Here is a 128,017-nt window from a genome sequence, read left to right on the forward strand (position 1 = left end):
GCACCTTGTAGGAATAATTTTTGGATCCACATGCTCAGAAACACATCTTGCTTTCCCACATGTGAGCCTCTGTGGGCCAGATCCTGCCAGCCTTCCTCAAGTGCAGCTGTACTCTCACACATGACTAGTCCCACAGATCTCTGTGGGAACACCCAAACAGCATGGACTCATTTTACCTAGGTTTGTCAAACTGGGCAGGCAAAGATGGGTTTGCTTCTGTGTTGCAGATGGGTGATTTAGTGTTATGGGAGACAGAAGATAAGATCACCAAGGTGGGCTCTGGCTATGGTACAGAGAATGATGCTGTGCAGCACGTTTTCCAAGGAGGGCCTTGGACCTCTTAGGAGGTTCCTCCAGAGATTACAAGTGCAAAAATGGTGTAAAATGCCTTTGGTGGGGAGAAAAGAGGTAGCAACAACTGATTCTGGCAAGGCAGGGACCATCTTACCTTTCTGTCTCTTATCTCACTGTTGCTTGGGATTGATCCTGGCAGTTGAGGTCTGATGTAGCTGGATCCTGGGCATCTCTGCAGTCTAATTCCAAAACAGTCAGACCACTGCTGTATTCTGTAGGGAGTCCCAAAGAAAAAAAATTGTCTGAAGACACAGCTCTCACATGAAGTAAAAATAACAGTGTTTTTCTCAAGTAGTATTTAGCCCTCACTAACCCTCGGCTTTAAGGCCCTGCATAGATTTGTTTGGCAGAAGCTGTTGGTTTCCTGTGGTCTGACTGCCCCAGAGTTGGTGGGAAGAGGTGCTTCTGCACACTAGGCCAGGGACTTTTGCCATATGCTCTCACTTGGATTTTCAGCTTCAGAGTGCTTTTGGAACCTTTTGGAAGCCTTTGGAAGATTAGTTGTTTACCAGGGATGCAGGACTGTGCAGGTAGGACAGGACAGGGCATCCCTTCCCCTCACTTCAGCTGATCCCCCCATGCAACTGGTAGTGGTTCTCACTGGAGATCATGGGGGAGTCCCCAAAATGCAACTTTGAGGCATAAAAAACAGCACTGGAGGGTGAATTCCTTCAGAGTTGCTGGGAAAGAATGGATGAGGAGCACTGCCTGACAGGCTCAGTCAAAAAAGTCAGTTCTGATAGACAGCAAGGAGACTAATGAACTAAAGAGTTGCTTTGATTTAGTCTTCAAGGAAAAGGAGACAATTAAGAGGCTGTGTAATTCAATAACAGTTAGCAGGAAAAGGAGCTGTCATAGGCAGAGGAAGGAGTGCTGGAGCACAGACACTCTGCAGAGGAACAGAGCAGTGGGACACAGCCACGCACATTTCCAGGGCTGGAGGGACCAGTGTGAGAGCCATGGACTGTGCCCAGCACCTGGGGATGATGAGGGAAGGTGAGGGGGAAAACATTATGTTTCCCAGGATGGCAAGTGGAAATTCACAAGGGGAAAAACAGAGATCAGCTTCCCTTTACTTTTAACACCAGATAAAACAAAAGGGCATTAAATTGAGCATTAGAGGGGCTATCCACTGGTAAATTAAGAGGTGAAAGTCAGGCAAGCCCCATCCAGGCAAAGGTGGTCAGAGCAATTTATTCCCAACTTTTCTAAAATGGCCTTAAGAATGGTAGGATTCATTTTTCTTAGGGCTTCATTTCCTCATGTGCTGGGAACATGTTTTCCACCAGTGGTCAAGGACACACTGATGTTCACTAGCCAAGGATCCATGGTGTCAGTCAAGGCCAAAACTGAGGGGATGCTCCCAGCGAGCACTGGCCTTCGAGCCTTCTCTGGAAATGGCAAATGGAGCAGTACCCAGCCCTGCCAGCACCAACCACCTAAAGCAGGAGTGTGAAATGCAAGCTGGTTCTGGCAGTCAGAAGCATGTAACTGAATTAGTGAGGTTTTTTTTCTCTGTCACCTCTCCCTTTACTTAAAGGCAATTTCTATACCCAACAGAGCAGGGAAAACCTGCTGAAGATAAGCTATTTTGGGGAGCAGAACATCTGGCAGGGAGGCAAGAACACCCAGGGGCTGGAACAGCCAGAGAAGGTGTGAGATGCTGCCCCCCACCCCAGCACTGGGAACTGGATCCCTCAGGTTATCCCCTCACTCCAGGGAACAGCCTCATCACCTGACTCCAGCTTAGCACAGCCCCGACCTCTGTAAACTGCCCACATTTACGTTCTCAGTTAAACAGAGTCCACAGGACTCCGAGCAAGCTGCTTGCTGATAAGCATTCCCTGAGCAGGACTAGAAAGATGCTGAGCACAACCATGATTTTACAAATGCAAGCCCCAGTTTGGCCAGCGTGCTGGGCAGGAAAGCTCTGGAGAATGGGGGAGTCTCATTACATGATCAAGGACTTGGAGAGTTTCTTTGACAGTGCAAAAATGATACTTTAACTTTGGCAGCTCATCAACAGACAAGGGCTCAGAGACCATCATGTCAGATACTATATCACTAGGAAGATCCTCAGGCAGGTGGCTGTAGCTACACAGATCATAATTTTTATTATCAAAACATTATATGGCTCCTTACATAGTGTAAATGAGATGAACTACAAGAGCAAAGATGTACTGCTGATTAAAAATACATGTGCGTGTACCTCAACAGTTCAGAGTCCAGTGGGCAGAAATGTTAAGTGGGGTCCCACTGAGTGCCCTGCAAGGTCAATGCAATTCAATAGTTTTATTAACAACTTGGAAACCAGACCAGGGGTATGCTAATGAAATCTAAGCATTCTACCAGGATGGGAGGGTAGCAAATAATTTGCAGGACAGAAATAAAATACAATACAAGCTTGATGAATTAAAGAAGTAGCCTGGAATCAATACAAAGAAATTCAGCAGGACAAATGCAAAAGATTAACACATAGGAAGGAATAAACAAAAGGACAGAGGCTGTATGGAGATATCTGGCCAAATAGCTATACAACAGAGAGTGGTCTGGGGGGATGATCGATTGAACAGAAGTCAATAACACCAGGCTGCTGCAGCCCAGAAAGGTAATTATTCTGCTCTTCCCAGTGCTCGTCAGGCTGCTGTTTGAAGCAGCACACCCAGATCTGGGCATCACATTCTAACAAAGACAGACAAGGCAGAAGGAGTTCAAAAGACAGCAAAAAAATACCAAAAGAATTGGAAAACAAAAATCTTTGTGTGCATGTGAAAAATGAACCACAAGTGTGAGACTTGACTCTGCTTTTGTTCCCTGCAGTTCCCAGGACCCTGCTGAGGTACAGCCCCAAGAAACTGAGGCTGCTCACAGACACAGCATTGGGAGAGATGTGTTAAACAACAGGATGCTACAGATGGACTAAAGGGACACAACATAGATGCTGGGGTTAATTAGGGCTCATTTTGCCCTTGGTGAAGTTGCAGCATTGGGCCAAAGTTCCAGCAGAGAAAATTTAGAGGAAATTTACCTCTGTAGTGTTTCTGAAAATTCAGGCAATGAAAAGCAAGGAAATACCAGGACCCACATCCTCTTAGATGGAGCTGAGACAAATCAGAACACCAGCAAAAAGAAGAAGAAAAAAAATAAAAGGACCCAGTGTCCAGAGATGTCTCTGGTTAAAATACTTTACCTGACTCCATGCCACTTTTGAAATAAACCCCATCATATTCAGCCCCCACAGATCTTCCTGAGGATCTGGGGCTTGGACACTGCAGAAAGTCCAGGTTACTCAGCAGCCCTACCTAAACCCAGGACTGAGGCTCAACTGCCCCCCACAGAAGTAATGCACTACACATACGGTGCTCCCACTGCTGTCAGACCTCCTGCAATTAAAGCAGAAATGAGCTCTCCACCCTTTGGTGATGGCTCAGAACTATCAGTAATCAAATGTACTTGGCTGCAGCTGGAGCAAGGACCCATCGGAGCTCCCTTCGCCCCAGCACTGAGAGCTGGAGGAGGGAGCAGGAGCTGGAGGAAGGCAGAGCCTGGAGAGGAGCCAGAGCATCGCTCAGTGCTCCAGCATGGAGACGGAGGTCTGCAACTCTGCAGCATAGTGTGCAGACTCCTGCCAAAAGCCCAATTGCACCATCTGCCAAATTAATACTCCTATTTTTAATATCTCGTTTAAAGGGGAATATTAAGGGGGAAAAGGAGAGAAAAATAGACCACCACCTTGCTGATTAGATTTGTAAGCTCTGTAAGGAATCACACCAGACATCGGGTCTGCTTCTGTCCTGCCCTCCTGTGATCAATCCTCTCTGCAGAGGTGCAGAGCTGCCGGGTCGAACACAGGGAAATGCACCACTGAACACCATGCTGCTCCTGCCACTGCTACTTAGAGAGGAGAGCAGAGCAGGGAGACTTGAGGAGATGAATCAACATGGTTCATTTCTCTGTAAGGAGCTCTTGCCCTGTCCTATTTCCATCCTGAAAGCAGCTCCTGCAACGCTGCTTCTCCTGGAAGGCATGTAGGAGTTGCATCCTGAACATTAAAGGGAAAGGGGTGAAAGTAGAGAGGAGAGAGAAAGAAGGATGGAAAATCCCTCTGGTGAACAAAACTGGAACACAGAAGCCATGTGTCAGGGAGGAGACAGCCTGTGGAGTGGGCAGCAGCGGCTGATGCCGAATTAACAGGGGAGCACAAGCGAGAGGCAGATGCTGGGAGACGCGGCAGCATTAGCAACTGCTGCCGAGCTGGGGCAGGGGCTGATCCTGGCTCCCAGCCAGCCACCGGGTCCCCCTTCCAAGAGTGGCACCTCCTGAGGCTCACCCAAGCAGCTCCCGGGCTGAACGGCAGCCACTGCTGCTGATGCTAATGGAATTAAACATTAATATGCTAAACAGAACGAGGAGTGAGAGAGGGGCTTGGATTTCTCTAGGTAGCAGACATGTCTGAGGTTAATGCCTGCCAATTCTTATTTGCTCTGCGATGTCAAAATCCATGTCCTTATTAGCCAGCCCATTAGTCCCCCGAGGCCAGTAGCCCATTAGTTCTGTCCTGGTCCTCGCCAGCACTTATTGCTCTCAAAGAGATTCACTCTCGCCGCCAGGCAGAGTTTTTATAGCTGACCTGTTCCCACCTGGCATCCCTGACTGGGAGCCCTTGCAGGGACCAGCCTGGGGCATTACAAAACCAGTCTCATACAGAGTGCTCAGGGAGTGCTGGTTTTACCTCTGCCGCCCTGGTTGGGTGGCAAGCAGGGTCATCCTGCCTTGTGCTTTGTGATCTGAAAGGTGAGATGAGCTTCCTCACCTTCCTCTTCCTCCTCCAAAACATTTTGAGTCTGCTTTGATTATCTCATAGTTGATTTGACGGTATGGATAATATGAGACAGGAAACTTGTCTTGTTTGCCTATAAAACACCACTATGTACGTAATTAATGCTAATAATTAGCAAGCATAACTATTTGAGACAAAAGATCACAAGCCTCATCAGGCTGCCAATCCCTTAAGCTCAGCATCTGCTGTGTGTATCGACATGACTGTAGTGAGGGATCTTCAGCCATGGCTCCCACTGACTGGGAGCTGAGGGAGCCACAGAACAAGGACTTTGCACCAGCACAAAGTTTGATCACTTCATTCTCACCACTGTAAACAGAGACTTGCTGTCAACAGATTGTGAAGCACTTCACTAGTGACACCTGGATCATCATTCCTGTCTTGCAGATGGATAAACAAGGCATGCAGGGCACAGAGGGAGCCATGCTTTGGGCTTGATCCAGGTCAGGCAGCATGCTGGGAATCTAACCCAGATTTTCTACAGCACTTCTATTTCCCAACTTTAAATTTATCCTAATATAAAATATATAAGATTTAAAAGATAAGCAATGCCTTCTTCACCCCCTTCAAGAGAGGAACTACTCACGTTCATAGTTTTCTTACGTTTACATACCAGGCCGTAGCAGGGAAATGCATTTTCTCCTCCTGCAACCATGTCATTAAATGGTCCAAGCTCAGTTCAGAGCCACATATTCAGTGTGGATAACTTCACAAAAGAAGATCACAAAGACACTAGACAGGAAATTTGCTATAGAAAGTTTCTTCTACCTCCAGGGTAAATATTTCTCCAGAAGGTCCCCCCTGTGCAGGAAGGATCCTTCCATTTGTTTCCATTCCCAAACCTCAGATTTAGCAAACACTGAAGCAGGTACTTAACTTTAATCAAGCACATTAGTCGCACCATTGAAGTCAAGGGGACTTCTCAGGTGCTTAAAGCGAAGCATGTGATATGAGTGTGATGCTAACCCAAAGGAAGTGATGGCTGATGAACACAGAAGAAAAGCAATCAACAAATGAACCAGAACCATCTGGAAATGACTCCCAGCTGGGCAGGCTCCCTTCTTCTCCTTATACTTCTTTGCTTGCTGAAGAATTTTTCTTTATGAATACAGAGCTCCTGCTGCTGCTACTGCTTTTAAATGGTGCTTAGTAATGCCAGACCCTTGGGGTACACCATAGACAGAGCCTGAGCCTCCTGCTCACTGCTTGGGCACCTCCAGCCCCAGGACTGAGGGCTGGTAATGGAAGGGAGGTCAAATATTGTCAAGTTTTGGTCCAAGTGGAAAATAATCCCACAGCCACCATATGGGGAAGGCTGTGACGAAAACACTCCTGCTTGAGTTAGGCAAATCCAAACTCAAACCATGGCCCAAACATACTGTTGACATCTATAACGTAATGATGAGTGTCCAAAAACGACTATGAAGGTGGTGAAAGGCCTAGAGGGGAAGACTTACAAGGAGCAGCTGAGGTCACTTGGTTTGGTAATCCTAGAGAAGAGAAGGTTGATGGGAGATCTCAGAGCAGACTACAACTTCCTCACGAAAGGACGCAGAGGGACAGACACTGACCTCTTCTCTTTGGTGACCAGTGACAGGACCAAGGGGAATGGCATGAAGCTATGCCAGAGGCAGTTTAACTTGGATATTAGGAAAAGGTTCTTAAACCAGAGGGTGGTTGGGGACTGGAAAATGCTCTTCAGGGAAGTGGGCATACCATGAAGCCTGTCAGGCTTCAAGTAGTGTTGGACAACACTCTCGAACACATGGTGTGATTCCTGTAGCTGTCTTGTGCAGGGATAGGAATTGGGCTGTGGATTCCTTACAAAGGAGGATATTTTATATTCTATGTCCTCCAGGGACAACAGGTAATCACGCTACAGGAGCAATGTCATGCAGCTCTGCATCCCACATTATTCCGTGATTTCTCTTCCTTGGTTGAGTTGCAGCCCATGTGAGGGCACCTTGAGAAATGCTTCCCACAAAGTGTTCTCTGAACATCCTCCCTCATCTATCTTCCTGCTTTCTGGACTGGATCCCTCCACACTTAGCAAAGCCAAGTGAGCAGTTCAGAACCAATGCATGAGCAGGTAGATTTGTGTTCTGATGTAATTGTTAATCTGTGTTAAAAACCTGAATTTTGCAGATTGCCATGGAAAGGTGGCTGTGTACACTTGTGAGTGAAGCTCTGCACTGAGTACTGTGCCTTGCTCAGCCACCCGTAACCCTGAGAATGAGCACCTGGTAAAAACTGTTCTTCCTAAAAGCTCAAAATTCGTGTTTTACAAATAAGCCCTTAAAAATTCACCACTTTCTGCTAGTAAACTACCATAAAGTATTCACAACATTCAAAGTGAATCTGAATGCAAAATAATTCTCCCCTTTTTCATGTGAGAAGTTGCAGAAGATATTACCCTCTGCTTCAGTCCTTGGAGGCAGAGCTGGTTTTGAGTAGCTTCTGCATGTTTTCTATTGCTTTTTAAAGACATTATAGGTGGCAGTTTGATTTTTATTAATTATTTCTATTGCAGCAAAACATAAGGCTGATCTGATGATGCTCTTATATTGTGTAGGAGTAGCAAATAATGAGATTATCAGGTTGTGTACTGCCTATGAAATGCTGTATTTAGGACTTGTAACATTTGTTGCAACATACCCTGTAGACAGTATTATCAGAGCAATGCAAAGAGAATCCGTAATATTCAGCTGTCTGTTGCTAGCTCCATGACAGGATTATGATGGCAATTCAGGGAAACACATGGACAAGTTTTGGTGTCCTCCCCAAAATGAACCACACAGGATGACCATCACAGACAATAAAAAATTAACTATCAGCCATACTTCAAAATGCATCCTTGAATGAGATATACCTTTCAGACATGCAAATGGTGAGGACTGTGCTTGTCCCGGTGGCCAGCTGGAGGTGACCTCCCGCAGTCTGTTCTGTGAGTGAGTGCTCCTCTTCCATGCCTGTGCAAAGTCACCTCTCCCAGCATCCAGGATCTGTGGAGATGGTGTGAGTTGTGGTGGCTGACTACACCGGCTGACAGGTCCAAACACTCAAACCAGCTGGGGCACAGCAGGCCCACCGTTATCTTCAGTATTTTCATCCAGTACCTGCCCTTGTTATCAGGGATGCCAACGTGCCAGACAGGAGATGGTTATCTATTCAAGAACAGGATGCATGAAGTGAGAGAACTGCTGACAGAGAGAATGTAGCCTACTATTTAAATCCCACTTAAAAATAATGTCTTTTTTAATAAAAGTTCCTTAGGAGAGTCTCTCTTGTGTACACAAAGCCGTGGGGAGATTTCCCAAAGGGTACAGCAGAGATTACAAGATACAGCTTAGGCTGGAGCATCAGGGGGTGGATGCTTTGAACTCGGGGGGTTTCTAAAAGCACAAGGGAAATCCTTCCAGAGTTGAAGAATTTTGTAATATTTTAATAGGGGACAAATTACTCAATTTTTTTCACCCTGTGCAGATCTGTCCAAAGAATCACAAACATTTTTCCTCCCTCAAATCTTTCTCTAGTGAGAGTGTTAACAATTTATCCCCAATTGCCTGACTCCACCTATAGATCTCAAAGCACTCGATAAAGTTTCACAGGTTTCATGAGCGCTGTTTTTCAGGGCCAGGGAGAGGTGAAGTGACTTCACTAAAGACCTAACCTAAGTAGTTGAATCAAAAAAACCCCTTATTATAGTAACACAAAAGCTTCGTTTGAGATGCTACAATTTGACATCATCCCCAAAAATGTAATGCTTTAGGGCATGACTCCATAGCCATTAACGTTTGTGTAAGACTTTCCATTGACATTGGTGGAAGCTGGGTCTGCCTTTTAAAAGCTATCCTTCAACCACTCAGAGAAACATTTTTTTTCCCCTTCCCATTTGCAGCTGATGTTCTCCAGCCTGTTTTCTGGAAAGCAACAACTTTTCCATTTTCACATAGACCAACTTTATTTCCATGGTACGCCAGTCTGCTTGGGATGTCATGGCATGGCTCACAGCAAACACTAACGTGACATGACAGGCAGATGCAACTCGCTGAGCTCTGCCTCAGCAGGACAAGCCAGGGAAGAAGTTTAAAGCAGCTTTTTTTCCAAGGAAATGTGACTGAGAGGGAGGGGAGAAGGGGAAGACCAAACCCTCCATTTCTGCCTCCAAACAGAGAGATCTAGAGTTTTACAGCCAGGTTTTACTACCAGCATGGTGGCATGTCCCCAGAGCCATTGGGAACAGCGAAAGCACCATCATCCAAGCCAGGGACAGCCACAGCATCTCAAGCCAGGGCAGCATGTCACTCTACACAATTTACCAGCTCATAGTCACTCAGCCAAGTTGTGTGCAAGCTCCTCTCCAAACACCCAAAAGACATTGTCTAACAGAGGGACAAAAAGAATTAATGGTGTTGCCTACCCAGCTATAATGCCTTGGATTGACAGCAAGACTGACACATAGGGGTGAGTGACAGAAAGAAGGGAGCATCCCACACCTGTGATGGCACAGAGTGGCTCATGGATGTCCAGGAAGGTGAACTCATCACCCAGACGGGCTAGACCAGGAAGAGGGTTTGCATTAGGTTCCCAGGGACCCCTCTGGAAGAGAGTGGGTGGGAGCTGAGTGCCTCCTCCCCTCCCTTCACTGCCAGCTGAGGAGCAGGACCTGGGCACCCCTGCTGGAAGGTATGAGCAGCCCCCCCAGGCACTCACTGCTGTGCTGTCACCGCTCTCTGCAGAGGAGTTGGCTCTGCAAAGCACCCTGCCAGACCCTGGTTTTGGTCTCAGAGCAGCCATGCAGACTTCTCTGGGAACAGTTGCCATCATCACTTCATTATCTCCCTGTGTGTGCTTTCCTGCTTTCCTAAGACAGCCTGAAAAAACTCCCAGCAAGAACAAGTGTTGCATCAGGGGTGAAACAGCTCGGTGCAGCTTTGGACTAGAGCCTGCCTTCACAAGGTGTAATATTCCAGCCACACACCAGACACCATCACTCCTTGAACAGAGGGAGTATTTATGATGACCCCAGAGCCTGCATTAATTCATTTCCCATGATCCAGAGGCTGGAAGACAATGCTCAGCTTCAACAGGACGTTGGCTCAAGCCCATATACATCAAAATGTATCTGCAACATCCAAGCTGTCCCCATCTGTTACCCTGACTGTGAAGTTTACAGACGAGAAGCCAGGAAAGTTATAAAATGCAATATGTAATCTGTGCTCTCCTACAGATGTACAGGGCATGTTTCATTTCTCACACTGTGCATAATCTCACCTGTCCCCATGGTCAGCCAGTACTGCAGAGACATTGGCATCTGTGCAAAGCTGTTAGCACACCCTGCTCAGTATCAGCAGAATTAAGCTCAGTTCACATCTTGCGGAGCCCCAAACATGTACTTTTCAGAATCTTCAAGCAAGTTCAGATTATTAATATCAATATTTATTCATATTCATTAATATCCATTCTATATTGCATGAAATGTCTCAGAATCCTATGGAGCACTCTCTGGACTCTCTCTCAGAAGGCAGGATTGCTTCTTCCAGCACATTTTGCAGGACTATATCTCTTCAGCCCGGGCACCAGGAGAGCTACAGACTGGGCTGGGCAATACCCTGGTCATCCTCTCCCCTCTACCTGAAGTATGACCCTCTCCAAATCTCACTGAACAGGGACATCTCTGTGAGGCTTATGACTCCTTTTTGCTGCACAAAGCTTCAGGGGAGCCCAAGAGTTTGTGAGTGCTTCCTCCGGGGGTACTGGGGATCGTTTTTGATGCCCTCTGCGCTGGCCCTGGAGGCGCCACTGCCGCCTGCCTGGAGCAGCCGCCTGGCAGCCGGCACTGCAGCCGCGGAGCAGCCGCTTCCCGGGAAGGGTCGGTGTCAGGATGAACAATGACTGCGTGGCAGAGCTGAGAAGCGGCACAACAGACTCTCAACACAGAAATTACTCCAGACACAAAGAAAACACCAACAAAGATCATACTCAACAAAGAGAGGCAGAAATTTCACAGCAGAAGAGAAGAATAGAGACTTTAAAAGCTGCTTTCATTTCACTTTGCAGCTCTGTCCGTGGACAGTAAAACTCCAGAAACGTTAGGGCTTGGGGCACACTGCAGGTCACCAGGATTTCCTCATTTATTGCTTATTTCTTACATGAGCTCACTACAAACACAGGAGTCCTCGTCCTCTTTGCATTGTTTGGAAACAGCGAGAATGAATGGGATCTTTTTTTCCCTCTCCTCTTCCTCTGAAGGGCTACAGTAATGAGCAGAGGATGTAGTTCACTTCTCTGAGAGGGGAGGCTATTAGAGCTGGTGCTAAACACCCACATCAGAGCGACTGCAAGGCAACGGCTCCCTCCTCTCCTCAGGAAAGTCACAATCCAACAGCTCCACTCAGAAAGATAAAGAAGGCGGCACTACTAAAGGACACCGCTGAAAGGTCTGACTCCTCCCGGTCCCACGCATGAGCAGTTTCCCTGCATGCAGAGGTTTTGCTGTGGGTCTGGGGGTCAGCCCCAAGAGATGGAATGGGGTGTCTTCAGGGAGTAGATTCAACAGGAAGATGACACATTCAGTATCCAGATGGATACTAAATTCCCCGAGGAATTTAGGTTCTCTGAAAACGCCTGTCATTAGGCCAGGCTGAGATCTGCTGTGACCCTAAAGAGATTATCACCTTAAAGTAGGTTAGTGTGTTAATAAATTAATTACGCACTGAGGTAGCCAGTTGTCTGAGGAGAGAAGGATTAAAATTACCTCCTAGATAAATTAGGAGCAAGACATCCTGGGGGAAAGGCAAAGGAAGGAAGATATGAACCCAAAGGGTTCCTGCAGGAGAGACCTGCCCTGTGTGCCCATCACTGGAGCATGTGCCTTGGTGTTGGGCACCCTGCCTGGAGTCAGCATCTCCCATTTTTGGTGACTGCCAGCACCACTATCACCCAGCACACAAACCACATGGGGGACATGGGTACTGGAGGTGATGCCAACCTGCAGCTAAAGCTGCCAAAATTTCCAGGGCTGTCACTGAACTCTCAGTGGGTTGAGATAAATGCTCCAGGAGTGCCTCATCCCTCCTCCTCCAAGCAGGCAGTGATTACTAAGGACATTTCCATGAGCTGTGTATGATCTTTATTTTTTCATGCACAATGACCTTTAAAAGTACTGGCTAAGCTATTTGCATTGCCTGGCCCAGAGTTCCAACAGACAGCAGGAAGACAAGCATTAACCTTAATGGCTAAATCACTTCATGCCACTGCAAAGATGGAACACTCCCATGAGTTGGCAAAAGACTGTTTTCATTTGATTATTATATATTTAAGCAGCAACAAGTGTCTCTTAAGCTCAAAGTAACAAGACCGCCAATGCTGCCCTGGTTTTCTGGAGGGGCAGCCCAGGAAGCACTTTGGGATGCTTTGTGAAGGAGGCAGGACACTTTTGAAGGCACCTTGATGGGATGAGGTGGGGTGGGAGAGCCCATGCTCCAGGACTGTCATGCTGCCCTGCAATGGCTTCTCTGCTCCTACTACACAAGAACAGGCATTAGAGGGCTGTAAATCCAGGTTTGACCCCCAAACCACCCTGCAGCACTGACTGAAGATTTTTGGAAGTGGGATCTCACACCTTTTTTTAGACACGGTAATGTGTAAGTTGTATTTATAGCCACAGTAAAGAAACCACATAAAGAGCATGTAAACAATATCACAGTCCCCTTAGCACATGACTTAGGTGAAAATACCTGCTTTAGAGTGGGTTATTTGTGTGTTCATACACACAGAACCAAAAAGGTGTAAGCAATGCTGAAAATAACTCCTAGAAATTACTCATGGCAAAATGTTGTGTGTTCTTCAGACAGCTCTGATAATTAAAACCTCACTTCCAGTCAAGGTCAAAATACAGCTCTCATCCAAGGCATGTGTACTTCCATGAAAAGGTTTGAACTGATCTCAAGAAATTCCCATAAAGGACCCATGTGCTGTACCTCTGACAGGCACACAGACACCTCAAATAATATGGCTGTTTCCTAACAGCTCCCAGGATTGCTCTGTGATGATTGTGGAAGGGAGATGGCAGCAAACTCTATAGGTACCACATGGCAAGGTGTGCATATGTGCTCTGACCCAGCCAGGGCACTCACTCAAGCCTCTCCCCCTTCATCACATCAGCTTTAATGACTGCTTAGAATAAGACCTCACAGAGATTGCAGCACCTGTTAAGTCACAGTGTTTTAATTCCAATGTTGAATGGTGCCATTAAGCCACTGGTGTCAATTCTCCCAGTGGGTGGCTTGCTGCCTAGACAAGCCCTGAGCATGTTCTGGTCCCATGGCTGAGCAGCACCTCTATCTCCATGTATCCATGTGTGCAAGGAGAGCCATGCTGCTGAAACCATGCGCAGAATAGCATTCCTCACCTGGCTCTGCCTGCTGCTTGCCTGCTTCTTCTGCTCACCCACCCAAACCTGGGCTGTCCTTGACAAAGACATCCCAAAAAGAGCATCAGGCAGCAGGACCTTCCAGGCTCACAATCCACTCCTCACACAGACAACAGGGATGACACCATGGTGAGTGAGGTGGAACTAGATGATCTTTAAGGTCCCTTCTAATACAAGTCATTGTTCCTGACCCAGGCAAAATACAAACACAAGATGAGTCCTGGTGATGAGTCCAGACCTGCAGCACGGACATGGAGGGGATATGCAGGCACCTGGAAAAGCTAGCTCCCTACTCAAGAGGTCGAGGGCTACTGGCAGAGGGCACAGGAGACACAGGTAATATCTCCAGCGACCAGAGGAAGATTTGACACAGGACATCTGTCAAAGCCCTCGTACTACAAACTACTTGAGAGGAAGCATGTGATGGTATTATTGGAGCTTGTATTGTGCTATTCTTCATGTCCTTTTGTCATTTAAGAGAGACTTTTGTGACAGCATTCACCTATTGCTTGTAATTCCGTGCAGGTTTGTGAAGTGCCCTATTTAAGAAAAAAAAAAAGCCCATACATTAGATTTCCCCATTCTCATTTTTCATGATGTACAATACTGTCTAAATCAGTTTAAGATCAAGCTTGTACATCATCTCTGGAAATGAATACAAATACCTCTTATTCCAGTCAAATTAAATAATCAGGAGATATAGTGGCCATTCGCATATTGAATATGAAGAAACACAAAGCCTAGCGTTTTTTTGCTGCTGTGAAAGGGCCCACACTGCAGCATCTCTGTCCTGGGGTCACCACCCCAGGGAGAGTCAATCCCAGCCAGGAGCAATGCCTCAAGGATTACCTTGGCCCTGTGTCACAGAGCAAACCCCACAGAGGCACAGCCGGATCAGGATCCCTGGTGCTGTGGGAGCCAAGGAGCATCTCCAGCCCCTTCGCAGCACAGCTGTGCCCAGCAGCAGCCTCAAGCTGCAGGTGGGCTGTGATGGGGTCCTCAGGAAGCCCCTGCTGCAACTCTTCTCCTCTCCAAAGCCAGAGGGATGCAGACACCAAGCATTGCATCTACAGGTTACCAAGGGCCTGGGGGATGCCCGTTGGTCACATTTAAGTTATTATGCACATTTTATCCAAAGCATACCCTGGATCTTAGCATTCACTGTCAGCCTCTGGTGGGCCAGGCATGCACCACTGTGAGGGCTCCCCACTCCCTTGACCCCACACAGAGCAGTGTAGCTGCTCACAGGACCAGGGCACAGCTGCACTCTCTGCCCAGGAACAACCATAGGCACCTGAGCTTGCAGAGGGTGCTAACAAGGAGTAACTGTCTCATGGCAGCCTTGGTGGAAAGAGAGATTATGAAACCACAGAGTGTCCCTCTTGAAAACCAGTACCTCCTTTTAATTAGCTGCAGTTGTTCTAATTGGATGGAAGGAGGAGGAACAGGTGTAGAGGCTATCAGGAGAAGGCTGGTGGGGCTGCAGGTAGCGAACCCTGGCTGTTCCTGCCTGGGGCCACAGGCATCATTCAGCTTCTGAGACATGAACCTGCAGGGTGCCACGGCCCTTCAAGGGGCAGTGAGCATGCAGGGCACCCTCATCCTTCCCTGACCACATCTGTCCCCATGGGGCAGGAAGCCCCACAGGTTTTGCTGGGCAAACCCCTTCCCTGCCTGTACCTTGCATTTCCCTGTCTTTTCCCCTCAGTTCCAGCAGTCAGCTTGGCCACCCAGCTCCCACCTACGTTTTGTATGCCCAGCCATGCCTCCAGCCATCAGTATTAGCCTCCTCCTCAGCTGCTACAGCATGATTTTGTTTGGGTGATGGAAGCTGAATGCAGTAGTCAAGGCTGACACATAACGCTGATTGATATATTGGCGCATAAGAGTTTTTATGTTACTGGCAAGTGACTATCAGGCGGTGTGACTAGCTGCCTGCCCCCTTTCAACTCACCAGTGAAAAAATAAAAAGTAAAGCATCAGTGAATGTGACAGGAATGCTAAAGGAGACACTGCCCTGCTGGCAAGCTCTGCCCCAGTCCTAGAGCCTGCAGCACAGCCCGAGGGGCAGGAACATCTGTCTGACACAGGGGTGAGGAGCTCAGTTGCAAAAGGAAGATGGGACCTACAGACAAAGGAGGAAGTGCTTAAATTTGTGCTTGGGATGAACAGGATCACACAGAGGCTTCAGGCCTCCAGCGTTCTGCCTTCTCTGTGCCTGTGGATGACCAAGCCTACATGTGTCCTCTTGGCCTCCCCAAGAAGAACCTGGGGCATCCTCATCAGAATAGTGCCTGGTTTGACTGTGCTGGCACCATCACTCAGCCCTGCAGCCCCAGAAAAGGAATAGATTCTTTCTCCTCCACTGCCCAGCTTCCCAGCAGCACCAGCCAGGATCAACTGAGTCAGAGTCCCAGGCAACGAGTGAGGGAAGTGGACTCAAGCATGGGACTTGAGTAGCAGCTTTTATGAGCTTTACACAAAAAAAAATATGCCTTTATGAAAGCTTAACAGCAGGTAGGCATAAGGCCATGAGAAACAGGGAGGTGGTAATGGTCTTTTGAAAGTAATTCCTTTCAACCATAAAACCAAGACTTGATGAAAATGATAAGCCATGGGATGTGGCTGCCTGATAGTGTATTAACATAAATGCTTCAAGTAGCAGCCGCCACAGCCCCGTGAGCCAGTGGGAACAGGGGGAATTAGCAGCTTTGTCAGCTGGTGTAGGGAGCTGCTGAACAAAGAGCCCCACGAGGAACATGGCTGTTTGGACACAGGCCAAAATAGATCCCACCTGCATGAACTGCCTCTTCTGCCCTGCACACCAGGCTGGGACAGGACAGGGAACAGTGCTGAGGAGTGAGAACAAGATCTCATCCCATCTCATCACACATTACCCCATCTAATCTTAGGTCATCTTATCCCATCCATTACAGGCAAAATACTTACCATGATCCTGTACTTGCAGAAGAGCAGGAGATCTCATTTCTACCTCATTTATGGTCTCTATGTTTTCTTCCTCCTGCTCCCTGAGAGACAAACAGACATCCCCACAGAGGGTTCTCAGGAGTCCTGTTCCCAAATTCAAATCATTGTTCCCCAGGGAAATGCTCACCTGCACCAGACCATGGTAGTGGCAAGCTGGGGCACCCTCCATGCCCTGCGCTGGCCACGGAGCTTGCCCTGCCCACTCCCTGTGTTGGACCCATAGTTAGAAACACAACTTCTGACAAATGAATTTCCAGGATTCAAATGTCCCCTTCCCTTACAAAACTAATATTCCAGTTCACTGGTGTCCCCGCCAGCAGGATGCGATTTGGTTGCACAGTCTATTATGTTCCAGAACGTGAAAGGTCAGGCTTAAATGGGATTTTTCATTGTAAAAGTCACCTACATGAACGACACACAGTACCACCACAAGGCATTTGTAGAGCAGACTTCAGGATTATGGATGCACCATTTACTTCTGTTTATCCCCCAAACGGAAAATGAAAATATTTGCCTCTCTCAAGCCTTAAGCTTAAGAAATTTCCTGGTGCTCTGTGGACTTTGAGGACAGGGTGTCAAACAAAAGAGGAATGCAGGGAGCAATTAACACAGCTGGCATTGAGATCCTGCCCTGAAGTTTCATTCTGCCTTAGGATCCATTCCAGGGGGCATGAGGATGCTCTTTGGTTGGGTCCAGGTGCTGGCAAAGCTGGATGCTGTCTGCAGTGCAAGTGGCTGCACGCTTCAGGATGCCGGTGTGCCAGTGCTCAGTGTGAGTGCATGGGGAATAGACAGAGGGGACATGTCAAGTCTGACCACACAGTGGTTCATGCAAGTGCCAATTCAATGTGTACCCCAATGCATTCCTCTCACTGCTCAGCAGCATCCCAGCCCATCCCAAACCTGCTCTTCCTGGGTGTAAGCCCCATCTCTCTGTATCATCTTTCATCTGTCTCTTCGTGCTTCCAATTTTTACTACCAGGATTAAAGGGTTTAGAAAGCAGACTCCTCTGAGGACTAAGCAAAAAAAAGGATCAAGATGTGAAACTCAAGGGGAGACAAGGGGAGAGGGGAAAGGTTTTGGGGACAAAAGAATAAAGCCACTTTGCCCTTTCAGGATCACTCATCCTGCTCTGGCTTACTGCGGAAGATCCAGAAGAAAGGGAGAGCCCTTTCAGCATGGAAAAGCAGAGAAAGGTTCAGCACAGAGAGCAGCAGGAGTGAGAGCAGCCCCATTATCTGACAGAAGTAGAAATAAGACTGGGGGAAAGAATGACTTATAAATAAAAGGAACATTAAAACTGATGTTTCCCGGAGCAAACGTGTGTGTGTTTCTTTCTAGGAGGAGGGCATTTGGAGGGATAAGCAGGGTTAAAGAGCCTCATTCATCTTCCCCTTACAACTGTGCTGACTCAGAACCTGGTCAAACAAGTTTAATCTTTTTAGCAACAACAAAGGGAACTGGAAGGAGGGTGGAAAGGAGCCAGCCTGGATGGGCAAAGAGGGAGAAAAAGAAAGCAAAGAAAGAAAACTTCCTTTTACAGCTTTTGGGTTTTTGTTCCACTATGGAAATCTGTCCTGATAGGCTTAGGGAGAAAACCAGTATCATTAGAATGGTCCCTCTGTGACTGCCCTCTCCCTTGATGCTGTCATGCAGTGGGGACCTGATGGGGACAGCCCCAGTGCTGCTGCCCTGAGCCCAGGGTGTGAGGATGGTGGTGTGAGGAAGGCAGAGGCAGGGTGAAGAGGAATTTTAAGAGGTCACTGCTGAGGATGGAGCCAGAATCTCCTAGTTCCTAGGCTCACACACTGACAATGGCACAGGGTGCAGGCAGCTGGGTACAACCACCCAGCCAGCCACATGCTGGCAGCTCTGGCATCCACCTATCCCTCAAAATGCAAACCTCAGCCTTATCTGAGCCCTGAACATCTTCAAGCTCCCTAGGCCAGCAGAATATCAGAGCAAGGTAAAGAAACTGCTTTTGTCTCTTTTGGAGAAGAGCAGCATGAGCACACTACTGCTGTGTCTTTCCTGAAATGGAGGTGTTGAGTAACAACACTGCTCTGGAAGAAAAATGGCCATCATGATGAAGGGAGAGAATGCTTCAAAAAATCAAATACACCATACAAAATAATCTTAGACTGGCTGGAAGATGAGGTCTTTTTCATCCTTAATTTCTGTAATTCCCAGTCATGCTGAGTATGATGCATCCTCATTTATAATGTAAGAGTTAAGGTTGGGCCAACAATTATTTTCAGGATCCTATAATCTCAACTGTAAAATTTCACCCCAGGCTGAAAATGAAAGAGCAAATCCTTCACTTTGGCATGAGCTGTATGAGACACAAAGCAGTTCCACTGCTAGCGAGTTACGCAAATATAAATGCACATTAGATTCCCCACTTAACTTTTTTTTTCTGATCTTGAGCCAAAAATAAGATCTGAACTGAAATATGAATTTTTCATTACATGTTTCTGATTCAAGATGTAAAAACAGACTTCCGAGGCTGCAAGCATCTACCTGTTTTCCTCCACCTCCAGAGCCCTGGAGATGGGTTTGCTGAGCACACACCCTGCAGACAGCGACAGTGTCTGACTGTGCTGTCAGCTGCTGCAGAGCCTCTCTGAAATAGCTCGCTCCAGTCCTGCTCTGGATCCCTACCCTGACTGCATGCTGCCAGTCAGCTCCAGAAATTAGAGGGAAAAAAAGCCTGGCAAATGCTGCAAAACACAGAATCCCACGGAAAGGTCTGTGCAACAACAACCTTGCACACAAAAACAGGATTCCAGCTCACCAGCCAGCTTGTCTGGCAGTGTCTGAGTCCATCCTGGCCACCAGCTCAGCTGCTCACTCTAGTTTATTGTGGTAAGCTCTTCTGTCCAAGCCACAGTGCCTTTGGAACACCCAGCCTTGAAGAGGTGAATTTTTCGTGGGAAAACCCATGCTCTTCCTAGTCTGCTCACCTCCAGCTTACACAAGCTATCTTTGTTTGGGAAGGGGTGCTCTGACATGAGCATGTTTTGCAAATGCAGACCTGAGCCCTAGAAGACACAGCAAGCACTGAAAAGGTGAGAGACATTAGGGATGGAGTGAGCAGAAACCCACATGGACCTGCCAATGACAGGTCCTCAGCACATGCCCCCAGAAAACACCTACACGTGCAGACACCTGGCCGTGGTGTGTGTGGGTCTGCTTCTTTGCTTCAGTTTGATGATTTTTTTTCTTCTTTTTAATTCTTAAAGGAAAAACAGTGTTCCCTGCCATGGATCACTGCCCAGCAGGTTGGGCAGGGCAGGCAGTGGGCTGGGAGCCTGCCTGCAGAGCCACTGCCTTCCTATCCCAGCTCAGGGATTCGTGAAAGGAGCCCAACAAGGCAAAAGGACTGAAGCACTTCTTTTGGTCATAAAATCTGACAGTGCTACGACAGCCTGGGGAAACATCAGTTACCATTATTGTTGCTCCAGCCATTAAAAGAAGGAATGGTCCCTGCTCTGGAGAGGTCTGCCCTGGTCTGATCTGGGAAAGCATCCCAGGACAGCCCTTAAGCACCTGCTTAAAATTCAGCTCATGTCAAAGTGTTTCCCTCATTTTGGCTGGAGTAAGCAAGCACTTAAGGGATTTTTTTTTTCTCCAAGCGGAGCCAGAGCAAGGCCACACAGACACAGAGCTGGGAGGAAGAACAACAGGGAGTCTTTTCCCTTTGAAAACACCAAGATGCTTTGAAAGACATGACAAGACTGAGTCTCCAGAAGAGCCTGCACCATAGAGAGCAGAGGACACACAGCAGATGCATCTGCAGGCCACAAGGGAGAGGGAAGAACCAAAATTCTCTGCAACTCCAGACAGTACATCATGTTCCGTGCCTGTGCCCTCCTTATCTCAGGCAAGCATGCCCAAAATGAGCTTCAGGCAAAACCCTTTGTCGTCTTCAGATTAAGAGTGTAAACGGCTGACCTAAACTAGCTGGAGTGGGCAGTGTCAAGGGCTGCTCCATCTGCAGGTGACAAGAGTGGCAGCTCAGTAGTGAACTCTGGAGTAGGAAGTGTCCCCAATATCTGCCTACAGCACAGGCTGAAGACTGGAGACCCCATCCCTGGGCAGTCTTCAGCAACTATCTGAGGACCTCCCTGGTGATGCTCGTGGTGTGAGAGGAAAGCCAGACACCAATTTAAACCCAACCGCAGTATTTACACGCATGTACACAAGGCTGAGAGATGACAGAATTATATAATTTGCTTGGTACAGATTTGCTGCTCAATTTTGTAAAATGTAGCGTGTGATGCAGATTGCTATGAGTGTTTGTTTTTAAATACCAGATTAAATGGGCACATAAAATTACTGTAGCCTTGAGCTGATCCATTGCTCTATGACATTTAACGTTGGGTTGCATCAGTCATGCCATGTTGCATTGCATCACATAATATAATGTGACATGACTGATGAATCCAGACCTCCTGCTCCATCAGCAGGGAAGCCTCACCAGCCTGAGAGCCACTACTCGGACCGATGGCGCAGCTGGTGCTGCTGCACTGCTGCTCTTCCATGGGCTCTACATCCAGGGCCCCTAAGGATGTGCAGGCATAAAGGAGGGATAAGCAGGGGTTTCTGGAGTCTAAACATGAGATAACAGGCTTTTTTCTTTTTTAAGCTTCTTCTCTTGGCTCTGGACATACCCAACAATGTGCTTGCCTGGTGCTCAGCACCCTCAGCTCTGCCTCAGCCCTGAGGAGCCCTTAGCATGGGCAGGCTGTCTGCAGGGTTAAATGGCCTCCAGGCTGGCAGAGGGCTGCACACCCTAAGTGGGCTGACGACATGGGGATGGAAATCCACACTAAGCTGCAGGGAAGCAAAATGGATTGGAGAGAGCATTAGCTAAATCTCCCAGTGAAAGGAGCAAGGGGGCTTGCTGTGCTGCTGATGCTGCCTTTGAAGCACAGGACATAATGCCCCTCCTCAGGCTGGGAGGGAGAAGGCTGCATGAGGACCTTGTGCCAGCTGGATGGAGGTGAAGAAGCTGCTCAAAAGGCAGCTAGAGCTGCCAAAGGGTGTCCTGCACCTCTTGTCTATCCTAAACCCTTTCCCTCTTTGAGATGGAGGCAAAGAAAATGATGGGGTTTATCCTCAAACTCGTAAAGAAGGGACCACTCTGCAGCACCAAGTCCACCTCCACAGGCCCAGCTGTGCTGCAATGATGGACCTCATCACTCTCCACGAGATGGAAATATTGCACCTACACCCTGGAGGTCCCTCCTTCACCCCTCACTGCGGCTGCAGCCTCGTCTGAGATGCTCAGCTCCCACAGCTTTTTCCTGCATCCCACCTGCCTCATGCTCCTTCTGGGCAGAGCCTGGAAATCAGATCAAGGAAATGATCTGGGCTAAAAATAACCCAGATATAATCCTTTAAACTGCCAGGGAGGCAATCAAAATTACGATATTTAGGGATTTGCATGCAGTAGCTAAACGAAGATTATCGTATTTAAATTAGCAAGACAAGGAAGGTCCATCCAGCAGGGACAACACAGCAGCCCACATGGATGCTGACAGAGATGGAGCCCCACTCCCTGACCACTCTGTTTCTGGACCAGTCCCTTCCCAGCAGAGCCAGGATCCAGCCAGTGCCCAGAGTTACTGTCACAGTCACACTCGGCAGAGAGACAGTTAATTGTAGTAAAATGGGAATGGACTAAGAAAGCCAAATTGGCATTTAGTACTTGGAACAAGTGTTGTCCCTGACAGAGCGTGCACGACTGCCTTCCAGAGAGTGAAGAGGCACAGGCACACAGGGCACATTCCCTCAGACAGCTCTAAATAAGCATGATTTATTCAGCTACTACCACTCACATAATTTTTTTACAAATGATTATTCCTTGTATGTGCTGCTCTGCCTGGATGCTTGACAGCAAGGATATGGCTGGAGCAGGGTCAGTGTGTTTCTGCCCAGCACACCCACACCAGCACTCAGTGATCCATTGGAACTCATGTGGTGGGAAGGAAATGGGCATCTCACCATACCCACTGAGTACTTGCTGGTCCTAACCCCAGTGTAGAAAATCTCCTGGAATGCACAGAGTTTAGGCACCAAAATATGTGGGATTTAGAAGCCTCACACCTGCTGAGCCCAGGGATGTGGGCTGGGACACATGAGCACAGCGCATACATACACCCCAAACCACAGCAGAAATGATCCATGGAAAATCAAAAACTGAACCAGGAAACTTTGCTAAGCCCAGCATGGGGTTAAGTTTTGAAATATTTCACCACATGATTTTACAGATGATAAAAATTTACTTGAGTTGAAGAAAAGAAAGGAAATGAGTAGGAGAAAGTTCCCCTGTGGGCTGAAGCATCTCAACCCATCCTATCCCATCCCATCCCAGCTCCTCCAGCCCACCACAGTGCTGGGGGTGGTGAGAGCCCCCAGAGAGGCACTGGGGCAGGTTTGCCTCTTCCCACACGCTTCCCAGGGCTGTGGCCAGAGCCCCTCCCAGACTGGCTGGCCCTTTGCTATGACCTGTTATGACTGTTCTTAAATCCTTAAAACAGCTTAGTTTAAATGTCATTGAAAGATCAGAGAGGAAGAGCACATCCATACCCAGCTATCACTGTTCAGCTGACAGGAGGTAATTCATTATGTTGCCATAACATGATCCTATCTCCAGTCAGCCCTCCAATGCTAACATTAGTTTTGAAAATGGAGTACAGGAAGTCCAGACAGGAAAGAGTTTGGAAAACTTTGCCCAGGATAGAAGCACCACCATAAAATCATCTAAGACATAAAATCTCTCTTAATCCTTTATGCCCAGCAAAGGTGGGAGATATTGTATGGACTGTATGGAGGGATTGGAACTAGATGGTCTTTAAGGTGCCTTCCAACCCAAACCACTCTATTATTCTATGTTATTGAATCCCCTTCCAAGAAGATTGTCAGGTATCCCAGTGCTGGTGTGTGGTGAGGACTGGAGGGACACAGCACACAGACACACTGTACAGTGGGGCTGGGCTGCTCCTGATCATGGTCATGGCCCAGGTCTTGGGCCCAACTCTTTTCTGTGATTCTCTGGACGCTGTAAATAAAATCTGGTTTTAAGCTCTCAAACCAATGAGTTTTCCCAGTGGATCTTTACAAAGTTATTTAGTTCAAACCTCTTGGTAATTGTGATAGATTGAGACAATTGTCCTGGCTGTAGAGTGGGCAGCAGAAGGGAGCAGGGATAAACACGGACATCAGCTCAAGCCCCTGTAACAGATTTTATTTACACTGGGGACATTCATCAGGGCACGGCAGCCTGAGAGGCACAGTCCATCTTCAGCTCAAGGGAGAACAGTGGCAGGAGGCACAGCCCCAGGAATGGGCTTGTGTCAAGGGCTGTGCAGAGCCAGGCTAAGGATGGCAGCCTTCCCCTCTGAACAGCTTGCAGGCCTTAAACAGCAAAGGCACTGGTCACCCCAGATGACTGGAGTGATTTAAAAGCCTCCCAACTCCAATCCTTTAAGGAACAAGACAGAAAACTATAGCAGTACTGGCGAAAAAAAGGTGGCTAACACCCCAGCTCCTGAGTCAGAGAGCAGGAGCAGTAAGGAAGCTGCTATGGCACAGTCTGCTGTAAGGTTTGATGCTAAAAGAGAAGGAATTAAATGTATAATTTTACACAGCACTTAAAAAAAATCTATTTTCATTTTCAGAGATTGGATTTCCTTCTTGTCCTTCTCCCAGGTAATTTTCTCTCTACTCGGCCTTATCCTGGTGATTTCTCATCGCGCTTCCAGCAAGTGTGAATGGTGAGTTGCTTTGCAAACTCTGTTCCCTCTAGACTCAGATTATTATTCGTTATTGATTCATTGCATCCATCCACAAAGACGTGTATTGCAAAATATCCAGGAGCAGTACAAGAAAAGCAATACAAAATACCATTAAAAATGTAAAGAGCCAGCCACCCAGACAAGACATGGGATGTGAGCAATGGCAGAATCATCAGGCTGTGGCACTGGCTCCCAGCTCCTCCTCTTCAACACACCTGAGGGAATCTGAGGCAGAAGAAAAGAAATAAAAAGGTAGTGTTTAATCCTAGCTTTGCCCAATAAAGCATTCCACAGGAGCAAGGCAGCAGCCCTGGTTGAAGGTAATAGCATCAGGTCCAACTTCTCCAAAGTGCCGCCAACAAAGGAGAACCCAAGTTTTCTAAAGCCCAGTCTCAGGTATGCAACTCTGTTTTCTAGTGATCTAGAGCAAAAAAACCTTGCACCCTTTGTGATCCTCCACTTTATGGCTGTCCAAAGCCATAGATGATGTAAGTTCTTCACAGAGACACCACACTGAAGGACTTGGTCATGACAAGACCCTCAAAATCAGACTTGCTGAAAATTCAGGCAGGGTGTCAAGGGACTGATCTTTCTGCTGTGTCTTTGTGGGGGTGAGGGATCCTGGCTTTCCCCTGGGCAGGACTCAAGGACGAGGGATAACCAAGACATCTTCTCTCTGGGAAGAGCAACAGAAGGCATTCCCCCACTGTCCTCACTCTCCCAGCTGCAATCCAGATGTACAATTTAAAGCTAATCTTTTCAGCCTCCCCTCTGCAGACTCTGCTGTGGGCAGTACCTCACACTGAGGTTCTGAAGGCACCCAGAATTTCCCTGTCTCCCTTCCCTATGAATCCTTCAGGGTTTACGTTACATGAAAGTGAACAGAGGGGGAAAAGTATATGGCTTACTCCATACTCCAAACAGAAAAACCTACATACGCAGAGCACACAAATCATCTAATTCAGGGCTTTGTTTGCAGGAGTCTAACATTCGTAATGCACCTGTTTTTATTTTAGTACTACCCATGAATATAACTGAATAATTGCAGCTGATTAGAGACAAAAAAAGAAAGGAAATGTTAACTCTGAGGCAAACAAACACTGACTGTGTGGTAAATAGAAACACTCAAGGATTTAATTCCCTGGATAAGAGATGGGAGGGGGCAGTGAAAGCAGAGATCTCCTGCCATATAATTCCTCAGAACTGATTCCACCTTGTGTCCTGCTTGTACCTTCCTACAAATGATTTACAGTGTTAATGTAGTTTTTGCTGTCTAAACAGTCATAGCCCCAGTGTAATACTGAAACTTTGTATTTTCCTATCACATACAAGACTGAATTCATGTGTTCCCTCTTGTGTTCCCTCGTGCTGCAGCTTCCACTGGCTCACATCCAACTAAGCTGGGCAGGCTGAGACCACTTCAGCTGGGCAAAGGACAAGCCATGTCTAGAGGATGGAAGCACTGAGGAAAAAATCCCTTCCTCTCCACCTTTCCATGCACTTGGCCCTGGTCCTCCCACCTTGATTCAGAGAGGTGCCACTAACACCAGGAAATGTGCTGTTCTCTGCTTTATCCCTGGCCCCCTGTGAGGAGCATCCATGGGTCCCTCTTCTCTACGGTACCAAAATTAAAGCCTCTTTTTCAAGCAGCAATCTTGAAAAAAACCAATTGATTTTCTGACTTCTGGTCAGATTTTCCACCAAATTTAACACCCTACATGTTGTGCTCAAAATAGAGGCTCTAAGAGCATAAGGCATGTATTGTTAAGGTTTATTTTATTATACAATATTACAGCCGTTTGAGATAGATTGTATCCCCTGGCAGTTTCAGAAAAGTTTTTTCCCTTATATTCATTAGAAGGAAAATAAAGTGCTTGCAAAAACTGGGAAATCCCCAATTTCAGTTAAATTGAGTGCATTTCAGGGACTTCACCTTCAAGAAGGCAGCAAGATAATTTACATTCTGACCTAGATTTCTAACCCAAATGTATTTGCCTGAATGTGAAATGACATTTCATTTGCTCAAGGGTTCTATTTATTTAATTAATTAAGAAATAGAAGGGATGGAGGGGAAGGCTTTCCTTCTTAGATCCTACCAAAGAGTTGAGAAGAGATGACACTAATTCTCTGGACACACGTAAGTGGGAGAAGAGTGGTCCCTACAAGCTCACTGTGCCTGCACACCTGTTCTGTGTGCTATGCAGGCCTAAAATCTGTGCTGAAGTTCAAGTCCAGCTTCCATAAATGCTTCTGCCCTGTGGGACCTCAGCCCATGGTCACCCTGTGCTCTGGTCCACTTGTCAGCAGGAGCCAAGATGACAATGGAAAGCCCAAAGATGTTTGAAGTCGTACAAGACACTTTCCAAATGTTTCCAGAAAGCTGAAGTCCTGAACAATATGAAATCAAAGTTTTTGCATGTAGGAAAAATACTATCTCCATCTATGGGAGAGTCCATGAAATAGCTCAGAAGGACCTTCAAGCACTGAACAGTTTACCTTCACCATCTGGAAGCACGTTGGATTTCTTTCCCATCTAATTCAGTGCTGAGAGGGGCCCATAGTTGCTGTTTTGCAGGATGAAGTTGACCAGCAGCCAGCAACAGAACAGGCAGAGAGGGGAGTCCTGGTGATCTGAAGCCTCCTACAGGATCTCCATGTCTCCTCCTGAACCCTGCTCCCATATTCCTTGCAGTATTCCTACTGCCCTTATAAATGTCTAATCTCACCCAGAACAGCACTGCACAGTTTCACATGGTAATCTTTCCCTACATCTCTTCTCCCTCTGCACATTTCTGATGGAGTCACACTGAGTCAGATGTTTTCCTGCTCCAGGAGGAATGAGGGCAGCAGCAGATCTGAGTCAGACAGCAGCAGGACCCTCCAGCAAGGCTCTTTGAAGCTCCTCACCTAACAGACTCTGCAAAAGGCACATAAGGAGGAAAACAGAGCCTTAATATTGCACCACAGAGCTAATCACCATAAGAGAAAAGCCTTTGTGCACAGTGAAGTGCAGGTCAAAGCAGCTCAGCTCAAGGGCCGTCAACAGCCCCTTGTTCTGACACAAACAGATGCTCATCACAGAGAGATGGATGAATGGAAAAAGCTGGAGGAAATGACATAATCACAAAGTAGCACCTTTAAATATAAGTGTTCTAAGATAAAACTTGCCCCTGCCCTCCATCCGCTTATTGGCAGGTCCCTGGAATAGTTATGCCTGGTACATGACAGAAACCAAGTCATTAGCTCTGCATTTGCTGGCAGCCAATGCCTGACCTGCAGAATTCATCTGGCTAAGAGGTTTATTTTCCTCTACTTTACACCTGACAGTGTCATCTTTCAAAAGGCACACATTTCTCTATCCTAGAAGCAGCTTAGCATGGTCCTGCTGAGGACAGGAGCTACTCAGGAAGATTTCCTAGTGAAATGCCTGAAGTGTATCTTAACTCCTCTCACTGGGGACCTGTTCTTCAGGCTACATGCAGACACCAATGCCATTTAAGAGCCATTGGGAGATAAAATCTCCCTTATGGCAACCATGTAGTGTTCCTGAGAACCCCCTGCCTCCTGGCTTTAATGGCGAGCATCTGGCCATCAGCGTTTGCCTCATCCTTGCAGCCTGGAGGTGGCCCCAGTGCTCATGTGGCTGAGGCTGTCCTTATCCAACTGCCTGTACCTATGCCAAGTCCCTTGGCACTGACCAATAACCACCCCAAGGTGCTATGCTCTGAGCACCCAGCCCTTTACATCCAGTCGTTCCTCTCCTGTTCTGCCTTCAGAGATGCGGAGCTCATCCCCAGTCTATGACTCATCTGGGCAATGGGTGGATAATTAGAGTGGCGAGTGTTTGTGCTCCACGGAGCTCCCATTGTTCCAGGCTCTTTGTCTTCCTGCCCGATGCTCACTGGCCACCTGCCTTCCTCCTCGGCCTTTTGAAGAGGATTCTTTGCTTCCCTTTGTTGTTCCCCCTGCCCCACGCTGCCCACGCCGCGGCGAAGCCAGCGCTGACCTCTGAAAGAAGCCAACAAAGTGACAGGGACGCAGCCTGAGCAGGACAGGGAGCACCGCGGCACTGGGAGGGGGAAGAGCAGGGCTAGACAGAAGGCAGAGTGAATCTCCCATGATAAAAGCAAATAAAATAAAACAAACAAAGCAGAGGAAAAGTGTGAAAATGAGCTCGCTGCTCATTATGGGAAATACTCATACAGCAGAGGCTCCTCGTAAATTATACAGGAGATGCTTGATGAGAAAGGCAGAGAACCTGGCAAGCGCACTCCTCCTGATGCCCAGGCTCCAGGCAGGGACCGGACCATGCGTGGTGGCTGTGCTCCCCTCCCTCACTGCATTCCCGTGGGATACAAGGCACCCTGCCGGAAGCAGCAAAAACGCCAGCAGGAAGATAGTTCCAACTTAGGTGGTGAGACAGAGGTTGCACGTTTGAGTTCAGAGTGGGCTCACAGCACCCCTCAGCCACAGTCAAGCTGGACCAAGACCTGCTATGTGTGAATGGCAGCACAAATCTGTCAGAGGAGGCAGTTTCTGCATCACTCTCCCATCATCCAGTCACCAGTGCCTGTACAAAACTCCACTTCTTTCTGCATAAAACAATGGCTCCACAAGGCCACAAGGAATTCAGCCCTGATGCCAGCAAGGATAATTCTTTTGCTCTAAACGAGTGACTCGTGCCCACATGAAGGACCTTGTCTGGCCAGCACCCTATTCCTTATTCAAACCCCTCTGCCTTGGGGTGCAGAACAGCCCCAGCTTGTATTGCTTTCCCAAGCTCTCTTGCTAAGGAGGGGGAGCAGCCCCTTCGGCACGATAGAGGAGGGACTCAGCTGGCACCAGCCACGAAGAGTAGAGCCACAACAAGAGGAGTGTTTGTAGCGCAGGTCTGCTGTCATGCAGCAGAGCCACCTCCAGCCCATCCTGGGAGACAGGGTGGCTGTGCTCAGCACAAGCCACATGCTCTTGCAACTGATCTGTGTTCAGGACAGAAGACAAGTCTCTCCATGGGCATATACCCAGCAGACAAAAATAGATAACTCTCCATTCAAGCCTGAAGACTGTGAATGTAGTTAAGGGAATAAATTGCTCCCAGCTACCCTGTGCCCTCCTGGCCCGAGCCCACTAAGGTGTTTGTGAGAGTGCCTGCAGGTCACAGCCTGGCTCACCCTGACTCACCTGATGCATCCCAAAATACCAACCTCCTCCAGTGAAAATCGCAGAGCTGAATTAACTATGGTAATCAGCTCCACACATTGCTCCTACCACGCACAGGCAGTGCAGCTCCTGTTGCCTGCAGAGCCAGGCTCCATGCTGAGATAGCCCTGTCTGGCAGGATGCTCTGCCCAGCTGTGGCCAGCTCTGCAGCACGACCCTTTCAGTCCCTTCACACCCTGGGTCATATATGGAGATGCCGTACTGCTGCAGGAAAGCTTCTTTACACTACAGGGAGCACTTGCATACAAAAAGGCTTACAAAAAGCTGGTGCAAAGAAGCTCCTTATTGCCATAGCTCCAACCTGGTAGGAGTATAACATGCACCCTGGCATACATCTGCTAAGACCTGGCAGTGTAAGGTTTATTTTTTCCCTAAGTTATTTTTTACCTCCCTCTGGTCCTTGATTTACCCTGCATAGGAGGATTTGTACACTCAAAAGAGCCTGCAAAATGCTTTGTGGAAGAGTGCAAAAGAAGGGCAAAGCAAAATGTTTAGAAAAATGAAACACACATGAACTCACTGCACAGTTATTTGCTGCTCCTGCAGGCTGGAGGTGGCTGACCAGGGGATCAGGAAGAGAAGTGCAGGGGTTTGCTGGGGTGGCCTCAAAAGAAGCTCCATCCTAATCCCCCTCCCACCTTTGTAGTGCCCATAGTGAACTGTAGGCAGGACAGGCACAACAGACTCTGTGGGATGTCTGGGAAAGGCATCACCTTGGCTTGCTCAGCATGCAGCTGTGACCTGCCCAGCATGGGATCATCCCCCTGTTTGCCCCCCGCAGCCCAGGAAGCTGGCAGGGAGATGCATCTCATCCCTGGCCTTGGCCATGATGGGAACTAGCGGCTTTGGCCAGCACAGAGCCTTCCTGCTGGACTTGGAAGGACAGCAGGGCCAACAACCCTCGAGGATTTTGGCGTGTGCTTCCCACCGTCACTCGCAAGGATGCAGCTGCGGCAGTGGGAATCTGTCGGCTGCAACCCCCTGCTGTCAGCAGGAATGCGCGAAGGGGAGCACAGGGGGAGCCTGCCCCCCACTTCAAACTCCATCCAATTAGCACATCCTCATTCCCATTCCTACACTACTGGCACATTATTCCCTGTACCACATCCCAGGGCTCCGTGGAACAGCAGGCAGCATGGGTACTACTCTCACCCTCTTCAAATGAGGGAGCTGCTGCACAAAGAAAGAGGAGTGAAACTCAAACACGCTTTAATCCAGATGCTTGACTATGGGTGATCAAAGCCTTGACAAGAAGGGCGGCTGTGCATGAACTTATGGGAAAAGGGGAGAAGCATTTAGCCCAATTTCCTCAGGAAATGAGGCTGGTTGAGTCACAACTATTAGTCACAGTGCGTAATGAATTTTGAGCCCTTTGGCCAAGTTCAGAAAAAAATGGTTGAAAGGGGAGACCTCGAGGCATCATGTTCTAAGGGGCTTTTGGGGGTGGCAGATGAGGTGGCAGAGCTTGCTCCAAAGGGGGATGCAGGAACCCACCTCCCAGTCTCAGCTACAGGCTGACCTAGATCAGGAACTCCAATGGGAGTCTCATCCAAGTGAAACACCCACAGCCTAAATTTTCTCTGCAATGCATCCCTGAGGGGCAGGGACACCAGGATGGGCCATGTCTTGCCAGAGGGGTAGTCAGCAGGAGCAGTCTCTGTATCCGATGAGGAGTTTGCTGTGCTCCAACCCACAGTTTGCTGATTTATGTTTAAAACACAGACAATTAAATTACATGGGAGCTGATGCTGCTAAATGCATAAAGGCACTGAAATGCCAGGCCTCATCGGGTTGCCATGTAAATCACCATGGTTAAGCTGGGAACTGAGAGCACAAATAGCAGGGGCTCAGCAGACATCACCCAAAACTCCCTGCCAGGAGCAGAACCCAGAGGCATTTTGGGAGGATGAGCAAGGATGAAGGGACATGACAGTGGATAGGCTTGGGGGGCTTGATCCCTCAGGGGTTACACCCCAAATCAGAGCCACACAGAAGGGAGAGCCAGGCTCCAGTGGTTTACACGCCAAGCAATTCAGGTTCCAGTGATCTAAAATCAATACAAATAAAGGAATAATAAGAAGAGACATTGCAAGGATGGACAGGAAAGAAATAGCCAAGTACCCTGCTAAGAAAGAAGCACAAATCCTGCTGAGCTCCAGGCAGTTCCATGACAGAGGTTTTGGGTGCTGTGGAAAGGGTTTAGAGTGCCATCCCAATCCACTACTCATACTGCTCTGGCCCAGCATTGGTGCTTAGCTGGTGGGTTGCTGAGCTGACTCAAGCATATGAACCAGCAGAAAACCCAAACCTGCAAAATACAGCCCCATGAGATGATGGAGCACAGGAGAGCTCTCAGCTGTCCAGGCTGCTCCAGAGGCAGCTAGCCCTGTTTCCCACACACAGCAGTGCAGGTGGCTAAACGCAAGGCTGTGAAGTAACAGAGCAGAGCTCTGTCCCAACTGCCTCCCACATCAGGGTCCTCTGCAAATCACCATCCAAGCCATGGCAGGATTTTCTCCTGCAGAGAAGTGTTGCTCCTCTCCAGGATGCAGCCCAGTCTGGGAAAGCACTTACGGATATGCCGATGCCCTAAATGCTGCCTCAGAAACAGCCCACTAAAAGTGACGATGCTTTCTTCACTTGCCCTTTCTTATCAACTCCAAGCACTGGACTTTTGCTGCTCGTTAATTAACTCATTGTTAATTAACGAGCAGCATTCCTGGCAATGTCATTGAAGAGGAGCTGAGTGCAGTGTCAGGGAAGCCATGGGAGAGAAGGGGAGAGGGGAGAAGGCATGGGAGAACAGGGGAGAGGGGGGAAGGCATGGGAGAACAGGGGAGAGGGGGGAAGGCATGGGAGAACAGGGGAGAGGGGGGAAGGCATGGGAGAACAGGGGAGAGGGGGGAAGGCATGGGAGAACAGGGGAGAGGGGGGAAGGCATGGGAGAACAGGGGAGAGGGGGGAAGGCATGGGAGAACAGGGGAGAGGGGGGAAGGCATGGGAGAACAGGGGAGAGGGGGGAAGGCATGGGAGAACAGGGGAGAGGGGGGAAGGCATGGGAGAACAGGGGAGAGGGGGGAAGGCATGGGAGAACAGGGGAGAGGGGGGAAGGCATGGGAGAACAGGGGAGAGGGGGGAAGGCATGGGAGAACAGGGGAGAGGGGGGAAGGCATGGGAGAACAGGGGAGAGGGGGGAAGGCATGGGAGAACAGGGGAGAGGGGGGAAGGCATGGGAGAACAGGGGAGAGGGGGGAAGGCATGGGAGAACAGGGGAGAGGGGGGAAGGCATGGGAGAACAGGGGAGAGGGGGGAAGGCATGGGAGAACAGGGGAGAGGGGGGAAGGCATGGGAGAACAGGGGAGAGGGGGGAAGGCATGGGAGAACAGGGGAGAGGGGGGAAGGCATGGGAGAACAGGGGAGAGGGGGGAAGGCATGGGAGAACAGGGGAGAGGGGGGAAGGCATGGGAGAACAGGGGAGAGGGGGGAAGGCATGGGAGAACAGGGGAGAGGGGGGAAGGCATGGGAGAACAGGGGAGAGGGGGGAAGGCATGGGAGAACAGGGGAGAGGGGGGAAGGCATGGGAGAACAGGGGAGAGGGGGGAAGGCATGGGAGAACAGGGGAGAGGGGGGAAGGCATGGGAGAACAGGGGAGAGGGGGGAAGGCATGGGAGAACAGGGGAGAGGGGGGAAGGCATGGGAGAACAGGGGAGAGGGGGGAAGGCATGGGAGAACAGGGGAGAGGGGGGAAGGCATGGGAGAACAGGGGAGAGGGGGGAAGGCATGGGAGAACAGGGGAGAGGGGGGAAGGCATGGGAGAACAGGGGAGAGGGGGGAAGGCATGGGAGAACAGGGGAGAGGGGGGAAGGCATGGGAGAACAGGGGAGAGGGGGGAAGGCATGGGAGAACAGGGGAGAGGGGGGAAGGCATGGGAGAACAGGGGAGAGGGGGGAAGGCATGGGAGAACAGGGGAGAGGGGGGAAGGCATGGGAGAACAGGGGAGAGGGGGGAAGGCATGGGAGAACAGGGGAGAGGGGGGAAGGCATGGGAGAACAGGGGAGAGGGGGGAAGGCATGGGAGAACAGGGGAGAGGGGGGAAGGCATGGGAGAGTAAAGCAGCAGCTCCTCTCAGCAGATTTCACAGCAGGAGCGACGGAAGGCATGGAGCTTTGGGGATTTCTCAGGAAACATTAGCGCTGCCAAAGGTCACCCATTTCTGTGAGAGCTCCACAATTCAAACAAGCAGCCCTTGCAAGCCAATTAGCAGCAAATGTGACAGATCTGGATTTTATTTATGTAGCATCTAGCAAACAAAAGCAAATTTCAGCCCCATCTAACAGGGACACAGAGCCTGGCAGGGCCATGCGCCAGGGAGGCTGGGCCTGCTCAGTGCACTCAGTGTGTCCCCACAGGCATCGGGTCTTCTACAGCACCACAGGCTGTGGCAAAAAGAACACCCCACAAATTACCACCAGTGCCACAATGACATTCCCAGCCATCCTTGGGCCTATGAAATTATTAGGTAATAAATTTAAACTGAAAAAAGGAAACCCTTTTCCACACAGAGCACAATTACATGGTACAGTTTATTACCACCAGATGTTGCGGTAGCCAAGGGCACAAGCTGCTTCAAAAGAGACAAGACATATAAACAGGGGAGTGGATCAGCTGGCTACCAGGCCTGACAGCCTGGCAGCCATCCCTGGCTCAGGGCATCCCAATGTCTCTCACGGGTGGAAGCCAGCAGGCTTGGCTGTAGGAAATCTCAGCCCTTGTTTCCAAGACCTTCTCCCAGGGTCTGCTGCTGGCTGGTGTTGGAGGCTGAGCATAGAGCCGAGTCCCGAGACGGGCTGGCACAGCCACCTTCTGCTCTGTTCATAGGTGGGAAGGTGCTAAAGAGCAAACCTGGAGTCAAAGACACCCTGGCAGGAGCTGGCAAGTGATCCAGCTGTTAACTACAGGGTAGGTGTTTGAGCAATGGTATAGATCCAGGCATCAACAGAGCCCTCCTCATTGGGAGCAGCCACCTGCAGAGGATGTGAAGTGCATGGGGTTTTTTTAATATAATAGGCCACAAGTCAACCCGTCTTCACAGGCTCATCTGGGTCACTGCAGCATTTCACATGCCTTGTCTGGACTGGCCCCATTGAGCACAAAGGATTGGGGGCTGGAAGCCTCCCCTGGCAAAACAGCAGTAGCCCATCCATCCCTGACAGCCCAGGCAGGGCACCCCTCCTTGTGCTGCAGGCAGGAAAGCCTGGCCTACTGTGGGGGTCACACCAGTGCCCCCTTCAAACTCCTCCACACCTGAGGACAAGGAAAACTACTCCATTCTTTTTTTGTCACCGGTTTAAATCCAACATGCTGCTGCTTTGTCCACACTGCGAGTGGTTCAGTAACAAAAGCACATGGTGCTGTTGGATTAATCACTGCCACTCACTGGCAAGGTTCACACACACATCAGCCCAGCAGGAGTAGTACCAAGCTTTGTCATTGCAGAAGTACTTTTCAAATATACATATAACAAACCTAACATCAAAGATCCTGAAAGAGAAACTTCTTTCATATGATATCCCAGGCTCAGCCTCTACAGAGCACAAACAGAAGGGATGAATGATGCTGGAAACAACAAAGAGAAGTAAATTGTCTCCTCTGAATGAACTCAAGCTTAAAATCTAAAAAAGGAACTTGTCTTGCTTTTGTCTCCACTGAAAATCCACCTCCTGCCTGGACAATACACGTCTGTTCAGGAGGCAAGACGCAGCCGGAGAGCTGGGCTGGAGCCTGGACAAGCTGTTTACAACCCCAGAGCTCACCAGGGAAACAACAGAACCTGAGCATTTGCTTTGGTTGGTCCATTCAGATCTCCATCATATTAATCTAATATGGTAATTAACAGCAATAGATCACCTTTCTGAGATGCCTTTTATTCAACAATCCTGACAACTCTACCAATATGCATCTGTGTGGCTCCAGCACAGAGGTAAAGAAGGGTCTTGTCTGTCCCTTCAAGATGACTAAATAAAGGAAGAGGGAATCTGGGCTGCAAACATGTCTGGGATGCTGGGCTGAAGTGGGCTTTGGAACCCTTGGAACCTCATGGATGGTTTACACAGAGGAATACTTGGCACACCTGGCATCCTGCTGGAGCCAGCCAGAGAAGCTTGGCCTTCAAGTCCTCACTGCAAACCACTTGTGCTGCAGTCCCTAGGGTGGCATGTGTGGCATAGCATCTGCAACCATGTTCCCAGGGCATCAGGAGAACAGGCAACACCAAAAGGCAGCGGCGAGCCAAGGCTGGGAAACATGGTGCAACACCCAATTGCCATGTGTCACTTAAGGAGAGGCATCCCCAGCCATTATATAAATGGCTGATTCTCCATCTAACAAGTTAACATTAATATTTATTGCAGCATGTTCACAATTGTAAAGATCTTCATTTAAAATGTTTTGTGCCTCACACCCTGTCAGTAGGGAAAGCACTATAAGGCAGAAAGCAGGCTTGCAGGCTCTAATGCAAAGTGATGGCTCCAACTTCAAAAGGGAAGCCTATTTCCAGCAGGAACATCTGCTCCCGGCATGGAAAATGGGTACCTAGTTGAGAAGACTGGGAACAGATGGAACAGGAAAGTTTCTCCTCCTCTTGTTGCAGAGCCACAGTGAGGAAGGTTCACCACCTTGCTAGATCACCTGCTGGACGCATCCTCAGCCCTGGATGCATGCCTGTGCTTCCCTTTCCTCTTGCTCCAAAGCAGCCATGGATCAGGAGGTGGGAAAAGCATTTTAATTGTTCAGTGCAGCAAGAGCATCTTAATTTAAATCCAGTGTCAGAAGCCACACCACTGGTGGCAAGGCAGTTCTCCATCTCTCTCATGCCTGCAGAGCTATAGTCAGCCTGGTGAGGAGAGGTTGACATCACCAACCTCTCCAAAGGTGAGAACTGTCTGTGCATCAGGAGGAGGGAAGAGGAGAGGTTGAGCTGAACCAGGCAAAGAAAAGGTGAGAGGACTGTGAAGTAAAATAAAGATTAAGGTGGAAAAGTGAGAAGAACTTAATGCTAAGTTCTGTTAAACCTCCCTCTTGCAAAGTCTTATGCAGGTGCTTAACTTTGCAGGCTGTGAGTAATCCAATTTAAGTCTCGGCAGGATTTAACAACTTTAATTCAGGGGAATTAACGATAGCGCGCAAAGTTAAGCGCACGCTTAGTGAGTAAAACAGTGTGAAAAAGGCTCCTTAGGAGAGAAAGCTTCGTGACTTGGAACTTTTAGAAGTGGAAAAAACCACCATCAAATATATCAAGAAATAATCTTGTGCTGGGTTGGAAGAAACGTTTGATGTGACCTAAAAGTCTCTTCCATCTCTGACTTCTATTAGTCTGTGACAAGACTTAAAAGGTCATCCAGTCCACCCCTTTGCTAATGCAGGATTATTTCCCTCAGCACAGTGCCTGTTACTTTGCCCAGTCCAGTTTTAAATGAAAAGCCTTGCAAAACTTCCTCTTCCCTGGGACCATTATCCTCCCAATTCTAATGTGTTTCTTTTTGTCAATAGTTCTGTCAGTATAATGAAATCCTCACTGTGCTAAATTGCTAAAAAAGATCTAAAAGTCGAATCTTCTTCTAATATGACATGAAAGTGCTAGTATAAAAATAGGATTGTATTAGCGATTCTCCACTGTATTGTATTAACATCCTATTTCACTTAAGGGAGGCAGGACTGAATTATCTGTGGATTCCTCCAGCCACTACTCTTACAAAGCTGTGTATTTGGGGTTCAGAGCTGCATGATTTCCCATTAAAGCAATACAATAAAATCCTCTGCAGCATGCAAAATGCTGAGGCAAGCATCTGGGGCATGTGCCAAGCATGGAGCCCAACCCTGGCAATCCTTGCACTCAAGGGAAGTCCACAGAGTCTGTGAAGTGGGTATATGGAAAGTGGCATGGGAAGGCAGGTGGGCAAAACTCAAGGTCCTGGGGATACAAAAAAAAAAAAACAACAAGACAGACAATAGTCTAAGAAAGCACCAGAGTTAAAATGCCCTTTGTGAAAATGCAGTGTGGAGGTGGGAAGTGGATGGGAGCCCAGGTCAGAGGTCTGGACCAGCCCAGGTGAGAAAAGGAGAGAGGTGGTGACAGAGCCTGTGCAACCTCAATACAATAAAAATGGGGATCTGTAACCAATTCTAAGGATATGCCAAGAAATTCAGCTGCCAGGAGAAGGACCGATGTTTATAGCACACTTAAAGGAACAAACTCCTGGCATCCTTCAGAAGAGATGGGGTTAACCAGTAGAAGGGTTCAGGACCAGCATCAAGCCAGTGCCTTGGTCAGGAGCTGGGACATGTAGTGCCTGAGCAAGCAGAAATCAGAGACAACACTCTGAGCTCTCAACACCACCAGCACGGCCCTGACCCCAGCTTGGCAGCGGTTTTTGCACAACCTTTGCCTGCTGCTTGTACAGATACAGGTTGTGCAGGTAGGCAGGTGCTTCCCAACTGGGGCTCTGAACAAGCTTTCCAGCTAGAAAATTTGTACATCCTGTTCCTATCAGGATCCAGCAGAGGTTAATACATATTCTTACATTATATTTCAATAAAACCCAACACTAACATAGCCCCATTTTCCTGAAAACCAAGTCTGAATACTCTGAAGGCCCCTGAGTTTCAGTGAAGCTGTCAGGAACATCCCATTTACCAGGAATCTGGAAAAAAGAGTTTCATCTTGTTTCAACCCAGTTCTAGTCACTATTCCCAGCATGTTCTGCAGCCATGCCCTCCCTGGGATTTACAGGGGCTTATTTTCCCAACACATGCTCCTTCATTGCTATTCTTTTTCTTCTTTTCCTTTTTTTCTTTTCCTTTTTTTTTTTTAACTGCATAGCAGAAAGCTATTGAGCAGAAAGCCAGTGGGAAGCCACAGCTATTGTATCTCTGGTTTAGTTTCTTATCTGCTGAGGGGTCCTTTTGTGATTGTGTTGTGGAAGGACACGCAGACAGTGCCTTTTATCACCAGCATGGCATCTCTGGAATGAAAGGAGAGGCAGCGGGGATGCAGATGTGACGTTAAAGTATAAAAATCCGCCATATGGTAAAGATTGCTTCAGCTACAGTCTGGTCAAGATGTTGACACTTTGGTTATGAAAAGCAATATGTATCTCTCTCTTGGTGGTTTCTGTTCAAATTAAATGTTTTGTATCAGGCAGAGAACTAATAAAGAGCCAGGTTTTCCCTCGACAGAGGACTAGTAACAAATATGGAGTAATGTGAAAGCTGACTTGAAAATTACTATTCCCAAAGATGCAATAAACATAGAGATAAGATTTGCTTAGAGGACTCGAATGAGATAAATGCTAAAGGTGCTGCTGGTGGGGAAAGAGTCCAAGGGGAACGGGCAAAAGTGAAGAAGTAGCATTTAAAAAACACAGTCTGACCTGTCAACATTTCTGTTAACACCAAATGCCTCACAAACACCAAGCACCGCTTCAGCCCTCTGCAAACCCTGCTCCTACCACAGCTAGTGCAAGCAAAGGACCAGAAAAAAAGGATATTTGGGTGCCAACCATTATGTATTCAAGACAAAAGAATGAGGCATGCCTCCATCAGGGCCCTTGGAAGGGTTGTGGTGCCATAGAACCTGTGTGAGGATATATAGGCAGACCACTGAGCAGCTGTGTGGGGCAGGCAGGGCTCAGGCACAGCCCCGATGGCCAGGGATGCACTGGGACTGTGGGGGACATGGAAATGAGAAACAGGTGCAAAACAAACACTAAACTACTGGAGGCTGCTCCTCCAACCAACTGCATTCTGGAGACACACAGTGATTCCAGCCTGGCTCAGGCTAAAATAAACTTTGCACATCAAATATTTAATACCCCAAAGTCTGTCCCTGAGGCTGGGCCCCGCGGCTGCGTGCCCCGCACAGGCAGGCTCCCGTCCCGCTGTGCCGAGCTGCGACCGCCTCTCCCCGCGCACCCGGCATCTTCCAGCGCTTAATGCGAGTTAACAGCAGTGGCGATGACTTATTTAAGAGCAGATCAAGAAATATCCCAGCTCTCTTTGGAGACTTCAAAAGCAGCTGAACACTTCCAGTATCCTCCGATAAAGACACAGCTTTGCTGTACCATCTGCCTCAGGGGAACTGCACGCGGCTGCCTGTGGGAAGGGGAGATGTGGCTGCCGTGGGCACAGCTCTGTGGAGGTGGGACCCTGACACTGTCCAGCCCCAGCAATGTAGCTGCCAAACCCACTGCAGGTGGAGGGGACTCAGGATGACCCTTCCTATGCCAGGGGCTGCATCCTACCCATGGCCCAGTGGGTTCTCACACTGTCCAGTTGGCTCCCATCACCTTCAAGGAAGTGGGATGCAGTTACTATGGCAACAAGAAAATATTAAAAAAATTAAAAAGATTTTTTTTTTTTTTTTGCTTAGGACACCCCCCCATAGAATGTCTGCGGGTGTCAGTGCTGGACAATTTCCTTATGCACTGCAGGATGCAGAGTCACACTGGCATTTGGAGACTGGGACAAATGATGGAGGAGGGATGGTGCAGAGAGCCAGAGCCCACTGCTATCTGAGCAAATCTTCTGCCTCACCCAGCCAGGCTGGCCACTGCCATGCTGTGCCTTCACGAGCACCTTCCTGACAGAGGCAGAGAGTGAGCCAGAGGAGGGCTGGGGAAAAAACTGACAGTGGGTTGGAGATTTTCCACTGGAGTTTAGAGTTGGAGACTTCCGCCCTTGTCTCAGTCCTAAGCACAGGCGGGCAGGGTTGGAACAGAAAGACAGCAGAACTGATGAGCTTTAATGGAGACCTTGGGACTCACTTGCTGGGCAAGGACAAAAAGGTCCTCCATCAACAGATGACATTTCCCACTGGGAAGCAGGGAACCTAAGCTCCATGGCCAAAGTCTCTACCCCAGTCTGAGGTTGATAGGAGATTTGTTATTGATTCACTGTGGCCAGAATTTCATCCTGTGATTTAAACCTAACTCCTCCAAAGAGAATAAGATCAATTTTGCAGAGAATCAAATACATAAAGAACAGCCTTTGAGCCGGTGTGCAGCAGACACAGAGAGGAGAGTTAAAAAAAAAAGTTTCTTTCCTTATCAGGGATGTTTGAAAAAAAAAAGAAAAAAAAGAAAGAAAAGAAGAAGAAAAGAAAGGAACCTGGACAATGTTGTTTGTTCATTTTTCCTTTCCCAGTCAAAGCAACTCCACCTCTGCCAGCTCTCCTCATGGACACAGAGGGAGTGGAGCAGCAGAGATTTTCTTATAGCAGGACTAGGATGGAGCTGCTGCAGTTCCCATCCCTGGAGCCCCCTGTCCAGGTCCTCCACCTCATGTCCAGCCCTTCCCAGGTGATCTCTGACCCATGAAGCTGCATCAGCACTGCGGTAGCCAAGCAGGTCCATCACACTGGGGATTCGTCTGCCAAGCCTGGCAAAAGTGATGGGCAATGACAAAATATGCTTGTGATACAGCATTCACCTGCATGGGCAGAAGAACTGCTTTCAAAAGGGACTGGCACTGAAGACAAGGGGAAGGCAGAGCTTTGGAGAGAAAGAGGAAACCAGATCTGCTGCAGCCATGGAGCAGGGCCAAGCTGGAGCCCCATACCCTAAGGGTACAGGAAGCCACTGCCTCATCTTTAGGGAAATGTGAACTCCTATCAATCAACTTCCATTCCTCCTGTCTGAGAAGCTGCAAACCCTTGCACTAAGTTTCTCTCTGGGACTCTTTATTATTGTAATTCCTTTTTATTTAGGCTTTTGAAGACAATTCATCACCCTTAGGCAGCATAGATTGGCCTCTGCCAAGGCTGATGATCTGCTGCTGTGCCATCTCCTCCTAAAGCACAGGGGCAATTTGGGGCTCCTTCTGTCCTAAAGCTTTCCAAGGGATCAGTCTGGTGTTTGACCCTCTGCTGCCATCCTGCCCACCGTCCCATGCCCTGGGCAGAAGCACCTGTCGGCACCATAGGAGAGGCTTCTGCAGGCAGTCACCCCCTTGCCCATTATTTAACTGCAATCCAGAGACCATTTTTCTTGGGAAAAGCTTTTAAGCTTGATCAGTGATGGGGTTAATATTGTTTGCCCTGTGTCTCAATTTTTTATCTGTATTAATGGAAAGTGCCACAGCAGGGTTTTCCACAGCAGCACTACAGTGCTGCTTTCTTGGCTTGTTTTATTTTAAAGGCTGGCTTGCAGTGACTGATCACACTGCAGCACAGCAGTTACCAGCCACATCCCCACAGAAGCTGCCCAGACACCCCCACCAACAGCGTGATGTCTACCCTAAAGTCCACAGTTTGTCCCCAAAGAGCCATTTTTCCTCCTCAGCCCACTCCTCCTCCGAGGGCCGGAGCAGGAAGGGGGCTGAGCAGGGCTGTGTGAGGCAGCAGAGGTGAACTCTATAATTGTACACCTGCCTGTGTTTGTTCTCTGATGGCTCTTTGGGGACACTCAGTTACATCACGTTCAGAAGAAAAGGACAACACAAAACAAAAAGCAGCTGCAAGTTAAACAAGTGGAAGCCCACTGGGGCTGCCAGGGAAGTTGGATGCTGGTTCCTGCCTAAGGCAAGCAGGTATGGGAGCGGAGTCCAGGTCCAGTTTAGACACAAAGGCAGGACAAAGCTATTTGCTTCCCCTTTCCCTACCCACAATACTCCATGTTTGCAGAGCCTTGCTTCAAACAGATATATATATATATATTTTTTTTTTTTTTGCTTTGTGCTTTCAGCCCTTTGATTCCTTCAATTTATTTGTTCTTGTCTTTGTGGGCTTAACAGTCAAAGTGTATTGCTTGTTAATCCAATTTGGCTCTATTTAGATATTCCAGTTTAACATCAAATATAATATGGAATAATGTCCAGAAGAAACAGAAATGAGATCTGTGCTTCTGAACCAACTCTGAACCTTGCCCAGTGAGGGCTGCTTGCTTTCTTTGGTGATTTATTCTCTCTGGCTTCATCAAGCTGGTCTTTAGGACTGAGCCACCCACTGCAGCCAGAGGCACAGCAGAGGTGGACTCTGTACCTTGGACTGCAGTACAGCACCCCTATAAACACTCTTCCATGGGAGAATGACAGCCAGACACTGGAACAGCTCCAGGAACCCTCTCTTGAGGTGCCGGGAAGCTCAGGGGATCAGTGATGCCAGGTCTGGGTGGGCAGCAGCTCCCTGGGGAGCGCAGCCCACCTGCAGCACCAAGCTTTCCATACTGACTGCTCTTGTTATCAGCTGTGCATGGCACAAACCAAAGCCAGGGACAGACCTGCCTGGCCAAAGCCCCACCCCCAGCTCCAGGGACCTCACTGGGGTTTACTGCAGCCCAAGATCCTTCCCTCAGCACCCAGGAGCCACCAAGCAGTGAGATCCAGCACATCCCTTGGGGCCAGCAGCATTTCCAGACAGGCACGCGCGAAAGAAGGATCCCGTTTTTATCTGCAGCAGACGCTCAATCCCTCCCTCGGGCCGCCCACCGCGGCCCTTCCCAGCGCTGCTACTGAAGCCCGGCGCCGCGGTCCTGCAGCTGTCTCAGCAGAGTAGATGCTGCAGCTCTTTCAGTGTGCCGGTGGGGACAGAGGACAGTGTCAACTGGCTGGGGAACACAGCAGGGGCACGGCTCCAATCTGACACCTGCGAGCCCCCAGCCCACAACCAGCATAAAGAGCTGATGGATCTTGGAGTGAAACAAGGCCAGCACCCACGGGTTCTGGCAGGTTCTGGACAGGGTCTTGGTCTGGCATACCATAAGCAAGAATCCTCCCTCCAGGGAGCCCCATTTCATCTCTCAGCCCACAGTCAGCCCATACCTGGCCCTGGGCTGGGACTCTGCACTGCCTCCAAACCAGCTCCCCAGTGAACCTCATTGTAGCCTGGGCAGCCCCACAGCGGCCACCTTCCTCTACCTCCCACCGCTGCTGTTCAAGGGCAACTCACTGGGACAATTCCTCCCCAAACAGGGTCAGTTCCTACCTGGTAGATGAGTCCATGGTGCTGGCACAGCTCTGGTCATGGGTTCTTGGTGCAGGCAGGGTCACAGCTTGAAGATGCTGCAACAACCACTGCTTCCTCAGGCACAGGCATCACTCTGCAGCCACAGCACCATTTCTCCCCGAACAAGCTGCAAACTCTCATAAATCCACCAGCCACTTCTCCATGGCCTGGATTTCTCTCCTTTTCTCCACCTGCCAAATGAGTCACTGCACCCTCATTGCACAAATGACTGCAAACAAGCTGCAGGTGCTGGCACTTGGCCTGGCTGTCAACCATGACCTGGGTCCCTGTGACAACACACACCTGTGCCACAGCTGGCCCCAGGGCAGATGATCAGCCCCTGCTGGAGCCTTTGATGGGAGCCCATCCAGGTGTGGTTAACCCAGCTGGCCCCTGTTCCCTTTCTGCCCCAGCCATGCAGGGTGATGCTCAGGTGTGCAGCTCAAGCATCTTCCCAGCTCGGGGGAGGTGCTTTCCTGTGTCACTGCTTTGTTCCAATTCCTTTTTGGTATCACCCCAACTGAGACATTGAATGAGCAGAGTCCACTGGAGAGGCCGTTTACCCTTGTAGCTACAAAGCGCTCAGATGCTCTATGTGTAAGAGTGGTCCATGAGCAGCCTGTTAATTCAGACAGTGGATGCTCCCCACCATCTTGCCACAACCTCCAAAGCAGCCTCCTGAAAAACCAAGGAAAAAAGTCTTTTCTTCTCTGCCATGCCTCCATGGAGAAATGTGTGTTGGAGATGTTTCATAGCTGTGTTTCCTGTCATAGTTGTGTTTCCCCTGAAGATGAGGGGTGGCAGTGCAAAGGCCCAGCACCATGCCCATTTTTTTGGGAGCGAGGAGAGGGGCTCTGACACTCTGAAACCCAGACCCTGCCTTCCCCAGTGGGTTACTCGTGGGGATGGTGATGACCCCTCTTCAGGGCTAGAAAAGTTCTGCTTGAGGTTTACAGCCTCTCAGGTGCCAAAGCAGATCAGCTGTGGGACAGAGATCGGGCTGGGGTGGCACCCAGAGCACCCAGCCATGCGCTGGTTTCTGCAGGACCAGCACCTGGAGCCCATCAAAGCAAAGCCACTCAGGCATATTTAACCAAACACTTACTTTCCATTTTATTCAATAATTGCTTTAATACTAAAATGCATTAGATGCTCAAAGCAGAGAAAAGAAAATCACATTTAGGTGGAAAACAAAGTTCTCATCAGATGAAAAAATCCCAATGTGGCAGGTACACCATTTGGAAACAGAATCGTAATAATTTAATAAAGCTGCTTTATCATCTTCATAAAATAGACAGAATGGTGATTTTTTTTTCCTTTTTCCATTTTGTTGTTTACAATGATTCAATCACTGTGAAAATGTACATAACATACATATCAGCATATACAACAATTTATTCTTCATATACTCAGCAACGGAGACACCATGACGAGACGTACCACGCTCAGTCCCATGGCAGCCCAGCCACTGCCAGCCTCGCCAGGCTGCAAGGAGGCGTGCGCTGCTGAGAACCAGTTTTGTGAGGTGTGTTTGGAGATTCTATCCCACCTTAGATCAGCTGAACATCAGCTGATGCCACTGAAGGCTCCGTCTCAGCAGTGCTTGCAGCAGGGGCGGCTGGGCTTCTCCCCGGCGGGTACCGCAGCTCACAGGTTGGATCAGAGATTACCCATAGCTGCAAAAACAGCTGTAGCAACAAGACCATCAATTTTCCCCAATGACAGACAAATGTGTTTCCATTCATAATTAGGTTTTTTCCCCCCCAAGAATCATTTCAACATATCCATCAGACTGTGTGTTCTTTACAAAAGCAACTTGTATCCTATTTATTTGAAAAATAAAAAAATATTTAAAAAGAAAGGTATTCACTTCTGCACAATGTGTGATCTACAGGCCACCTCCAGCTCACAACAAACAGGGAATGGCAACAACCTCAGTAGGATGGTCCTCAAAGGGGATTTTTCCAGTCATCAGTGGTCCCTCCCAGCCCTCCACCATCCCTCCCAGCACAGTCCTGCAGCCTCGAGGGTGGAAAAAGCCAGGAGGTCCCCAGGGAGTAGGGAATAGTTGAACCCCTCCAAACCTCAGCCCCAGGGCTGCTCCAGATGGAGTCCTCATCATGCTTGGGGGAGAAAGGTCAGCAGCTGCTGCTCTCCTAGATAAACAGGGGAACAGAGCAAGTTTGCCTGAAGGAAAGAGATCCCAGTGACTTTTCCTAAACCAAATCCGAGGACAGGTTTAAGTTATTAAAAAGCACAGTAATTACATCTGGAACTGTCCCAAAAAACCTTCCTGCCCCGCTGCAGCTTGGAACATTTTTTGCATGGCCAGTTCTGATGCAACTAGGAAAAAAACAAGAGACTGCAATTTGCCCAGGAGCCTGAACTCATCTCGAGTGACACAGAGGGACAGTGACAGGAGTACCAAAATATTCTGGAGAGAGCCAAGGCAGCAAAGCCAGGACCCCTCCTGAGGTCTCCCCTCAGCCCTGCGCAGCATGGCTGCACCAGAGAAGGGCCCCTCGCTCAGCATCCCCCGCTGCAGCTGGGTCAACCCAGAAAACTGATGTTTAAACGATTTTCTTGGAGGCATAAGGGTTTACTGACCTCTTTAATGCCCCCTTTTAATACAGAATTATTTCACATTCTTTCTCGGCTGTGCTTTTATTCAGAGTGGCAAGGAACGTTTCCTCTGGGTAAATTAGAGAAATGTTTCTATTTTTTTCTTTTTTTCTCTCTCTTCCTTTTCAGTTAGCATCTATTTTTCATCCAAAATGCTGGGCTGGTGGTGGCAGCTCCGCAGGCAGAGGGCAATGCTCAGCAGAAATTAACAGCCGGTGCTTTTGCAGGCAGCTGGGGATGATGATGAGGCATCTGGAGGGATCCGCTCCCCATCCCATGATGGGCTGTGGGGGAGATGAGTCCCATCCTGGAGGAGGTGTGGGGCAGACAATGGGGGCATGTGGGGTTGCTGCCCTGTAAACCCAAGAACATCTGACATATGGGGCATTGCAGGCTCTGCCTCTCAGAAAACACACACAAGAAGCTCCCCGCCCCCCCAAAAAAACCCTCCCAGAGCTGACAAAACCAGGTAACATCAGAATAAACCCAGCCTAACAGTTACAGAACGCGCGGTTACTCCAACAGCCCCGAGCCAGCCCCCTTTTTCTTTGCTTGTGTTACAATAATAAACACATTTCATGAAAAGAAAAACAGAAAGAAATGACAGCAGTAACAGTACACAGGCAGGAAACACAGTAGGAGCAGAAACAACATATCCCTGAAAAGTGGGCTCAGAATCCAGAACAGAAACAGGGGGGAAAATCCCCACTTTGCTTTCCAGAGGGATGTAGGACATCACGTCAACGCATGGGATGGGAGCTGAATGAGGTAGTCATCACACCAGTGAGGGAAGCGTCACAAATTTCATTAGATGACTGTTTTTTGTTGATTCTTTCTCAATTCCTGGCCCTAGCAAGTGGCAGGGGGAACAGGCTGACTGTGGACCTGTCTCAGACCAGCTATGGCTTCAGGCAAGATCAATTTGCCCTGAAGAAATAAATGATTGGAGTTTAATTTTATTTTGAGGATAATAATGACTGGATCTTGTTTTCTTGTTGTTTTTCATTTAAATAAATCAAAGTAACAAATACTTTATCATGATATGTAGACCTAGAAAGACTCTTTCTCTAGAAACCACTAATTTCAACTTGCTGGTACAGCAAACATTGGCAAGAGCTATATATTTTCCCTTCCATAATCAATTTTATATTCTAGGAAACATTATTTGGGGTAGGAAAAATCTGTTCAGTGAAGGGTTAATAATAATAGTAAAAATAATAATGCACTAACTGAAATCCTCCTACTTTACTCATACCTCACTGAGGAATTATCACTGCAAGAGAGCAGAGAGCTGTGGAACCCCTTCCCTCTCTCCCTTCTACAAAATGGCTATTAAAGTAGCTCAATTTTAAAATCAATTTTATATGAGTAAATTTGTACCCACACAAAAAAAAGTCCTTAATTATGAGAAAAAATAATTAATTGCTTTAATTTTTTCTCCATTAAGAAGGCACATTAATTGAATTAGTAGCGTTGTTACATATCACCTGTCTGCCCCTAAATTAACATTGCTATTGCTCATTCTATACTTATTTATGACGCAGGGATAGAAAGAAATCAGAACACTCTAAAATCCATGCCATGATGACATACATAGACACACACACTTGTTGTGACTGTGAGTGGGAAACGCTGACTTGGAAGTGTGTGTCTAATTGAGAAGGTAAATTTAGATCTCTTAAATAATTCCATTTCTTTGACTTGGAAATGATTGGAGATGGGGGATATCTTAATCTGGGAACTGGAAAAAAACCAAAACAATCAACTTCTGGAAAAAAAATTTCCATGCATTGTCTTGAAATTATGCAAAAGAAATGGACAAGGGAAAAAGTTCAGCACAGTGCATCCGACAATTGCAATCCAGGCAGGTTTTCCCCAAAACAACTTCCCATAATGCCCTGTCACTGCCCTGCAAGAGATGGTGGAGGCTGCAGGCAATGGTGGGGGCTGGAAAAAGCGCTTGCTCCACCAGGGCTGCAAATGCAGGTTCCCCAAAGTTTAAGTAAGATGATCGTGATTATTTTTTTATTCTTTTTTTTAAGCCTGAAAGCCTTTTGCCATCACTAGACATACAGTAATTTGCAATATCAAATACAATAATAGTACAGATAAGCATGTGACAGCAAAAGGATTCATAAATGCAGGGGTGTCCATAGCAAAACACCAACACCTTAAAATACAAACAACCTCGTGTTGGGTGAATGTTGAAACTCACCCGACTGTCGCTTCAAACAGTCGCACACAAGAAACAGCCGCTACTTTGTCCAGACTACAAAACCGCCGGGGTGGTTACTAAAGATGTCCGAATAAGGAATTTGCCATTCAATTCTTTCCAGGAATGGAAATTTATCTTCATTTTGTGATAAAAAAATATATAAACTCCAAGGAGGGGATACCGAGTGCTCCTGAGGACTGGGGGGGTCTCGCCTCTGCCTCCGCCACCCGCCGCCTCCCGGCAAAGCAAAACACCGGCTACTTTGCTCCGGCTGCACACCCCTGCCGCCTGTCGAGACAAGTGGGATTGTCACAGTAACGATAGCTTCATTTATAAACAATACATTTAGGGAAAGCTTTTAAAGACAGCAATCTGTGAACCATTGGTAAGCAATAAAAACAATCTGCGCTGGGAGTCGTGCGGTCCCTCATCCTCATTCTCATCCTCCTGTCGCCGGGTGCTGCTCAGAGGACGATGTCCTTTAGTCTCCGGGCACCAGGCGAGTCCTTTTCCCGGCGTTCCTGCAGGAGCGGGTTGCCCTCCTGCCCGCTGCTCTCGCTGTCCGCTCCCCGAGGCTCTGCCTCCGTTGGCCGGGAAGGGCCACTGTTCCCAAAGGGCTCCCGTTCCCGGTTGCTGGCGCCATGCCCGGCACCGTACGGTGCCGCCGGTTTGCCGGACAAAGGGCTCTTCAGGTGGAGGGGTGAGGTGACGGGGCTGACGGCCTCGCACCCATTGCCTGCCTCGCGGACGGCGCCGCTCACCTTGGGGCTGCAGGCAGGTGGGTCCACCGTTCTTTTGCCTTTGGGGTTGGTGAGCCGCTCCTCAGCTGGGGGCTCACCGCCCTCCTTGCCGAAGGTGGCGAAGGTCCTTTTTGTGCTGCAGTCTGCGTAAGGCTCCGTGTCCACTGCCGTCGCCTCAATGGAGAGGGCGATGACGTTCCTCCCGTGCTCGGGGGACTTGGCACGGCTGGGAACGGCACCGCGGGGCATCCAGCACCTGTCCGAGTGGCCCAGGATGCGGCACTCCTCCCGGCAATGAAATCCTTCGGTCTGATCTGCGTGGAGAAAACACAAGGGATGGTGAAGAGGCGAGTCCAACCGAGGATGCCTACCAACCCCCAGCCTGCTGGAGGAGACCACACTGAGCAGGGTGCTGCGCATCCCCTCACTCCCAAGCAGAGGTGATCTTACCCCAAAGAGCAGTGATTGTACCTCAAACAGCTATTGGTTTTAAGGGAAGGCTCAGAAGAAGGATTTTACTGCCATTTCTCGGCTGCTCTACAGACTGGAGTTCAATTTCCAATAGGTTGTGTGTCACCTGCCACCACCAGACCAGAAACCTGGGGAAGAAGTGACAGCAGCAAATCCATCACAGTGGGTCTGCCCATGTATCAAGCCATCAGAGCCAGTGGTTCCAGGGTTTAGTGACCAGCGTTAAAAGCCACCATGTTTTAAGCTTGGTTTGACGTGACATTTAAGCTTGACTTTTTGCAGAGGTGGGAAAGGAACAGAGGGATGAAAGCAAAGAGGGAGGAGGGGAGGTTCTTTTTGGTTCTGGTGTATATGTGTGTTTTAACTTGTTGCTTAATCCCCACTGACCTCCTGCACAACAGAGGCTTTATAAATCTCCAAGATTGTCCACTCCACTGAAGATTAAATGTGTCATTCCCAGTGCTGGGGCTTTATTCATACAAGAGCAATAAAGATCCCTTCTCTCGACTTGGGGCTGTCCCAACACCACTTTACAGCGCTGAAATATGGAGTGGTGGTTTAACCCTTTCCAAGGTCCCTCCAAGACTAGCTCCAAGGGCTCCCAGGCAAATATAAACCCTTGTGCCTGGCACTTGTGTGCATTCCTGTGCTGCCAGCCAGTCCCAAGGGACCGCATACCTTCACTCCCACATCACAGATGAAAAAAGTGGGGCCCAAGGAAGCAGCCAGGCTCAGCCAAGTGCAAAGCTGGAAATCAAATCCAGCAGTTTCACCATTCCCAGCCCCTTCTGAGCATCCGACTGTGGCTCCCGCTGAACACCACAGGATCCTGGCTGCTTTTCAGTCTCAGCTTTTCCTTCATTTGATAAGAGCTTGTAATTTCAGCTGGCCCTCATAAAGCACAACCTTTCCCTACACAAAGACGTGGCTCCTTCCTACCATAACCTACACACACACAAAGCAGCATTAAAGCACTAATGCCATTACCCATATGAGACCGCACTCGGCCGGTGCCGGTTTGATGGATCGAAGGCGGCAAAGGTGCAGACTCAGCCTGGATTTCCTTCCCCTCCGCCTGCAAACCATTCATTTTGATGCTCTGTACATCTGTGTGCATAACCTCCGCTCCTCAGACACATTGGTATTTCCACCACATTCAAGCACTAGGGCGGCTGATAAAAATTCTCAGCACATAACACAATGCACCAAAATATGAGCAGCTTAACACTTACAGAGAATAAACGAGTAAAAGGCAGACCTCAAAAAAAAAAAAAGAAAAAAACACCAAAAAAGGATTTTTTTTTAAAGGAGAAGCAGCTAATTAATTGAAAAATCTATGGGTAAAACATCAGCTTTTTCTCTACATCAGAGCAGCAACATGATGGTGTGGAGCATGGCTCTGGGCGGAGGGGAGGAGGTCTGGGTTTTGGCAGCCGCTTTTACAGCAGCTTGAGAGAAGGATGCCCTGAGCCCTACACACAGAACAACTTGCACCGAGCTCTGAAAGCCCATGATCTCATACTTTGATTCTGTTAATTTCAAGTATTTGAGCAAAATAGAAAGGGAAAAAAAAAGAAAAATTGCCCAGAAAGTGCTGCTGTCTCCCTATTTATCCACAGCTTAACTTCAAAAGGGTGCTACAGGCATACAAAGTTGTGTAGTCTGGCTGTGATAGCAGAGGACTTGGTGATGGCTGGAGGGGCTACAGAAATATCTTGGATTCTCATCCCCGATGAGACACTGATTTATTGTGCTGTGTGACCTTGGGCACGTTGCTGAAGCACACATCACTTCAGTCTCTCCACAAACATGAAAGGCCAGATCTGGGAGCACACTGGGCTGGCTGGTCCAGCATGGGAAGGCACAGGGGAGCTGCTGCTCCTCACCTTTCTTGCCCAGCATCACAGCTCAGCCCTGAATCTATCCAGGCAAGGCAAATCACTCTCCAGAGGGAGCATAGGTATGTTTGTCTTGTCTTGATCCATTTTTTCCAAACTGACACATTTTACAGTTAAAAACAATAGCAGGACTTCCCTGAGTACTGCAAGTGGATAGTCCTCAAAGCCTAGAAAGGGACTCGTGCTTTAAGAGCAGTTTCATTAAAAACTGCTGGCATGGAGCCTATCTGCCAGGGGATAATCAGCTTTGGACACCACAATACTTGTCTACAACTCACACCAGCAGCAGCTGAAATGTAGAGAGAAGAAGAGCTGAAAAGCATTACAATAAATTATAGTTTCAATCTTTTATTTTAGGAAGAGAACATTAACAAGTCTGAAAGAGGTTAGGCTGACAGGCAGAGGGACAGAAATCACCATCATCCGCAGACCTGAGACAACAGGTAGCTCCACAGCACATTCTGTCACTCTGCTTCTGTCCTCACCACACATCTCAGCCTTCAGACCACATCCTGCAGCCATAACCTATCCTGCTCTCGGGGACATGTGTCTAGGCTGCCCAGATCAGCCCTGGCCTGGCAGCAGACCCAGGGACCAGCACAGAGCCCTGAGCAGAAGCCTCTTCTCCATGGCAGAAAGGGGATCTTCAGCTACCCATCCATCACTGTCCTACTCCTGTAGTTGATATAAAATACTATTTTTAGGCCACAAGCAAGCCCTGTAGATACACGGAAACACCACTCCTCTGCTATCCCAAGTCCAAAGAAGGCATGAGTAGTGGGGTCTGGGCTTCTCCAGTGGCTGATCCCAGAGCTGTTACCTCACATCTTCCTCCTGCCCCCAGCAGAGGCAGGCACAGAGCCGCCGGGCACGCTCCTGGAGCTGCCCTTTGCAGCTCAAGTCTGACTCACCCAGCCTTGACAGCACCCTGGACAGTCATTTATGTTCACATTCACATTACTGTACTGTTCTGTCTTGTTTTTTACCACTTTAACAATCAGAAATAGAACAACAGGAAATTCTTTTACAGCCCTAGATCTGCCCTAGTCAATACAACTGTTACTGTCTGCACTAAAAAAATGTTCTTAATGCAAGGAGCAAAGCCCAGGTAATAAGTACTGCACACGCATGACATGATGAGTGGCAGGCAGCCAAAACAGGCGGCTCCTCACCTCCGTGTGAGCAAGCTGGTGTGAAAACTGCTGCCTGACTGGCTGGGTGAGAGGGAGAAACAACAGAAGGGCAGAGTGTGGGGAGACCCACAGAGCTTTGCAGCTGCTGTGTGTGAACCATGGAGTGAACACCCTATCCTGACATGCAGTCCCCAGTGAGGCCAATGCACCAGGCTGGCAGAGACCGACTGGCTGGCATGGGCTCGGGATGAGGAACACTATGGCCTGGGGAAGGGGAACCCCATAGCACAGGAAAAGGGAACACCATTGCCCAGGGGAAGAGGAACCCCACAGCACAGGAAACACCATGGCCCAGGGGAAGGGGAATACCACAGCATGGAGAAGGGAAACACCATGACCCAGGGGAAGGGGAACATTGCCTCACCAGGAAGGGGAACACCATGGCCCAGAGAAAGAGGAATATCATGACGCAGGGACAGGGAACACCACAGCCCTGGGCTGTGCAAGTTGTCCTGAGCCGAGCTGGGCTGGGCTTTCTAATGAGCTGAGGACATCACACACACAGAGATGATAGTCCTGTTGCCAGCTGGGCTGTGAGGACATCCTTGTGGCACCCAGGTGGTCTGGAGAGGTGCTGAGCAGCTCACCTGAGCGCGGGTGTTGTGCACAGGTGTCATTCACAAGTGATGGCTGTATGTAAGATGTGCAGGTCCCACAGCAGCAATTTCAGTCAGTCTGCCCTAATGCAGCACAAATCCTGAACCTTGTTTCAGAGCACCTTAGGACAGGGTCATTTTCAAAATGTTCCCCAGGTACAAAATGTACTGGCAGAAGCCTCTTCATTAAAAGGTGAGCAGTTATCCTGAAGTCAGATTTGGCAGGAAAAAATGTGATTGCTAAACATAAGCTCTTGAATAGCAAATATGAAATAACATAAAATCCACAGCCACCTTTGGAATAAGCTCCTCAACAAGTAAAGCAAAACCCACAGCTCCATATTTCAAAGCTTCTCTACTTGCAATTTGGGGAACCAGAACAAAGACAAGTAGAAACCAGCCCCAGCCAGCCCCAAGGCTTGATGTGCTGCCTGTAGGTCCCAGACAGGCAGCAGCTGAAGAAAGACCTGGAGAAACAAAACTCCCTGCCCAGTCAAGATTCTCAGCACTTCCCAATCCCACTATGAAAGCTCTTGGTCAAAAGAGCAGGGAGATAGGAGGGATGCCTGAGAGCCAGAGCCCAGGAAGACCTGGCAGAGGACATGTGGTGGGCACTGGATCAACAGAGCCTCCAGCTCCACATGGCGCAGGGTCTTCCTCATCAAAAGGAGGGATTAAGGAATGTCCAGGGTGTACAAGCCTTCCAGTGTCCTATTCAGCACCCGCATACCTGAGCCAGAACAACAGGGAGCGGGTGTGTGAGGTGCCCATTCAGCTCTCAGTGCAATTGAATTATCTCCAGTGGAATTGCAGTGCTGGCCAAAGAGACAAAGTTAAATCGTAGCAAGGTGCAAGTGCCTGGGAATGTAATATTCCTGATAAATGGCCAGATGACATGTGCTGTTATACAATCTAAGGTGCAATTTGGGCGATGACAATAGTCCCTGGAGTTTCCATTTTCAAACAGCCGCTCAGTTCAATCCAATCCATGTCAGACCAGCTTTGCCGAGGTGAGTAAGGAGAGCTCATTTGTGCTATTACATGGGGAGAAAGGAAAAGGAGCAGAGGAGTTGCTTGAAAATGAAAAATAAGGGAAAAAATAGAACAACTGAAAGAATCTCAGCCTGCTGGGACATGCATGGGGCAGGGGGCTACGTGGGTGAGCACCATTCTGAGTGGCCCCAGCCCAAAGCCCCCAGCTCTGTGGCAGTGCCAGGAAGGGTGCCCATACCTGGGTCAGTACACAGGCACCCTCGTGCAGAAGCCTGGCTTTATCTCCACATTTCGGTGTTCCTTCAGCAACCGTATGATTATACTGTAATCACGATGACACTGCTCCTGGGTACAGCAAACAGCACGATCATTAAAAAATTCATTTCAAAATCTTCCTGGAAGCTAATAAATTTTACAGCAGTTTCAATCCTTTCTCATTGCAACAAAGAAAAGCTTAGTTCCAGACAAATTAGAAGTAAATTGATTGCCTTAGGGGAATCTATTCAAATATCACTTTTCCATGTTAGAAATCTCTTCCTGAAACAAGAAGAGGAGAACCAGGGAGAGCCAGCACGGGAGTGATGTGGAAAAGCAAATCATTAAATCTCAGTTCATGAAACTGAGGGGCGGGGGGGGAAACAAACTTAAAATAAAATGCAAATGTCTCACTGGGGTGCGGGCCCAACATTTGTGACAGAATTTATGAATAATAAATATGAATAAATAGTAAACACAAAGGGATCAAACACTGCTGTAGATGTTTACTCATGGTTAGCTATCTTTCATGGACAATGCGCAACTGCATTATTTAACACTCCTCTTCAGCTACTTCGGGCTTCTTTTCAACTTCAGCACCTTCATTTTCTCAGAAACGTACACCACAAGGTACAAGACATGGCCCTCAGCCCCTGTGCAGCACCCACCACCCTCAGCACACCAGCAGAGCCCACTTCCCTCCACCCCAACAGGAGCGGCTGTTCCCAGCTCAGGAGCAGTGATCCGCTGCATTACGCTCCAGATAAAATAATAAGCTTGAGTACAATACAAACAGTCCCCAGCCATGGTTCATCATTTGCTTGTAAATTAAGACTGCACCTCTTCCTTATCTCCTCTAATAGCACAATATCAGGAAACAAGAGGTGGGGAATAGTGTATTATATTTTTGACCTATGGGCTTTACAGAGCCTTCCTCGCCTTTCCTAATATGAAATCTCTAGTCAATGCAGCAATGTAATCCTGGCGTGGCTTCCTTTGCACAAAGCTTGGAGGATACTAACAACAAGAACAGTGACAAATGCTCTTTACCACAACGAGGAGCCTTTCTTTTCCTCTCTTTCACCATTATTCAGGATTTATACAAGCTAAAAAATATCAATTTTTAATCCTGGATTGTCTGTCCTAACACAGAAGGTCAACAGTGCTTGGACAAAGCACTGTAATTATTTTAACGAAACAATGGATGTGAATTAGACTAATTTATTGGGCAACTGCTGGTAAGGACCCATGGCTGAATGCTACTCATGGGCAGTGCCTCTGTAATGGTCAACAGAGAGTTGCGAAGGGGCTCGTTCCCAGCTGCTGCAGACACAAACAGCTCCCAGGAAACACCAAGGATTCCCACTGATTTACAGCAGCCAAAGGTTGGCCCATTTACCTCTTCCCTCACTTTGTATTACCATTAATAACTCCCTTTCTTCTGCAGAACAGTTCCTGTATTATGAATGAGGACTGACAGACAGACAGACTGGGATGCCTGGCTAGCTGCATGCCAGAGGGTAAGGATAGATTTCATGGAGAAGATTTTCTCCAGAAAAATGCCTTCCTGGGCATGCTGATGCCTTTGGGATGAGAAGGCTGTGGGAAGGAGGGCAATCACCCGAAGCAGAAGGAGCTGGTGTGTGGGCATGCCCTGCACTACAGTGGAGTCAGACCCAGGAGGTATTATGGGCTGGAATGCAATTTAACGCTGGCTGCTCCCCTTTATCCGGGACCGCAGGCCAATCCCCACCTCATTCACAAGGAAAAATTAATTCCTTTTCAGAAGACCAGCGGAACAGACCATTTAAACTCCAATTAATCCTATTCTTAAGTGGTCCATGGAGCTCAAGCTGGCCCCTGAGCGGCAGGGATTTCACCTCCAAAACTCTGCTACTCATGCTCCACAAAGGGCTCATTAGAGTCCTAACTGATGTTGGGATGCAGGATGAAGCCCTTGGAGAGGACAGCACTCTGGGTTCTGATAGACCTTTTCCATCTCGAACCATTACAGCTCCGTAATTCATCGGCACAGCTCCCATTAATGTTAATGGCAGCTACTGCACTGCCTGCACGAGCGCAGAATACAACCCCTTGACTTCATTACTGGAATTCAATTTCATTAACACTGGATACAGAGGGATTGTCCTAAATACACTCTTTCTTATACTTTTTTCATGTTAATGCAACCATTTGAGTATATTATACCCTGCAGAGATGGAAACATTTCTAGTCTGTTTAAACACATTTCCCACAATTGGGAGCAAAACTTTGTCTCTGTTTATGCCTTTGACACCAGCTGCCTTCCATTTAATGGGACTTCAGTCACTAAAACAAATTAATCCAAAGGTTACTGTTCTCTGCTATTGTCAAAGATGAAACAAATTCACATATTCTGTCAGGGTAATGCGGGACCAGCCAGGCAGACACATTCCAACAGCAGCAATAAATCGAATTATTACTCTGTCCTATTCAAAATTAGGCATTGCTCAGAAAATAGCTACTCAACAATCCTGATAAAAATCCAGCAAACCAGAAATTACAGTTGGGGGAGATAAGAAGCAATTTCCAGATGCTTGTACTGGGCCAGCTCCTGGCCTCACTGCAGCTGTATGGATGTACACTCCTTGGGAGGTTCATGGTGAACATCTTGCTGCAATCAGCACCTCTCCTGGCCAGGATAAAGCAGAACAACCCATTCTCATCCTTTTCTTGCAGGTATGAGAGGGCCAGGATGCTGGCAGGAGCTGGGATGCTGCCTGACACCTCCTCCTGCAAACAGCCCAGCCCAGCTCAGCTCTCTCTTCCCTGCGACATTTCTGGTGCTTCCACACAACAAGTGAGAAATAAAGGAGACGAGGTTATAAATGCTGATACATAATTTACTCCTATTATCAAGATTAAACACATCTTTGCATGCTTAGCATAAAACAACTGCCTTTCCCCAGATTTCTCAAGGACATGCATAAACTTCATTATTATCTAAATAATCAAAAGAGTATTTCAATAGAATATTTAACTGTCTGCCTACTGGAAACTCAGAGCCTTAATCTAACACTGATCCTCTGTTGTCCTTCATGTAAATATTGTTGGGATGTCAGCCAAAGCCTAGGGAAGTGAGCTTCATCTTGGTGGATGGGAATCTCTCATGTCAGATACAGTCAGCCTGACTAATGAGACCTACAGCTTGCCAAAACCTACAGCCTCGCTGTCTGTTCCAGCCATTGAACGCGCTCAGAAACCCAGTGGCACCAGCCCAGCAGTCTACAGATCCCAATCAACTATCAATAGCTTAAGTGTAAGTGATTGTGTATGAAGTACGAGCCAAATGTGTTTCCTTTTTCAGTTTTAGGACCTCCAGTATTGTTATTGCACCAGTAATGCTTGCACAGAATTAATCATAGATGTACCCACAAGGCAAAACATTATGAGGAGCTCTTTGTACTTTCTAAAAGTGTGCAGCTCTGAAGAGCGGAGGGAGCTGGAAGGCTTCCCAGCACGATGGGGCGTTCCCCATCATGAAGAGATAGCAAGGGAATTTTTCACCTCTTTAAAAATAACCCAAAATGTTGGTTGCTGGCCATCTCTCATCACGACATTGACCTCTCATGCCTCCACCCTGTAGCCCAGCATTATCCCCTCCCTGGTGCTCTGCTTAAAGTCTTCTTCAGAAGAACATGTTTTTTTTCCATGCTAGTGGAACTTTTCATCTGAAGCATAAGTATGTACCATGATGAGATGCTGGCCTAGGGTGGCAAATGCATCACAAAATCCCACAGGCATCTGGGATGGCCACAGAGACAGGTCTGCAAAACCTAGTCTACATTGTCCAGCACCCAACAGTGCCTGACCTGGCGTCATGACTCACAAGGACACTCCTGTTCTCTTTGCACAGCCATGGATCTACAGAGATGGCTCAAAGGAGGCTCCAGCTCCACACCAGTGAAGGATAATGGCAATGCCAGAGGAGTGCCAGATGCAGGTTTGACTGGCCCCACAGACAACAGAAGAGATCACAGAATTGCCAAAATCTGGGAATCTGGCCCATTTAATTAGATGAAACTTCATTACAGCAATTAAGTTTACCTTCATTAATTCAGAGTGTGGATAAACATGCATGTAAAATTACTATAACATCCATAATCAAATCTAAAACCTCATTGTAAGCTTGGGGAAATGACACTACCTGTGAGTCATGGACAACCTCAATTTCAGCAATCCAGTTGGGGTCCCATCCTGTCCCATCACATCGTGTTCTGTTGGCCCCACAACCATGGAGGTGAGATGGAGAATAAGCTTTTGGGTATGTCTGGGGCTGTTAACTGCAGAGCTGTGAGGAGATGGCTGATCAACAGGAATGGAAAATAAACATATATTCATGACCTGCACAAGAACTACAAGGAAACCAGTCAGCTTCACAGCACCAGTCCTCCTGGCCTAGCTGATGCCAGCTCATGAGCACCTGGGTGGTGATGCTGAGTCCTACATGGGGGTGTGCACACCACTCAGGGGTCCTACCACACATCCCTTGCTGTGGCTCCAACACAGGTGTAAGAGGCTCCTGCCTCCCAAGATGGGCTGCTCCAGAAGTGCTGGAGCATGGCAGGCTCTGCCCCAGCCTCTGCTGGCACAGCCTTCAATGATTTCTGGTTTCCCAAGGCACATTCCTGCAGCATTGCCCCGAGGTCAGACTGTATTGTGTTGGCCCCTGGCCTCGGTTCACAGGGCTGTCAGCTAAATTGTACCACAGTATCGTTACTCCCAGTGATGGTGTGACAGACAGACAGAGCCCAGCTGGATTTTCAAAACCTAAGCACTTTGCAACACTGACAGGCAAGAAAAAAACAACCACCAACCCACAACCCTCTTAGTCTGAGCAGGTTTTATCTGGAAATACCCAAAGCTAGTCGGTATAAGACCCCACAAAGTCATTCCTCCTCAATCACTTTCCTGACCAAACCTTTTAACTGTGACTGGGAAATAAAGAGCGATAGGTACCAGCCCCAGCCGGCGTTACCTGATTAGTCTAGTCCCCACCACATCCTTAATGCAGCCATTCTTCAAAGGGATAAAGCAAGGCTGAAATGACTGATGTAATTGGTGCTTTCAGACAGACTTAGAGCGAGGAGAAGAGTCAAGTTCATTACACTGGAGTTCACCACAGGGCTACAGCAGCTGAGAAGATGTGGCCAGTGCTGGGGTTGAGCTGCTGGCTGGGCACCCACTTCTGTAGCAGGAGCACGAGATGCACCATAAGCAGGTGGGTTTAACCCAAACATATCCCTCTGCAGGGGGAGTCAGCCTGATCTTCCCCCCAAACACAAGAAGAGGGATGCAAGGGGAAGGCAGGCAGCACAGTCCTGCAATAATTCTGCTGGAGCCCCTCTACAGGGATCCACCCTGGCTGTCTGCAGCACATGGATGTAATGCTGCCTCTTTGCCACTGCACGATCGCCTCATTTCTAAAACACTTACACATGCAGCATGCATTAGAATTAAAAAACCATTAAACCTCGGAAAGGAAAAACTTTGACAGGATGCGTAATATACTAAGTATAATTAATTAAATTGGATGAGGCACTGGGGGACGAGAGAAGAGTGGATGGAGACTGTTCTTGGAAAAGGGATGGTAATGCACTAATGTTCAGTGTGTGCCATTAAGAAACAGCCTTGGAAGAGGCGAGGATGAGCGACGGGGGCTTCGAGAGATGGCACCAGCCAGTTGGGCACCTCAGATGCATAGCAAAGAAGGTGATAGCATGAAATGTGGCCAATTAAAGACCTAAAAAATTATAATGAGGGTGGAAAAGGCACCCAAGAGAAGGAAAAGCAGAAATGGCATGCAGGTTGCTAAATAGAAATGCCTCGCCAGTGACAGTCCCCTCCAGAGAGCTTCTCTTGCCCACCCCACCAGGGTGCAGACAATGGACCACCTTCACCACCCAGCTCCAGGCTCCTCAGAGCTGCCAAAGGCATCAGAGCAGGCAAGAAGTGATTCATCCCAGAAAGCATCTGGCCCTCTGTGGGGTTATTCTTCAGCTATTTGTAACTTCAAGTGTGGTTCCCTAGCACAGGTAGCACCCTGCTGCATCCATCCTTCCCTTCATCAGTGGCTGAGGTGGCTGGTAAGAAGGACCCACAGCTGGGGCTGGGGAGGGAGCATCAAAGGTGGCCCCACTCATCACAGCAGGCAAAACATGATGAGACAGGCAAAGCCTGGCTGTTCAGCAGGACAAAGTTTTAACAGGCTTAACAACAGCATCAGCACTGATCATTAGGCAATTACAACTGCTGAAAGTTGACAAAGCACCAGGACCAAATGAATTATCTCCCCAAATCCTGCAGGCAGGAGCATGGTAAATAGAAAAGTCATCATCAACAGCCTCTGATAGCTCACTGGGTGCAGCGCAGTAACTAAAAACTAAAGGGCTGCTCGTTTACTTGCTGTTTGGAGAGATGAAAGGAAAAGGCCAGGAAATGAGATCTTCAAAAACACTCTCATCACTCAGAGAGCGGTGGGAGGGAAGGTCCTGGAAACACTGATACAGCCAGGATTGCTCAGTGCCTGGGGATATCTGATTCAGAGGAAGGGCCTGCATGTGTTTGGAAAGGGAAGGCAGATTTTGGCTGGGGGAGTTCACTTCTGAATCATCTCCAGCATGGTTACTTGCTCAGTTCTGCACATTCCTGCACAGCAGACAGCGCCAGCCAAAGGGACAGTCGTGAGCTCTTCTTGAAGATGTGCCAAAACCCCACTCCTCCAGGGATCTGCAGAGTTTAACCCACATGGGACCACAGTGACTCCCTGCTCTGCTCTCTTGCAAACCACGGGGTGCTCAGTTCTGTCACGCTGTGCTTCTCAAGCAGAGCCCTTCACTTTGAGTGACTAGGCACGCTTTTTGGAAAAACATGCAAATGTGATTTAAAGACTCTAAGTGATACAGAATACATCACATCCCTTGGGAACCTGTTCCAGGGGGTAATTATTCTAATTCCTAAAATCATGCGTCTCGTTTGCAGCTGGAATTTTCCAAGGCAAACCTCCATCCCCCAGCAGCAGCTCTGCCTTGTTCTCTGAATTAGGGAGAGGCTCAGCAGCAGAGATCTCCTCCCTAAGTTCACTTCTGAACACAGGCTTAGATGACCGATGTCTCAAGCAAAGTTCAGAGCATGTCCCCTGAGGATGCAATCTCTCTGGGGTCCTATTTCAAGCCCAATGGTCTCAGCAGAAAGAGTCCCGCTGGATTCAAAGGGCTTTTGAGTGAGGTCCTAAATCTCCAGACGTGTTTGGAGGGTGAAAGCTGATGCCTTCAGCTATACCCAGAAGCTCCTGATGCAGAACAGTCTCCAGAAAGCCAGGGGACACATTTGCACTGACAAAGCATCTCCTCTGCACCTGCCTGCCATAGCTCAGTGGTCCCTGCAAGGCACGTCTGCCCAGTGAAGGGCTTGTGTGGATTTTTACAGTGAATTAATTGAAGGTATATATCCAGTAGCAATGGAGGAAAACCAGAAAAGTAGAAGTCAGACAATGAGGGAATTGCAGGTAGAATTGGTCATTTTAATTACTTGTCTTCATTAATGTGAGGTTTCAGGATCCTACAGTGATGACTAATGGGTCAAAATATTTGCATGAGTGAATATACTTCCACAAAAGGACATGTGGCTAAAGGGTGGAACAGATACAGAAATTTTCTTAGAATTTTACAGGGGCGTTTCCACCACAAGATGAAAAGACTTCCCAGAGACCAGCAGCATACCAGAGGGGAGCAATTCTAGGTGCAAGATAAACATGTTTATGAGGCACAGAAGTGCCCAGAAAAAGCACAACCGAAGGTGTAAATAAGTGACAAACGAGGTAAAACATGGGTTACACTTGAGCTGTTTGTGTCTCCTTGGCATGAGTAGGATACAAGCATCAGAGTACCTGTGCTCCTGACAGCACAGAAAGGAAACGAAAGTTTGGAACAAGCCAAACACATTCAATTTGCCTGAATAATTTAGGCTGCTGAGTTATCTTGTGCTTCATGGACTGTCATCGAGAAAAGCTGTACTGCAGAGGAAAGGTCTGTAAATCAATGCATCTGAGGGACCAAAACTAATCAGAGAGTGGCTGCAAAAGCACCGCCTGTCAGAACAGATGCAGGACATGGAAGTCACCAGGCAAGAGCTGCGAGGCAGACAGCAGTTCTGCACTCTAGGGATGGCTCCTTGGCAGCCTGACGTAGGAGACACAGCAAGGCCAAGCAGAGCAGGGCACCAAGAAAACATGGCTCTCACTGAAACATGCTGGTGAGCAGCAGTGTCAGTGGCTCAAGTAACAAATAAAGGGGCTACAGGAGAGCTGGAAGGGACTTTCAACAAGAACGTGGAGTGATAGGGCAAGGGGGAATAGCTTTAGACTGGCAGGTTTAGATTAGTTATTAGGAAGTAATTCTTTTCTGTGAAGGTGGTGAGGCACTGGCACAGGCTGCCCAGAGATGAGGATGCCTCATTCCTGAAGTTGTTAAAGGCAGGCTGGATGGGGCTTGGAGCAAACTGGTCTAGTGAAAAGTGTCCCTGCCTGTTGTTGAGGGTTTTGAACCAGATGATCAAGCTCCTTTCCAACCCAAACCATTCTGTGATGGTGATGGACTGACAAACGCAGAAAGTGAAAAACACATCAAAGTCCAATATATACATAGTACCCACTCAGGGACACACCTAGGTCTACCAGATCATCCCCAAAGGTATTTATACACACCAGTAATGTACCTCCTGCTCCCAAAAACACTGGCGCTTTAACTTTTCCTGAATTACTATTATGCACAGTTTTGACTTCAGGTTTCTAGTCAAATGCCTCTTCCCCAACAGGAGATGCCCCTACATAACTTCTCCCTGAGCTGTACCAAATCCAGGAGCACAGGTAGTCAGTTGAGCTGAGAAAGTTGCTCCTGTCAAAGGGCAAATCCAGAGGCTCCTCATCTGGCTCAGGAGCTGCTCACCTATTCCACCAGCTGACAGGGGAACACGCCCAAGCAGACGAGGCAGCACCAGCTACTCCTGCCTCATCTCTTTAATGAAGCCGACACTTCCAAAGCAGTCAGAGGAAATCAAGTGCTCGACCTATTTTGGTTTGCAAAAGATGAGGACAACCACCTCCCTTGGCTTCTCACAAAAATTTCCAACACTCTTCACACTTAGATTTTTCACATAAAACAGTACAGGAACAACCACAAAACCTGCTCTCTCCAGCACACACCCAGCACCAAGTCTTCCCCCTAGGAACTGCCAGAAGCTCCTCGCCTTCCACCCCCACCAGTTGCAGGTCCTCAGCACCTCACAAGACATGGCACCCCCTTGCCACAGGGACTCTCCTGTGACTGTCCCCATAATTCCAGCCATGTGCCAGGGCGGCTCTGCGGCATAGAGCTCTCCAGCACTTCCCTAAGATGCAAGGTAGCATCTGTGGTGAAATCTCACCAAATGATCCAAGATAGTTTTCTCCAGCTGGGACTGATTGAATATAGCCTGGGCACCGGATGATGTGGGAAATCAGTCGTAGCTGAGCACAAATTGCATGCATAGAGGTAATTACTGCAGCACAAGGTTGGTAGCACCACTACCCACATGACAGTACATCTCAGCAATTTTCATTTCCTATTGCTTCAATTCAGAGGGTTTTTTTCATTTTTTTTTTCTTTTTTTTTCTTGTTGTTCAATTTACTCCTTTTCCTGCAGGGAGTGACGCTAACCCAGGATTTCTTCAGAATAAAGCTATGCTTTCACTACAGCTAATCATCCCATATATCCAGATGTCCCCCTTTCTTATGACACCCAGACTTTGAGCCCAACCCATCTTGAGCTGACTCCACTTCCCTGCCCCAGGTGCGACTGTCATTGCCCAAAGGTGAGGTGACACAGCAGTGACTGCCAGTCACCCACTGCCATGTGCCATCACCCGCTGCCAGCTGTGGATGTTGGTAATGAAACACAACATGCTGGTAGCTAATGAAGCTGGTTACAAAGCAAGTCGTTCTTCACACTTGAAAAAGGGTGAAAATACAATAAGGAAAATGGAACAAAAAAGGGTTTCTGCTGAAAAATAAAAACACTAGGAGAGCTAATGCTGAGAGTGGGGAAGCTGATCATTACTATTACAGATACTCAGCAAAAATAGGGCCACATTATGCTTACGGTTATTATACACATTGTGACTAATATATATCTATAATGTTTGCTCTAGAGGACTTATTTTCCAAACAGACACAGGGACTAAATGCAGGATGGAAAGGGAAATCACTGTGCAAAGACAACACACACCCAGCCAGAGCCTGGCACAGCCCATGCTCCTGCTCCCCAGCCTACCCGCTCCCCTGCATACCTGCATGTAATGTGAGGAAAGGCTGCCAAACTTCTTAATAATTCTGTGACCCATTTAAAAATATCTAGTCTTACATTCATATATGCTGTATGACAAATAAAATCTAGCACTCACAAGTTTTGAGTGGCAGCACTTCCCTTAAGACAGATAAAAGCTGCAAGTTCTCTTTGCTGTTTGGTGCCAATTATTACAGAGTTTTGACTTATATATTATTACATAGATCATTTAGTAAAACAACCTACATACAAACCCAGTGGTGTGTCTCTCTTCAGCAGTTATCTGCAGGAACTAGAGCAGTTTAGACACTTGCCCATATCACCATATTTCACAGACGGGTGGGCTCTTTCCTCTGAACCCAGGGGAGATGCAGTCGCTGCCCTACAGCTCTCCACAGCATGCACCCTAATTAAGAGAGGTCCAAATGATTTATCTTTATTGTATATACAAATTTAATTGCACCACTTTTTTGGGGAAAAATAACAGGCACCCAACTTGTACCAGCCTCTCTGGAGATGCTGGTCCAGCACTGTACCCGAATCACCCCAGCACTGCCAGGCACATGTTTCGAAACTGCAGGAGGGATTTAACCTGATGGCAACCACCTGTGCCCAGAAGGCTGCTCTGAACTCACTGTGCCACGTGCCCTGCACCCGCAGAGCCAAGGGTCAGGACGCTGTTTGTGGTGATTATTCCTTTAATAAAGGGCCCTGTATTTTCCAGCGGCTGCAAAATTGATGCAGGTTGCCATGGTAAGCACACACTTTCTCATTTAGCAGAATAATAGGCAGCTTTGTATAATTCACTGATTTCAGATGATTTCTCACCCCGAGCACAAGTCGCTCAAGTTACATAAGTCACCTGTTGTTTAGTCAATCTGGCAATTTTAATTAGAATAAATTTTTATGATTCCTCTTTGCAATACTTAAGAGTTGCTCTGCCACCAGAATGCCGAGATGTCTGTAAATTATACAGGCCCCAATCACATCTTTTTTTGCTGTTTTAATTACAGTAACATTGCAGCATTAATCATGTAAGCCTCTGTTAAACAAGTAACAGCCATCCTCCATCATAATTAAAAAGAAAGGCCAAGCAAACAGGAGCTTTGGAGTTTACCATATTTTCTCTGAAAATTATATTTTAACTTAAGAGTTTCACAAACAGTAGTTTTATTTGGCTCTAATTAGTGTTGTGAAGGAAACACCAAAAGGTTAATAAGAGATGGTTAGTTTGTAATGCAAGTTTCCCAGTGCCAGCCCCAGCAGTTCAGTCTGTTTTCAGAGTCATTAACGATGTAGATTGATTACAGGAGGAAATCGGGAAGTGCTGGCTTGCTGCGTTAGCAGAAGGTTTGGTTTTATTCATATACCTTCCCTACTGTTAAATCTGATGGCCATTACCTTGACCACTTTGCTAGGCTTAACTGCTGTGAGATGGAAAGTGTTAAAGGTTTCCTCAGAGGTTACTGGTAAAGGGGAAAAAAGTCCATGTGAGCTATTTTTTGACTTGTTTGTAAGGCACAAAGAAGCTGTAAGCTTGACTGAAGTGTTTATTTATCTTAAAATATCTAAAAATCCAAGTATTTGGTAGTGGTTTTGGAAAAGCATGCTTTGGAAGAGCCAGGGTTAGAACCACCCCATCCTTCAGCTGAACCCCGTAAAAAAGATCTCTGAAAAGCTTCTGCTTGGCCTGGAGCTTAGGAACAGTTAACAAAACCAAGCAGAAATAGAAGCTGAAATTCTCTAATCAGAAATACCACTTCTTCAGATCTTCTATAAATTGCTCTCCAGTCACCCAGCAAAAATATGGGTAAGCAATGACTGAATTTGACAAAATCTCATTAAAAAGTACAATAAAACACTAGAAACTCTCCAACTTTCTAGGCTGATCGCTCATCCATTACAAACATACACAACAGGGCACAGATTCAAGTTTTAATTTTCCTCAGTTTAAGTTGCCAAAATGCTCACATCTGGTGAGTGCTCTCTGTGCTTAGAGGGAAAGGACTTGATCTAAAGGTTGTATCTCCTGTGACCCTGGATGGAGTAACTTCAGTGATGAAGACACTGCAAGAACTATCTTTGAAGGAACCTGAAAACTGAAGGAAGAGTGCCAGGAACGTGGGATATAGGATAATGCTGCTTATGCAAACAAAGGAGGTTGCATATCTGTTTCTTATTTAGTTCTACTGCTGCGAAAAGGGATTTGCTTCACTTATTGCTACAGAGATTACTTCAGTGTTACCCATGCCCCACCATCACTTTCCAGCAAGGACTTCTTCAAGCTCTGCTCAAAGTTACAGAGCTACAAAACTAAGAGCAACACAAGAGATCTGTCTGTGCCAGCCAGAATGTCCATGCACAGATTAAACCTCTTCAAGAGACCACTGCCCTGCTCTGCTGGGACACAACGTGACAGGGAAAGGAGTTGAGCCCATTAGTGGCACAGCCTGTCCCACTGTCCAATTCTGCCTGTCCACAGCACCCTCTGCAGAAGGAGCAAAGCATCACATACCTGGCAATGATGAGGGACATCTTAAAAAGAGACTGACTAGTCTGAGCACTTGACAGAATTTTTTCCCAGTTACATTCACTGGTCTAACAAAAGATACATCCTCCCAGAATTCCAGCTGGGCAATGTCATCAAGAGCTTGGGGAAGATGGAGAGAACATGTACAAAAGCATCAGTAACCAGCACACAGCCATCCATGAGCTGACTTAGATGCTCAACAAGTAACCATTTAAAAGTTTGGGAATCATAAGACAACCAACTCCTCTTCACAAAGTCCAGCTTACCCACTCATCATAAAAATCCTTCTCTGGGGTTTCAAAGTATTGTGAGAAGCTGATTGTTCCCTTCAGGCTGGCCACTGCAGGAGCACCACTGAGCTCACTGAGGCTGCTTTACCAGAGAGCTGTGCACTAATACAGAAATCAGAAGAGCTGTAATAATTGACATTGCCCTGCAAAGAAAGCTTACAGCATTTATCCATCTTAAGGGATGTGCTGTCACTCATGTATGAATGTTATACTTTATGTCTTTTGCTGCATATACGAACACAAGAAAGTAGGTATTTTTATTAATTTGTAGAACTTCCAGAGAAATGCAGCCTCCAAAGCCCTAGAATATGTCATTTAGGTCTTCATGTACGTACAGCTTTACAGAAAGGCTTTTCTGCAGAGTAAAAGGCAGTTGCAGGTGGAACGACTGCTGGAAATCAGCTTAAAAAATCAACAGTTTCTAATACCTGTGTTTGCCTCCAGTTAATAACATTAGTCATGTTCTCAATTCACAACTGAAATGGACCCAGATAGTATGGAGATGAGCATAAGAACCAATTGGAATATTCTAGATAAAACCTGATCCCCTAAATGATGATATATCTGAATAATTTGAGATACAACCAGCAAGAAAAGTTTCAGTGAACATCATGTGCCTGATTCTCCTTTACATCTGAAGCTTATTTCTATACTGTGTGATAATATAAAGAAGACTTAACCATTTAAATATAACACATTTCTATTCAAAGAACCCTTCATCTTGCTGGAGTTTATGTGACTTAGACACAATTAAACCACCTCTGTGAGCAAAGTTTACACAGATGTGGAAATGTATGCAGGATCAGGGCTTTCCAGATGACATTTCACGCAAACCTTTACTGCTGATCTGGCACCAGAAAAGTGGAAGTGATGCTTTTAGAAGCAATTCTCTGTAGAGATCCATTACTGACATTGCTTAAAAACCCTCTCATTTTGATTTTAAAGCTTTTCCACTATTTTATGGCTGTGGGGACTATTTCTAACACTGCCTTTTTATGATTAGTGTGTGCTTATTATTTTCGTATTTTCTACTTCTATTTTTATCTTAAACAGCGAATCACTGCTTCATTGGACCAATGATTTTCTTCCTACAGTTGATGGTTAAAATACTAGTTGGCACTGGGAATTAAGACAAGTTTGAAATCTGTTGCTTCTAATGTTAAAAAACATATATTTCAAATATTTCCTTTCTGTGCTGGCAAGAGTTCCTAAGACTTATAGAGTACAAGAATGGCTCTCGCTCAAGGCAAGGTGAAGAAGGTAATAGAATACATTTAAGCAGATCTAGGTGCTTGTATACATCCACACAAAGAAAACAAGCTAAACCTGCACAAACACTTATGTTTGGAAGAGGGCAAAGGGATTTAAAGAAAAAAGTCCCAGTATGAGCAAAACCAAGGGAGGAATAACTACCTGAATCACAAAATAGAGTATCTAGCCTCAAAGATGCTAATTCAGGTCCAGAGGGATCTAATCAACCTCTTTGTTGAAGTAAAGATAAAACTTTTTGACAGCAAATGCTTTCTGATAAAATGGAATTTTCAATTACCCTGTGAAACATCTGGTCCACACTGCCATTTCCTGGGAAAAGCACCACCACTCTGCAGTGTTGGAAAACACTTCATGCTGAGATTCCCCCATGTTGCAGGAAGGAACAGGTGTCAAGAGCTTCAAACACAATGGCAGAGCTCCCACAAATGCACAGAGGCAAAGTGGTGGTGGGTCTCCTTGCTTCAGCATCTTGCTGGAAATCAGAGTTCCCTCCAGTGCTGGACTTTGAGTCAAGCTTACACCAGGGCAAATGAGGAAATTCCCCTATCTTGTGGTAAAATAGACAAGACATGAGAGGGGACTCCAGGATTTATCCCCATCCTCCAACAGACTTGTACAGCCAACCCAAAACGTTGCTGAGATCCAAGAGCCGACTGAAAACATCCCTTCCTCAAACAAATCCGTTTGGAAGTTCAGCTGAGGACGCTGTTAGGGAGAGAGTGCATACAAACTTCTAGCAGTGTTTAACACCTCCTCAAATAAACAAACAATTAAACGGCAGCAAAGCAATCATGGAAGGTGGAGCGGCATCAGTGCCCGCCTTCCTCTGCATCCCATTTGGTATCAATTAGCAAGGGAAGGAAAACAATTCTGGGCGATAATGAACTCCAAATTGGGTACATATTAGAGCAATTAAAGCCATCTTTTCATCTGATGAATTTATAATCAATAATTAAGATCCTGAGGTAAAGAGGGACTGGGCAGAAGTCCTGCTCCAAAAATAAGCAAAGTGGCTGAGCTCCAGGCAGTATTTCTGATGACCTGCTGCTACCCACTAAAGCTCAACACTTTCCACTCTATGGTTTGCCATTTTTCTGGAAATCTAGGTCACTCCCAAGGGAGGAGAAAGGGCTACTGCCAGCGGACTGGCAGCTGGTGTCACTCCCACCCAAGAGTGGCACTAGGGCAGTGAAAGAGCAGCAGTTCCCTGGAGCTTCCATGCCCATGTACCCACCACCAGTGCCAGTTCATGCACTGGTTTAAGAAGACAATGAAGCTTGGGCCCATCCAAGTACCTCTTTCTGCAGGAAATCCAGCATCTCAGTAGGCAAAGGCTGGCCAAACAGGTCCACACTAACCACTCTGAGCCACACTAACACACCACAGGGATCATCCTCTACTCCCCAGCTACAAGGACTTCTGCCAACCACTGCCCGCCTTGGCAGATCCAAGCTTAACCAGCAAGCAGATAAAGACTCACTAATTACTGGGATGAAGTGAGAGTTGGCCATTCACACAGGACGTGTGGTGTCACAGGCTGAAGTCCAGTCCAGCAGAGACTGACCACAGAGGCACCTCGCCAGCTCCCAGCCAGCAGATCACTCCCATTGACAAGCAAATTCCAACAACAATAACTCTTCCACCCCATTTCTCTGGGATTGCATGAGATGCGGTTTGGACAGGGACTGCAAGTGAAAGCAAAGCATGGGAACACGAGCTCCTAAGTTGCCCTTGAGACATGGACTCTGTGTTCGGGACCATAGTCAGCCACTGGTCCTGTACATCCTTGTTACTGAACTTCTTGTATTTCCTCTCCACCCTGCCACTCTGTCCCAAAATTGGGTAAAAATTACCATGCCAAAATCATCGCTTTAATCATCTAGAAACCGCTGTCATCACCATCATCTCAATGTCTTGATTTTCCTGATTATTTTCTGCAGTCCCTGCCTGACAAATCAGCTCAGAAAATACTCTTTTTATCTCTTTTTTTTTCAGCTTCTATGACATTAACTACTAACTTCCCCACCTGTGCTGTTCCACCCATTGCTCCACCAACACCCTGATAGCTTCGCAGGGGAGTCCCCGTGCTCCTCTGCACAAGGCAGTGTGGGCCCGAGGGACAGGAGAGCTGGCCTCGTCACACCTGCCTGCAGGTGCAGCTGGATGGCAATGCAGCACTGGCATGTTGCTTTCCTCCCAAAAATAAACCAGTCTCAGGAACACCAACTTCCTCAGCCATTGCAGGACTGGGAGACAGACAGAGTTTGCCTTTGGAAGTTGCCTTCTGGAAATACACCTGATTTTTGGGGTGTATTTTACATGCAATGACGAGTTCATGCTATAGTGGAGTGAACCATATTTATTTCCATCTGACTCCTCCAACGAGCTCTGCCTTCAACTCATCGTCTTTAACTTATTTGCATTGTTATCAGAGCCAGCACGCAGACTTATCAGAAATGTAATCCCTGTAAAACCCTATCTGCAGTCCACTGAGATTGTTTTTTTAGCTGAAGAAATGTGACAAAAAATTAACAGATGTTGCTCAGACCATTCACCAGGATGGGAATCAATTATGAACATTTTTGCTCCCACAGTCATCCCTTACTGCAGACGCATCTTAGGAAACGCTCTCCTGATCGAAATGAAAAAGCATTTCTTTGTAGTAGAAGAATAATAAATGATAGCTATCAGCCTGCATTCTCTGACACGGCGTCGGTCTGCAGAGAATTAAACTGCCACTGTACAGTTGTATAAATGTTTAATTTTTTTCATCTTTGGCCACAGTAGGGTTGTCTGGAAATACATTATCGCTGCAGATGCCATCCCTCTCCAATTAGTGTGGCTGGCAGCATGGAATGGGTAGGTGACCTCTGCATTCCCCTCCTCACGGAGTTTTACAGGGTTAACTATGGCCATTTAACAGACTCTATGGAGAATTAATACAGCGATCAGCTTCACTCCAGAAAAAAAACCACATTCGGTGGCGCAGATGGCAAGAACTCTCTCTCCCCCGTTTGACTCTTTTATGACAGCAAAACAAAGGCTTTTAATGATGTTTACCATGAATTGAATTAAACAGCTGAAGACCAGTTCATAATCACAGCATTTTGTTTTCATATCCTTAAGTCTTTTAGCAGTGGGGCTTCCAGTTGAGCCTCAGCTACAGCTTATCTCAAGATATAGCCAAGTGCCCCGAGGCTCCCCTGCGCCAGAGCACCAAACCGCATTCAGGCTTCTTAATTGAAAAAGACAGGATGTTTGCATAGGATGTTTGCATCCCTCAGACATTAAAAGCGACATTCATGCCCAAGTACAAACGACACTTGGGCTCAGCTGAACTCCTCTGACTTCTTTCCTCAAGCTAATACCAGTCTGATTTCAGAGCAGGGCTTCCTCCCTGCACACAGGGATGATAAAAGCTGAAACCTGCCGCCTATGCAAGGGAAAAGATGCAAAACCTCATCCACTGGCCTGAGCTAATCCCTCGTGGGACACCTGACTAATTGCCTACATGCGCTGCTGACCTTTTGGAAAAGTTGCCCAGACAGCGCCTGCGTACAAGCCCCGGAGCTGCGAGCGGAGCGTGTGAAAAAGAGCACACCTTCAGTGCTCCAGAGGGAACTGTGGGCAGGGAGCAGCCCTGGGCAGAGCACCCGTAATTCCTGCCTTAATCCCAACTCCACCACTCACTCGCTGTCAGGCGGATGCTCAGGGCCTTGAGTTTTCTGCCTGTGAAATAGAGGATAATCCTAACTACTCACTTACCTGACAGGCGTGGCGTGAAGATTAATTTGTATCTACCCAGCACTCTGACGATGTACAGCATTATCCCCAGCAAGCACTAAGCAGCCTCACTGCACGCGCACTGAGGCAGCACCAGAGCTGCCGGATGGGTCATGTGGAGGGTGCTGGGCAGCTCCCCAGGGCACACGGCAGTGGCTCACCTTGCTCAGGGCCTTGGGACCCCATGGAAGGGACACTGGTGTTCAGCACATCGTTGACAGCCGTGTCACAGTAGAGGCCCCGCTGCACATCATGCTCGCTGTCCGTCTGGTCGCTCTCCTCATGGCCACTGTCCTTCAGACTGTTCCCCTCCAAGTCCTTGAACGTGGAGCTGCTGGGGAAACACAGCTGTCACTTACTGGGTGGGACAAGGTGGCCCTGACATCCCACACTGCCACAAGCCAGGAAGGGAAGATCCCTGCCTTCCACAGCACCCAGCAGCAGCACCAGGACTGCTCCCCAGGCACAGACAGCTGGAGCAGGGAGTGTGAGCAGAGTACCCCCTGATCAGCACCTCTGCACCCCAAAAAACAGCATCCAGCCTGCATCACCCCTTCTGCCCGAGGTTATGGTGTGAGCCTGTGCGTACAGTCAGGCTGCTGTGGGTCTTACGGAAGCTGAGAGTGAAGGAGGATTTGAAATAAAATTTAAAAAACACACATAAATGAGCTGTTTCTATAACTTGGCTCCCCCGTGTCATTCTAATTCATGTGGAAGTTACATAGGATCTAAACCCCATTTTTGTAGGTTATAGGCCAAACCTTAATCACTTAAAGCTTAAAAAAAGTCTTCCTAGAAACAGGAATTTCTGTTCATGATGATTATGCCGTTCTTATTTTTAAAAACAGGCCAGTACTTCTGGGTCCAAGTTCACACAGCTTTAAAGAAATCTGATACACAGTCAAACATCCTTGACAGAGCCTGCAAGCACAGCCATTTGCTGGGGGGATCCAAGGGCTGAGCTGCTCTGAGATTTCCCCCAAGGGCTAAGCAGCTCCACCACACCATAGAACCCATTTCCCAAGCTAGAGGGATGAAAGAAGGATGGCTTTGTGAAAGAAGACAGGCTGAGAGAGCTGGGATTGGTCATCCTGGAGAAGGCACCTAACAGTGGCTTATAAAAAAGAGGGAAAGTGACAGGCAGACAGTAACACAAGGGGGAATGGTTTTAAAATGAAAGAAAATTTAGAGATTTAGATATTAGGAAGAAATTCGTCCCTGTGTGGGTGGTGAGGCCCTGGCACAGGTTGCCCAGAGAAGCTGTGGATGCCCCAAACCTGAATGTGTTCAAGGACTGGTTGGACAGGGCTTCGAGCAACCTGATGCAGTGGAAGGTGTCCCTGCCCATGGCAGGAGAGTGAAATTAGATGAACTTTGAGGTCCCTTCAAACCCAAACCATTCTATGACTCTATGAAGAGTTGCATTTCCTGCTGCATTCGGGTCCCTTCTGCTGCTCCCCAATGCCCTGACAGGGGCAATGCCTCAGGACACTGGGCTGCAGGGAGCAGCAGCGACATCTTGAGATGGGCCTGCCCCAGGTGGCACAGCCACCAGGGTGTCCCTGGGGACACCCATCCTACGGCCCTTCCATACCTAGCCTTGGCATAGGAAATCTGCACTCATTGGGAGGATCCACCTGCACCCACTGCTCCAAACTTTCTCACTGGCTGATTTGGTGTGAAACATCAGTGGAAGACGCGGTCTGTGCTTCAAAGCCCCAAAGAGCTGGAGATTTTCATTACTTTGAAAAGCCCTTTTGTGTCTCCACGGAAACCAAGCAGACCACCTACCATCTGATGCTCTGCAAAAGCGCACGAGGGGGGAGCTCTGAAATACATATAAATTGGTAAACCTTCAAATATTACCTTTTAAATAAAGATGTCCCTGTTGAAGCCACTGACTTTGATTCCAGGCTACATCAAAGATTTTTAAGTTAAGAAAGCACTACAAATCTACAATTCATTTGTGTGTGTGTAGATGAGCAAGAGAGGCAGGCAGACAACACAGGAAAAGTACAAATAGATTAATTAAGTGCTGGATTTGAGGAGATTCACTCACCAAAGATAGAAGAGCTACAACACCTTCATAAAGGCAAAGGATGAAAATGATGCCACAGTGTGATACAGAAAATATTTTTTGTTCTCAGATGTCTGCACAGCATTCCTGGCACCCGTTGTACTTAAGATACAAGACAAAGGTAGAAAGCAAGGGGAACCGCTGTCCTACACGGAGCTGCTGTTCATAATGCACAGGCAACCCGTGTTACAACGCATTTATCTTCCCCGCAGTGAACCAGGTCGTAATGCAGCAGCCACACGACAGGTTTCTGTGGCTGACACTTCTCTAAAGGATGGGCAGGTCTGGGGGAATTGGCGGCAGCAGCATTTCCCAAACAATACAGCCTCGGAGTAAGCCCCGCTGCGGCAGGCGGGAATGCTGTTTGCCTTTATCTTAGGTGTGAACGAAGAAAGATTAATAGATTTGGGGGTTTTTCAGCATGCCTGAAGACTGGCGAGGAGCAGTGTGGTGCAGGCAAGCCAACTCTCACAGTCGCATTAGCATCGTTAAACATCACGAGCCACACAGGCAAATATACCTGCCCTTCTCTAACTGAACCCACACTGCTTAAACAGTGCGCTTGCAGCTCCCTTACTCCTTAGATTTTTAAGATGTAAACAAATGGGATCTCAGCCAGGCAGATAATTGGATATTTTTACTGTTCAGATCAGATCTCACCACTTCAGGGCCGGCTGCTGCTCTCTGCAAAACCCTTGGTTCAACGATGGCATCTGCAGAGCCACCAAGAACCACCGCACCGGGCACAGGCACAGGCATGAGCATGGGCACGGCTTACTCCCCGCACACCTCGGCCGATCCCTGAGGAGAAGAGGGGAGGTGGGCAAAGCGCTGCCGGACACTGCCTGCATCCGCATCCTGCACAGGGAGCCGGCGCTCCAGCCCTGCACGGTGGCAGCTCCTGATGAGTATTGATCGTGCTGTGTCAGTGCCTTTCCCTGCCCTCGGCAGTCGCCGGGAGGCAGCGGCAAACCTCACCCCCTGCCCCGCAGGGGGATGCTCACCTCTAGTTTAACACAGTCCACTGAGTTTCATTCAAATAACCCCGGCATTAACCTCCCAAAGACGTTTCCTCACCACTGCTAAGCTTTGAGGATACCAGTAGTTCATCCAAAGGGTTAAATTCCCCCAAGGCCAATTGGCAGGTTGCAATTGAACTGATTGTTTCCTTTTTACCCATGGAAGAAACCAGCCTAGCAAAGTGCTGTTTGCCTCAGTATTCAAACTAAAACTGTGAACGTGCATCCAACCCAATCATCTCTGCCTCTGAACAACACTTTTTTTTTCATTTTCCCCACCTCACATGACAGGGATATCTCACCACCCAAATCTACCCCTTTATTTCTGTGCATTCAAATGGAATTAACTCTCCGAATTTTAAAGTTGTCAGGGTAACAGCACTCCACCTCACTCACTGCACCTTCCCGGTGTGAAGGAATCAAAGAGAAGGAAAAAAGATTTTCCTTTATTGCAAACCAAGAGCAGTGGGGCTTAATGGGAAGTAAGTACTGTTTTTAAAATCAAATGATTACTCTTGAAAATTTTTGCATATTAAAATAAGCAAGCAGTATATAACACAGTACAGAAGGACATTAAGCACTTGGGATTTGGTTGGGCAAACCCAAGCACCTTCAAGCAAGCCTACGTACCTTTTTATTAAATGAGCTCTGCTGTTCACGTAGTTGGAATCAAAGGAGTAGTTTTCAGTCTGGAAGGAGGAAAAGAAAACGGAGATAGTTACAAGTTTGATTTCCCCAGGACTGGGAACAGTCAGGTTTGCGGGGCCAGGATGAAACCCCACAATAGGGAAGGAGCATTCCACCACAGGTCAGGCCCCCACGAGTGGGACAGAGCCAGGCAGGGAAAACTCCAGTTCTTGCTAGTCTTCCCATCTATTTTCATAAAAAAAAGGCTGGCTGGTGACCACTGAACAATTTACAGAGAAGAAACACTGTAACTATGCTCTGTTACAAAACTAATTGCTATAATTCCCTGATGGACTCAGTTCTGTGTGTGTCAATTTGACTGAAAGTTCAAAAGGTATTTTTCTTATTAGTGTATAATTAACATGTTAAAATATTTATTGCACAGATATGTAAATGCCAGCAAGGTAATCCCCTGACAGAGAATTTAATGCAGGCACTTTTCTTTGTTTTACATCATTTCATTTGCAGAGACAGTGGGTTCTGTTATTAACAAAAAAGCAAATAATGGGTGACGCTTAAAAGTTGGAGGGGAGCGAAAGCAGGAGAGAAAAGTCAAAGGACTTGTCATTTGCAAGCAAACCCCAGTAACTTGCTCTGCACTCAAAACACCATCTTTTAATCTCAAATTACACAGCTGTGGTGTTCTGGAGCTGGCAGCAGGTAAGTCACCAAAAAAAGCAACCAGAAGGCCATGGTGGGAGCCATCCAGGGGGACATGGTGGGAGATGTACAGTGGTACATGGTGAGAGCTGTGCGGTGGGATGCACTGGATTGCCATGGGATTGAATGCAGTGGTAGCTGCATGGTAGGATGTGGTAGCTGGAGATGCATGGGAGGATGTGGTGGGAAATGCATAGTGCAATGTGGTGATGGGAGATGCATGACAGGATGTAGTCAGAGATACATGGTAGGATGTGGTAGGAGATACATGGTGAGTCACAGGGAACGCCATGTGGTGGGACATGGTGGGATGTGCATAGCCTGGTGGGATCTGCATGGTCTGGATTCTTTCTGCACTTCATGGACCCATGAGGATGCAGGTATTTTTGTACAAGTCAGGCACCCCAATCCACCTGTCAATCTACCCAAAGGCTCCAAGATCTGCACAGATCCCACCTGGGCTCCCACCAGCATCACCTGTGGCCCTTGCCTCCTTGCAAGAAACCACCTCGTTCCTTGCATCCTGGGCAGTAGAATAAATAGAATTTGCTCTGTCCCCCTTCCTCTAAGACAACAGCAGCATCGTCTCAGGACAGAAATGGGGACACCCACCTACCCCAGAGCCCTGTCCTGCCTCCTCTCTGCTGTGGTTTCTCCTTGCCCCAGCCCAGCGGTTGTTCTTCCCAAAGAGCCGCTCTGGGATACTATGGCCTGTTTTTATGGCAATTATGAACATGGTAAAAATAAATGCATGCATCTTTAATGTCTCAATAAATAAAGGAAAGCAGAGTCTGCTGCTAACGTAATCACAATGGCAGGAGGCAGGGAGTGGGGCCGCTGCAGCAGAGCTGAATGTGAAATCCAATCGTACCCCAGCAGAGGTTACACAGCTCTGCCAAGATAATAAAGCAAAAGCAGCGTTGGTTAAGTGTAACCTTTTCTGAAATACCGAACAATATCTAATTTACCAAACAGGAACCTCCCAGAGAGAAACATGCGAGGAGCTGCGAGCCGGGGGAGTTGGCCTAGCACTCAGCACAGCTCGGTTATTACTTTCACACAGTAATTACTGCTGGAGAGTCACGCAGGAGATTTACTGCACAAACTACTGGTCCCTGCAGTTCCTGCATCCTCAGTCCTGCTGGACGACTTTGATGGTTAGAGCTCAGGAGCAAACAGACACATGTATTTTTAAAGTATACATTGCCCAAGACTTCAAATGCCGCAGAAAATACCTGATTCTGTGTTTAGCCATCAGCTCTGGTGCTGCCATCTCAGGAGGAGGGATGCCACCCCCCAGCAGCCGCACAGTAGATCCCAGCCCCACAAAGGGACCGAGGGCAGCTGAGCAATGCAGGGCAGGGGGGACAGGAGCCAGTTTCCACACAATCCCTGCTCAGTGAGGGGCCACGTCTATCATTCAGCGCCCACAGACATGAGAACAGCTTCCACAAGCACAGAGCCTCAGCTGTTTCCATCCCTGCATCCCCAGCCCCATCGCCATGCCTGGTAGCAGCAAGACTCCTTGCACCCACCACCACCTCCATCATCTTCATCTCTACCTGTGCACAGTTCAGCCCTGGGAAAACCAGGAGAGGAACAGGTGGGCAAGAGAACAAATTTCAACATATGCAGATACATCATAGAGCTTTAAAATACTCAGAGCACTGACACCACACTGCCCAAGCTTCAGGGCCAAGGAAGACCCAAGGTTATCTGCAGGAAATGCTTGACCACTGCCACCAAAACCACTCCGCAAGCTGAGGAAACGCTGCATGTGATGCCATCACATCTGCCACAGCTCAAATACAGGCACTAAATCCCCCTCTGACCAACATCACTGGGAGCTTTGTTATTGATTTCAGACCTAAAAAGAAGACCATATCCTGACTCAACTGAAATCATTCACCAGTGAGCGAATTTCCCTTGATTTATGGGATGGACTGGAGTAATGTCCTTCCTGTGAACTCCCTGATCCATGTGTCCCCCGTGCTTGAGATGCTCTGCACCACGTCACTAATGCAACCCTGGACATCCGAGCAAGCGGGTTCCCCGGGGTCGGTCACAGCATCCGTTCCCAGGCTTCGAATGCCCCCACCACTGGACACAGCACAAGTAATGCTAATTACTTCCAGATTTCAGACAAAACAAGTAACTACACAGCCACAATGATGGGAAATCCACTTTCCCCTCGGCTGAAGGTCTGCACCCTCGGTGAGAGCTGCCTGTACTGCCCACACTGGCACAAGGGTGGGCTTCCCATCCTGCCCACACTGGCACAATTACACCAGTGCACAAGGCAGCCCAACAATTTACAAGACCTTTCCTTAGCCATAAGATTATCTGTCAAGGTTATCTCCATGCAGACTAGGGGATCAAAACAGAAAAATAAAAAAGAAATTAGATTTTTCATGGAGAATGGCTGCTTTATAGCTTGCATTATTCGATCGAAGTTCACTTGATTTAATTCTAGTTCATCTTGCGAGGTGCAATCACTTACAAACAGAGGCAAAATGACGGGGAGGGAGAGCGTCTTGGACATGTCAACACTTTAATTGGGAAAGGATCCACTCCCTCTCTTAATGAGACCCAAAGAACAAAGTCAAAGCACAAAAATGAGGGAAAAGGTAAGGCAGGCTGGCGCTGATGAAAAGTGTGCTCTTCATCAAGTGCATCATCAAGAGGCCAGCCCTCATCTTCTTCATTATTTTGGTAAAAGCAAACAAACTGTCACTTTCTCACTAATCAGCATTGCTCCTGTAGAAATCAAAGGGGAGCCCAGCCCCAAGTCCAACCTATCCTTTCAATGTTAGAGCTGGGTATGGCAAGGACTTCCCAAACGTGCTGCCAACTCTTATCTCCTGCTCGTTGTAACACAAATAAAGGATGCTCACACTTGTCATGATCAGCCCCTCAGCCTCTGTGCTATGAATAAACAATACATTCCAGACATTGGGAAGCGCTGGATAAACACCTAGCATAAAGTCTGTGGTCTTAGCCTACATTTTTCTTGGAGAAGAGAAACCCTGCTGTCCTCTGGGCTCAGGATTTGCTTTCCAGATGCAGGCATGTTGGTGTCAATGCCATCAAAAGAGAGAGCCCTGGCTCGGCATACAGCTCACCAGTGTCTAATTCGAAAAATGCTTTTAACCGCTGCCTTAGCAACACAAATATAAATATAACAACAGACACACTCAGACTCGAGCAATCAGGAGGGAAATATTAAACTTTTCTCCCCCCAGCAGTTGCTTTTCTTTGAGGACTGCCAATTCCATTAAATTTAAAAAAAAAAAGATGTACAAACGTCAGGAGAACTCTTCTTGACCTGGATATCGATGGGGGTGACTTCCCCAACAGCAAAAGGTCTGTTAGCAACAGGGCACTGTTCTAACGACTGCTCACTCTCTGCTGTAGAAAAAGAAATAAACCCAGATGATCCAAAGGCGGTTTAAGGGAAATTAATGCAAGCAAGTGCCAGTGGAAAGGTCAGCAGTCTGCAACAACTCTAGGCACCACCACTGCTGTGGATTACTGGAGAAACAGAGGATGCTGGCTGGGGTTGGTGTCCAGGGTAGGAGAGATGTGTCCTGGGCTGTGCCAGCAGGCTCAGCTCAGCACAGTCATGTCCCTGTAGCCTGCTTGCCTCAGGGCGAATGCCCAGGATCTGATTCTTTACTACTCTTCTCTCTTTTCAACTATTTCAAATGTGGGGTTTTTTTCAAACAAATATCCATGGAGGTGAAAATCCAGCTTTTGCCACTGCATCTGGATCCAGGCTGTTGACAGAGGGTTTGCTTTCTCAGTCCACACATCAGCCCCCAGAAAAGTCCATGATTGCTCAAAGCCAGACCTATCTCTCCCAACCCAAAGTGACAGGTATCCATCCCTTTGTCAACATCTGCCTCAGAAGACGACTCTAAAGCATCTCAACGCAGGTTTTTTTGCCCTTCTTCTCACTTCAGGGTGAAAACATTTCTATCTTTCTACAAATTATTGTAAACCTGCTGCAACCTCCTGCCAAAGCATGTAGGGACACTTCACAAAATCAGCTTCATAAAAATGACACATTTAGCGCCACTTTTTCAGGGTTACCCCTTGAGCCTTTTCTTTCCCTCTACATGCCTTGTTAATAAAGCTTGCATGTCACCCTTTATTATTAAAAAACAAAGCGGACCTTTCTTCAAGGCTGCAATGTGCATCTCTCCTTTTGGGTTTCAGAAAGTCCTCCAGAAACATGTGATGGCTCCTCGTCCTCTGCACCAACCTGCACATCTTCACCCAGAGCACCAGTTTCCTGACTTCCCCTCCATGCTGCAGGCACCATTAGGGACCACATAAATGGCAAATTGTTCTCAAAAATCCACTGGGCCTCCCTGGTGGGAAGGGTAGGACTTGTAGACTGCTTCTCCTGGTCTTTCTGTATCCTCAGTCCTGCTTTCCATGTGCCACTCAGTCACAGGCTCCAGCATCTGCAATAGAACTGCTGCTGCCTATTAGGAGATCTTGCCAGCATTTAATTCTTATGGTTTGAATTATATTGTGGGTGATATAGAATTCATGCAAATTAAATAAGAACACTCCAGCTGCACTTGGGAAACAGGGAAAATTTCAAAGTAGGGACCAGGTCAAATGAAGTACGCATCAGCAATGAGGGAAAGTCATTATCATTTAGCAAGCTGCTTATTTAGCCCCAGGGAAATAAGTAAGCAGTCTGAGACTCAGTGCCGCTGGGAGCAGGCGTGGTACAAAACTCCATGGAACACCAAAATCTAACTCCACGGCCCTGAGAGGAACAGCCAGGCTGGTCCTGATGCTCTCACACCCAGCAATGTGCTGGTCTGTCTCTGCACACCAGCAGAAGACTTGTCAGATCCAGCTCTGGGCTGGGAGTGGATCACAAAGGAAGTCAGGAGAGATTTTCCCCTGTTGTGTGTGATGCCACGTAATTAGCCACTGTGCTACTGGCTGCTGACGAGGATGCTGCTGCCTCAGAGAATGGGTCAGGGGCCAAGACCAGTGACCAGACACAGTGCCTGACCCACTTGAGGAGCTCTGCTCTCCCTTATTTCCCAGTTCCTGACTCTCCAGTATTGGCACCTTCTGGCATGGTGGGTGTTAGAGATGCGAGAGCAGCAGCAGCCCTAGGCTTTGGGTTAAACATCAGTGCAAACTCCAACCAAATAGCTACAGGGGCTTCCACCATGTGAGAAAGTCTGCAAATGCTGATGGACACTGGGGAGAGCAATGCCTGTGTTACTCCAAGCAGTCCACCACCCTCTACCCCAACAGCCAAGCTGCGCTGTGGCTCTGAGACTCTCACAGGCTCAGAGCCTTTGGAAAGGACCCATCTGGCCACCAGTGTCCATCAGTAGCTCCAGCCAGTCCATGGGCACTGGACCACAAGCTGGGGGAGAGGGGAAGAGGACAAGAGGAGCAGAGGACACACCTGTGACTGTCAACAGCCCCAGGCAAGACAGAAGGAAAACATGAAGCAATTCAGCTCATAAGGACCATTTAAGAGCCAGGCACCTGGAAGAGCTGAAAGGACCTGACCTCTGGCATCTCCCTCTGCAGCCATCTCCCCACACTCAGCTCACTGCCAAAGCCTCTCATACAGGAGACTGCAAACTGTTAACTACCAACACAGCGTCTCTGAAAAAGTGCATTTAGCATCTGATATTGATATTTTATAATTAGATCTAATAGAGCAGATCATTTTCCTGCCCTTGATCAATGAAACCAGGGTTGGGTTTGGGGTTGGGCTGTTTTTCAGACACTCTGATTGCTGCCTAAGCCTACTGGAGCAGTGCCTCGCTCACTTCAGCAGGAACAAGCAGAGACAAGGATGTGCAAACACAGCATCCATTTAGATTTACTATCCCCCAAATATAAACAGAATATTTATTTCTGGTCTTTTAAGCAGTAATTCCAAATTTAATGAGGTACAATGAACATTCCTGAGAGCCAGACTCCATGACTACTTAACACCACCGACCCTCTAATTACTACTTCAGCTTAAATAAAGAGCATTTGGTTCTGATGGACATTATTAAACACTGAAGGAAAAGAGTCCAGCCTCCATTTTCTCTTGATGAAATAAAAAGCACTGCAGAGAAATCACTGGGAGAGTTCATCCTTTAGCATCACTCCGATCATCAGAGTAAGAAGTATCAAACCAGACTCTATTACAGTGCACTTATCCCACTGATCCGTGTTGAACTCCTGTCTCCTCCCCAAATAAATACAGGCTTTGTCATTTTTTGTTTGCAAATGTATGAGGCAAGAGGAAAAGTAGCTGCTGAGAAGTGATTTCACAAAAGGGTATAAGATTAAAAACCCAGACTGAATCCCAAGAGCAGCAACACACAACAAAGCCAAAGTTGCACCCCACAAAGCCATAAATAGTGTCACCCAGCTGGATTTGTCAGCAGATCAGAAATCTATAGTATGGTTATGAAGGGCAAAAATGCAATCCTAAAAACCTGCCTTAGATCTGTAACCCATAGAAGCTCTTTGGTGGATGTGGAACAGGGGTCTCTCCATCAGAACCATCAGGGCAGGCACCTACTTGACACCAACCCTTAAAATCAATTGAAAAGAAAAATACTGACCCAAAAGTGGGGCAGGTTTTCTAGGGGAGAGCACAGAGACACATTTCCCAGACCAAGAGCAGCCAGGAGTCCAGCAATACCCTGGCAGGTGCCCAGTGCTTCTCCCCTGGCTGGGACAGGAGGGATTTGGGGGCAGTGGGGCAATGTCTCCCTCCCATGTGCCCACTGAAGGGCACAAGGCTCAGCTTGCTGGGCCCCTGGAGCATAACCTTCTGTATAGGGGTGCTGCCTCGATATGCCAAAGAAAATTCCCTGCAGGGATATAATAGCCAATAAACCTAATAAAAGGTTCTTTCCTATCACCTACACTTAGGACTTTCAGATGTGTAATGGATCCATGCATGCAGCTCCCAGCACGGACTACACCCCTCCCTAAGTAGTGAGAGAAACAATCTGGATCTAATCAGCAGCCCCAGGGTAATGGGGCATGACTTACAGATTTGTTAAAAAACCTATCAGAACTGTCCTTTCCCTGCCTCCTGCCATTAGGAATGAAAACAAATATAACAGATGAACCTTTTTTAAAATGTTCCCATCGCTAGGGCTAAATAAAACTCCTTGTCATTCACCTTCTGGAGAGGCAGGTCAGACCGATGCATTTTGTAGAGAACAGGAGAAATCACAGATTTGTCACTGCAAAAAAGAAAAATATAAAAAGAAAGAAAGAAAAACCAAAAATCACTGCAGCTGAGTTAAAAATAGAGAAGGTGTGAGATGCTGCTGCCAACTTGGCACATCAGAGTGATGGGATGCCAGGCCAGGCACCCTGCCAGGTGCATCCCCGAGCGTGCACAAGCCCCAGGGCAGGCAGGGGGCTCAGGGGCCTTGGCCCTGTCCCATTTTCAGTGCAGACCCCATTTTTTCTGATTTTTGGAAATCAGGCAGTGCTTCCTGTATCACCTACACACCCCACAGACATCTTCATCCTATGGCTTCATTGGAAGCTGGATCTGGTCCCACATGTGCCCATGGCGCATAGTTGTATGCATCCAGATACAGCTCTGGAGTGGAATGTTCACACCAGCAGCTCCCTCCTGGCTTCAGCTAAAATTCCCCCAGCACTGGTGGATAATGAAACCAAGGCAAACACTGCCCTGCATGCTCATGGTGTTATCATTTACATTGTTTATCTGGAATTGCTTGAGAAGGCGTGCAATCAGGACAGCCTCAGGCAGCTCCCACTCAAAGCCTCGAGGGAATTTTGCTCAAAACAAAACTCTTTATCAAAACCAGTTTTCCCCTATTTTAATTTTTTCCCCTACTTGGGTAGAAAAACACAGCTCTTCAGCCCACAGAATTATCCTTCAGCCATGAGACTGGCTGTAAACCCGAGCAGGACCAGCCTTCATCCTGCTGCCATCGCTGTCTTTGGCACCACAGGCAGAGTCCAGGTGGGCAGTGGGTGCAAAGCCTGGCTCGGATCAGCTCAGCCTGCCTCAAAATCCACTGCCTCCCAAAGGTGCCACACTGGCTCCAGCATCCTTGGGGACACACCAGCACTCTCTGAAGAGCCTTTCCTCCACTCTGAGCCATGCTACCAGCCACGGGGTGGTGGGCAACTGAGGAATTCAGCCCAATAAGAGCTTGTGTTCTCCCAGAACAACAGTAGGGAAATAAATGACAATAAAGCACTCACCAGGTTAAGGGATATGTGCTTGGCACTACCTGGATGCCCCTATCCATACCCACACTGCCCTCTCCCCTGCCCACAGCCACCCCATGTTATTAACAGCCTGGTAAACACAGCCTGTTGGTTATTAAAAAGATGCCAAACCCTTACTACTTCTTGTTCCTTCCAGTTAATGTACCATAGCCAAGGATAAATTGCTATTACAAGGAACTAAAAATAAAAATGTTTCAGAGGCCGTAATTGGCTTGTCTTGTTGGGCTTTTTAAGGAGCCAAAGTACCAGTTCCAGGCTATTAGCCCTAAGGTTGTAGGAGAATGGTATAAAATATTTCTTCATTAAAACCCTACCTTCTTCATAGAGGTGTTTTTCTTTAGGTATTTTTCCCTATTTTCCTTTCTTCTTGTTTTATTCCTCCTTTTTTTATTATTATTATTTTCTTTTTAAAAGATGTGCGTTATCAAATAAGCTTTACTTAAAAGAAGGTTTCGAAAGCCCAGCGGTGATATAAATAGACAGGGCTCAGTACAGCTGAAGAACCAGCCAGAGCCTTCACGCATCTATTCAGGTCATTTTTCTACAAAACTTACATAATATTCCTCAGTTGCATCTGTAATCTTGCGCCATCTTTAATAATCAGCACCAAATCTTGCAGCCCTTGGGGAGATGGTGCTCTGTGCTGGCAAGCACCCAGACCACTGGCATGAGAAGGGACCACCACCATCACAGGCTACAACCCTCTGTAAGGCAGGCAGGTGTTCTCAGAGTGCTCCTTGGGACAGGGACTATGGTTGTTGTTCATCTTTTGAGGTTTTTTGGTGCTATTTGGTTATTACGAGCTTTAGTTACCACCATTACTCAATTATCGGCAGCAACCACAACAATCACGGTGTGATTTTTGGAGAGAGACAGGAGTTGGACATCATGATCCTCATGGGTCTCTTCCAACTCAGGATATTCCATGAAAACCAAACCATTTATTCAGCAAAACTCTCCTTTCAAAAGAAGCAGATGCTCTGCTGAGCGAGGATGCGGCGACTTGGCACCTCCTGTCCTGATGACGATGGTGACGATGCATCAGCAAAACAACAGTAATTTATGGGATCACGACTTTGAAATTGGCTTTAAGTCCTTGTGAAGTCTGGTCTGACTAAGAGAAGCACCTTGGGACTGCCCTCACCACTCACAGGGAGCCGGGCACAGCAGAGACTTCTCTGTGACAATGGTTCAGTGCAGCACAGTATTACAATAAATAATAATAATATCAATAATGATGATGATCAATCTCTAGGTAATACTGCCCAGGAGAGGAAGCACAGCAGAAAAATTACAACAGAGCCTGTAACCCCCGGTTTTTTCTCAAGGGTAAAGATGGATGACACATTTCTTTGTGAAACAACAACCCAATGGGTATTTACTACTTTTATTTTGTGATGTTAAAGTTGCTGCTGGAAGAAGACTATTTCTGTTAGGTACAATTGCTATTTTTGATAGTGTCTAAGCAATACCTTGTTAAAAAGGGCAAAACAACAGTTATTAATTACCCTAATTAACCCAATTCATAAGACACATTTGTGTGGCTGTCATGACAACTGCTTTGACTAACTTGCCAAGAATAGCTTAGCTGTCCATTCAAATAAATCCCTGATAATTACTAGTCTAGTTTACTGGGCTTCTGTGATAATAATAATTAGTGCTACTGTACAAAAGGTCGCGCTAAACAGTTTATGAATGATGCATTTCGCATGGTGATTACATGAGTCACGCAGCATCCAGCAAATGGACACAGCCACATTTCCAACATGGAGAGATGTGATTAGATGGGAGCCTGTGGCTGCTCTGTCTGGAGACAGCATGGCAGGCTGAGAGGGAGATGTCATTAAGGTCAGAGAAGAAACAACCATGAGGAAGTTGGGTTGAGCCAGGACAGCCACCAACTTGCCTCCACAGTGGTTGGTGTGTCCATCCATCTGCCCTGCCAGTCACCAGGAGACGGTGCTGTACTTCTAATGATGGCACTAGTAGACAACACAAGCTTCCAAGCTTGACCTGTTGCATGCTGGTATGCATGTTGGTATCACCTCTCCACCTCACTTCCCTTCCTGTCAGGGACAGATGATCATGGGTCACCTCTCTGGTTTTGGCACACTTCCTTGGTATTAGGTTTCAGGATCAATGACAAAAGCGGGGCAGATCACCAAAGGTAACATGAGCTGGGGTTGGGCAGTTCCAGCCCTCTCTGTCTTCATCTCTGAAGGAAGAAGCCTTCCAACCTGCAGACTGGGTCTCCCCACAATCAGCTGGAGCTCCAGCACACCCTTTCAATCACTGACTGTCCTGTGGGCAGCAGGCACCACTCAGCCCGGCATCATTGCTCCTAAGGCTGCTGCGGGCATCAGAAGAAGGAGCCACCTCCTCCAGCACCTTCCTGAGCTCCTGACATGGCTATCCTCTCATTTACCTTCACGACAGGAAACCAAGGCCCAAAAAATGCCATTTTTCCATGGCTGAGGTTTGTAGGTGAAAACTGATCTATGGGATTCCCTCTGGCTGTACCTACACAGAAGAAGGGAGGATGGGACCGCACTGCACCCACAATGAAAAATCCTGCAAAATCCTGGGGCAGAGAAGGCAGCAGGACAGAGATGGAGGCAGGACATTCACTTTTAATTTAGAGGACAGCTAAAGCTCTGTGGAAATCTATGAAATCATCGCATTTAGAATAAATTCTGATTAAATACCACCTATGGTCCTTATTGTCCATCCCTTGTTACCTATCACAGAGGCATCTGCATATAAGCAGGGTCTTAATCCACAAATATTTGTCTGCTACAGCCCATTCCTCTCTCACCCCCACCTGAACTTGCAATTATTCTTATTGATTGACTTTAGGAGAGCACCATGCACATGCCTCGAGCTGCCACGCGCCGAGCAAACAAGGGAACAACGCCGGGCTCCGCTGTAATCATTACCAGGGCGAGCAATTGCCCTGTCACACATGGCAGGTTATGGCTTCAGACTGGAGGCAGCAAGGCCAGATGAACGCTTAAAACGTCGTTACAGTGTGAATAGCAAGGATGTAGAAATGACAACTCCTTTCTCAACAAATCTGTTCCCAGAGCATCTCCCAGCTCTGCGAAGAATTCATCTCATTAAGCCTGAAGAGCCAGCAGAGCCCTCGGAGGGGCACATGGGCTCGTGTCCTCTCTGCATGCCAATATAAACTCTGATGGAACATCTCTAGATCTGAGGGAAGACAAATTTGAGGTCCTGGGAGGGATTTCATCACTGGAGCTTGAGCCCAGGCTGAGCCCAGGGTCCCCTACACATCCCCTCCAAGGCCTGGCCAACACATGCTAGAAGATGAGGTGCTTTTATCAGACCAACAAGGAGAAATTAGGGAAACCTGATGCTGAGCAGCACGTTCCCCAGTTTTCCCAAGTGAAGTTTGCGGCTCAGTTCAATATGTTAGTGCCTAATGAAGGTTTCCCCCATACTCTGCAGGGTACAATCATTCTCCTCCTAATGAGCATGTGTTAATGGCATATTAATGCTGACAACAACTAAGTACAGAGAACAAGAGATGAACATATTCCAAAATTCATCTTTTTTTCTTCCAAACAAAGGAATACATCGCCTGGCTGAGCAAGCCCCAGCCCAGTAGGAGCCTGTGGCTCCCACGGCTCTGATCCATGGGCTCACCACGGGATGCAGAGCCCGTATGGGACACAGCTTTGGTCTCTCAGTAACCCAACCCCTGCAATTAGTTGTTGAACAGAGAGAGATCTCAGTTTAAGCACAGTATTTCCCTCAGATTAGGAACACAGCCACACTGGGAGTTAACAAGAAAGCAGAGGAACAACTTGCAAATGCAGGGAAAAGTGTTTCACTGGGCAGACAGGTTTGGATACTGTTTCTAAGCCAACAGCCGTGTGGGTTTGCTTACTGAATGTCGTCTAAGCTGGGTCCCTGCCAGAGCATCCAGATGTGAATCTGAATATGAAAAGTCCAGGAGGTAGCAGGTGATGGGAGGCGCAGGCATGGGCTCCGAGCCCCATCCTGGTGCCAGCGTCCCAGCCCATCTGGGTTTCTCTCACCAAGTTTACATAAGCTCTCAGGCATGGAAAAGAACATGCATAATGGTGTTTTCCTGTTTTTGATTCTTTGCTTGAGAAAACAGCTCCCAAACACCTGACAGCTCCCCAAAAGCAGCATCAATCCCCCCAGGGCATATTGCCCACCACCAGGCACTGCAGGGAGGTGTGGAATCCTGATTCCCTAACTGTCCAACTCCCATGTGCTCCCACCATCACATGCATTTAGATTGCTAGATCGATAATCGATGCTAGAATCAATAACAGGGAATTTAGCTACATTATAAAAACAGTAAAATCAGCCAATACTGAGAAATGACTATTGAGTCCTGTGTTTTCTGTACTCACTTAGTCTAATAACACTGAATGATATTTTCCAAGTACATTATTCAGCAATAAAACCACCGAATTATTTGATCTCTTTCTAACCTTTATGATTCTAAGCACTCTTTTTGACCCAGATTGAATGAGGCAACATCTGCAGAGCCTTTCACAAAATTGTACTCGGCGTGCACTATGGTAGGTCTGCTGCCAAAGATAAATGTTATTATTTTAAAGCCATCATCCTTCTAATAGATGAGCAAACACACTGCATTAGCATAGCCTGCAGAGCTTGAGCACGGGTGAGAAAATGCCAGAGGGGTTTCACTTAATGGAATTTTACATACCTGACTTAGGATGGGTTAATGCAATCCACCAACACGGGAATTTTAAAACCTGCCCTGTGGCATACACCTGCCATTACAAAAGATGGTATAATCCAACAAGCTCCAGATCCCCGTGAGAAACATGAAGGGTTCACATCCAAGTCTCTGGTGACCAAAGGGTGTGGAGGCAAGGACCTCATCTGCAGGGCTCCAGCACAGACCAGCCTATGCCATTTATCACTGACCTGTCCCATGTATGGGGTGTCAGGTGGAGGAGCGCTGGGGTTACCTGTGTGGTGCTCAAGGTTTCCATCAGAGGGTGCACAAAGGACAATATCTGCTATGCACATCTGCCAGCATTAGCAGTCACTGCACTCCAGCCTTCACCAGCTTAAGCAGAACTCTCCGTAATTCCATGTTGAACAGGGAGTCACTTCAAGGCTCGGCACTAATCACTTCTCTGGCTGACATAGGCCATTACCTTACTCCAAGCTTAGACAAGAAACTAGAAGCAGACACTGAAACAATGATGCTGCACTCTCTTCTCCAGCAAACCCTCCAACAGGTGCCATGAGCAAGCTCTGTCCTAGCAGCAATAGCAAAATTGGGAGCCATCAACAGGCTCAGTGTCCTTTCCCAAGCCCTGGGTGATGCATTCCTGGGCACACCCAGGGCAGCGCTGCCGGCAGAGCACCCCATCCATCGCCAATTCAGAGCACGCTCTAATTTAAATTATAATTACACTTATAAGTACACAGATTACAACTGTTTATGCTACAAATAAGGCCATCCTGTATTTTAATTAACAGAAAATGATTGGAACTCAACTATAGCCTCTACTGGGAACAATATCTAATAATTTATTGAAACAAGGCCATGCCCAGCCCGGTAGGCAGCCTGTCAGGAAAGAGGGAGCAGGCAGGACTGGGGGTCCTGCCCATCTGAGCCCTCACATGAGAGCAGGAGCTGCTGTCAAAGTGGACAAGAGATCAGGAGAGAGAGCTCCCAGGAACTGGAGAGATGGAGGGCTCATCCCTGGAGAGCCTGCAGGCAGAGTCTGTGGATAGAAGCAGGCTGGGGACGATGCATGTGCCAGGCTCTGCCCTTGCTGACTAATGGGAATTTAGGAAAAACCTGAGCAGGGCACAGTGAATGAGGGCAGGAGCCCAAGGACCTGGGAGGGCACCTGGCTGAGGAGCTTCTCTGGCTCAAAGCCCTCAGGAGGGACTTCAGGAGATGGCAGCTGGAAAATACAGCTCTTCCACCCAGCCAAGCAGATGCACATAAGGTTATTCAAAGGCTACTGCACTTGGCCTCCACGAAGCCTCTTCATGAGCATGTGCTATATGTAAAGGAAACAAGATGGAGAAATCACAAAGCTCAAATCGCTCAATGCAACACAAGTTCACTTGGCAACTGCTATAAGAAAGCCCAAAATTAGCATGCAAGACCACCTTTTGGATGTAATTTTTAAAAAAGTTTACTAGCAATCTTTCCCAATTCAAGGGAAAATTCTTATCTGCCATGCAAAATCTTTTTTTATAGACTTCACAAGTTGTGCATCAGAAACATGCATCAGAAATTCAAATTTACTAACAGGAAATATTTAAGGAACTTTCCAACCCAAATCATTCTGTGATTCTATGAAAACAAGAGGAGCCTCTCTACTTTCAGTAAAAGTGAACCATAAAACCCAAACCAGTAGCATAAAAACAAATGAGATGTATGTGATTATATGACATAATATACAGTCATTTACCTAACTAGGTGCAATATGTAAAAATTCTAAACACACTTTTCCTGTGCATATGGATACAAGAGGTGGACCTGGCAGTGTAAGGTTAATGTTTGGACTCGATGATCTTAGAGTCTTTTCCAACCTAAATGATCCTGTGATTCTATGTAGTATATAATGTACAGTATGTAATATATAACAATATGATTATATCCCTGAGAGCACTCAGGCCTTGCTGTCAGAGGAAAGGGGTTCTACTGTTAAATACCGTGTGTCTACTGCCACCACACCGTCCTCCGCAGAACCTTGGAGAAAAACGCCCTTGGTCCCACCCAGGCAGCCTGGAAAACCCTTGGAAAACCCAAAGAGCTGACAGGTTGGGGTCACAGTCTCCTATCACCAATACAAAAAATACATGTTTTAATGGTAAACTTGGCAGTGTTCAGTTGTCAGTTGGACTCGATGATCTTAAATGTCTTTTCCAAACTAAATGATTCTATGATCTTAGGAAAAGCCAGAGTGTGTTGAACTAAAGGCTTCCCAGCGCAGCAAGGGTGGCGTGGTTAAACATGAATGGGAGCTGGCGTATTTATCTCTGTTGCGAGGTATTCAAATGAATTTCTCCACACAACAGCTTGGAGCGATTACATTAGGAGATATATAATTTGGTTAGGCTGACCTCGGAATGGAATAAAAAGCGGCTGATTTCCATAATGTCAGCCTCCAATGCTCTGAGAGGTCAGGGAACCTACAGCAATACACAAAACACTTCGGGAGCAGTTAAGCTGAGAGATCTGCTGGGATTTGGAGTGAGCAGGGAGAGCAGCCGGGGAGGCTTGGGATTCCCACCCCAGAGGCTCTGGTCCCCAGCAATGCAGCATGACGCTGGCTGCCCAGACTGGGAGCCGTCCCCAGGGAGGGGATAACCAGTGGCTCTCTAAAGCTGAAAGCATCACTCCTCCTCAGTGGGTTCTTGGGGGACAAAGGCTGGGGCTGGCTGCCAGACGGATGCACCGGAACACCGAGGCAGAAGGAAAGCCATGACCTGTGCTTACCCATCGCGGTGCACATCACACGTCGCAGGCACAAAAAAGTGCTGAGTTACAGTGACCTCCCAAGGAGAAAACAAGACTGGCAACGCTGGCTGCGAAGTCAGCCTTCCTGCTAGTCAAGCATCATCACTGATAATGCTTTAATTATTAGCCCTGCTGAAAATAAGCCTTATTTCATCCGCCTGGCATGTCTCAACACCACAAACTTTCTCTGCGTTGGAAATCATCTCCTTTTTTTCTTTTTTCCCTGCTCTATACACAGCATTACTCAGAAGCAAGCCAAATCCCTTCCAATTATGTATCATGACGTTTCCCCAGCGCTGCACTAAAGCAAGGCCCTTCACTTCTAAATGGCGTGGTTTATAACAAATTGTCTGTTATACCAGACAGAAACTGATTTCCTCAAACCCAGCATATTAAAGTGAGTACATTCATTCTGGTTGTAACACACAAAATGTGATTATAACAGACACTTTGGGGGCTTTTTAAGGCTAGCAGAGAAGAGGAGGATAAGCTGGAGGGGAAGAAAGAATTGACAAGTAGAGAAATGACAGAGAAAGAGAAACAGCCACGCTGATTTCATTTCTTACAAAACAAAAATCTTTGTGTGTTGTAGAAATGTGCTTTAGTTAACACCGTCAGATAGCCAGAGCGAAAGCTGCCGGTGCTGCCTGAAACGAAAATTGCTCTATTGTGCTTAGAAAACCATTTCCCACAGTGAGGAGAACACTTTCCAGGTAGTACAAAGCAGATCTGAAACCAACAGGGCCTTATCCTGCAACTCTTGCTCCCTCAAATAATCCCTGCAGACACGAGGAGCCCCAACTAAATCAGTGTGAGTGAGGATTACGCGAGAGTGTATCAAGGTTGAGGGATTAGGCCAGGATTATCACTAAAACCAGTAATTCCCCATCTTACTGATGGTGGTCATCAGCTCAGGAGGCAGCAGATCACCATGACCACCACTAGCAGCAGACCCAGGTCTGGGAGTTGCTGGGTGTGTGGGTCCTCGAGAACTTGGGTCCTGTTGGATCAGAGGCGGCTCCACCTTGACCTTCTTCTCCAGTGGGACCTACCAAAGCAGAGCAAGACTATGCCTGATCCACACCCTGCTTACAGTGTAACATCAGTGCTGCTGCTTCTCCTCCCCAGTGCTGCCATGACAGAGCCACCCCGGACCCCCAGAGAGTCAGTAAGAACCTCCATGCCAATTCCACCTTTGGACATCCAGCCTTGCATAGAAAGCTCACCCACTCCTATTTCACACCTCTTCACCTCTCCCATGCTGGATCCTGCCTGGAACTGGCCACCATGGTGACACCAGAGGAGACCAAGTTGCAGAGTAAGCTACCATGGCTCAGGGCATGGTCCCTGTCCTGGGGCAGCAAACAATGCTTTGGCACTGTTTCCCAAAGTGGGGCAGATTTGGGATGCAAAACTACCTCAGAAACACAGAAGCAGCCATTACACACATACTGTTTACTTTTTAAACCACGCAGTCAAAATCCAAGCATGTAAGTGTTACCCCAAGGGTGGCTGCTCTACATGCAAGTTGCATTCCCGGGATCCTAAAAGGCTCGGCATTCAGACCAGTTTCCACACCACCCCAATGCAACATGCATTTTTATCAAGGAAGCTGCCTAATGGCTCCTATTAATTTTGATTAAACTCCCAGCAATACACATGCAAAACCTGACAAGAAGCTCTTTTGGTTTCAAAGCTGACTTCTCCTCTGGCTCAGAGGGAAGATAAAAAAGAGCCCTTGGCAGCAGCAAAGCCTCTGACAGGCAATGTCCTTGCAGCTCCAACATGTCCCACTCTCCCTCCTGTAAAACAAGCCAAAACACTAACGGGGGCCAAGCCTCCCGCTGTCAGCCACGATCACCAGAGCTGCTCACAAACGCTTTTTGCCATCACTGCCTACAGCCGCAAGGATACTCAAAGGCTGCAGGCAGGCATCCCCAGGCAGCACCCCAGCACTTAAGGGACCACTGAATCTCTGCAGGGCCAGAACACCCCAGGATAAGCCCCACTGCCTCACGATGCTCTCCTGGCAGCTATACCCTGGCACAAGCAGACCCGGCAGCTGAGCCTGACCCCACCCAAAAGGAAGAGCTTTCTAAAGGTGGTTTCAAACTTCTTTTGCATCCTCAAAGCAGGACTGCAGCCCCCTAGACACTACTGTTTAATCCTATCTGGATCATCAGAGAAAAGGTGAGGAGCTCCAACAAACCCAATTACTGCCAGCACGAGCACAGCACCACCAGTCCCAAGACATGCCACGGTACGGGAAGAAACATTTCCCGAAGCTCCACAAACAAACCATCCTTGGGGACTTTTATTTCAAGGTGCCTGACTGTTAAACTAAATGAGCCTCACATTAAAGACCTGCTACATCACAAATCCACTGCCGCTGGGGCAGTGCATGTCTGCAGAGGCAGTCACTTACCCCCAGCCACAACCATCATATGCTAAGTGACATTGCCAGCAACACATTTACCTCCATATTTTATCTGTTATCAACTGATGCTTTGCCTTCTCATCAGGAAAAGTCACTCCTAGGTGGAGCAGCAGTGATATCTCCCTGATGCTGACAGCTCATAAAGGCTCCCAGGGGAAGTGCCAGCGGCTTCATCACTGGAGGCGATTCAAACCAGCCCAGACAAAGTACCACTGGATGATGTGCAGAGAACGGTTTGGCTCTGGGAACTCTGGGCAGGAATTGTGTTTATTAAATCCTCATGACCCAGAGGTGTACCAATAGCACACTGCACAGCCACAGCATCACACCACAGTGCCTACTAAAGTCTCAACAGGCTGTGAGTAAAAGGCTGTGATAGTCTTCCATAGAAGCATCTTTTATGGAGGTTTCCATGTCGCGCTGTGTGCCAGGACAGGGCTGTCACTCTAGTCATCACTGAACCTCCTCATGCTCAGGGGGTCACTGGGATTTTTAGAAGCCAGTAGAACCCACACCTCCAGTGAGATAACTTCCCCTGAAACAGCTGGAAGCATAACACTGGGACTCTGCCAAAAAACATAAATGTTCCCACCCTAAACCAGACTTCCAAACAGCTTCCAGCAGGATTTCTCCTTCCCTTGCCCTGGCCCTGCCTTTTTGTCCAAAAGCATCCCTAGGGAGCAAGCTGATCCCTACCAGGACATACTTCTCTCACCCAAGAGCTGCTGGTCCTTTTGCAGGTTTGGTGAGCTGCTCTCTGCCAGCTTGCAGGGCTGCTGGGGGCACATGTTTCACTGACACTCCAGGGCACTCCTTACAAAGACGGACTTCTTTCTCTAGGAGAGGTGCCAGCTCTTCAAAGCACATCCCACCTGCACAAGTGATGGGGAAATGGGAAAAGCTGGAGCCACAGGAGAGACAACAACCATTCCAGATCCCTCAGATGAGTTTGAACAAGGCAGGGGGCACATTCCATAGAACCCCAGGCTGTGTCAAAAAGCATGGGCAGCACTACCTTCTGTCTGCAGCTGCCCATTAACTTTATCAGCTGAGCTATGATGTTCCTGATGGTCCTTCCCTCCTCCCCAGCACCACAGACCTCCCACTGCTGGCATGCACTTCTGGATAATGCCAGCATGTGATGGATTTTATGACTGGTGGCAGTGAATCAGAGGCTGACAAGATGTTCCAGTGCTCAGTGCCCACAGCAAGGCACCAGCCAGAGATGCACTCCAGACCCCTTGCCAAGGGATACTGCTCCAGGAAGGCAGGAATTCCTCAGGAACCGCTGCCCCCAGCATCCCAACAGCAGTGCTCACCCACAGCCTTGGGATGCAAACCCAGACAGCTGGGCATCCTGAGCCCCAACTAGTATTCAGCAAAGAGCACAGGCAAATCTGGGCATCAATGGAGAGCCCCTAATACATGAAGGGTGGTGCTTCCCACTCCCAGCCTGCCCAGGCACAGCATAAGGAGCTCTTCTGCCTTCTTTGACAAGAGACTGGCTTATCTCAAACAGCTCCCATCCAGACTCAAATGCAAAGTCCCTGCCTCTCCCCACCAGGGCATTTGGGAGCAGAAATGCTCATGCAGCTCTATGGCTGAAAACATGCAAGAAGAATATATGAGTGCTTATATCCAGGTCATTCCCACAGAGCTATTGCCCAAAACCACACCAACACAAGTACACAACCTCTGAGGAGCTGGTTCTGTATAACCTCAGCACAGGTTAATCACCAGGGTTCAATGAGCATTTTGGCAATACAACCACAGCAGGACCAGGCACCAGTCCTCTCCAGAAGTCCTGCAGACTGTCACAGGCTCTGGGCCAGACTCTGCTCCCCATAGCACCAGGACGAATCTGAAGCAGCTCCACTGACTTCGTCAGCATCGTTTTGCATTTACACCAGCACACTGAACACAAAACAGAGAAAGCCATAAATATTTCAACTGCTTTTTTCAGCTTTGTTATTCTGTTCTAAGCAGGAAACATGACAAACCTTTGATTGTCTTGCTTAATACCAAACAATAATTCAAAGAGAGACAAACAAGCAACATTAAATGATGCCTGTGATGTACAGGAAAGCTGATGAATTAGAAGAAACTGATGAGGATGGAGTGGATCAGAGTCGCCCCTTTCACTGCCTTTGGCAGGTACCATGCATCCTTCCCATGCCAGCAAGGGTCCTGCATGGTGAGGGAACAGCACTGGGCCAGGTGTACAGGTGATCACATTGAGGCATCCTGCACTGTCTGCATGCCCAGCACAACCAGCTGCCTCCAGAGCAACAGCCAGCAACACCATTTTCAACAACCTTTTAATAAACCTCCTGCAAAGGCAATGAGTGTCTCCTTCCTTGAGCACCGCCACACTCAAAATCCACCTGCAAAGCAGTCACCACCAGCCTCCTGGCAGCACAGAGGCAGCCTGGCCTGGCCATTCCCCACCTGGGTACTTTGCTGTAGCGTCTCTGGGGGTGAAACACCAACCCATGGGGTTGCCCCAGAACCCACAAGGTGGGTACCTGCTGCTCTTCCCTGTCCATCACTCCCATGCCCTGGTGTGTCCAGCACACAGAAACCACCACTACCTGTTTGCTCCACACCTCGTTTTGGCAGCGCTTACACAAACAGACACGCACGCCACGGTCCATGCCACGCACAAACCCATTCCCAATGTTCCTGGGGCACGGGCTGTCCACCCACACTCACCTCCGGCAGTGGCATCCCGTTGATGATGAGGTCAGGCTGTTGAGGGCTCTGTCCCGTGAAGGTGTGATGGTAAATGTGGTTGGAGCCGGCGTTCCTGTTGTTCTGGCTCTCCACATTGAGGAAGGTGCTTTCGGAGCGGCGGCAGCCCAGTGGCAGGGTCTGCTGGTGGTAGTCGAAGTAGTTGAGGGATGAGGTGAGAGAGGAGCAGCTCACAACGTTCATTTTATCCGTCTCCTCCACGTCCCGTGGTACCAGGCGGATATCATTCTTGCTGATTTTCTTCTTCTTGCTTGATTTCTTTTGATGCCCGTAGGAATACTCTGCGATTCTGAGGATAGAAAGAAAATGAGAAGCTGAAAGCATCCAAAATCCTGCCCCACTAAATACACATGCAGAAACCCAGAGGGCTTGGCCCCCTTCTCCATGTAGGCTTCTTAGTCATGCACATTACGTCACGTTTTGGGTCTGGTGGCACGACACAGTCTTTAGCTTATTTTTATATGTATAATGTTTTCAGGTCAAATATGAGAAATAACAGGAAAGAAGAATGACCCTGTTTTGTTCTAGTGTTTGTAATTGCTGATATTTAGTTAGTAGGAGTAAAGTCCAGCCTGCAGAAGAGAAAAATGGAGATGTTAAAATCCATGAACTGAAAAGGGTACCTGCATTCATTTCCATGCGTAATAAGGATTTTTAAAGTGATTTAATTTGGTCCTTGTAATGAAAATTCAAAATGAATAGCAGATTTTTTCCCAGTTCATTTTCCATAGCAGTAAATAAAGCAGACCCAGAAGCAGTCCTAGGTGGCAAGCTCCATTCTCTCACACTCCAAAGGCTGTTTGTTTATTAATGCTTTATCTAAATTGCTGGTGTTTTGACTATCTCCTGATCATACCTGATAATTCAAAATCCTTTGTTCAATCGAATCCCACTCTTCCCTCACTCCCTGACACATACAAACCCTTCTGCTGAGAAATGCTTTCACCTTCTAGAAATCGGAGAACAACCATGAGATATTACTCATTTTGACCTTTTTTTTTTTACTGCAAGCTTGTTTTTCTCTGCCTTGCTTTCCCTCCTTGCTTCCCACCTGCCAAAAGAACCAACTGATGAAGTGCCTTGTTTTTGTTCTGCAAAACATCGGAGGAAAAAAGTTACTGCAAACCACAACCCAAGCAAATAATGACAAATTATTTGCACCTTGCATTAGCTGAGTATGCTGAGAACAGAGTGACTGTGGCTCCTCTTTCCATAGTGAGTAACAAAACAGTCCCTGCCACGAATTTGTACATGCACAGCGTTGCTCAGCTCGGTAGTTCCCCAGAAAGCACATTAAATGCTACCCACAGCCAGAATATACATTTGAAAGTCAGGATTTTGCTCCTCTTCTTGTTATGATAACAGCATTAGGAAAAAAAAAGAAGAAAGAAAAAATCCAAAAGCTGCAACAGAAATAATGGGATGGATAAATAAATAATACAGTTTATCTGGAAAGGCAAATATTGGACAAATATTCTTGTTCTAGAAAGCTAATTGTCTAAACATGAAAATGTCACTAAGTCAAACAGCCCTCATATATGCCTCATAAATTAACACATTTTTTAAAGACTCTTCAGCAGCTCTTGTGAAGAACCTTTAAAACAAGGCACTGCAAAGCCTAAAGGCATGGGGAGAGGGTGCCCCACGATCACAAGCCGCTGCTGAGCCTGTCGGGTGCTCCCCCACCTCTGCAGCTGACTTCTGCTCAGACACACTGACAACAGCCCGAGCATCCCCCTGAGTGTGCAAATAAATCAGGGGAAGGCAGGGATTTCTGTTGTGCCAACAATCTATATGCTGCTGACTCGTCTAACAATGCTTGATGAAGCTTTAATTGTTTTGTTTACCTAAATGTTTAAGTTTGGCAATGCGAGAGCCCAATTATTTCCTGCAGGCATTCATTTTGCTGTCCTTTCTCTATTGACCAATTATTTAATTAAACTGCACTTCATTAATCCCCAAGCCGTCACAGTAAACCCAGGGCTTATAGGTATGTGGGAAGCTGTTAGGGGCACCACCACAACTTGATTTTTATCCATTCCGGTCCTATCCTCATTTAATGGGCCGAACTGGCAAGAAATCTGGTCTATGAGCTCTCACTTGAAGCTAGACATCCCATAATACAGCAGAGACCGACCTTTATTTCCAGATGATTTTTCCCCTATCGAGCAAAAAGGCTTATATACGCACTTTACGCTGTGAAAACGGGGTACAATACCCGAACTCTCTGGCATTATTTCTGCGTAAATAAAACTTTAAAGAACCCACATCCCCCCGCGCCGCTGAATTGCCAGGGGCGAGCGTGCGTTTCCAAGGTAGAGCAAAATTAATTTCCATTCCTCCCCTCTGAAACGACTCAGTGCTGAAGGAATGGAGAAGTCATGGCTATTTCACTAGTAACAGGATTAAACCATTTATGAGGCATTGCAGCTGCTCTTTTATGGCATCTGATTGATATTCATGTGTGGTTAGCATTTGTCTCCTAACTTGTGTAACACAGAGAATAGTAAAAGAGAGACAATAATCGCCAGGCTGTTACATATTCAGGGGGACTGGATTTCCCCTATCAGCCTTTCAGTGGCTCCGGGCACGGGGCTGACCTCCCCTCCGGCATTTCGGACCCTGGAGCACGCATCCAGCCAGGGCAAAAATGACACAGCGCTGCAAAAATCCTCCCTCGCCCCATCGCTCCCAACCCAGCCAGCCATGCCGGGTGCTTGAGCTGCGCATCGAGGGCAACCGGGGGGGGGTTCCACTATTTTATGCAGTTGGCCCCATCGCTGGCCGTGGCGAGGAGCCGCAGCGGGCGCACAATGGCTCTTTTGAACGGCGAGCGAGGGCTTAGCGATGCCACCGCACCGCTCGCACCGTCTGCTGCGGAGATGCTGCGGTGGCTGGGGGGTTTTCCCCCTCGCCAGCCTGGGGAGATGTTCTGGGGATGGGGGCTGCCCAGGGGAACCAGCCATGCCCCTGTAAAACCGCTCACCCCGCTCCCTGCGACGGAGCGCGGAAAATCAGGGATGCTGCAACAGATTGTCAAGCCGCACAATTAAGTCGATTCATTACTCGGCAGGGATTTCTGCTCTCCTCCCAGAGAACAATTTTTTAAAGCTTCGCAGGAAATTTTCTTAGAGGGATGGAAACCCCACTTTTGTTTCCTAGAGCACATCTACCGCCCTCAAACCTCAGCCCAGATATGTAGCAGCAAATGCAAAAGTAACTGCGATGGCAAAAATCAAAGCAGACCCGCAGGTGCACAGAAACAAATATGTCTTTACCTGCAGTTGTAGGTCCTGATTTCCTTGTTATCCCTTTTGCACTTGACTGCCACGAAGATCATGGTGACAAAAAGAATGGCTGCGATAGACCCCAGGGCAATAATGAAAATCAGGGAGAGGTTAACAGATCCTATGGACTCCTGGGCATCCAGGGCTGGAGACAAGTATATCAAAATCAAGGCAGAAGCCGAGAGAGATGTTTTCCCATGGTCATGAGCCACCACAATCAACTCATAAGCTGTTTTGGCATTCTCCCCAAAGGCTCTGGTGGTCCTTATCTCTCCATTGACCTGGTCTATCTCAAAAAATCCTCTGTCTCCTTCCACCATTTCATAGGAAAGTCTGCCATTTTCACCCTCATCATAGTCATCTGCCTTGACCACTGTCACCAAGTAGCCAACCCCCGCGTTCCTGGGGATGTACACCTCCGCTGTCCCATTGACCAGCGGCGGGGCCGTTATCACGGGGGTGTTGTCATTGACGTCCAGGACAATCACCCTGACAGTGGCATTGCTCTGCAGAGAGGGATTACCCCCATCTTTTGCCAAGACCTTGAACTCAAAGGCCTTCGTCTGTTCATGATTGAAGGACCTCAAAGCATAGATATCTCCAGAGTTGGGGTTGATGGAGACATAAGTGAAGACAGGCATGTCCCTGACTTGGGAGGGCACAATCTGGTAGGAGACGCTGCCATTGAGGCCCAAGTCAGGGTCTCTGGCCGAGACTGAGAGGAGGTAGGCCCCTGGGGTGTTGTTCTCCTGCACGATGACCTGATAATAGGGCTTGGAGAAGTGGGGATGGTTGTCATTCTCATCAGTGATCTTGACAGTGAAGGACTTGGTGGCCTGCAGGGAGGGAATGCCATTGTCCCTGGCCTGGATGGTGAGGTTGTACTGGTCCCTCTGCTCCCGGTCCAGCCGCCCATCCACCAGGATGGTGGAGAAGCTCTCGTACTCCTGCAGTCGAAAAGGCACATTGCCCAGGAGCTTGCACTGCACCCGCCCATTGGCCCCGGAGTCACGATCCGACACCCGCACCAGGGCGATGACGTACCCCGGTGGGGCGTTCTCGCTCACCTCCACCAGCTCGCTGTTCACAGAGAGAAGGTTGATGAGGGGAGGGTTGTCATTGGCATCCTGGACACTGATGGTCACTTTGCAATGGGCAGGGATGGAGTTAGGCCCCAAGTCCTTGGCCTGCACATCCAGCTCATAGACGTGACCCTCCTCGTAGTCAATGGCACCGCTCACCGTGATGAGGCCGCTCTGGGGGTCGATTTGGAAGAGTTCCCGGGCCCGCTCAGAGACATAGCTGTGGAAGGAGTAGAGGACCTGGCCGTTGGTGCCCTCGTCCGGGTCAGAGGCGTTGAGGCGGATGACTGGCGTACCCGGTGGGGCATTTTCAGGCACACTGACGGTGTAGGCCGGCTCCTCAAAGAGTGGGTTGTTGTCATTGGAGTCAATAACACGGATACTGAGCTCCACTGTGCCAAAGTTGGGTGGGTCACCACCATCCAGTGCCGTGATTACGTAGCTATAGTGGGACTGGGTCTCACGATCCAGGCTTTTCTCCACCACCAGCTCAGCAAAACGGGACCCATCACCCCGTGTCTTGGTCTCCAGCCCAAAGAGGTCATTGGGGGTGATCTCATAGCTCTGCACACCAAAGCTGCCCGAGTCCGGGTCATAGGCACTCTCCAGTGGCACCCGTGTGCCAGGGCTGGCCGTCTCTGAGATCTCCAGCTCGATCTGGTCAGTGGGGAAGCTGGGCGCATTGTCGTTGAGGTCCTTGATCTCCAGCTTGATCACGCAGATCTCCATGGAGCTGGACATCACCTCCAGCGAGATGACGCATTTGGGGCTCTGTCGGCACAGCAGGTCCCGGTCAATCTTCTGCTTGGTTACCAGCAGCCCTGACCCGGGGCTGATGTCCACCAGGTGAGGGGCCGAGTTGGAGACCACCCTGAAGGCGGCGGGTTGCCGGGGGTCCAGCACGAAACCAGCGTCCCGGGCGTCCTTGGCGACGTTGGCGATCACCGTGCCGGCCCGCTGCTCCTCCTCCACCGAGTACTTGAGGTTGACGAGCGCCCCGGCGCCAGCCCACAACAAGGCGGCCCCCAACAGCGCCGGGAGAGCCCCCATCGCCGCGCCGCCCCCTCCGCCCGCCGCGCCGCGCCCCGACGGCCGACGGCCGCCCGCCTCAGGCGCCCGCCGCGCTCATGCGGGCAGCGCCCGCCGGGCTGCCCCGGCGCCGGGCGGGCGGACGGGCGGGTGCGGGCACCGGAGCCGCGGTCCCCCGGTGCACACGCCAACGCCGCCCGCTCAGGCGCTCCGCGCCGGCGGCGCCAAGGAAGGGCCAGGCATGGCGAGCGGGTGCGTGGTTGCCAAGTCGAGCAGTACCGAGCCGAGCCGTGCAGCGCCGAGCGGAGCCGAGCCGAGCGAGCCGCGCCGAGCCACAAGCCGAGCCGAGTCGAGCCGAGCCCGCTCCCGCCGGCGCTCGCTGCGGCGGCCGCGCGCCACTGCCCGCAGTCCGGAGCGCCGGCGGGCGGCGCGGGGGCGGGCGGCGCGGGGGCAGCGGCCAATGGGAGCTTGGGGGCGGGGTCGGGGAGCAGAGCCGCCGCCAATGGGAACGCGTTGCCGGCTGGGAGGCGGAGCCAGGGCGGGGCCGGGAGCGGAGCGGGCGCGGGTACGGCAAAGCGGGGCGGGACGGGACGGGACGGGACGAGACGGGATGCCGGGAGCGCGATGCCGCTTCTGCCCCCGCTTCCCCGTGCCGTTGAGCTCGCCCTGCTGCCCGGGAGCTGCCGGCGCTTTGTCAGCGCGGCCGCGGTCACTGGCTGTTCCTACTTCAGCGCCGCGGGCCCGCATGGGGCGGTGGCGGGTCCCTGCGGTCAGTGGGAGAACCACCGGCTCCGCGCGGAGCGCCCCCAGGCCCGTTCGGTCACTTTCGCTCTTGGGCAGGAGCGAGCCCGCCCCGCCGGCAGTGTCCCTGGGAGCCGGCACAGGCGCCAGGAACGCCAGGCGCTCCCGCGAGGCTCTAGCCTCGCCAGCGCTCGATGCTCCCTGCTGACCCCTGGGCAGGTTACCGCGGTGCCATCTCCTCCTAAGAACGAAATAAAGCGTCCCGGTGTCCTGAGTGCCGTTGCCTCACCTCAGGTCTCCGCGCGCGCCGTTCGCAAGGTCCCGGAGTCTCGTCACGGGGACCGGGGAAGGTGTCACTGGGACGGGGTGGAGGCGCGGCCCTGGAGCATCGCGGGCAATGGTGGCGCCCGGCTCGGAAAGCTCCTAGCACGCCGTTCCCCGGCCCTGGGTTAAAGAGGGACCGGTTCCTGCGCACCCATTCGGCGAACCGCCCCGCAGCCCACCCGTCGGTCGCGGCCCTCCGGCGAGAAGGGCAGCGGGGTGGGGGCCCAGCGGATCTGTGGCGGCACAGGCCCCGTCGGGGCGGTTGGCGGCGGGAATCGACACCCGGAGGGCGCAGCGCCCCGCGGGCTCACCGCGGTGTCCCCACGGCCCGGCCCGGCCCTGCCCGCTCGGCCCGGCCGCGCCGTCGGGCCCCGCCGCACCTTCCCGGCACAACGGCGCCATCTCGCGGCTGCCGCGGGCGAAGCGGCGGGACCAGCCCGTACCGCGCACGGCGGGACCAGCACCCCCGGCGGGCCACCTCGGGTGGCACGGCACGGCCACGGGCCGCCACACGGCTGGAAGAGCCCTCTAGAGCGTGATTGGGGCACCCCCTGCCACCAGGGACACCGTTCCCTGCGACAGCATCCATCCATGGTTACAATCCTCCGGGCAGCGTCCATCCACGGACACCATCCCCCGGGACAGCATCCATCCGCAGACACCATCTCCCGGGACAGCAGCATCCGTTCAGAGACACGCTCCCTGTATTTCCATCGTGGACAACATCCATCCAGCGGCACCACTGTCTCCAGGGCCACCACTATCTCCAGGGCCACCGTGCCCCAGGACTGCATTCTTTCACAGCCACCATCCCATGGGATGGCGCCTGTTTAAGGTTACTGTGCCACGGAACGCTCGAGGGGAATCCATCTCCTTCCCGGGGAACATGGGGAGGACCCAGGTCCCTTCTGCTGCTCCCGCTGCCGTGCCCCGGAGGAGGAGTGGGACATAAGCAGACAGTGGAAAATGCCTTTGCCAGGTGTTCCTTACCCGCTCTGGAAAGCAGCAGCATAGGTCACTGTGACCCAAGGGGGAGTAGGGGTGGGACATGAGGAGGTGGCAGGTGGGGACAGCAGGAGGGGGCAAAGCCTTTTCAAAGTCTTTCACGAAAAAATTAATTCTGATGACTTGAACTGTGCCATGTGAATTGAAAACCTGGCTGAGGGATCATAAACAAAGGGTAATTAGAAGCAAGGGGAGGTGTTTATGGGGTACTGCAGGGATCTAGGTTAGGGCTGCTCTCATTTAATACCCTCATTAATGACCTGGAAAGAGGGAGTAAACTACACATTAATGAATTTGGCAGATGATGCTATACTGGGAGGTGCTGTGAGCTCCAGCAAGCATAGAAAATTAACACAAAAAGGGCCTAGTGAGATTAGAAATATGGGCAGGAAGCAGCTAAAGGAGCTGTGCCTTGGACAGATGTGAGTGAACATGGCTGGAAGGCAAAGGCAAGCAGGAGCCAACAGCAGGATGGGCAGTGTTGGCTAAGCCAAGTACCAGAGCAAACCCCAGTGAAGGGCCTGGGGGTCAGCAAGTGGGACATAGAAGGCTGCTGTGCATAAGAGCAGCAGGGACAGATCAGCCACTGGTGTTTGGGCCCTGCACATCCAAGGGTGCCAGGGAGGCACTGGGAGGCTCAGGTGTGGCCGGAGCCGGAGTGTGGGGCTCCCTCGACACAGACGTGTTGGCGGCAGTTCAGAGGGAAGCCACACAAATGATCAAAGGCACAGAGAGACTGATTTCTGAAAGAAGATTAAAAGGCTTAAATATATATATTGCTTGGTTAAGAGCTGTCCATGGGGAGACAAACTAAGAGCCTTACAGATCTGGTCGGAGTAAATAGAGAGGGAGGGAAGGAATTATTTAATAGAGTACAAGGGGCATCACCAGAAGGGATGACAGGAAATGAAGAAATGGAGCATTTAGGTTGAATGTCACAGGGGAAAAAATCCCCTCTGCTGACAGTGAAAATTATGAGGCTGCGACGTGGTTCCCTGGAGGGAGAAAGTTCTGTGGCTTGAGATATTTAAAACCAGACAGGATCAGTCTGAATATAAAGGCGCCTGGGATCAGCCACTGGCAGGGGTTGTGTGGAGGAGTGAGAGCTGGGCAGGGATGCATCTCATTTCCCAGCCCTTTTTTTCACTGAAATGCTGCCATATATCACATATTTAAAAGATATGCATTTTTTTATTTATTGCATATATGTAGCTCTGCTACTGTAGAGGAAGTCAGTGACATGATAGATGTTGTGCCAGGCAGGGCTGAAAATGCCTTGAAATGTGAGAAACTCACCTCCATAGGGGTAATGGTAATGGAAGGGGATTAGGGGTGGGTTAGTGATAGGTATGAGGTTGCCGAGTGTAGAATTTGCACAATGGGATGTACCCTGGAGCATGAAGTCTCCTGTAGGTTTGGCTTCTGCAGAACATCTCCTATCTCAATGGCTTTCTACAGGGTGCTCTCCAGTTGTCCAAGAAGAAGCCAGGCCATAGCTGGCCAGTCACACATTACTCATAACCCTCTTTAACGCTCCATCCTTTCACCTCCAGCTAATCCTCAGTTTGCCAGAGGCCGTGACAAGATCCCTTTGGAACAAAACAGGCATCGATTGCAGTCTCACCCCTCCCCATCTCCCGCCTCACTGGAGGTCTGTGCGTGTTGTCAACAAAATGGATTAATAGTCCTATTATCAGTTCAGATGGATGGCCAGGGTAAGGAGAAAACATCGCGTCCCAGGGAACTCAAGTAGGCACATTAATAAAGATGCCACACGTTGGCTCTGAAATCTAAAAGCTTCGCTCCACTTCTTGCAACACAATTAGTTTATCCAAAGCCCAACACTCCTGTTGCAATACACCTGATGATGCCCCTAACATCAATACCTGATGGCCTGGCTGGGAGAGAGCTGTTGACATGGTGGCCCTCATGTTTCCCTTGGCCAAACCTTCTGCAAGAGCTCTCCATACCAAAGAGCAGCCCATTTTGTAACACCCCCCTCTCATCCTGCTGCCACTGGAGCGCTGCATCATCCCCCTTGGAGCCAGCTTGGTGCCCCCTAGCATCAAGCTGGGGGTCTAGAGTGGACAAAGGGCCAGCCTGGAGGCTGAGGAGCAGCACAGCACCGTGACCTGTCAGTCACTAACCTCATTGATGGGTCCAGGCAGCATGGAGTAGAGATATTGGTTCTGCCCATGCTGTAGAATAAGTAAAGCTTTAAATCAAAAGCAAGTGTTTCAGCTTGCAGCCCTTTGTTTGAGTGCTAATGTGATGACTCCTTTCCAACCCAGCATTTATACCTGTCTCTCTTGTACCTGTCAAAAATAAATCTCAGCATCTGAAACATGTATATTTAAAACTTTGGTATCAGTGGGCTGGCAGACCTGGGGGTTTTATTAAACATTCCCTGTGCAGGGATGAGAGAAAAGGACAAGCAAAGGATGGGCCCTTGCCCACAAACAGCTCCTGCTTTCATCCCTGCCTCTTCTGGGATGTGAGACTGCAGAGGATGGTGGGCTCTGGAGGCTTGATGTCCACTCTGCATCCCTCCATATCCAAGGCTCCCCTAGGTCCCTGCTCCTGCTGGTGGTACCCAAACCACCACTCACATCCTCTGCTACAGCACAAAGGGAGTAAAAGCCCCCTCAGACCTCACTCCCCCAGCACCCCATTTCTCTGCAGAACTGGAGAGAGCATGCACAAAATAGTTTGAAATTTTGAAAGTTTTTTGATCATCAAAGAGGAACTTTATCTTTTTAATTTTTCAGAACCTTTCTTTTAATTTCATGTTTCTGAAGTGTTGTTTTTCCCCTTTCCAGCACCTTTTCCTTTTAGCTACTAGGTGAAGTAAAATAAATGATGTAGGTTTATTTTTTCCTTTCTTTGCTTATCCAGTTCTGCACAACTTGAAAGCTTTTCAAAGCATCTGGTGTCAGGAGTTACAGTTTAGGTTTGTGCTTTTTTTTCTCCTAGCAATGTTTCTAATATCACAGTGAAGTTAAAAAAAAAAACCACCAAAAACCTGTAGTATAGGAAAAGGAAATGAAGAAATAAGAAAACTCAGAGCAAAATCCCTAGACCATTCAGCCATCAGACATTCACTGAGTGAGGAAAAAGGGAAGTTCTAACTGAAGAAAACTACAAGATTATATATTTAGAGGGGTGTTTGGGAAATAAGACAAAATACTCAGCTTAGAATTAAACACATCTTTTTTCCTTTCATCTTGTGGGAATTCAGTGTCTGTTCTCAAGAGGGTTTGGAGGAGATCCTGGCCAGCTCTGCCCATTAGACCTCTGAGAGTCAAACTTCATTGAGCATCTTCAGTACTTGCAGACATCTGTCTGTGTAACTCTGTTAGCAGTTTGCACAGAATGCAGATAAGGGACCGCTGCTGTAAAATATTGAGTCTTCAGACTATAAAAAACTGTCTTTCTAAGCTGAAATCTAACTTTATTTGTACTCCTGCAATTCCATCCAAGTCAGCAGGGTTTCCTGGCTGTTAGCAAGGGCAGTGTCTGGCATGCTCCTTTCACGGGAGAGGTTAAAGTGCCAAAGAGAGGACAACATCACTCTGAGGAATTCGATAAACTCCTATCACTCAATAGTTTAATTCACTTTTACTGATGCAGCATCTTTTATCAAAGATTACATAATGCTGAATAATCATGAAGCACATAATGCAGAGCCAGACAAGCAGTTATAATCAGATTTAAAGCCTATATTAAAAAAGTGACAGGTGCAGGGCTAATTCTCTGCTCCAACACTGGTGTTGGTTCAGAGGAAGCCCGCTGGACCCACTCCCAATTTACAGAGCCTGCCTAGCAGCAAGACTCCAGCAAAGGGGAGAAATAATCTGATGGTACTTTCTGGAAGTACCTAAGGAGCCAAGCAGGCACACCCTGTGTGAACAAAGGCAGCACAGGACACAGCAAGAAGCTGGGAAGCACCTAGCTTTTAGCAGCCTGCATGGAGCAATAGCAAGGCAAGGGCAGCCAGCATCACACAATCACAGAATGGTCTGGGTTGGAAGGAACCTTAAGAATCATTTCTTTCAAACCTCCCTGCCATAGGCAAGGACACCTTCCACTAGACCAGGCTGCTCACAGCCGCATCTAGCATGGCCTTGAACACTGACTGGGAATTCACAACTTCACTGGGCAATCTGTGCCAGTGACTCACCACCCTCATAGGGAAGAATTTCATCCTAATATCTAATCTAAGCCTACCTTATGTCAGTCTGAATCCATTCGCCCTTGTCCCATCACTGCATGCCTTTGTCCAAAGTCCCTCTTCAGCTCCATTGTAGCTCCTTTAGATACTGGAAAGTGCTCTAAGGTCTCCCTGGAGACTTCAAGATCTGAAGCAAAAAATGATGCACGATTCAGAGAGTGGTAGTAAGTGATACAGCCTTTTCCCCCCACCTGACCAGCCTGTGCTCCACTGGCTGCTGCAGGATCACACCAAAACACTGTCCAGCTTGATTAATTTAATCCCATATCTTGCAAGAAAAGCTGACCCAAGGATCACAAGAGGGCTGCTGGTCATCCCCCAAGTGACTCCCCACAGTGCTGTAGCTCACCTGCACCTGCAAGCCTCTGGGGTGACACAGGTTCCAGTCATGCTGTCTAAATATTTCCCATGCAATCAATTCCAGGGTATAAAACCATCAAACAGGATAACCTTGTGATCAAACGGCCAACAGAGAGATGTGCTTAATATTATCCACTCCAGATAATGAGCCGTATTTCCAGCTTAGGCCCCAAACACACATCACCATGCGCTAAATGCCATGCAATTGCCTGCACAACAAGTTAAGCAAAGATTAAAAGCAAGGAGGAGAGAAGAGGGAGGGTAGAAAATGAAGCACAAGGAAATTGGAATGTGTGCAATTGGCACACGTGGGAGCCGGGCCAGGGGAGCGCGGCAGTGCAGTTCAGTGCACAGTTCCATGGTGGACCTTCCTCACGGCGTGTTGGATGCCTGCCTAGACTGCAAACCATGTGTGCTGTTCCCCACACAGGTGAAGAACAGACGGCCTCAGGGTTTACAAGGCAGCTCTGCCATGGATGAATTAAGAGGCAACCAAACCTCTCTCTGCAGGAGACCTGCCTGCTGGCGAAGGTTATCCCAGGTGATGGGAGAATCTCTGCTCTTTCTATCCTGCTTACAAATAGCATGTCTTAATTCAGTCCCTGGGTCCCCACGTGGACAAACAGATTGCAAAGGTTGGGGAATAAAGGCACCTGGGGAAGGACAGTGATTTAGTGAAACAGAGAAGCGCAGTGCCTCTAGTCTAAACAGCTTCACAGACAGCACATAGAGCTTAGCCAACTCCATGCAGCTGCTCCAGCAACGCCCAGACCATCTTTCAAAACAGTCATGAACACAACTAAATCACTTATTCTACATTTCTCTTTCTACTTGTCTCCTCCTTTATTCCTTCATGCTACTTTGTCTGCTGCTGACCCCATGGAAGGGGTCAGAAAGAGTGCAATTCTTCTGTCTTCCAGCACAAATTAGATACCTGGCACTGGGAGAATGTTGACAGCTCCCAAACATTCATCTGCCTTTACCCCTGAGCCACAAGCCTCCTGCCAAGCATGCCAACAGGCAGGAGAGCGCATTTCTGGGACATACAGCCTCCTGCCACAGCACTGAATGCCAGCTGGGAGATAGATTTCAGTAGCATTCCTCAGCGGGTGCAACTTGCCCCAGCTCCAGAGCTGCTGATGGAGACATGTAGCACCAGATGAAAAGCAGATGCAGGGCCAGGACTAGGCTCCAGCTACATCCCACAAAGGTGCTCACATCGGGGAATTTTGCTCTGGTTCCTCATGGGTACTGACTTTGCAGCATACCACCGTTTGACATTTCAAACACTGCCTGCCTATATCCTACACCTGGCAATTAGCATTCCAGGCAACAGTCACAGTGTGCTTCCCTCCCTCCTCCCCAGCACCCCCTGCCACTTCACCAACTACAGACATAGGGAAACTGCAGAATACCCCTGTCAAAGCCCCAGCTCTCCCCCAGCATCACCACATGGATTGTTTTCACTCATAAAACTGAGATTCTCATGTTATGGAACCCCACCTGTGCTGTCTGCAGTGAGCCTGATGTTCCTGCACAGCAGCACAGCCGGGATACCAGCAGTGTTTGAGCTGAGCACTTGGAGATATGGATGACAGGGAAAGTGACTCGTCACATAACATTACCTGTGAGAAAAATGAGAAAAAGTTTAAAAAAAATGCCTAACAATCACTGTAATTATGTCCTCTTGAAGTGGCTACACGATGTCAGACAAGGGCTGGCATATTTTATCATAACTGAACCTGGGTGGATGCTATTCCAAGCCAGTGATTAATAGTCTGCAAGAATTTGTTTTGGCATGGTGGAAGAAACAAGCACAGCATCTCAAAAAGGTGCCAGATGGATGGCCTGGAGCAGAGACCCACCAGCCAGCCACCAGCACACCACGGAGCAAGGGCTTGCTCCTTATTTGTGGGGTAACAGCATCCTGGCAGGGACTAGCTCCTGCCACTGCCCCAGCACTCCATGAGCTGTTCCCAGTGCCTCACAAAACAGGTGGAATGCTGGATGCAAAGGGCAGTGTGCAGGCAGAGTTGCTGGCTGTGTCCTTCCACAACACAGGCTGCTGAGCAGCACAAGCATGTGGAGACAGCCTTATCACAATCCCTGCATCAAGTGCGCCTCCACAAACAAGTTCCTGGGCCTTTTTTCCAGTAGGGGCACCAGGACAAAACCTTTCTTCTGCCACACAGACTGGTCCTCCTCACCTTCCCAGCCTGCAGACCTCATTTGCTCTGGAGCAATGAGACACCACTGTCTGGGCACCCAAAACATCAGCTGCATCTTCAGAAGCGCAAAAGTATAAAGCATCATCCCTCAAGAGGCCACCCACCTGCCATGGAGCAGGTGTGCAGTGCCCAACCTGGGATGGATCTGCTTCTTCTCAGAACCCTGGGAGAATGTGCCACCACAGCTGACATGGACTCTATCCTTCAGAAAAAGACATAGCAGGGAGGTGGCAACCATGCCTATCCAGCATCTCACATCACTCATCCCTTTGGAAAGTAAGAGGCAGATCTTGACCATCCATTACACCAGGTACCAACATCGCAGTGTCTACTGACGCCAGCATACCCTGAGCGTGAGGCTCAGGATAAAAGTAAGCCCAGCCGGGCCACAAAATATATTGTCTGGATCAGGTTGAGAATCACTTATGCAGTGTTTTATTAACCATAATGGATAGCTGTGCCTGGTAAAATGAGTAATAATCTTGTTTAAGGGCTTGCTCCTGAATCACACAGTGTTGTTGCCAAAGCTGCAAACTTTCCTCACTGCTCTGCAGGGCAAATCCTGTCCTGGAGCAAGCAATACCCAGAACAGAAGACCACAAATAAGGCAAGAAGAGCTTTCTGCCTTTTTTCTCTTTTCTTTTTTCTTTTTTTAAGAAATAGAGATAATATGACATAGTCCATCTCCCAGTCCCTCTGATTTTCACACTTCATCTCATCTCAGTCCATCAGCAGTTTTATCTTACCCAGCACTAACCCAGCCTGCTGCTCCACATCCAGCTTGGGTGTTTCCTAGGGACAGAGCTCTGCCTGGGATAAATAGCTGGTGGCTAATGGAAGGAAATAGAGGAAAGAGTAATTTACATCAGTTAAGCGTTTATTCTGTATGCTGTTATTTTGTGATCATCTATAATTTTAATCTATTAGCAGCAAAAGGTACATCTCTTCTCTGGGTTCATCTTGTTTACAGGTAATGTAAACAAGACCAAAGGACTCATCTTCTGTTTGAGGGCATTTTGGGAAATTTTGTATTTCTGTGGTCTTGAGTTGCCCCTGAAAGCAAGGGGGGGCACTTGAGGAGGGATGGCATCCTATCTGATGGAGAAGCTGCCTTTAAAGCAAGATCTGCTTCAATACGTGGCACGCTCAGGAGCAGCACCACGTGCTAAACAGAGTTGGAGAGCCAGTCTCTGAAGCAAGGAGATACACCACTGCCATTGCCCCAGCTCTAGGTAAAGAGTAGTGGGCAGCAGCAGCCTGGTGATAGATACCCAGGCACTGTGCAGCGCTGCGACCAGAGACTCAGGAGACCCAGCCTTGAGTCCACTGGGAACACACTGGGATCCCAGAGAAAGCAGTTGCCCACAACAGAGCTCCATGTGCATGTCCTCCTGACACACCTCTTCCCTGGGCAGATAATGATAAGACAAGTGGTAATGGTTTTAAACTAAGAGGAGAGATTTATATTAGACCTAAGGAAGAATTTCTTTATAGAGAGGGAAGTTGTCCAGAGAATCTGCAGATGCCTCATCCCCGAAAGTCTTCAAGGACAGGTAGGATGGGGCTGTGGGCAGCATGGTCTAGTGGAAGGTGTCCCTGTCCACGTCAGGGGGTTGGAACGACATGAGCTTTAAGGTGTTCTTCAGTCCAAGCCTTTGTTTGATTCCCTGGTTCTTTACGCAGCATCCAGGATCCTCACACAGCCCAGCCATGGCTGTTACTCAGGGCACCGAGCTCTCCTGCAGACAGTGAATAAATAACCATTGAAGTTAAGACAGGCACCACGTTCAAAGGGAAAAGGCACAATTACAGCCGAGACCACGCGTCAGAGTTACGTGGTACACTACGTGAAAACACAGCCCCCATGTCAGAGAACTACCATATACCCCAACCCCGTCATCATTATTTACTTTAATTAGGGAGCTAATCAGCTGACGGCGCTGTGGAGCCAGGGCTATCAGTGAGTGCCAACAACGGTCCCGATGGGAGAAGCCACCGGTGTGAGCCGCCACCCACGCAGCCCCTCGCAGGGCTCCCCGAGCCTGCGTTAAACTGGGAGGGTGCAGGTGGGGGGGCTCAGATGTCCTTCCCTGTCTGTCTGTCCACCCGGCAAGGCCTGAGCAGCCAGCCCGTGACCGAGATCAGGTTTCCAGCCCTGAAGAATGAAAACACAGCTCGTTGAAATTCCGGCTGCCTTCGCAAACAAAGCCCGCTGCTGCTCCGGGCTGGGAGCTCCGGCTCTGCCTGCACGGCCGGGAATTCGGGTGGACCCCATATAGCCAGCAACGCTGCTACTCAGCCTCCTGTAAACAACAAATAAAAGGCAATAAATACTAAACAGGTCTCTTGCAATACACACAAATGCCATAGAGACCACTCTCTTTAATGCAAGCCGGTTCTCCCCCGGGAGCCTCCTTTGAACTCTGTTTTCTTCCAAGCCCAGGACCCTATATTCCCTTTCCCAGGTGCTGTCGAGGCCAGCAGCATCAGAGCTGCCCCACGCTGCTCTCTCCAGAGGGATTTCTGCTTGCACCAGGACGTGGAACACACTCATTGGAATTTTGGCTCAGTTGCCTCCAGAAATCCCAGCCACCACCAGCAGCTCTCCCCACCGAGCTCTGGCTGCTCCCATCATTTCCCACACTAAGATTTTCACGGATTTGAACACTGTAGACCCTGAGCTGGAACGGACAGAGCTGGTTTATGTATTCTGCAAATTTACAGCAAACAGTTTATTGGAAACATTTAGCCCTCTTGCTGATCGTTAATGAAGTTCAAACACACTTTGATTTTCTTCATATTTGTTCATTATTTGAAATTGCATAGGGATGCTTTAAAGGGGATGTTCCAGAGTGGGGACTGCCTGCCTGTTGTTGAAAGGAAGAAGAAGCCACAGCAGATCCCTGCTCCGGCCCCGACAGGCTCTGCGGGACGGAAACCTGGCAAAGATTCAGGTTCCTACCGCCACCCCCCCCCCCACCCCCGACCTCCTCTTTCCGCAGGCTTTTCTGCAAGCAGACTGCTCCAGACGCAGCAGCGCTTGCTGAGAGCAATTTAAAAAGGTTTGCAAACACCAGCATGGTTCTTATTGAAACAAATATCCACCAATCTGTGCCATGCTCCAAGAGAACCAGCCCTGGGAAAGATCACATCTCCCCAGCTGGTTCAGACATGGTGCCACAGCAACAGCCTTGGGGCATCTCAGCCACAGGCAAGCACTGCAGACACCACAGGGCAGAAGGCTGGGACACTCTCCCAGTCACGATGGCACCACGGAACCAGCACTGGAGGAGAAGAGAGGTGAATGCAGCTGGAGACCATGAGAGGACACCACCCCATGACCAAAATGTCCCCAGTAATGGGAGAACCCAAGCCCAGGTAGAAGGTCATTGTAGACACCAAGCACAGATTCTCCACCGTCCCAGCAATTCCTGCATGGATAACTAAGCTTTGTGAATGTGAGACTACCACAAGGCAAGGAAACGCAGAGCAGTGTCATGAGATGTCTCCTTCCCCTGCTTCTTCAGCCATCTCTTGACCTGGGACAGGTGGAGTCACCAGGAGGTCTTCATGACCCTGGCTGGTGTAATCAGAGGGGAGAAGTGTGGGGTAAAACACAAATCCCTTATTAAACAGTTACACCAAGAACCAGTGCCACCTCTCCCAAGCTGCAAAAGAAGGTCTCACCCAGGCTCAGAGCTTCCCTGACCCAGTTGTGGGATGAGCAGACACCACGGAGGTTTTCCAAACCAGGAGCTGACACCAACCAGGAGAAAGCTTTGTGTGGATACTCCCAACCTCTGCCAAAACTTCTGTGGGCTGAATATTCCAGACCTGCTGTGACACTTGGATACTTCACATATATTGCACACTCCCAGTTTATTTTGGGAATTACATGTTGATGGATAGCTAGTTGCAAGGAAAGGCCATTATACGCTATAAAAAGCTGCACAGTCTTCCTGACTGCTCCGTGCTCTGTGACAAACCATCTGCTTCGCCTGCACCTCCCTTTGTTTATCCTGCTCAGCTCAGCTGAAATTAAAATTGACAAAAGCAATTTCTCCCGATCAAGTTGGAAAGATAAGGAGAGCGGCTGCTGCACACACTGCCATAGAAACCTGGGCTACTCCAGCACTTCATCCTCCTCCCCAGCTCAGCCTCTGAAGTGAAGTGCCCAGCTGCAGTGGGAAGATCTCCTGCTCTCGCCAAAGGAGAAACACAGATGGATTTAGCCACAGGAGATCAGTCTCACAAACGCAGCACTGAGAAGGAGTTTTGTTTTATTCGTGCTCTGATCCCCTCCCCTTGGATTCAGAAGTACAAAGTGGCCCCTTTGATTAGAAAAGCACATTTGGATGAATTTGGAATTATTTCCCGTTCAAGGGAAAGGAAGGGGAAAGACAGCATATTTTCTTGGAGAACATTTCTGGGGCATTTGAGAATCTTCTACATTATATTTACACTGCTAAAGCACTTTTCAGATCAAAGCACTCTGAAAAATGCAGGCCCAGGCTGCAGACACAGCTGTAGCTCAGCTCTGGCACCAAGCCTCCATGATTCAGCCCCACAGCCTCTGACAATACACCTACATGAGGCTATAAAAGCTGTAGGATGGGAAAGAGCCTCTCCTCACCTCTCAGTACCTCTCCTCAAGGTGCTGGGGCACGACATCCTCCTTTCAGCCCAGTAAGGTCAGCCCTTGAAACCTATTTGCATCCTACAGTGCCACACAACTCACGTAGAAGCCAGGAGCCAGAGGCACAGAGTACAGCTCTTAAAAGATGAGGGACCTTCATATTTCTACATCCAATTTCTTTAGACATGTTAATAGCACAAGGCCTTTTTTCTCTGAGATGCAGGAGCAGCTGCTCAAGTCTCTACTGAATAAAGCTAAGGGCAAGTTTTATGTTTTGAAGAGAGATTTTGGGGGTCTGGTATTTTTCTTTCAAACCTGAGAGCAAAGAAAGACATCACAAAAATATCAAGCTGCAAGACGTGCCATTTTCCCTGGGCTGGTATAACTCAGGAATTGCTGAATAAAACTGCAGTCCGTGTTCCTGACAAATTCCCCAGTGGGCTGAGTAAAGGCTGGAGAAATTCCACCCCAGAAGGTAATTACTTTCTTTTTTTTTTTTTTCCTTCCTGAAGTTATTAGAGGCACAGGAAGGTCTTGCAGCAGAAGCCTCTTGACTCACAGGAGCAGCAGCCCTGGGCAAGCTGGATCCCATGGGCTGCACACAGGGCTGGTGGTCTGCAGGGACCAGCCTTTGTAGGCCAATGCAGAAAAGTCAGGGTTACATTGGGTGTTACAGTCCTTCTGCTCACTAAAGTCACAGGTGGAGACCTCCAGGGACTGAGAGGAAGGAGATCAAGGAACACTCTAGGTGGGAGCAAGAGCCTCATCAACACAGATTGCACCTTTTACAGGCAACCATGACTCTGTGAACACCTGTGGCAGCAAAGAAAAGTTCCTTCAGCTCAGGTGAAATGAGAACAGAGGGTGCCTTGATTTGCACCCAGCACTTAACCTCCTCCCTCTATTGTACTGCTCTTACGTAGGAAATCCCATTGTTTCCCAGGTAGAGCAGGCACCACAGTCCTGCAGCCAGAGCTGCCCAACACTCATTGCCAACAGTTAATCAAGATTCATCAAGTTTCATCAACTGCTTTGATTGTGTTACACATCAAGGGGCAGATAACACCGATAAACCTCTCTGCAGCGAGGGGAAACCAGAGCGACAACGCCAGCAAATCAATAGAGCCATTCTGGATTTGCATAGGATGCATTACCTTAGGATCTGGATCTGCTCCTGGGTTTGTCTAGGATAAGCAAGATTAGATCTGGATCAATTCCGGGCTTACTGGGGCTAAGCAAGATTAGACCACAGATCAGCCTCTGTATTGATCATATAATTTGTCACTACTGTGCTTGGGAAAAACGTCCCACATGCAGTTAATGGAGGCTGTACCAGCATGAGGGGGTGGTGATGCCAGCCCTGCTTGCCTTGCTATATTCATTAGAGGTGTCACTCACTCGGCACAGCCATTGTTTTCTGTGATAAGGCACTTAAAATTCAGCAGCACACTCTTCCCCACATTTAAATAGAAACAGAGATTTACCCCCGGACTTATATTATGCATTAAAACAGCATTTTAAGAATTGAAGTAAGAATTCACCTGACTCTTCATTTATCTGCAGCTAATGAGGCTGCACAAACCAGCACCCCATGAATGCTCCTGGCCAGGCAAGAGCCAGAGGGACCGTGACACCGGGATGGCAGACACAGAGGGAGCAGCATGTGGTCTAGGAAGTAACTCAGGAGAGAAACCAGATGAGCATCCAAGGAAGCTGGGTGCACAAAGAGAATGGGCAATGATCTGCAACATCACTTGCTTGACAGCATCTGCCAGTGCCGACCAATGCAATGTGACATCTTGGTGTCTGGGATGGGGATGTGACTTCATCTAGACCTTACTAAGTTGCCCTGGGATTTTGAAGGGTTTGATGATTATAATAACTGGTTGGAGGTTTTTGCATTAGCCACTTTTTATGCATCCCTGACTGTAGGAGTTAGAAGGAATCAAAGACTTTCAAGCCTTCTGGCAGCTTTGGGGCCCACAGCTCACTGCAAGCAGGGAGGAGAGCGAAGAACTCTCCTGGCCTCTGAAGTCTGCTCCTCCTCAGGGAGCAGCAGGAAGTTATTTCTGCAATATTGCAGCTGGATCAACCAAGAAGGAGATGACATGAGATTAATGAAATAATCGTGCTCTGTGGAGTGAGCAGGGAGCAGGGCAGGATATTGCCCTGGCAGTGCTCCTGGCATCAAGCTGAGCAGCAGGCAGGGAAATCACTGTAACCAGCCTTCTGCCCCAACCTTTTGCCTTCCTCAGCAAGGACTTCTTCTGTCTGCATCTCTCCTGAGCCTTGTCGCCTACTGGACAAAGGAGGGTCATTTCCAGGTGCAGAGACAATAAGTTACTCTGCTTGCTTTTTTTGGTGTGGTAAGTCCAGTGCTTGGTGCTCACCCATCCAAACAAACATCTCCCAGATTTCTCCGCATTTTCCTAAGGCATCCAGGTCCTCCTCTTACTGACTGCACAATTGAAAGCTAAAAACAAATTGCTAAAGACAAGTATTTTCGCAAACGTGTTAGGTGACACCAGTAAATCACTGAGTCACACAACTGCCAGGGACATCCTGATGGGCCATCTAGTGATGCATTTGTGACCCGCTTGAACACCCCACCCCCCACCCCTCCTTCCCCCAATCCCCCTTTCCACCCCAGGATCTTGCTTTGTCATTTAGCGGGAGCCCCTGGGGGGCTCAGCCACATCTGCAGGCACCGGTTTCTTCAAACAACCCCTGTGCAGGTTGAGTTTTTTTCTCCCTGCTTATCCCAGTAAATATGTTTCAGTTAATCCAATTTGCTTTCACACTGAGTCGCATCAAACACAGCAGCTGCCAACCAAATATTAAAGACACAAAAAAAGCAGCTCTAGCCCCTTGCTCACAGTTTGGGAGAGAAGGCTTAGCATAGACAACACATGTTGCAGAAGGCAAGCAATTCCCTTGGCCCCCTGAGACACAGCTGGGATGCACCGGTGACCAGCAGCAAATAACATAAGGGCAAAGGAGTAAATCACATTTGTACATCCTCCTCCTCCATGTTTCTCTACATTATTTAAGAGAAAACATGTTGTCTTCTAGTCTTTATTCTTTCCCCTTTTGCACTCAATTCCTGCTGCAGGCAAGGGAACTAAATCAAACGCTCCAAGCACAGGTTTCATGAAGCCACTCTGATTAGATTCTGGGTCTAATCCAGGTCTAGAAAGTCAACCCCGTTCCTGCAGCAGGTCAGAGCCAGCTCTTGGATCAGACAGATCTGGAGCCATGCAGACCTGAGCTCAGCAGAGCTGACAGCTGCCATGCATGAACTAAAAGCCCAGAGCCCAAAACTCGTAGCTATGAACTGCAGATCCAGGTCCAAATTCTGGAAAAGAGCCATGCCCTGGGAGTAGATACATGGGCAGCCGCCATTGACTCTTCCCCAGACCATCATAAGACAAAGTATGAGCCTGGGACCACCATGTCAGGCAGTGTTTGGAGCAGAGGGTAGACAGCACACACCAGCATAGCCCCAGGTTCCTCATTTGAGCATCATGTGGATTCTTCCCCCTCCAGGGCACCTATAAGGGCATAAGGTTAGGTCAGGCAGCAACATCTCCATGAAAAACCTACCCCTGCAGAGCAAAATTGATTTTTTTAAATTAATCTATTTATGGAGTTGAGCTAGCTTTAGGTGCTGTTTAAGCTGCTTTCCCTGTGCCTCATGTTCAACATTTGCATGGTGGGATCAAGTCAGATGAGGGAAGCAGGACATTGGCACCTCTGGCTTCCCAAAGTCTGCACAGTCTCCTCACAGTCCTCCATCCTGCATGCCCAAAGCATCCCCTCATGAGGGCAAGGCTGGGGGAGCACTGAAGGAGTCCCAAAAGCTTTGGGATGCAGCATTGGAGAGCCAGACCCTGCCAGGCCAGCAGAGCCCCCAGCAGCCTCCACCAGAGATCCTTCACACATTGGAAAAAAGCTTAGCAAGAAAGATTTCTCCTCTCTGTCATTAACCTGACATAATGTCTTTCCTGCTGGCAGCTTTCAGGCTCAGCAGGTTTGTTATAAAATTCATTATCAGATATTGCAATCACAGTCACCTTTATTGGGCTCTGCATTTACAATAATTAGGCCAATAAACACTGATTTATAAAAATGACAAACAGGAACTCCCAGTAAGCAAGAAAAATGTGCTTTCTTCAGTGAGCAGTTTCTCACAGGACAAAAAGAAATGTAAAAAGGCATAAACCAATCACTGTAGGTGACAGCAAAGTAAAGCAGGTTCTCTTGGGAATTTCTGCTTCCCAGCCAAGACCTCACCAGAAACAGACATGGGGTGCAGATCCCAGTGCCAGGGGCTGCACATCCCTTCCCAAGGGCTGTAGCCCCTCCAGCTGCAGAGTGGGGGAGATGCTGGAGGTGCAATGGGAAGAGAAGACCATGACAAGTGGGGAGGGAAAGCCCAAGGAGGAGGCAGCAGGAACCAGGAGGGAGAACAGGAACAAAGCAAAGGAAGAGAGAAAAATCGGACAAAAGGGAAGCACTGTGGCAGGGAAGAAGGGGGGAAAAAAGAACCTGCCAGGTATAGAAAGCAGAGAGCAGAGCAGTAGGAGAGAAAGGGGGGGGGGGGGGGGGGGGGTGGAGATGGAGCTTCAAACCTTAATGCCAGGGAATAAAATCAGAGCAGGAGGGAGAGAAGGAAGTGTCATCTGAGAGAGAGAACTGCAGATGCTCTCTGTGTTCCCAGACTGCTCCAGAGGTACAGGGGTTGTCTCAGTCCACTGCAGGTGGGTTTTGTGGGGCACAGTTGGGCTGCAACAGGAAGCTGAGCCCTCCAGAGCAGACCCTTGTGAGTATGTTGTGTGGAAAGCAAGGACAGACACACCTCACATGGCAGACGTGTGTGATAGTGATCCCAAAGACAAAGACTCACTGAGTCAAGGGAAGAGCAGAGCTGTAGCCAGCCTGGCTGCAGGGGAAGGAGGCAGCGAGCTCATGAAGTACAGGATGAAGCCAAGCACATCCCCAGTAGCCCAGCACCACTGGGGTGTAATCCAGCTCTCCTACAGACTCCAGGATGGGCAGTAAGAGAATCTCACCTGAGGTCAGTTCCCTGGGACTGAGACACCTCCCAAGAGGCCAACAGCTGAGTCACTCAGGTTTTGGCAGCACCCCCAGTCACAGTGGGACATCAACTCCTGGAACAACCTCAGCAGCTCACTGCACCACCAGACACAGTCAGGGGCACTGGGGACTCTCTAGCCCAATGCCAGCCAGGCAGCAGCCTCAGGACATGGCTGCCCCCAAAGTTAGACAGGAGGAACACGGGAGGAGCACGGCAGGAGCACTGTGTCCGTGGCCCTGCAGCCAGCCCTCTCCCGCAGGCGGGCGAGCAGAGTGTGCCGCGGTACATCAGCAACAATATGCTCATCATCTCCCCTCTGCACCCCCTTTGCAGCCCATCTGCGATCACACATGACTAAGGCAGAGAGAAAGCTGCAGAGGAGGAGGAAGAGACTATCCCCTGCCATCACTGGCCACGGGCACACAGCCCAGCCTGGTGTGGGTGCCGCTGCCCTGAAGGAATGGGGCTGGTCAATGAACACATCATTGCCGTGACCTCACAGCTCCCACCTCTCCTGCATGCACCAGAGCCTCTTCCCTGCTCTGTTTCCTATCTTTTAGTCTGTGCTCATCCTAATTCCCTTATGCTGATCCTCAGCACACTGTGCTTGTGGAACTACTGGAAGCCCTGCAGCCCCCCCACCCCTACTAGCCAAGGGCACAACCCAAACCCCCTGGCAGCCACCCCACCCCTATATACCCTCCCAGGCAGCTGAACAGCATTGGCTCCAACCTCCTTTACTCATGAGGAACACCTGATACTCCAGGTGGAAGCATAGCTGTGTGGAGTGCCCCCAGCCTGGGAACCCCCAGGGCCCTCTGCTTCCAGTGAGCATCCAGAAGGGAGCCAGCACCAGCTGATGAACCCCAAAACTCATGGATTTACAGGGCTTTCCACTACTTCTTTCTATTTGAGGCAGAGGTGGGCAATCGTGCTGACTTTAGATCATTTTATGTATTTTATTGATTTTTAAAATAGCTGCTTAGGACCCTGGAGCTGTGAACAGTTTGACTGTACGTGTGAGTGCTGTGAAAAAGGCAGCGGCAGAGCTGGAGGCTCAGGGAAACAAGTAAGGCTGCATGGAGACATCACTGAGAAAGGACTGGGCAAACCCCCATCTCCTGAGCCTTAGAATCGCCCTAGGAATCTCAGTGCACCCAAGACACCTGGGAATTCATCCTCCTATCACTGGGTTTCACCTTCATATGGTCTCAGAGGACAAGGGAAAATGGTGCTTACAGCAACACAGAGCAATTAATGGCAAAGGCCATCAACGGAAGATTTAATGACAATCAAAGAAAAACTAACTGCATTGAAATTCTTTAGCTTAATGGATTTTTTTTCTTGATTATTAGCATTTTGGAGTAATTTCAACCCTGTCTTAACTTGCTTTAGTAAGTAAACAACATTAATATATATATATCAGGTGACAATAAAACAAGGCAGGAGCCTATGTGATAATGAACTGATTCAGCAGGAAATGTTCAGTATGTTAAATATTTTAGGTTTTCTAAGCAGTCATAATATACTAGTTATTCTCTTCACACAATCCCAATACAATGAAGTCATTTTTACCAAAATTTTTCTTCTCCCTGTAGATTTTCTACTGACAAATTCTCAGTTGATGTGAGATACTGACCTGGCAGTCCCTCAACAGGGAACCTGGTAGCTCTCCCCGTGCTGATGGGCTTACTGCTGCTCCTGGAGGGACCCTGAGCATCCCTCCATCCTGCAGTGGGCCCCCAGACCTGCAGCACCACATCTACACCTCACTAAGGAACCAGCCTGGCCTCATCCACCTCTTTCACCTGCACCTCAGACATAGTCATTACAAAATTACCAGCTTCCAACGAAGCAGTCTGGCAATTAACTGCTGCCAGCAGAGCCTTGGCATCACTCCAAGCATCCGTCTGTTTCCATGAACAGGGAACCCAGTAACACCCATGTACGGTGGTTTTGGGCAACAGGCAACGGAGGGCAGATCACTGCAGGGTGAGGGGAGACACAGACCCATCACTCCCAAGTTATCCTATCCTTGCCTTCCTTTCTTGCACATCTAAGAGGAGCCTCAAAATATTCCTTCAGATCTAAACAACCCTCAAACTATTTTTAATAAAAGGCTTTTCAGTGTGACACCAACACACACGTAGCTTTCAATTACATTTTAGCGCTCCCAGTAGGAAGCAGCTCTTTATTGGGAAAAGTGACTTATGACAGTGCAGGATTATAGGTTTGGTCTTTGTGTTACAGGTATTCAAAGCCTGGTGAAAATAAAAACTGCTCAGCACATATTCTGTAGCTGAGCTAAGCCTTGTGCATGGGGAAGTATTTCAGAAGAAGTTAAGTGTTTGAAATAAAACCGTGTAGTCATCTGGTAGAACAGAGACATGAAATTGTTATTTATCAAGATGAAACTGGCATTTGGATAAAATTCTCCAGCGCTGTTAATAACTTCTGTTGACGAGGGAGTCGCAACAGCAGCAATGAGGCAGCCGTCCCCTGAGCTCAGAGGAGCGGGATTTTTCATGGGTTGTGAGCAAGGAGAAGCGTGTGCCTTCAGTAATAACTTTCTGAGCGCCTCCATCAGAACGGCCACCACGAATTTATCTTTTTCTTTTCTCTTCAAAAGCTTTGTCAGTTTTGAATAATATCCTGTGAGTAGAGGCTGCTGAAGTGCCACATGGCCATGTGCATCTCCAACACGTACTCCAACTCCCTGAGCAGTTTTATCATAATGATTAAGTTTCTTAACTTAAATCAAGGATGTCTCTGGAGTTCCCTACAACGATGTGAACTTAAGATAAACAATGAATGATGAATAGGCCAATTACTGAAACCTCCCTTACTGAAACTTTCAGCTGAGGCCGTACATGGCTGGTTGATAAGAGAAGGTACTCGTCGTGTCATCTGGCAAATGTTACCAAAAACGGGATGATTTGAAGCAAAGAGTTCTGTGTAATCAGGCACTGGATAATAAGCAATTCTTTTATATGTGATTTTTCCCTTTCTCTGTTTGCTGTTTGGGATGTTGGTAGTGGAGAGGGAGCCAGCAGCCTGAGCCACATGCACTCAAATTCTTCATTCTGGTGCAGAACCCTGCCACCTGCCCCCACAACTGGTCTCGGTTCAAGACACAAAAGTAGCAGGAGATGGCCAGGGGCTGTGTGGTGGTACTGCATATCTGCTGATGGTGAGGAAGCCTTTCCTGAGAGACCTACCCAAACCAGGGAACAGCCATTCCATAAGTCTACTGTCAGCGTGCTCAAAGCTTCACGGGTGCAACTGCAAAGGGGCACAGACACTTGGGACTACAGCTGAGGATCAAGGGACAGGCACCATGAACCAGGGATGCAGCACCTCAGAGAAGCTGCCAGACAGTCCTCTGGATGTATTTTGGGGATGAAGCACCTAAAAAAGCACAGCTAGAGGCATTCCCCTACGGAGAGACCTCACAGTGGAAGACAAGAAGAAGGGGTAAAAGCTGGTGGGGGTGAACACAATGGGGTCCCTCTGGTCCTGAGGCTCTGTGTCACTCCCCTGATTGTGTCCAGGAGCAAGTGTCACCACTGCCACCACACCACCCAGCAGCAAGAGCAGCATCCCGTGGTAAATGATATGATTTACTTACTGCCTATGGAATTGCCCAATTAATTCACTATCCACATTAATATTATGCCTCATTTTTAACTTTACTGTCTCCATCGTTCCAATTTAGTGCTGCTCAGAGATGCTGCCACTGACCTTAATGGGTTTTTCATTATAACAAAGAGCACGATATTAATCACAAGGGGGTTTCAACTGGAGGTTGCTGCCTGAGACCCACTGCTTTGGGGAGCTGCTTTTTAGTGGTTTGGAGACCTATTTTATTTCTGCCAGTCTTCTCGACCCCACTCACACTGTGTACAAAGATTCATGCTGTCCAGGAGGAATTTCTTGGTATAACATTTCCAGGCACGGAGATTTTATGCAGCAGTCAAGCTATGCTGCAGATATGATAGATTTTTCTGGGCAAATTGGAACAAGGAGTAGAAAACTGAAAGGATGCACCAGTCATAGCCAATGAGCCTCTTATTGTCCTGTATAAAAATCAAATGCCTTTTAATCATTTCAAATGTTCTTCTGGGTATCAATTAGTCACACATTAATATTGGTATTACTTCTCTCCCTCAGTTTGCATCAGATTAAATTCTCCCCTGTCATATGCACTCGTGCTCATTAGCTTCAAGGAAAATTAGTGATTGTTCCCTCTTCATTGGCACTGATGAGAGATTTTCATCAGAACTGCTTTTTATATAGAGAATCTGATTGTCACCTTAAAGTGATTGAGGGTTTTTCCCCCAAAATTGTTGTCTTTTTGTAAAAAAGTACTTTTCTTTTTCCTCTAAAACCCTGAACTCTGAGTTAGAGCATTGGGGAATGAGAGGGAAAAAATGTTCTTGATGAGTGTCATCCTGCAGTTTCTGTCAGTCTCTGCATTCCAACTATCTGTCTCATTGTCAGAATCCAGTGACTGTTGCACACCCACAGCTGATGAGGGGAGGACACTTGGGGTTGCACAGGGTTTTGCTGCTGTCAACCCCCTCGATTCAAGGCTGAGTATTTATAATCCTCTCTTTGGAGAGCAGCAGTGTGGAGGGATCTCACTCAGCTTCCTGTCCTGCATGGGGCCAGGACAGGCAGTGCAGAGCTGACTCTGCAGCTCCACATGTGTGTGTGTGTATGTATTCATTGTATGTGCTCACTCCCGTTGCACCCCATCCCTCCTGGGCAGCAGTGTCCAATTTTGCAGGCTGCAGCAGAACAAAGTCTCCAGCACAGCTGCAGGATTCGCCCACTCCCCCACCACTCACCTCGGCTGCTTCATCCCCAGCACTCCAAGTGCTGGAAGGGATGGGTGATATTTATTGAGTTTTATTAACTCCCAGCCCTGGGAGGTTCTCACCTCTTCCAGCTAATTCAGACACCCGACTCCTGCCGGAGTTACAGTGATTGCCATTAAAAAGCTTGACATTTACCTTACAACAGTAATAAAATAATAATGCCTAATTTAGTTTATGAGTGGTATTTGCAGTGTTTCCTGTGCCTTGAGTGGGGAATATGGTGAAGATCCCTCCTCTGCTGATCAATTACGTCTGTTTAACGCCACTGCTGTAATTCTTTCCTGTAATCAGAACCATCTTTCTGTAGAGCTGTTCCAAAGTTTTCCTCTGAAACTCTGGTTTTGACAAGAAAAGAAAATATTTTCAAATACTTCAGTTTCCAGTGAATAACAAAACCTTCTGAGATGGAACTTTCTAGTGAGAAGTGGAGACAGACAAACCCAGTGTCTGCACAGATTTGCTGTGTTTAGATTTCCAAAATCTCTCAGATGTTTTCAAAGGCTGCTTGTGATTGCTTTCGATTAAAAAGGGATTTTTTTCTCCTCCAAATAACCTCATCAATATGATTCCCTTCTGTTAACAGCTTCTTAAATACTAAATGCCCCTGCTGTGCTTTACACCTTTAGCACTGCAGAGGGGCTGTGGGGTGAGGTGCTCCTGCTGCTCCAGAGCCAGGGAGCCCAAACCCCTTGCAGGGAGCGGATACACACCAGGGCACAACCCTCAGCACACACATGTGCACGATGGTCTCCCCAAGCTGTTCATCATCTCCACCTCTGTCCCTCCAGGATTTACCCCCCCGGTTGCAGATAGTGATGTCCAGTGCTCACAAAGCCAACCCAG

At 48.4% G+C, this 128,017-nt stretch overlaps 1 protein-coding gene across 3 annotated transcripts; it reads right to left on the reverse strand.

The window, feature by feature from the left end:
- Window positions 1–44,729: 44,729 nt before the first annotated feature.
- On the reverse strand, window positions 44,730–104,050 carry PCDH19 (protocadherin 19). 3 transcript variants are annotated; one of them, XM_071569463.1, is made up of 5 exons: window positions 101,552–104,050; window positions 98,235–98,562; window positions 76,579–76,637; window positions 73,014–73,183; window positions 44,730–49,526 (listed from the first exon to the last, which is right to left on the reverse strand). In XM_071569463.1, the coding sequence occupies exons 1-5, from the start codon at window positions 103,690–103,692 to the stop codon at window positions 48,937–48,939; spliced, it is 3,288 nt and encodes a 1,095-aa protein (XP_071425564.1). In that variant the 5' UTR covers window positions 103,693–104,050; the 3' UTR covers window positions 44,730–48,936. The 3 variants fall into 3 exon arrangements, with proteins under 3 accessions (XP_071425564.1, XP_071425563.1, XP_071425566.1); XM_071569462.1 differs by having other exon boundaries at window positions 73,014–73,186; XM_071569465.1 differs by lacking the exon at window positions 44,730–49,526 and adding an exon at window positions 49,701–49,811 and having other exon boundaries at window positions 73,014–73,186.
- Window positions 104,051–128,017: the final 23,967 nt, after the last annotated feature.

Source organism: Pithys albifrons, chromosome 14 (genome assembly GCF_047495875.1).
Source record: "Pithys albifrons albifrons isolate INPA30051 chromosome 14, PitAlb_v1, whole genome shotgun sequence".
Classification (NCBI taxonomy): domain Eukaryota; kingdom Metazoa; phylum Chordata; class Aves; order Passeriformes; family Thamnophilidae; genus Pithys; species Pithys albifrons.

What these genes read in the sequence shown, in the direction of transcription:
- PCDH19 (XM_071569462.1), bottom strand. Translation starts at nt 103,692, where the DNA reads ATGGGGGCTCTCCCGGCGCTGTTGGGGGCCGCCTTGTTGTGGGCTGGC. An exon ending in ATCAGGACCTACAACTGCAG is followed by an intron (nt 98,563 to 101,551) that starts GTAAAGACATAT and finishes TTCTATCCTCAG; the next exon opens with AATCGCAGAGTATTCCTACG. An exon ending in ACGGGATGCCACTGCCGGAG is followed by an intron (nt 76,638 to 98,234) that starts GTGAGTGTGGGT and finishes TCCTCCTTCCAG; the next exon opens with ACTGAAAACTACTCCTTTGA.